General features: G+C 36.4%; 8 protein-coding genes and 1 non-coding gene across 24 annotated transcripts; 3 read left to right on the forward strand and 6 right to left on the reverse strand.

Moving 5' to 3' along the window:
- Nucleotides 1-8,148: 8,148 nt before the first annotated feature.
- On the forward strand, nt 8,149-16,544 carry LOC103710585 (RPM1-interacting protein 4). Of its 4 annotated transcripts, XM_039128378.1 has the most exons (6): nt 8,149-8,405; nt 13,982-14,026; nt 14,146-14,697; nt 14,798-14,989; nt 15,315-15,376; nt 16,161-16,544. In XM_039128378.1, coding segments are annotated over exons 1-6 (858 nt in total). In that variant the 5' UTR covers nt 8,149-8,399; the 3' UTR covers nt 16,162-16,544. The 4 variants fall into 4 exon arrangements, with proteins under 4 accessions (XP_038984306.1, XP_038984307.1, XP_038984309.1 ...); XM_039128379.1 differs by lacking the exon at nt 15,315-15,376 and having other exon boundaries at nt 8,154-8,405; XM_039128381.1 differs by lacking the exon at nt 13,982-14,026 and having other exon boundaries at nt 8,155-8,405.
- A 5,736-nt stretch (nt 16,545-22,280) lies between these two features.
- Nucleotides 22,281-31,399, forward strand: LOC103710584. Its single transcript, XM_008796367.4, has 5 exons — nt 22,281-22,566; nt 23,038-23,387; nt 23,784-23,862; nt 26,514-26,644; nt 30,991-31,399. The coding sequence occupies exons 2-5, from the start codon at nt 23,076-23,078 to the stop codon at nt 31,225-31,227; spliced, it is 759 nt and encodes a 252-aa protein (XP_008794589.2). The 5' UTR covers nt 22,281-22,566; nt 23,038-23,075; the 3' UTR covers nt 31,228-31,399.
- A 3,932-nt stretch (nt 31,400-35,331) lies between these two features.
- LOC103710583 (oleoyl-acyl carrier protein thioesterase, chloroplastic-like) lies at nt 35,332-40,903 on the reverse strand. Of its 2 annotated transcripts, none has more exons than XR_003386356.2 (7): nt 40,505-40,903; nt 39,353-39,675; nt 38,387-38,482; nt 37,821-37,908; nt 37,638-37,706; nt 36,080-37,475; nt 35,332-35,776 (listed from the first exon to the last, which is right to left on the reverse strand). XR_003386356.2 is itself a non-coding variant. In XM_008796366.4 (7 exons), the coding sequence occupies exons 1-7, from the start codon at nt 40,844-40,846 to the stop codon at nt 37,221-37,223; spliced, it is 1,098 nt and encodes a 365-aa protein (XP_008794588.1). In that variant the 5' UTR covers nt 40,847-40,901; the 3' UTR covers nt 36,964-37,220. The 2 variants fall into 2 exon arrangements, 1 of the variants encoding a protein (XP_008794588.1); XM_008796366.4 differs by lacking the exon at nt 35,332-35,776 and having other exon boundaries at nt 36,964-37,475; nt 39,353-39,466; nt 39,542-39,675; nt 40,505-40,901.
- A 5,527-nt stretch (nt 40,904-46,430) lies between these two features.
- LOC113462953 lies at nt 46,431-46,591 on the reverse strand. Its single transcript, XR_003386367.1, has one exon. It is a non-coding gene; the product is annotated as a U1 spliceosomal RNA (small nuclear RNA).
- A 4,179-nt stretch (nt 46,592-50,770) lies between these two features.
- LOC103710580 lies at nt 50,771-70,460 on the forward strand. Of its 12 annotated transcripts, none has more exons than XM_026806014.2 (16): nt 50,771-50,804; nt 51,086-51,127; nt 51,683-51,805; nt 53,963-54,061; nt 54,176-54,277; nt 57,267-57,350; nt 57,458-57,576; nt 57,675-57,776; nt 58,314-58,430; nt 58,580-58,645; nt 63,847-63,913; nt 64,020-64,073; nt 64,145-64,234; nt 69,428-69,487; nt 69,563-69,604; nt 70,000-70,460. In XM_026806014.2, exons 2-16 carry the CDS (start codon nt 51,107-51,109, stop codon nt 70,093-70,095), a joined length of 1,242 nt encoding a protein of 413 aa, XP_026661815.2. In that variant the 5' UTR covers nt 50,771-50,804; nt 51,086-51,106; the 3' UTR covers nt 70,096-70,460. The 12 variants fall into 12 exon arrangements, 7 of the variants coding, with proteins under 7 accessions (XP_026661815.2, XP_026661816.2, XP_026661814.2 ...); XR_003386350.2 differs by adding an exon at nt 69,742-69,854 and having other exon boundaries at nt 50,773-51,127; XR_003386352.2 differs by adding an exon at nt 69,742-69,854 and having other exon boundaries at nt 50,773-51,127; nt 69,566-69,604.
- Nucleotides 70,461-73,074: 2,614 nt separating this feature from the next.
- On the reverse strand, nt 73,075-76,736 carry LOC103710579 (auxin efflux carrier component 5). Its single transcript, XM_008796358.4, has 5 exons — nt 75,999-76,736; nt 75,561-75,646; nt 75,300-75,457; nt 73,460-73,536; nt 73,075-73,352 (listed from the first exon to the last, which is right to left on the reverse strand). Exons 1-5 carry the CDS (start codon nt 76,664-76,666, stop codon nt 73,280-73,282), a joined length of 1,062 nt encoding a protein of 353 aa, XP_008794580.2. The 5' UTR covers nt 76,667-76,736; the 3' UTR covers nt 73,075-73,279.
- Nucleotides 76,737-80,146: 3,410 nt separating this feature from the next.
- LOC103710625 (stearoyl-[acyl-carrier-protein] 9-desaturase, chloroplastic) lies at nt 80,147-91,799 on the reverse strand. The gene is made up of 3 exons (XM_008796441.4): nt 91,515-91,799; nt 81,569-82,070; nt 80,147-81,073 (listed from the first exon to the last, which is right to left on the reverse strand). The coding sequence occupies exons 1-3, from the start codon at nt 91,631-91,633 to the stop codon at nt 80,513-80,515; spliced, it is 1,182 nt and encodes a 393-aa protein (XP_008794663.2). The 5' UTR covers nt 91,634-91,799; the 3' UTR covers nt 80,147-80,512.
- Nucleotides 91,800-102,090: 10,291 nt separating this feature from the next.
- LOC103710578 (CBS domain-containing protein CBSX6-like) lies at nt 102,091-108,427 on the reverse strand. The gene is made up of 2 exons (XM_008796357.4): nt 107,825-108,427; nt 102,091-103,143 (listed from the first exon to the last, which is right to left on the reverse strand). The coding sequence occupies exons 1-2, from the start codon at nt 108,169-108,171 to the stop codon at nt 102,258-102,260; spliced, it is 1,233 nt and encodes a 410-aa protein (XP_008794579.1). The 5' UTR covers nt 108,172-108,427; the 3' UTR covers nt 102,091-102,257.
- Nucleotides 108,428-109,712: 1,285 nt separating this feature from the next.
- On the reverse strand, nt 109,713-120,457 carry LOC103710577 (ribulose-phosphate 3-epimerase, cytoplasmic isoform). Its single transcript, XM_008796356.4, has 8 exons — nt 120,236-120,457; nt 117,473-117,477; nt 113,617-113,679; nt 113,398-113,504; nt 113,214-113,311; nt 111,556-111,648; nt 111,433-111,474; nt 109,713-110,142 (listed from the first exon to the last, which is right to left on the reverse strand). The coding sequence occupies exons 1-8, from the start codon at nt 120,350-120,352 to the stop codon at nt 109,987-109,989; spliced, it is 681 nt and encodes a 226-aa protein (XP_008794578.2). The 5' UTR covers nt 120,353-120,457; the 3' UTR covers nt 109,713-109,986.
- Between the last annotated feature and the right edge of the window lie 10,783 nt (nt 120,458-131,240).

Below are 131,240 nucleotides of genomic sequence, written 5' to 3' on the forward strand. Positions count from 1 at the left end.
ATTTTGGGTGCACGATAATTTAAAAAGTAATCCAAAATATAGCAAAATAACTTATTAAATACCTGATTTTTCCATCTAAAATCCTACCAGTATTCAATTTTTTTTCCAGATATAATATTAGTTATAGGTAAGAGTTTTAGTTGGATTTAGGTTTGAGAATTTGCACAAAACTATGGCTAAAGGTTTCTTAAACCTGACCCACTGACACCCTTACACCCTTACTAGAAGATACAATTGTTCTTCTAAGGCTTGCTCAGCCAGTCCTACTGATACAGATCCTTGTGTATCTCTGGTGCATGCTTGTTCCAAAGATAATCATTTTCCAGAATCACTAGTGCCAATTTTTTTGAAAGCATTCCCTATATAATAATCCTTTACTTACCTCCTAACTTATCATTTTAACCTTAGATTTGTGAAGTTTTAAAAGGTACAGAAATCTTATCAATCTCGGAGGATGCCAGATTAACTTGCAGCCTCACAACAAAGTTGTACGATGCCCAAGAGCCAGCCTTTGTTCTCTTTCCCATGAATTGCCACTATGAGAGGACCCGTGGCTTCTTGGTACGAGCATATTCTTGCGTCCTCGTGTTTCCAACGTCCATCGTACACCCAAGTATATTTGAAAACTTCCAGGTTAGACCCCAGTTGTCCTCTGTTTTGTAGCTCACGACCGCCGGGATTCAAGGCGCGGCTCCCACTAAAGATGGATGGCCATGGGGGAAGCCCACCATGCAACTTCCTCTGAAACCTCCGCAAACGGCAGTCTTTTGCACTTTTCTCCTCGGAGACAATTTCTCATACACTTGAACTATATACCTCAGGGACCTCTAGTCCCTTGACCTTTTCAGCACAAATTTGTTAGATACCTAAGTCATGGAGGGAAATAATAAGAAGGGGGATAAAAGAAAAAGGATCTAGGGTACATTTGGTTCGCGTCTGAAATTGGGGTCGGATTAGAATGAAAATTAGAATGGTTATATTTTCTGACACATTTGATTCGTGATTGAAATCGGTATCGAAATGGAATTTGAATATCAAAAAGAGTCGGAATTGCGTTTTGGAGAATTGAAGCATTCTTATATCCTTTAAAATCAGAATGGGAATGGAATTTCTTCTCATTTCTATTTTCATTTCAGAGCCTAACTTTTTCCAACCAAACATATCCTTAGTTTCTTTGTGATGTGATTCTATTCACTTGTTACATAAGTTTTGCTATTAGTTGCCAATTTATGTAGTGATATCTTTGAGAAAAATAAACGTAGTGATTTACCCACATACAAAAGAGTGGGTGATAGCTTAATTTTTTCTCTTTTTTTTTTGAATGTGATAAACAGAATAGAGAATTTGTTTCAAGAAGAGATTCCAGACTTGATTATGTTTTGCTTGATACATTGTATGTGTCTTAGGAGCTACATGCTTGCCCTATTAATCTTTGACAACTCTAGAATCATACCCTGGTTGATCTGTGGCTCAAAAAATGAGATTGTGATGCTGGTAGGGGTTGGGTCTGGTCCGGACATTGTGTAACCTAGACCTGACCTGTTGAGAGAATTGGTCTACATTTGAAGACTTATCCTACCCATTCAAGAATTTGGTCAAGTTCGATTGTGATCAAGAAGTGGAGACTAGTTCAATTGCCCATTTCAGGTTGGATTTAGTATGGATCAGGACCAGGTCTGGGTTCTCAAGTGGATACTGTTATTTGTAAAGCTTAACTCCCTCCATGCCCTCAAATTTATTTACTAATGGTGCAAACTCAAAGCATAAATATTAAGTTTTATAAGAATGTGAGGGATATAAGTATAAATTTATATGATATATTTGGTTAACTATCAGGTATGGGTTGGGTTAGGGTCCGGATCAGGTAAGATCCATGGAATCAAATTTAAAACCTAATTTTTATATGATCAGGTCAAGTTAGGTAGAAGTCAATTAAATTTTAATAGATCTGACTCTAGACTTGGAAAATTATTATGTGTCTATCTTTGAACCCATAACTGAACTGTTGGCTTATGGGTTCAAATCTAGTCAAGGTACGCATCAAAAAAAAAAAAAAAAATCTAGTCAAGGTAGAGCTTAGGTTAGGCATGGTTTTATGGGTGTTTCTGACAACACTAAATGTAGGTTGGTTTTAGAAAACTATGCTACAAAATGACACTAGACCACTATCAACATCGGTCGATGGCTCCAAATAAATGGGCAAGTTTTCTCCTTCTTACCAACATCGGCAATTCTTATACTTTCCTTAATGAAGAGTTGCGAGAGAAGATCTATATAGAACAGCCATAGGGATTTGTAGTTTCTACCAAGAGGGCACCGTTTGTAAACTTATCAAGTCCTTGTATGAATTAAAACAAGCCCTATACAATGGCACGAAAAATTTGATCAAATTGTATTGTCTATTGGTTTTATAGTACATGAAGCAGATAAGTATGTTTATATAAAATTTAATGAAAATATGGGGCGATCCTATATTTGTAAGTAGATGGCATTTTAATTTTTTCGAAAAGTCTACATCTAATAAATAAAACTAAAAGTTTTCTTTTGTGCAACTTTGATATGGAGGATTTAGGTACAACTGATGTTATACTTAATATTAAATTAATTAAAAATGATGACAACATAGTTTTGAATCAATCTTATTATGTTGAGAAATTGTTGAAAAAGGTTTAACTATTTTGATTGTAAACTTGTGCCTACTCCTTTTTGATCGCTGCAGTTCAGTACAAATAAAGGAGAAGGAATTAACCAATATAAATATGCTTAAATAAATGGATCTTTGAACTACCTAGCAAACTACAAGAGTCTCCATTATAAGGGACCTCAAAAGAACTATTAATTAAAGTCTCCATTATACAGGTTTCCCTACTGTTCTTGAGGGATTCAATGATGCCAATTAGATCTCAGACTCAGATGAAACCAAGGCTATGAGTGGATATATGTTCCCTTTGTGAAGAGCTGCTATCTCTTGGAAATCCACTTAGCTGAAACTCATGATTTGCTCCACCATTACTGAGTTAGGGGTTCTTGAGACTGCTAGCAGAGAGGTGGAATGGCTAAGAACCTTTTAACTGATGTACTTTATTAGCAAAACCAATTCTGGCAGTGTCTGTTAATTGGGACAGCCAAGCTAGTATAGCTAAGGTATAGAACAAGAAGGAGAATTCCAAAACTAACAGATTCATTAGACCTAGATTTAAGCTTGTTAAGGATCTCAAGAAGGCTGGTGCAATCATTATAAACTATATTAAGTCTGTCAAAAACCTAGGTGAACCATTTGCTAAGGGACTTGCAGGGAGGCTAGTCCACAATTCATCAAGGGGGATAGGTTTAATGCCCATTATTTAGTCATTTTTAGTGGCAACCCAACCTACCTAAGTGGAGATCTCATGAAATAGTCCTAGTGAGGAATAACAAGCTGCAAAGGTGACTAGTAGGAGAATTGAAACTGGAGAATCCTTATGTCCATCCTTATGATGTTAGTGCTCAACTGCAACAATCAGAGGAAGAGCTTATGCTCTTAATGAGTTCAAGGCCCAAAGGGTAAGGTGTGTTGTACAAAAGGCTCTAGAGAGCTCATCTATGGCTGTGAGGTCGCAACCTAAAAGAATTAATGCTATTCTCTAGAGCACTCATGAAATCTAAGATTTTGATGCATGATTGCAATGTGCCACCCAAAAGAACCTAGATTTGCAACTTGTGCAGTTGGTTTGATAAAACCTGTAAACAAGGGTTCACAAGACCTAGGTCGCTTAATTAGAACCATAATTAGAACCCTGTGTGAGTTAAAATTTGCCAATACTTGATGAAGGTTCAATTTTGGAAGCCACCTTTCATCCAAAATATATTATAGTGTGTGTGCATGTGCATGCATGCGTGTGTGCGCGCGCGCGCGCGTGTGTGAGACGCATGAAGTGGTGCAGCCTGGTGAGAATGGCATGCCATTGCACATATAGGCGTATGCTCTCTCGATGTCACGGTCATCATATGATTTATTTAGCTCATCCTACTTTTTATGATTTTAAATATACTTACCTAATGATATTTAACCTGATTTTATCATAAAGTTTTTACTTCTATGATATTACCATATTTGCTTGATGACTTGACTAGCTCAATCTACTAGCTCTTTATTTTATTAAGAGCCGGTTCTTCCTTATTTGAGGGGGTCTAAATCAAAGAATACTTGTTGAGGCTTTGCTCTATAAATATAGGTGTCTCCATAGGATTTTTGTTGAAGCTCGTAGCCTTCCCTTCCATAAGCTCTCAATATTGTTTGATTCTAAGAGTCACCTATCATGGGCACAGTTCATGAAAAGATCCTTGTATTTTGGAAGAAAGTCATCAAACAACTTATACACCTTGTGGAACCCACCATATTGATGAGTTGTTAGGTGCTTGCATCATTTTGTTTTTATTTTTTTTTTTTGATTGAATAGATGGCTTGCATCCGAATATATCTAATCATATCAGAAAATAAAATATCACGAAACTGCGATGGTGACAATAATGTGGTCCTAATTAACTTTAACCAAAGTCTTATGCATGCATAACGGTGGAAGAAACCAACTTCTTAGATTCCAAATTACAGGTCCTTGTCAGAAGGCCCACCACCAAAGCCTTCAACAGATTAGCCCATAGGTCTCATTCATGCACTGTATTAAATTCTTTAGATGATGCACAAATCTTAGCTTCTACATCATCTACTACTAGGAAATGGTTTGCCTTATAGTATATATGATGCGAATGGGTGCCATACGGTATGAATGGACTCCCACAATGCCAATTGGCAAGATAAATTGGTTCCTTATCACTGCTCGCTCTTCAATCTAGAGTCGTTTTCATTATTTCTAGAGCTATAACCTATGGTTGATTATTGTGGCCTTCATTATACTTTTGAATATCCTATTATTTTATAGGATGAATAATTAATTTTAATTCTTGGATGTTTTCATTCTTAAAAACCTAGTCCTAATTAAAATAATTAGAGTATAGGGTAGATTTCTCTCCTTTCCTCTCAACTTTTTTTTATTATGTCCTTTCCAAATAATTGGGTTTACACTTGTCTGTGATTTAGTATTGAAATCTAACCTCCAGCCACTTGCCTTTTATCCAGAGTGGTCCAACTGAAATGTTGGTCAACTTTTACTCTATGATCACCATCTGATTCTAAATCGACAAGCTATACACACCAAGAGCTAGGGAGTTGTTCGGTGTTCCTTTCTCTTTTTTCCACCAATCCAAATTCCATTCATGCACACCTCTAAGAGCTTACAATCTGTGAAGACCCACATTCTATCAAATATATAATGCACACCAGAGTGTCCACCAACGCAGACCACACAAACTCACTCATATTATTTTTTATTATTTTTTATTTTTTTTTGATGTATCGGCGTCTCACTATATACGGCCATGAGTACGTCCAGAATAGTCACAGTACAAAATACTCTTTAGTGCTAATGGCACATGCTCCAATGCCCCCCATATGACGGCTCTAGAGTGATGTGTTGCAAAGGAAGCGACCCAGTCCGCCGCACTGTTCGCCTCCCAAAAAGTTACTCATATTATTAACTTGTGGGACTCCTACCCTAATCTCTCCCCCACCCATATGCACACATGCATGTCCTATGGAAGCCCATGAAACACTCTATAATTAGTTGGTGGCTCTCAGCCGCCACCACCACACCATCTACCACCATCCATCCTCAAAGGCAACTCATTCAAATGTGTATATTTACAGCATAAGTGGGTAAGGTATACTATGATAAAGGTTTAGTTCAATTGGCTAAATTCTCTTGTTTTTTTATTATGACTCCTAGAAAACTTTAGATTTAGAATTTACCCCCTTTCCAACTAGTTCCCTTGATTATTCTTTCATAATGTGTTGAAGTAATCGAATTTCTATCACTCTTTTAAAAGCCAAATGTCGATCCAAATAATAGTCTATTCACAATAGCATTATTTGCACACAATTTCTTAATAAGAGTTTTTGTAGGGCTTGAAAGCAGCAAAATAGCGTGGTTGCTGCTTAGGTTAAGATTTTGCTCAAATTCTTAGATGCAAAACACAAACTAACTAATCCTTTTCATAAATCTATAGTAGTTGCTAACCAACTCATGTCATGTACAAATGATTATAGATGCAAGTTGGTTCTGCTAACTGAGGATAAAAGTTTATGTTAGCTATAAATGCCATTAGGCTTTGAATCAGAATATATGCTAATTATTTACACCACATCTTAACAACCTACGAGGTCATCCTAGGTGGATGCCACATAGATAAATCTAATAAATAGAATAACTTAGGTGGGTTTTTACGTGATATCCGACAAATCGAATGGAGTTCAACCATGATAGGCTGAATAATTATAGGAAAAATAAAGGGTATAGGCCAAGCAGGGCTAAGATATCAAGTCTAAAGCCAACCTATTTCAATAATGTATGGCTAGGCGATAGCCATATGTTAGTGGTTGCTGGAACGAGAAAAGGTGGGAGTCATGGGACAGAACTAGAGGAACAATTAAAGGCATATGGAAAACAAGTATAAACACTTTGTGGCACTAGAAGTGGGCGGTTAATAGATGTATTATACAAATATGAGAATGTAATTATGAAGAAGAATCTTTTGGCCAATCAAACACCTATTTTTTATCTTTATTTTAATCTTTATTTTTACTTTCTCATTGCATTTATCTTTAATTCCTTGCTTTATTTATCTAGCTTTATCCTAGTTTATCCTTAGCTATTAGTATAGAACCGTAGCCCCCCGTATACTTGCACAATCCACTCAAGGATACGAACACAATTCTGCCTTGTGGAGAATCCTTCACCAGCACTAACCAATCTCAAAATACATTGTAACTTTTAAATACAATGATCATGCATCTCAATATCCTCAAGGGACCCTGAAGCCAATTATTTGCATTCAAATTGCTGCATGCCTAGAGATTGGCAGTTGGAGATTTTCCATAGTGCTTTATCACATATAATAAAAAAATGTTACGTAAAGTTCTCTAAACAAATTAGGTTGTTTTAATAAATATCTGAGTTTGAAAAGGAAAAAGAGAGCTTGTGGAAAATAAATTACTTCACTTTCATATTTGAGACAGAGACCATTGTGGCTGAACTTTTTTTTCCGCTCAAATGACAAGCAAAGGAGGTCCCACTTACCAAGAAGGTAGTTAAAATATAGCTAGAGGGATGAAAAGACCCAGAGACAGATGGACCTCTTTTATTACCAGATATTTGGAGTATGATTGGGAGCTGTATTTTTTTTCGGACCACTCATATTTATCAGAAAGCAGACAGTATTGTAGACTAGATCATCTCGTATATGGCAAAGCACTCGGATTAAGCTCTTTGGATAAACCATGACACTATTTTTTTTCTCTTCATGATATCTTATTTTTTAATTTTATTATATGTGTTTATACTAGAATTATACGACTCTTCCAAATTATATATTAAAAAAACTTGGAGTTGCAGAAAAATTGACTGCCGGTTGAGCATCTCCCTCACTTGGGTTAAAAAAAAGGTTTACAACATGACTCTAGCATTCAAATAAGCTTCCAGTGTTTACACAACGAAAACCAGTGTATCCCAAATCGATTTCCTTAAGCTTGTTGTATTCCTCCATTGCATCTTTCTTGAGATAGCAACTATCCACTTCAGATAAGATGTATTGTAGACTATTACTGGTCATCCATGAATCCTTCCAACAACTAATTGATTGCTAATGTTATTGCCATGTACACATACAAAATCATTCTATTTTAGATTTTTTATTAGACCATTATGCCGCCATCCATGAATGAATACATAAATATTTTAACTATACCAGCCATGGAGACATGCATGCACAGTATAAATCCATCCACATATAAAATATTGTTATTAGAGAATATTGATGTAATATTTTAACTACATTTAAAATAAAATGTGTTTATTAAAAAATTATAAATATGAGTATAAAGTAAAAGAGATTCCAAAATTCTAAACAAAAGTAGGTTTTTTTTTCTTAAAAAAGAAAAAACTGCAAGTGAAAATTTTTCAAGGTGCAGAGATAAATACAGACCTACATGCAGAGATAAATACAGAGTACGTATCGATGCATAAAGAAAGGTCAAACATGACCGGCGGCGTCGGTCGGTGCTTCTACTCCTATTCTTCTCCTCATCACCTTTCTCACCCTTTCTCGGTTTATTATTGTTCCTCTGATCCTCCTCGCCCTTCTCTTTATTCTCTCCAAGGGCATCTACGCCGCCGCCGCCTCCGAGACCAAAAGCCCTAATCTTTTCGAGCAATTCCACCCCACGGGATCGGGAAGCGAGGGGCCAGAAGGCGCTTTTGTTACCCTTTTGAGGAATCTTTCCTCTTTTTGGAATCGGAGGCATCCACATGGCGGTGAGTTTATTGGCTTCTAATGGGTACCTCTATATGGGGGATTATTTCATTTCGTTGCTAAAATCTATGCGAAATGAGAAAGGTGCGATCTTTGAGCGTTTTTTTCTGAGAATTAATTGCTTGTTTTGCTATTCTAAGTAAGCTATGGTGCGCTTTTGTTGGTGTTTTCTTGTGGATTTTTTTAAGAACTTAGTTATTTGATGGATTTTGTATCGTATGGTGATAATTTCTCCAAGATTTTGTGGGATTTTAGTTCTTGGCGGCGTGAAGTGAAGGTTTTGATGTGGGTTTATGCTGTCTCGTTATTGGAAGGTGTGGAGGGTGGGAATTTTGAAGGGGCTGCCAGTTTCCTTTTGTTCTTCTCTCTCTATTATTTTATTTGTTTGTTTGTTTATTGTGATTTTCTCTAGAGGAGTTTATGGAGATTTCAGCTTGTGTTTTTATGAACGAAGATTTTCCTAGTTGAATTGGATACCAGTGATCTTTATTTGTCTTTCCTTATTGGCAGGGAAACAGATGAAGGAATAAGGATTAGTGTGTTCTTGGTTGGTTCGGGGTTTAATTTGGCAAAGGTGGTATTTTTGGATGGTGAGATAGTTATTATGACTAGTTGGTTCCTGTTCACCTGGCTATATTAGCCTGTCGGTGCGTGGAACTGGTTTTAGCATTCACTTGTTGGGATGAGGATAGGGGGGGAAGTTGAAAATTTGGGGTTTGTGGGTTGATCTCAGGGCCATGTATTGATAAGTGGTCATAATCTCTTGATGCAAACATTTTGAATTTTGTTTTTGGAAGATGGACACGGGTGTGAGCGCATGGTTTTTCTCCTATTGACAATCTCTGCTTATTTTTGATCTTTCACCTTGTCTTGTTTCATTTTTAGCCTGCATTTAGTGATTTCTTGAATACAAAGTTTTGGTTTTCGCATATGAGGCATGGGGAATTTGGAGTTATAACATTTGTGGTACCCTGTTGTCCTTTTATCTGGATTTTTCCACCTTCTTTTTGGTCCGAAATGCTTTCTTGAAGAGAGGAAAGTCGAGATTATTGAGTTTGAGATGGTTCACTACTGAGAACTTTGGGAATTATGGATATTTGGAATGCTGCACTAACAATCTATCTTGTGTGAGATGAGGAACTTATATTCTGTGATGTAAACATACTTTTTGAAAACAAAAAAAACAGGAAAGGTCATCTCAGCTGCAGTATGAAAAAGAATAATAGGAGAAAAGTTGGTTGCCCAAATGATGTTCCATGTGTAGATATGGCTTCCCCCCAGTATGACATTCAGGATAAATGAAGAATTTAGGATGTTTTGAAGATTAAGATGTGCCAGCAAATGAATCAACTGTTTTATTGTCTTATTAATTTATGCAATTTAATGTGCCAAGATCATACTCTACACTACAACCTTCTGGATATTGAGTTCTTATAGAGGGGTGTAGGAAATTGTAGCGTGCCAACTCTTGGTAGGAGCCCAACTTAAACCATGATTCACTTCCAAACCATTATTGTTGCATATCACTTTTTAATAATTTTGATATGTACCCTTAGTATACATCTTTGTTTCTTAATGCCAAGCAAATCATTAGGGTTCTCCAAGTTAATTAACACCATGCATAGATCCTCTCTCTTTGCTAGAACTCCTTTTATAAATTACCTGAGCAAGAAAATAACCTTCATTTTGGATTTGTCTATTTGCGTATTCAGATATGTTCTCTGTTACTGCTGTTATTTTTTTTTTAAAGATCTCTATCATTTTTTTTGAAAGATCTCTTTGCTACATAAGGTTCATATCATGTTAGTTAATGCAAGTTTGTACATCTCTTTACGAAAGTATTGGCTTTAGTGAGATTTTCTTCAGTTTTTGTGGCATCATCTTAGAGCTTGAATGTCAACAATTTTAGAAGTTAAATGGTTAGGAGTTTAATAATTCTGTCTGTGTCATATCAGATCAATCAATCAAAGCCACTTTGCTATGGTTACCCCTATATGAGAGTCACCTTTTTATTCAGGTTAGGCTGGCTAAACTTCTGCATTAAGGGGTTTCATTGGGTTTAAGCTTTTTCCTTTCTGAACAGCGTTTTAAAATATTGTGCATGATGCCACATATGCAGCAGCATATGTGGATGCTGTCCCTTGACTGCACCGCATGGTTACTGTATACAGTCATACTGCTTAAGGGCCGAAAAGTTGGTCTAATTAGGAATATGGAACTAATTATATGGCCTGCTCTTACAGAGGCATGCGCAGATGGAGCATTTTCAAACAGATAGTTAGGTCAGATTGGTTTCAATTATGTCGTAAATAATTATTACTAGCATTAGGTACTAAGTTATAAACACTAATTATTAGCTATTATTATTTTACTAATATTAGTATTATTTTTTAAAAAATATTACTATCATCATTTTTTTATTGTGTTTTATGTATTTTATTTATTTTTTTATATAGTTAAAAAAAAATACAAAACGCATCTGCTCTTGTGTATGCAGCCTGCATACTGGATATTCACTATGCGGTCCTTTAAACTCTTACATATTGCAACTGTTTTCCAAAAACAGTATTTTTGAGTGAAGTTTGTCATTCACGAATCATTCATGCGGTAATCTTTGTAACATCACCTCTAATAAGAAAAGGCCACTATCACTCTTAGACTAGATCAAAATTGAGTCATTGCCTTCTAAAGCTGGATGGAGATAGACCCACATTAATTGTGTCAGGATGCACTAGGATATGAACATAGTTGGCTTAGTGAGCCATCCATGGCAACAATCTTTCCTAGCTCTTTTGACCAAGTATTTATTGGTCTCAGACAAAAGGGAAGCTTACTACTCCAAGTGAACCCTTGGCTACAAATTTCTATTTATGTCCACTTGCTAAACATAATTCTCTCTATTATAAAAAACATTGTAAATCATATAAACCAAGCATCTAAAAAGATTTTTAAAAGAAACTGAAGCTGAAAAACAAATGTAAAAATTTGCTGATGAGATATTGTGGGCAATAAAGTAGTGGTTCCCTTTTTTCTTTTTTCTTTTTTCTTTTCTTCTGTTGTTGTTGATGGAGGGGAGATGAAGCTCACCAAGTTCATTCTTATCGACGTTCCTTGGCCCTTCGAGGAGTCTGATATAAATGTAAACTCTTACATCGCCCAACCCCCACTATACTTACTGTCTGTTTTTGCAGTCCTGTGACCATTAGTTTTTCCTTTGAAGCCATCCTAACCCATGCCTATCTCTCTTAAAACCCAGACTCTCGCATCTTTTAAATTCTTTTTTTTGCTTGCATATCTCCTTTTGTTTTCAATCATCATTTCAAAGGTTTTAAGTGTGGTCTGAAATTGATCCATTTCGGCCAAAACATGTCAGTTTTGACTAAGACCAATCTGGTTTGTCCAAAACAGTTCGGTTTCACCTAAAATCAATCCAAAATTAACTAAAATTTTTGGTCGCAGTCATTTTTGGTTAGTTTCAGCAGGTCTCAACTGTTTTAGCAGATTTGGTTATTTTGGTTGACTACGGCCAGTTTTGGCAGTTTGGAGTGAAACAAACTGTTCTTTTTTCCCCTATACAAATTGATATGCCTATGTTTTATTTGATTGTCTTGTTTTTTGAATTTTTTCTACTTTTTTTTGCTAATTAAAAACATATTTGTTGATATGATTTTTCTCTCATTGCATAGATTTTTCTTTTTCAGAAACATAAAATATTAAAATAAAGTAATGAAATAAAATGGTTTCTTACATAGATGGGTTTTTTCTTGCTTATATTGGTGATTAAAATGACTTATACTTAGATTGACTTTTCTTTCTTAGACAGGTGATTAAGTAAAATAGAACGGAATATGGTTACTGAGTTCTTTCTTGCTTGGATAGGTTACTAAAATATTCACTATTGTGGTACTAAATAGGTATGTCTAATTATGTTTGTAGACTTGTCTTGTTAATTTATGCTTGACTGAGCGATCTTTGGTCTTTGTACTTAATAGATTAGTACATTATTCTGAGATACTTAATGACTTACGCTTAATATAGTTAAATTTGAACCTAAAACTACCCAGGCCTTTACGATTCTAGATAACAGAAAACACAATAACATGATGTGAAATAACTTGCCTTGCTTTCCTTGTTTCCTTTTTTTTCTGTTTTTGAAATTTTTTTCTGACTTTTTTGACCAAAATCTCAAAACTAGGAGTGAAATTATGGAAGCAGCGAAATTGCTGAAAGCAGAACTAGACCTGGGGAATCGAAACTGAAGCCAGAATTAAGTTTTAAAACTTTGATCTCATCCAAATCTTTGACTTGCCAAATGTACTATTTTTTTCTCTTGTTGGAATTTGGCAAGATACAAAGGGCAGCACTTCGTTTGGACATTTTATATTCCAATGATGACTCTTAAGTCATGCGAACTCACTTCTACAAGCCATAGGATAATAATATTATGTTAATTTTTAGATTTAGATGACAATATTGTATTAAGTTTTATTTAAATCTAATCATATTAGAAGACCTTGACCACCATTAGTAAATGAGATCCCTCCTTCTCTCATGCATACGTATGCTTGCCCAAACTGAGATTGCATGATTGAAAAATCAGTTGTCATTTGATTGAATATGGTTGTCTATCTTACTATTATAATGGGAATTGTCCCATTTCAACTCCATCCTGGTTCTGAATCCATGTATGATACATGGTTCCATCATCTGTGTTTGTTTTCCTTCACCATTTCGGACTCTTTTCAAGTCACGTGCATTTCAAATGCACAATACTAGTTTAAAATAGAATGAACTTGTTTACAACAGACCAAGGTCTTTCTGGGAGGCTGGGAGTACCTTCATTAAGAAGGTAGTGTGGAGTGTTAAGAATTTTAAAGAAGCATTGTGCAAGGTGTCTGCCAGGATGTACGAAATGACCCAAATACTACCACTGAATATCTAGAAGTCCTTCAGCTAATAGTCAAGATAAATGATTGCCAGTATATGATATCAATATCGAAAATTTCCGATTAATTTAGTCCTTGCCCATTAGTTTTGGAAACTTTCATCCATATTACTTGAGGCCCTTACTTCTCCAACAGTACAACATTCTCGAGCCCATCTTCTCAAAGGCCTAGTGTATGACTCAGTTTGCCATCACTTTTTGATGTCTGGGGAAAGAGTGGATGGCGAAAACTAGCTGCCTATAGAGGAAACTTGACATATGAGAAATGAGAATGTGTATTGTCATTAAAGTAAAATGAGGTCAAAGATAAAGGAATTTTTAGAGATGTTTTCTTGGTTGAAGAAACCTAAGTTTGAATTCCACCATTCTTTTGTATTTGGTCTACTTTAAAGGTTAATTGATAAAAATTCACTTAGAGAAATAAGAAGCTATTTTATGTCATTAAGGATTCTCTTTTTGTGGATGATATAGATGGATGATGTATACTTAACTAACTAGGCACTTGCTAATCTCAAAGTAATCGCATCATTTTATGCATCAGTAAATTGTCAATCTGAATATATTTGAAGTTCTCAACTCTGCTTCTCTGTTCTGCCTTAGATTGTCTATTCTCTTTGTTATCTTTTGTTTCAGTGCGAGTGGTACAAAATTGCAATATGGAAGTACCCAATGGCCATGGCAGGATGAAAACTTTAACCCATGTCTTGATGCCAAAGTTTTTTCTTCACAAGAACAAGGTGTCCATTATATTTCATTTCTCAGTGGGTGTAACAAGCTGCTGTTTGATTTGAATGCAGCAACATGCCCATGTTCCAAAATTTGGCAATTGGGAAGGTGATGGAGATGTCCCTTACACTAAATATTTCGACAATGCACGCAAGGGTAAAGCTGGAGGGAAATTAATCAATCCGAATGATCCTCAAGAAAACCCAGAAGCATTTTCTGAAGAGATTCCTCCAGTTCAGGCCCCACCATTTAGGACTGGATCTAATTCTGAGGCTCCTAAGCCCAAGGATGAGCAACGCACAAGCAGAGAAGATGATCGTCATCGACTCACTGACTCTCCTTTACGCCATGATGTCGTACCTCAGAAACCTGCCACAGGTTCGCCGTATCACCGTTATGGTGAACCACAGAGGAGGGCAGGCAGAACAAGTGGTGGATCAGATCACAGCCACAGTGTCGAACACTCTCCCCTTCACCCCCATTATCAGGTGAAAGCTGCAAACAGAGGTGGAGTGTCTTCTCCTTCCTGGGAAAAAAAGGGTTCATCAGAAGGTGGCCATGGGCATTCTTCCAACTCTGCAGGAAGATCAAGATTAAAGGCTGGTGGTCGAGGCGATGAAACAGTAAACTTATTTCTCCTTTCCAATTGTTAGTTTTGAAATAGCATAATTGTTCTCATGTGCTCACATAAAAGAAATATGATATTGTTTTCTTAATTGACAGCCTGAAAAAGGGTCAGCCGTTCCCAAGTTTGGTGACTGGGATGAAAATAATCCTTCCTCTGCTGATGGTTACACGCACATATTCAACAAAGTAAGGGAGGAAAAGCAGACTGGATCAGCAAAAGTTCCCATCATTTCCAATGATACAATATATCCCAATGATCACAAGCAAGACAGGAGATACGAGTCATCAGTGAGTGCTTTCTTCTATCCCTTGTGCACATAATAGCAAAAGCAGCAGTAAAATCTTACTAAGAAGAGTCTTTTGTGTTTCTTTGTGATGATTTTTCAAACTTTAATGCTTCTTCTTGGTTGGTTTTGCTATTATGCAAGGTTGTACTTGTGTCAATCCAAGGTTTGAGTAAAACAGATATGGTACAAATAGGGTTACCCAGCATTAAATTAGATTCGCAAGCAATGCACTAAAAATTCCTAATATGTGTAGAGCCCTGTTATGCTTACAAACAATCTTTTATGCGCGTGGCCTTAATGTGGACATGGCCACATGCGATTGGCAGGAAGCACAAAGGCATTGGCATGAAAAGGGTCTTTTGTTGCCAAGCACTGGCAGGTTGCCTTGGTAAGTGTGGCCACGTCTGCACGTAAACAGTGCATTTAAATGCCCCTTTGGTGGGCATAGACTTTTCCATATTTGTATTTAAGCATCATCCATGTTTGATATGAATATAACTTCCAACCATGTCAAACATAGAAATTGTCCAGTTGTTTTCGAATATTGGTACTTCTGAAGTTATTCGGTGGAAAGCCATTTGCCATGTGCAATTGACTTTTTTTTTTTTGGTTTTTGGGATCTCTATGTTCCAAAAGTTCTTGACTATCCATTAAATTTCTTTCCAATTATATTTCTGCCGATGCATGTTTGCTGATTGGTAATACATTGGTGCGAACCTAATCTTGAAACAGAAAAATTACTTGTTTATTATAAGCTATCTTATTTAGTTTATTATGAACCTTCTAATGGAAACATTACTTGTTTTGCTTCCACCATACCAAACAAAAGAGAGTCTACTTCAGCTGCTTCTTGTGGATATTTCACTTGTCTAAGTAGCATCAGAAGGCTTTAATAGAAAAACACATTGCATGTGGTAGATGCAGCGAGAAAGTATTTTCAATGCTTCTTTTCCATCTTCAAATCCCATTTCTAGCAACTAATGAAACTTTTAGCCATGTAATTTGCTGTTGAGCATTTTTGTGTCTCTTTGTTGGTAATTGACTCCTTTTCATGTGACCTCCTTGTAAGAAGAAATCCTTTAGGGCTTGATAGTCCTTTCCAGAATGATCTACTCCTTCTTTAATTACATATTTTTTTATTTACTTATTTACTTATTTATTTATTGTTACAGAGCTGTTCATGCTTTGGCTGGTGCAAAAAGTAATCAGCGTTGGTGGAAAATTTTGTGGATCTCTGGATCTGTAAATATCTCGAAGAAGGCTATTTTGTATGATGGATCTCTCTGAAAATGCATTCTTCTCTCTGCTTGTGTGCCTTAATGATAATAATTATGAGTATGTTTATAAGAAAGCACACTTTAATTTTTCATTTCTTGTATTTCCTACCTTCTATTTGTGATGTAAAGGACCATGCTGCATATTCTTTTAGGGTGCTCTTATATGCAGTAACCTAAGGATTCCAAGTTACTTTAATACAGGATCATTCTGGTTGTATATAATGGTTAACTTGTTCATTGTTATGAAACTGAATGTTATTGGGTCAAGGATGCAAATTATTTTCGTGTAAGCTGCATTATACCAAGGTTCTTACATAGAGCAAGTTTCATTGTTTTAAAGTGAGTCATAACTTGAACTCATTTGTTTGATTCTTTAGATTTAAAGGAATTTAAAGGCTATAATTTGATGTCTTTTCTATTGTCCTTTTTAGACTGGTTATAGGAAGGGCATTGTTAAGCATGTAAAATTTAATTGTGCAACTTTTTTTCTCTTACCAAATCAGGGTTCAGTAGTTATGCATTGATTTACTGAGTAAATAAGTAGGATGTACGATCGTGTAAAATATTTTATGTTATTTTCTCTTGGAATTGAATTTTCTGATTTCTCATAGAACTCCGCTTTCTTTCTCGGGCAAAAAAAGTTTTATGTGACCAGAGTTTTATTTCACAGTGCAGGTAAAATGCTCCTGTTTTCGAAGGATGCTCTCTTTATGTTAACTACAAAATGATTCTTTCTCCACTAATGTTATTGTCAAATGGTACACTGCCTATGGTTAAAAGAAAAAAAACAAATAGTCTTTTGCATCTTTGATTTGCAACCTAATCCTTTCAACCAAGTGGTTGGTTGTCCTCAAGGACTTGAAATAGGATGTCTTCAACAATGACCAACTTGTGGTTTTATATAATGCAACTTCATTGTACAAATTGTTTTTGTATGCTTGAATATAGTAAAAACATCAGGTGAGGTTGAAACTTGCTGGAAGAATCAAGTCATGCACTATAAAGTAGCTACCAATTTGATATTTATATGAGTATGGTTGCCAAATCAAGAAAACACTTACAAGGCTTTACAAAATCACATCATCCTTTTTGAATGAGAGGAACAATTGACCCTTAAATCTATTCTTCTCCCCTATCAGTTTAGCTGCTGTCTCATCCTGTGTTTGCTAGTTCTTGCAAGAAATTTTATAATTTTATAAAGATATAAAAAATATTATTATTATTTTTGACTGAATTGAGTCGAGTTGGATTCATGCTTGGGTTTCTGGTTGTGGGTCTGGTTTCAACCTAATTATCTCTTTTCGTATTCGCCAGCTTTCTTTTGCTGCAATTGTTGGCTGTCTTTATTGAGTCATTAGTAATCCAGTAGTTTTGATTTTATTTCGTTAGTCATTATTGAATCTTAATATGCATATTAGCTCCTCTGCTGGTGTTCTAGGATGTTAGGTTGGTGATGGAGAAAATTGTTGTTAATTTGTAACTATATAATGAACCTTTAGTCATTGTACATCCATATGTATATATGTAGTTATAACCAATTATAACTATATATACATGCAGATTTGTAGTAAATTATGTTACACCAGTTAATTGCCATAATTACCCATAAAAAAGAAGGAACTGTTTGATTTTTTTTTAGTTATAATTTAGCTACTTGCTCCTATTTGTCCAATGTGCAACCAATCTGCAAAAGGATAAGAGCTCCTTTATCTTGAATGTGATTTTTTTCACACAGTATGGTTTTCTTTCCAACTTATAGTGATATTCAAGTACTGTCTCAATCTTTCAATGGATTACTTCATATTTATTCCCTACTTGTTTGGTAAAAGTGAAAGGACCATTCTCTTTTCATTTTGGCATCTACAATCCCTTGGTATATATGGAAAGCTAGAAATTCCAAGCTATTTATTTCTATTAGCTTGTCTTCATTTTAAGGGATGAATAGAGCTATCATTCGTATTGATAGCCGATAATGAATTCTTATAGAGATAGTTTGCCAATCTTCAATCACCATGCTTAATAAGAATATATTGTTGAAACTCAATCTATAATCACTTCTCGGAGGCCCCTCATAGGGTTTCAATAAAATATAATGTTGATCAACAACCAACCTCAATGGATATAGTGCGAGAATAGCAGTGAAACTCTAATGGTGATCAAATCATAGACCTCTTTATTTTCTTTTCTCCATGCTCTGCTGAAGAAGCTGAAGCACAAGCATTCACTGATGAAAGACTCTGGAATAGGACTAGCTTCCCTACCGACATTTGTTTAATCCCGAGTACTGAAAGGGATATGGTCTGACTATAATTACTGGCCTCTGTTATGATTGTGTGGAAAGTGAAAACTACTATAAGGGTTAAGACCTTTTGGTGGAAATTGTTGTGGTATAGAATTCCATGCAGAGCTGAATTGCATAGGAGAGGACTCTATAATTGAAAAGGAGAAGAACCCCAGGTTTGTTGAAAGTGGAACTTAACCAAGTAATCTAGGAATTTCCAAGGTTCTTCAGAGAAAACCATATAGTATAAAGCAAAATAAATACTCACTTATTTGGCAATTACAGTCAGCATACATAGATATAGATAAAAGGAACCAACTTTCTTGTGATACCAATAAGCTATAAAGATTTTTTTTTGTCAATTGTTAATTTTTTTTCTTTTCCAATCTTCTTCCGTTCTTTCATCTAACTCTCCCTCACCATAGCTCATGTCCTAATATCACCCAATCCCTAACCTTTCCTAGCTATCATTTGCCAGTGGCACCCATTATCACCTCTACAACGCACCTTCTACCACCTGCTCTTATACCTTTGAGGATCTCCTTACTCCATCCTTATGCCTTTCCATTGCTTGTTCCATGCCCTACTGCTTTCCATTAGCATGAAAACCTCCCTTGCCTCTATTAATTGCTCCACACTTCTTCCCTCCATGGTCATGCCTCACCATTGCGCCACAACCATAAAGCTCTCTTGGCCACTATATTTGCTAGTTCACCTAACTGCCTAAACTCCACCATTGGCATTGCCATCATCTACATATTTTCATCAATCCATCTCTCCTTCTACTTTTGCATAACCTTCTAGCTTTCATTGCTCTCAGCTGAATCACTATTAGCAAAGGGTGACATGGGTTGGGGTTGCTTTGGTTTAGGGACTAACCTAGAACGAATTCAATCTTAATCGATTCTCAATTTGGAATCAGAACTGAACCAATTAATGTTGAAACCAACCTGGCTTGACCAGATTAAATTGTATTGGATTGGGTTATTTTTAGGATTACCCAAATAATCAAAATATAATTAAGCAAATAAAGAATCTATTTCGTTGAGGAAAACATATTAGAAATAGAAACATAAAATCAAGAATAATGCACTAAAGGGCATCTAACAATTCATTTAGAAAAGAAAATTATGAATTTGGAAGACAATATATTTTGTACAAGGTGCAAAAATAATGAACTACTTTACACGGAAAAAAGTTCATTCAAAATCATGAGTGAATACTCAACGAGCATAAGTCTATAATACATACGTAAAATAAATATAATGGGATAATAACTTATTATTTAGCAATAATATGATAGCTCATCAAATATGAAAAAAAAGAAGAAGTCATGCATCGTATTTAGCGGCAACAACAATATATAAAACTCAAAACAATAACCAAATAACTTATATTATTTATTGTAAATTATTATAAAATACATTATGTATGTATATATGTGAATCAATTTGGTTCAGATCTAATTTTTACCTAGACTCTTAATGTAATTTCAAGTTGATCCAATCATGTTTCTGAAAATCGGAACCAAAATTGATCTAATCCTATTTTGAACCCAACCAAATAAGAAGGTTTATTCTGTTCGATTCTTTGACTGACCTAAAGTCTATATCTGTTCTCACTACCGCTCTGACTGCTCTTTTGCTTCCACCACCAATATGCTATGCTAAAATTAGATAAAACTGATTGAAGTTAAGATTATAGTTTTGCTTCTTTCTAATGAAGAGTTGGAATTAAAGAGATCTTATTATAAAATATTATCAAATGCATTCTAACGATGTCATATCAACAATTGTAACTGAATAAATATTGAATTATTGTTGATGTGGGTTATCAATTCATTTGCCATTGGCTTGCAAAGTTTACTAACTCTTAATTTTTAGATAATGATAATAAGGTGAGCTTTAGAGTTATGGCTATACATAGGAATGCGCTACATTTTCTCTAGTTTGCTATTCTCTATGATGAGACTTTATTTTTGTGATGATTAAACATGTGAATAGGCTCCACCATGTTCTACAACATATATCTAGTGAAAAGGAACTCATTCACAATTCTATACTAGTATAGTAAATCTTAAGTCCTTATTCTGTTATCAATCAACTAACGCAAATCTATTAACAATAAATTTTCAATTATATATATCCATAAATATATAGTTATTGGTTATCAATTGTTTTAGATAATTGACAATAGTTTAGCTTTTCTAGATGTGAACTTCAACTAAATAATCAATTATAACTAAGTAATTATGGAATCTCTATGTTGCTTCATCGGCTAGCAGCAGTCTATAAGTTTAATTTTCTTTAGATCTCTAGATCCAAAAATCAGACAAGTATGATGCGTGGCTACGTACAGTAATGCCCTGTGTTACCTTCAATCCACCATCCACTTTCAGGTTGGTATTTTCACCTAGATGATTTATAGCATACAAAAAACTAAACGAAGGTATCGAATAGGTTCCATAGCTATCCCGCTTCTTGATACATGCACACTGCGAACTTCCTATTCTAAACCGAGCTGTAAGTGAGATTTTTGCCTATAGATCGCTAGCCTCCGATGGAGATTCACCTGATTTTGAAGGAAAGTACTGGCGGAGAGGGAGGGCTAAAGGTGGGGAAGGAAAGCTCATTTTAGCATGTAATTTAGCAACAATCTTATTTACGATTTTATACCATTATAGTCCCTTCAAAAAGAAAATAAATACTAATATGGCAATCTTAAGTGTTTTAAACTCATATGTGTAGAGTTATTAATAAACTCTATATGTCCATACTTATAAAATTCTCCGACGATAACCAATTATCGTAAAACAACTATCAAAACCGCTAATAGGAAAGTGGTTATTTGATTTTTAAGAATGTAGTTAATCTTCCCCGACAGAGTGGTCTATAAAGTTATTTTTTTTCTTTTTTTTATGTAAACTACAATAGGTTGTGCTTCCAAACGAATCTTTGGTACATGGCGACAAAGCAAAAATATTCTACACTGTCGTCAACCGATCAGACGCTTCAACATCTGTAACGATAATTCAGTATATCGACAAGCTTCTCCATCATTAGATCAATGATATTGTCCATTGAAGACCAATTATTATGAAACAGTTACCATAATCACCATGACGACAAGCTTCTCCATCATTAGACCAGTGGCACTATATATCTCGATATGCATATACTTACACATAGATTTTTTTGTCGATGACCAATTAGTCTGTCTGAATCACCAACACAAAAGTGTTTGTTTGATTTTTTTTTTTTTTACATAAATTGTAACAAGATAAGTTTCGAAATAAATCTTCCATATGTATATCGACAAGCTGCTCCATCATTAGATCAATGATATTGTCCATTGAAGACCAATAATTATGAAACAGTTACCATAATCACCATGACGACAAGCTTCTCCATCATTAGACCAGTGGCACTATATATCTCGATATGCATATACATACACATAGGTTTTCTTGTCGATGACCAATTAATCTGTCTGAATCACCAACACAAAAGTGTTTGTTTGATTTTTTTTTTTTTTTACATAAATTGTAACAGGATAAGTTTCGGAATAAATCTTCCATATGTAACATCAAAACAAAAAGAAAAAAAAAAGGAGAGAAAAATATTGTGCCAATCAACATTAAGATTCACATCATCTTAGGGTCTATTGGCTTGGTGGTCCACAAAGTCTAACAATGGAGTGGAGCTGTTTGTATCATCTGCCAAATGTCCAACTCTGTATTGGATATGCCTGTTCACACATGCAACGCGCCCCAGACACGGCGCTCCGGTGCGCCACCAGTTTTGATTTAACGAAGCGGTCGGCGGGGAAAGGAAAGATGAGAACTCGCTCGTTCTCTCCCCCTCTCTCTCAATCTTCTCCCTAAGGACTCCTTCTCGATCCCAACCTTGCCTAAATTAAAACCACGGCCTCGGGGCCGAGAAAGGAAAGGGGGAGCCCTTCTTATACCGGGGGAGCCCCCACCGAGTCCCTCCCCAACCAATCCCTAATCCGGGTCGCGAGGTATGCGTTCGCCGGCGATCTTCTCCTTCCTCTTTTCCATCGGCGACTTCTGTTTTTTTTTTTTTTTGAATTTTTATGATGTTTTCTTGGATTGATTAGGGTTTCGCTGATTGTGTTCTTTCGCCTCATCTCCTTTTATTATCTTGCAAAGATTGTGACGATTCGTAATAGTGATGTGATCGTTTTGTGAGCGTCTTTTGGGCTTAATCGTTCTTTTTCTTGAGAAGTTTCTGTTCTCGATGTACTCAGCTTGAAACCTGTATTTATAGGAATAAAAATATATTTTTTTTTTCTGGTTGTCGGAATCGAGATGCAGTAGTGGTTCTAGAGTCATCTTCTTTTTTTGCAGCATAAAATTTCGTTATTTGAAGCTATTTTTCTTTTTATTTGGGTTTTTTCTCCTACTTTTATAGGGCAAGAAAGTGGAATTTAAGGGTTTTTTTTTGTGATGATTTTTTTTTGCAATTTTAGGATTTCGCTGCAAAGTGAATACTGATTTGATACGTAGCATGAGCGCGTGGGTGCCGTGGAGGCGATCTTGGAGGCAGACAAGGGACGATACCGGTGCAAAGATGGTTCTGAATCTTGACCTCAATGTGCCACCAGCTGAGAGCTGGTTGCCTGAGGGGTCTTCCCGTTCTGCACATCCTTGTGTCTCGCAGGAAGCTACGGTTCCTGTCCATCCTCAGCGCTCTCCTCCCACCAGAGAGCAGCAACGGGTGGTGCCCATACCCGATCACGGGTTAATTAGTTCGCCCATTGATGTGGATGCACTTGAAGATGACGTTGAGATGCTTTATTCCTCAAGAGTATTTCCTCAAGTTTGTTAATCATTCCCAGCCTTTTTCCCCCTAAAAGTGGTTTATGGTCTCTTAGGCTTTGGTATCATTCGTCGTCAACTGTGCTTGAGTCCCTAGGCAGGCTGAAAGGCTTGCTTGTGTGAGGATGAGTTGTGAACTCAAGCCTTGTCTTTGGATTCAATGTGCGAAGGATTGTATGGTCACAAATCCTTAGATATGAGATGCATGCATATGCAGTATGATTAATATGTGTTATGCAATATGATAATCTGTATAATCAATAGCTTTTCTGATTCGTATGTCTGTTCTAATTTCACTGTTATCAGCATTATCTCCTTGGGATTGAGTATCTGTTCTCACTCTCTCGAGCTTGATGCTTTATTTACATGATCGTGGTATGTCTTTTTACTTGTTTAGACATGGAACTGGGCCAGGAGGAACCAATCTGTGATGGTAGTTCTTGATGAAGATCTGGAATCAGGTCCATTACAATCAGGTGATCTTAAGATCTAAGATGAAATGAATCTCATGCTTCCGTTATATGAAGAACGTGTTTTTTAGATTCAGTTTTTATTGTGGATTTGGAGTATCCTGTTAGCAGACCAAATTCTTCAATAAGTTTAATACCTGCTATATTTAACTGTTGATAATGGTCAAGTGTCTTTCTTGTTGAGCCCCTATCTTGTTGGTTGGAAATCTTGTTTGTAGAATTGGATGCTTATGATATGGCTGATGCTCAGGTATCGTTTGGCATCAACTTTTTTTTTTTATTTCCAGAGATAGGAAAATAGAACTTGTGTTTCTATTTTATTTCTATATTTTTAAAATATAAAACTTATTTCATGTAGTCCGTTATTTTTAAGAACATAAATATGATGATGGTGGTCGAGGCGGTGGAAGTGGTGATGGAGATAAAGGAGGCGGTAGTGTTGGTGGTGGTGCCAGTGGCGATGGGGGAGCTAGTGATGTAGTAATATGGGGGTGGTGGCAGAGGCGAGAGTGACAATGTGGTGGTAGCACCGGTGATGGTGGTAGTGGTGTGGTAGAGGCTGTGATTGTGGTAGCAGTTTAGTGAAGATGGTGGGGAGTGGCTGCAGTAATAGTTGTGGTAGCGAGCGGTGATAGCTATGATGGTGATTGTGGAAACAATGGCGATGCAGGTAATGGCATTGCTGGTTTAAACATTGATGGTGGTAGTGGCATCTTTGTGGATGGCAGCGGCAGCAGTGTCGATAGTGGTGGTGATAAAAAGATATGATTTTATTATTTTTGAAAAGTGTGACAAACAGGCCCTTAATCTATTCCTTTTTGTCAAACTTGTACAGCATCAAATAAACCACTGCTCCCTATGAGACCCAAGGATATGAGTTATGGGAGGACTGCGCTGACAAGAATGAAAATGATTTGTGAAAAAAAGAAAATAAAAATAATAGCACCAAACTTGTTTTTTTTGCTTTGATTTCTGTAATTCTGTTTTAAAAATAAAAATATAAAATAAAAATGATGCCAAACAGGCCCTTAGTCTATTCCTTTTTGTCAAACTTTTTGTTTCCTGTTTTACGTGTTTATTTCTTGCATGCAAAGTTATCCTTATCAAAAAGAGATTTATCTTTTTCCATTTTTAGTTCTATTTTTGGATTTTTTTTTAATTAAAAACTATAATGATCACCCATGCTAATATATACATGCATATAGATAGTGTGATGCACTTGTCAAAAGACTAGAATCATCATTTTGTGTTATACTGTTACTATGTCATGCACTATGCTGTATTTATCATCTGGAATTTCCATTATCTATGGACCCATGGAACACAGGGAACATGCATGATGGAGTCTGTGGTCAATATCTAGCCATACTGGCTACCGAATTCACCCAAACTCCATTGTCTTCTTGATTTTACATCAAGTTTTCCATCAGGAGCTCCATTGTCTCCTTAACCCTAGTTCCAATCACATACTGCCATTTGCTGGCTCATCATTGGGCCATCCTAGGCTCCACCATTTCCTTGTTCATAGGGGTGGAATTCACATGTAGGGCCCTTGGTGGAGCTGTGCTATCATTGACGAAGATGTAATTAGGCATGTTATCTTCTCTTTATAGGACAGGTTGGGGACTGTGATACAAGTGTAGTTTGCTCAGGGGAAGAGTCGAACTCAGGAGGTGGAAATGCATTGCCGGAGTTTGCATGACATATAAATGTGTCGCATGATATTGAATGGGTCCTTTCATGCACTTGGACCTGGTAGTTTATCTTACTGTTGGTTTTTAATTATGGCTTCTATTTCCATATTGCATTTGACAAATAAGTTATTGCTCTGAAGGTGAATTAATAGGGTTATATTAGAATATTAATGTCAAACTTTAGTTGGATTGAGGAATCATATGATATGTTATGAACAAATTCAGATATGTTAGCGCCGAGCATGCTTTTGGTGGCCATGGTGGCCTTTAAACATCAAGGACTTACCAAAATCAAGGACTTACCAAAAATGTCTTACACGTTAGCACATTCTTAGGTCTTTCAAGTTGGTTTAGCTCTATGTATGGCAACTTTTTGGACCCGTTTTTGGATTTTAAGAAATGACTTTTAAATAAGTTGGGCCCTTATTTATTATGCAGTAAATAAGTTGGAGGTGGCGACAGTAATCTAACGCTCTATCCTTCCAATTCAATCTAGAACAAATTGGCGTAACAAAGTAAAAGCATAGGTTAATTTACTAAGATGATACTGATGTTTTAGTAATAGAAGCAAGAGTTTGATAGTGAACAAGTACCTTTTTGATGGCTTCTGTCCTTTTGTTGCTTACAAGCATGGGCTTAATTTTATTTAATTATATTTTATTTCTGAATTTTTTAAATTTTTCCTCAAAATCGTGGTTTAAAATAATCTGGCTGATTGATGTTATTTCTGGTCATACTCTGGGTTTTTCTGAATTTGTACAATTTTTGATATTTTATTTTAATTTCTCATTTCAAGTTCTCTGTTCTTCTTGTTATCTTTTGTATCTATAAAGGGATCACAATAACTATGAAAAAATTAAACGAATTAGTCATTTATATATATTATTTAAATACCTTATATGCTGTTTATTGTATTTTCTGTTCTGTTTATGTGTCAACTCAATGCTCAATCTATTTTTGTAGGGGTCACTGTTATGGAACCAGTAACCACATTACCCCTCAACATTCACAACAAGCGTGAAAGGCTGCCGACAAATGGGACTATCATTAATTGTGATCTTTATCCTGACTTGGAACAGGAAAATGATGCCAAGGTAATTACTATTTGTTATCTTATTTCACATTGTTTTGTCCGTTCTTCATGTCTATCATATTTGTAATTTCAATATGTTTTGTAATTATTGTTTTCCATTTTTTCTATAATTTTATCCTCAAAACATTATAATATTGTTTTTTCTTTAAAAAACAAAAAGCTCTCTTTTTTCCCGTTGTGTGAAGCTTTTACTTGACAAGAACATTAGTAAAAGGTATGACTGTCTTCTAGTGTTATATGAAGGTTAGTTGAACAAAAATCTTTTTTGTCGCTTTTGGGTTGGTTGTACAGCTTGTTTTATTTAGCTTTAGCAATATTTTTACTATTTTCAGCATTGAGTTTGGTCTAGATAATGTGCCAAATTCTAAGGTACATATTTGTTAAGTTATAGAACTCTAGTTAATTGAGGAATCTAAGATTGCAGATTATGATATGAAATCATCATATAAGGACATTAACTGGCAAGAGGCAAGTATCTGTTGGCTTAAAAATATGGAAAATTGGAAGAAATAGTAATATAAGATTGGAAATTTTGATTTTTATGGTGGTAGCATGTTGTAAATTATTGAAACAAGAAAAAATATAGGCATATGCTTTCTGAGAATGAATCACCTGACTTTATAGGATCAGCATGTAAACGTTCTAGGCAAATGAATGCTGTATTGTTAAATCCATTTTTTTCACTCTTAGCTTTTGGACGTCTTAAAGCCCAGAAGAGAACCTTTTTAATTATCTCGTCCTAGTGAGGACATCCTTATTTGTCATCCTCTTTAACTAAACTCCAACTTTGCAATTGTGGTGTTGTTCCATAACGACCTTTGATGGTATTCCATTTCCATCTGTGTTGTTAGGAAGTTTATAACCCTGTGGCTTTAAATAAGACTTCCCTTGCTTTTCCTCTGTGGTGGCAATCCCTGAAGACATGATGCACTGATGCCTCAGGATGCAATACCTGCAACTCGGAGGAAGATTCCTAGGGTTTGACAATGGTGAATTTTGCATCAAACCCAGAGCATTTTATTTTTTTTCCCAATCTTTTGATGATTTTATCACTCTGCATTTTTGTTTTTGTACGTCTTCTAATGCTTTTCTTTAACCACCTCAATACCTTTAAAAGTCCTAAGTTTTCAAACCTAGCTGCTACAGCACCTTGCCTTGGGGCCCTTCCCCCCTTTTTGGTCTTCTTTTCAATCTGGTAGTTCAACTCTTAATCTCAGATCTCCTGTAAATTTCAAGGGAACTGATGAAGTTTCTTCTGATAAAACTTATATTATAACATTCTAAGACCTAGAAACTCGGCACATCTGGTCCTACTAGCTTGTCGCTATTCATCTTGGAAACTAACTTTGTTAGTTATATCATTTAGGTTAAATATTAATCTTAACTTCTAGTGAACTGCATTTTCAGTCTTTGTCATCTTATAGACTTTATTTATTGTTGTTCCTGGTTCAATTTCTTCTCTCTAGCACTAATTTTCTGAAGCCAAAGGAATTTTAGTTGCAAACAAGAAATCAAAGGATGAGGCTTCAATGTTAGTAAAATGAATGGTTTGAGGGTAGGCTTACATGTCTATCTAGAACTCAATTCCGTCAAATTATATCACTTCAGCTTTCCAAGGAATTCTCTCTTAACTAAATGTTAACTTAGAACTAAGTTCAAAGTATCAACATTTCCCGTCAATTTTGAAGGTCATTCGGTATGCAGATTTTGGTGGATAAGAAAATAAATTGAGGGATACAAAAGGGTTGTTTTGCTCAGTACTTTATAGGTGCTTTCTTGGAGTTAGGTGCAAAGGTCTAGGATATTATGGAATGAGGGTGGAGATAAGTGACTAATGGGAGAAATGATTAAAGGTTCGAAACATTGATAGAAAAAATAATATATTAGAGAGATTACCAGGATACCACGGTGGCCCAAGCATGAAAATTTACACTTTGGAGGATTAATGAGATTTTATCCAGTGTTGTTGCAATGTGGTAATGGATCGCCTTAGCTTGATGGTAATGGAGAGGAATGCCCCCTCGTACAATCCTCATATCTTTTGCATGCATGCCAAGTTGGCATGCATAAGTGGAAAGTTGTCCGCTCGCCAAGCTCCTTGCTATAAGGCTAATTGTATCCATTTATCACGATCATGCTCGTCAAACCTTATGTCATCACCTATGAAATGATTCTTTGCATCCATATTTAAGAAGCAATAGAATATTTCATTTCATTGATCAAGATCAAAAGAAACATTTTCTTTCGGTTATTAAATTACCGCAATCCAAGGAAGCTTACTATTTAAATTTTGATAAGCAAAATGTTATAAGCTCCAATTTTTCGAAGTATATTAGAGTCAGATGGGCAAACAGGGGGTTGCTTGGTGCCTAGGCATCGAGTTGGTGCCTAGAAGTTAAGAGAACCTAAAATTTTTAAAAAAATAGATATAACAATAAATTCAAAAATAGTTATACTTTAAATAGTAAAACATAATATATCAACTATGATGTAGTAAGTTGATGGAGAGTGCCAACTTGGAAACAACAAATATTAATTCATAAATCATTCATGGCATCCATATTGAGACACATTGTCTTAAAGGACTGCAAGAAGCAGTACTGGAGCTGGCATTTAAAGGTCAAGGTGGTCTAAAGATTATAACTTATTAAAAAAATAAAAAGGAGAAACCTGAAAAGAGTTATAATCTAACAAATGAAACATAACATATTGAATAAGATGTTTCCAGTCAGTGGTGGGTATCAACTTGCCAATGTTCAATAATACGTTATAAACCTTATACTAAAAAGTGATTCAAAACTTTAAACTTAGGACCTAGAAGGGATTATCTGGGTGGCTTGGGCTGTTGTCTTTTGAATCAATGCTGAAATGTTGTGGGAAACATGAGGGCACTTTTGCTCCCTCTAGGAGGCCCCATCTTAGCAGGCATCTAAGTGGTGGTCGTCAATTTAAGACATTGATAAACTCTCTCCAAAATTCATCCTAAGCAGGCACCTAAGTAGTCTCTTATGAATCTTTTAGCCTGTGAACATCAATATCAAAATTCATCAAGTTACCTGATATTCCCTACAATGATAAAATGTCCAATGAAGTGGAGACTTGGCTATATGAGTAGAATTTGAGTCTTGTAATGCAGTCTTTTTTTCCTGAAATCTGTTTTACAATTAAGGAAATGTGAGATGTTGCTCGGTGAGGTGCAAGAGTCAAAAGATTGGTTATGGTAGGCAAGCAGCAGTGGTCCTACTTTATGGAAACCTGTGCTTTTCATATTTAATTATTATTAAAAAAATAAATAAAATTCATTAGAAAAAACTATTATTTAAAATTCATTAGAATAAGGATGAGATGAGGCAGAAACAGAGGAAGAGGAAGAGGGAACAGAGAAAAGGGGCCAAGGGAAGGATCTGCTAAGGGAGGCAGAGTTGGTGGGTGGGAGAAGAGAAATTTTTTCCCCTTATTTTTTTCTTTCTTTTTTTTCCATGCTTTTGTGTGGTTGTGGGCGTAATTGGGAGGGGGGGTTGATGTTTTGGTACTGTTAACCGCTGCCTGAGTTTAAATCTTCTGTTTCCTGCGCCAACCTTTGTTCTCTTTCTTGGAAGCATGCTCCTCAATCCACTCAGATTAAACTGAATTAGGCCCTGTCTTAACTGCATTCGCTGCCCAACCCACATATCTCTACATTAATAGCATTGCGCTTGGCTCGCTTCTGTGTGCCCTTTAGGCCTATCTGGATGCCTCAGTGACTACCATGCTGCCTGGCCTAATATTGGGGTCACTGGGCCTATGCGGCAGCCAGGGTGCCTCGCACACCTACGGCTGCATAAACAACTTTTTGTTTGCCATTTCAGTAACTTGTTATTTGAATTTTGGACATGGAGGAGACAGCTATTGTTTCTATAATTTCTCATCACATTTACTGTTTTTATGCTTCATATCTGACAAGAGTGGGTGGGAGAGAATAATTTTTGCACTTAGTCTAGTTAAGCACAGGGATTTAATTAAATTATAATGTTATAGTCGGTCATTTTTGTGCTTTGCATATGCAATTACAGAAATCTATGGATCTCCTGATGTTCTTCATGCTAGGTTTTTCTTGCAAGACCAAGTCTCTTTTTGTGCTTTTATCTAGTTGAGTACTGAAATTTTACATAGCTGTTTCTGCTGTACGTGCTAAGTTTCTCTTGCAGTTCTTTGTCCTTTTAAAATCATGCATTTCCTTGGGAGATATAATTTTAGTGCTTAACAAGCAGTTGTTTTTGCCTTCACACTACCCATATCAAGAGTGAATTTCTTTATAAACTCTTTTTGCCTTCTAGCTCTAATTCTAAATCTTTAAACACATCACAGAGGAGGGCTATCATGAAACCTGATCCGGAGCCAGAAAAGGTGGTACAGAAGGAACCCACCTTCACCTGCCCTATCTGCCTGAGCCCATTGGTTGAAGCATCAACAACTATTTGCGGTCATATTTTCTGTCAAAGCTGCATCAAGGCCTCCATTAAGGCCCAGAAGAAGTGCCCTACCTGTAGGAGGAAGCTTACTATGAATAACTTTCATAGGGTTTACCTTCCATCCACTGACTGAGATGACTGTGAGTGGGGTACCATTCATTTCCGTTAGGGGGCTCCCCTATTACTCTTTTAACTAGCCCTAGGGCAATTCTAAAGTCATTCTTCTGGATTTAGGCGACTTTTGACTGATAAATCTCAACAGTTAAAGTTAATATGCAATGTGATTACATATGGATTCAAATTTATCTTGCATCTAATTGTCTGTTTGTGCTGTCATGAATTGAGCAACCTAAATTCATGGCCTTCTTCTGCGGCATCTTGTAGAATGTGTTATAGTTACCTCCCTGGAGTTAAATTTTAATTGGACTAGCTTGCAGAACTACCATTACTTCCAGTACTTGATATCCTGAATTTTGCTTGTCCAGTACTCAATAGAATTTTCTGAACCCAAAGGCCAAAAAACCTATAGCTGGACATAGGACTATAGTTAATCTTTCAAATTATTTGTCTTCTAATCTCACAGCAGATCCCTTGCTGTTGATCTTGATTAGAATTATTTCTTCATATGAGGATGTTGTGACAACTTAACTGGTCCTGCATCTCAGGTAGGGATTTACCTTTCGTTCCTTGTTAAGTTTTTGGTGAGCTGGAGAGGCTATTGACCCTGACCCATATCTTATTACCTTTGACCGAATCTTTGTCCATGAAGTATGCTGTCCCCGTGCCGGAACATCTCATTCTTCCAATTACTTCAACTCCCCCATGTCTACCCCAGTAACTTCCATGGCGATCACCATCCTCGATTCCAAGCTTGACTCTTTGTATACCAAATATGTTTGCTAGATCCCCAACAACTGCTCCATCCTCGAGGGTTGCTGCCCTCATCATCTTTCTAGGTCTCCTCGACGCGCCCGCCGCCCCCTCTAACCTTGCCGCCTTCCTGGAGAAGGCCATTTGCAGGGCCTTTGCCTCCCTCGTCATCTCCTCGGGCAGATCTTCTAGTCCACCATGGATAAGAGAAGGTATCATGCATAATGTTGATAGATAAGATATCCTACTTTGGTTTCCAAGATCCTTGTTGATGTCTTCCCAACCATGTTATGTATGGTTGTGCTCTGTTCTTCCATTAGCTTGGCGACATGACTATTGACTAGTGCGGGTGAGACCACCATATTGTCTGGCAGCATCGTAGTGGTTCTTACAAACTCCTTCAGAGAACCCTACTGCTTGCTTCCATTGAAACTTTTTCCATTACGTGATTAATCTGACTCCTTCAGAGTACTAAATTCGGCACGGCCTCAAAACATGTCTTGTGTTCCGTAGAATTGCTCCAACTGCACCAGGTGAAGTCCTTTGGTGCCTTCTATTATGGCCACAGATGGCTCCCAAAAATTCTATTTCAATTGCTGCAGAGTCGTCTTCTTCTTGTCTTCTCTCTCTTCTTCTTTCTTTCTTATAACAGTATTTGCCCAGATTAGCTTGACAGACAAAAGCCCACTGTCTTTGCAAACCAATGACACTAATCCCTTCGATCTTGGAACTCTTATTGAAATTAAGCTGAAATCGCCCATGTTCAAATCCCCTGCTTTGCACCGTGATACAAAAGTAGAAATTCCTTCACAATGGAGGAGTTACCAGCTGCTGAGGCAATCTGCACCGATCATCGTCGGCGCCTAATCTGCCCCATGATCTATTTCCACCGAACATCATCGTCGCTTTTAATGGGAAAGGATGTCTTTCAGGCTCTGTGAGTAATATACCAAGCACTCGTTTAGAAACTTGCATGCATGCGTATAGAGTGGAACTTGTCCTTCCTTTGACATGTCTTTGGGCGATATAATGTGAACTCCTAAAATATGTAGGATTTCTTGGTCTGATATAATTTTCTTTCTCATGCGCGTTAGCGATGCTCGTGCAAAATGGTGATTGACATGAAAAAAAGATAAGATTTTCATGCAAATAAAAGAAAGAGAAAAGGAAGACATGAGAAAGGTTTGACAGTGCAGTGCCCAGCGTCTATGTTAAAAGCACATCATATTTTAATTAAATTTGGAGTGTTGCAAACTGTCGCATGTCATATTTTCTTTAAGTTGTCACCCTTTTCTAGACTCATATTTATACGCCAAGTCAATGAAGTGTCAATTTGTACATCAATTTATTCATAAAAACAGTGTGGAATTAGTCATATTTTTCTGTGGTATTAATCATATTTTTCCGTTGCCACCTGTACCCAAGCCTTCTCATCATCATTGCAACACGAATTTTTGTTGTGGTCCCTTCAGAGTAGACTGGCTTCCGAGGGATAATATTCAGTAATTGTCCTTTCATTAGTTATAGTTAGTCAATTTTTAAATTCAAATATCAAATTCTAATTATAAATAATATCCAATTTTATGAAAGTGAAGTAAATGAAATGGTTGTGTTAATTTATCACAGATAATGATTGCCTTTATCATCCCATTAGAAGTTCATTAGGCAAATAAACAATATTATCTTTGCTAAGTAATATCTTTATAATGGTCATTATTATTTTTAGCTTTTTTGTGTTTAATGGTGTTATCAAAACCATGCCATAACATGGAGGCAAGAGGGTGTAGTTTTCTACTGAATGGTTATTAATAGTTTTCTATTACAAGAATTTTGCACTAAAATTTATTTTGAGTATAATATTATATCAAAGTGTAATAATATATATTACATATTATATATTACAATATTATAATATTTTAGTATAATTTTTTTACTTTTTGATATTTTTTATTTATATTTCATTCTTTAAATATTATTATACCACAATACTATAATATTAATATTCTTAAATACCATGCTAATCTTAATTAATAACATTTTAATATTATAGAAAAAAATATGTTGTTTTATTATATTAATATGGTTTACATATGAAATCATATTATAGTAATATTGATATTATTATAGTGCTACTAATATCATTATTTCATATTATAATATATTGCAAATAATATTATAATCTGAGATAATATTCTAAAATATTATGTTATTAATATGATAATAATATAATGAAATGCTAATTATCTACTATGATAATATTACTAATTACTATAATATGTCATGATATATTAAGATATCATGTATCATGATATAATATAAAAATATTATATTATAAAAATACTATAGAATATTTAATTATTATAGTACTAAAAGAATAATATTTTATGCTACTAGTACTACAACTACTACTATAATTGTAATATTAATTGCCATATAATGATATTTATATAATATAATTGATAATACAAGATTAATATTAATGGTACAATTTAAAAGGATGAAATTGGCATAGTCATAAAGCTATTCCAAGATGGACATGAAACAGCATGCATCCAAGAAATGAGTATAAAATGATTTGTCCAAACAGAGCCTATTCTAAAACTGTACTCATTTTGCAGGTGGTGTTTGGTTGGTACAATGTCTTATTGCAAGTCCCATTGTCCTAAAAGACACCACCTTATTAGATATCACAACCTTGGCATCTTATAGCGCCAATCATCTGAATAGATTTTTTATTTGTGTAAAAGACACATCATAAATAGGGCTGGCACACTAATGTACAGCACCAGGTTTAAAGTTTTCCCCCTTGTTTTCAGCAGTACTTGGTTTCCCAGTTTGTGAACTTTCCTGCCTTTTACTGTGACAGATCCTCTGATAACTGACTCTATCTGACTCCTATTTCCCTGTCATGGCCTGCTTCATTCCAATGTTCAAAGTGACTTTATGGCTAACTAACTTCCTTGTCAGGGTATTCCCTGAACATTCCAAACCTCACAAAAGTTTTGATGTGGAGCACAAGACAAGAATCCCACAGTCAAAGAGATGCTGTCAGTATATCATATATATAAATATCACATGAAGCATTGATGGGTGAAAAGTGAATCTAGATAAATAAATTTCACTTACAACTATCAAAGAATTTTGTTTTCTTGGGAGAATGAATTTTTAGATATTTAAAATACACTGCATATAGAAACCCATTGTCAAAATTACACTAAGATATAAGGCCTTGCAATCTGGTTGAGCAAAACCAACACTAAGATGAACTTAGAATATTGGTTCATTTCAGTTGAAATGGAAAGGTAAAGAGTTTTCTCAGATGATATATCAAAATATCAATTAAGATGGTAAAAGCAAGTTTGATATATCGATCTCAGAACTAAAAATTATAACAAGTTGATAGAAACCTGAACAAATATAATGTTGTTTAGACTAATATCCAAAAGTATAATGATTTATTCGAACTAAGATTCCTAAGACCACTGCAAATTGATATCTAGGCCAGAGTTAGCAACCATGCGCAATAAGCAACTTGGCTTTAGTTCCACAAGTCCTGCAGCCCAGCACCATGCATCACATTCATAACTCAAAAAACCTAGCACATATGAACACGACTTCTACTGCATGATAGGAGATACTACTTGATTGGGCACGGCACTGGGTTTCTAGCCTTCTACTCCATATCATCACCTCACTTAGGGGGAAGTGGTATGCCTCGCTTGTTCCTGCAAAACCATGGAATCTGCGAGCCCTTGGATACAGCCATGAATGATATCCAATGGCCCCCATACATCGCAGCATTGCCTCTACATCTGCATGCAAGTCGAGACAGACATGATGTATTAGAGCCATTGGATAAGGCTGCAAACAATCCACACTGCTCATAGACAGCTTACGATTGGCTCGACAAAGGCTTGCCTGGACTCGGCTCAGTTGGATAACTAAGTCAAGTTCAAACAACTTTCAGAGCTCAGCTTATAAGCAAGTCTTGCTTGAACAGAGACCAGCAGTAGTTACAAAAGGAAGCTCAGCTTGACTCAGCTGGTTAAAGCTCAGCTTAGAGGTTATACGAGCAGAGCTTGAACGACATTTATCAAGTTCAGGCTGAGCTTGACCTGAGCAGCTGCATTCCATGTCGAGCCCAGCTAGAGCAGCCTGTATTCAGTTTTGCAACACTACCATTGGATTCCCATCCAATGGATGCATAGGTTCCTGCAGGGAAAACAGCAAGGGAACCTACACATCACTCATCCATCATGAAATGTGCAAGACGCAAAAGGGTTGAGGAGAAATTAAATTCTAGATTGCAAAACTACGAAGGTAAAGGCCCCAAAAAAATTTCCAATCCACAAGATCATCATACAAAATTCATTACTGCTACTAAAATTATAGTAGTTGGTGCATGCCAGCAAGCATATATGTAGGAAAACAAAATGAAGATTTCTTTCGAGAAAAGACCAAAAATGAAAATTGTAAATTGACAATTGCTGTTCGTAGAAAAGACTAGTTATGTATGTAACATCCAAGGAAAAGGTAACTAAAATACAAAATCCGAGAGAGAGAGAGCGAGCATAAATGTAGCTCATTAGATTGTTATTACATTCTCATCATATTTTTGGTTGTTTTAAGTGGAATTAACAAGTTATTCAATGATTAGAAAAGTTCACTTTCAGCATTTTCAACAAAGTTAAAATATGATATAGAATTCCTATGAAAGCAAATAGTGAAATATCATAGAGCAAATGGAAGACAATCTATAAGAAACCATCACTTTCAAGCATTGCAGAAGCTCATCTCAATTTCAAGCACCTTAAGAGAACACCAAATCTGCTTTTTTAAGAGAGAGAGAGGGAGAGAGAGCGAGAAATATTGTTCTGCACAATTATAGTATATTGAAGCATATTTAGGTACTCATTCTGAGAATTGAATGTTCTCCTACCTCTCAAGAACCTCATATTTAACACTTTTTAATAATCTGACATGAATGGCAGTATCAAACTTAGCAAAAATGAAACTGATATATTAGTCTCCCAGTTAAAAATAACCTCATCACCCAATTTACCATACAAATTGATGCAAAATCTACGCAATTACATTAAATGATTGATGAAAGGAAGAAAAGTACAACAGTGAAATGACTGTGTAATGCTTGCACTCGAAAGAACAGAGACAACAGAAGTAATAAGCAAAATAAAGAACTGAAATGGTGAAAAAAGCTAAATTGACAGATAAACTAAAAATGCTCTAACAAAAACATCATCGAATCAACTTCCTCCACTCAGTGCGGCCCCGATTTATTTCAAGTCCAGTGCCTGACAATCTCAAGAGATGCAAAAACTGAGGTAGCTCTTGCTCATGTTGCTTTCCATTGGCAGACCCATTTGTTCTATCATCATCTGCCAATTCGAGACTCGTGAGAGAATCAACCACGTCATTATGCTGGCACTCTCGCCTGTAATCCAGGGTGATTGTCTGCAGTTCATGGGTGTCGATAATTTCTTGAGGCATGCTCTGTTGTATATAAAATAAATTCATTAGCAAAAGAATTGCAGATGAACTGAAAGTAAGTGGACAAAAGCATTAAGACAAAGGACAGATATGAATTGTCTGCATCCTAAACTTAGTGATAGCTTAAATTAGCAACCAGAATAGATATTTTGTTATTCTACTTACTTCTAGGACCCATCCGATGTAAGTAACATTGTTTACATGTTGGTTCATGTCTAAATCAGCTCTTCTGGGCTGTAAATTTCCAAGAGGGCAAGTATTCAGGAAACAAAATCATATTTTATGTAAAATCCATTAAGCTATCTCAGAATAGAGGAAGTTACAGCTGAAATTCGGCAAATAACTTACAACAAGTCCCAATTGTGAATATTCTGCAGGATCTTCAAGTTTCGGAATTTTTTTCAAGCTGCCATTATCCTCCTCTGGAAATGCTAATCTGCATGGTCACTCTAGATAGTCATATGCTCTATTATTGTGCATCACTTTATCGTGTTATCTTCTGAGAGGAAAATAAGCAAAGATTAACACTAGAGGAAGCTATCCAGTACTCTTTGTACTCAAAATGGAAAGGGTAAGATCTTAGGAGAAACAATACTACTACCATAAATTTATTTTTGCCACAACGAGTATCACAAAGTTCACAATAACACTATAGCTAATGAAAGAAAATAATTTAATTATCATTCATATATAGTTCTAGAGCACCTCAAATGAAGATATTGAGTATAATAAGGGCTAAATGTAGCCATAAGCAAGGCCTCTCCTACCATTCACATCTTCTTTCATAAGTCTTCTTTAATTTAAGGGTAATATAAGGAGCAATTAAAATGGATTATACATTTAGTTGCATACCAAAAGAAGCGTCATGTTAATTAAATACAAAGAAGAAAGCAAAAGCTCCAATAGCAGCTTACCTAGGAGTTCTTGGGCAGAAAACAAGATATTCTTCCCTCACTTCATCACTTACTCGCTGAAGCCTCCTAGTGTCTTGGTTCATCATTACCCACTTGCTGTCACACAATAACATTGAGCCAAAACTAAGAACGGATATCTCTCACAGTTAAAACAATTTATTCTAATAACAACAAAATTCGGGAAAAAAAAAAGCACTGACAACATTTCAGGGATATTAGATATGTAGGGATATCAATAGCTACAGCAGCTCAAATACAGCTCTCTTTTTTTCCTGATTATGTCCAGAAATGGCCATATCTCCAACCTTCTTGCCAATCTTACTGTCACTGCGCATTCCTTTTCAAGTTTCCAAAAAATTTGTCATGTTCTATAGAACTGATTCTTCACAATTTATAGGCCCTCTCTTGGCTTTTTCCTTTTTCCACTTTTCTTTCATTCAATTTCAAGAAATTGAAACAACCTCCTGGAAAAGCCCTTGTTTCCAGCAAAAACAGATTTTTAAAACACCTTGGTATCGATGTTATAAAAAAAGTTTTTGAAAATTAAATAGACAACCACACTTTAACCCTGCCTTTGTCCTTGACAGAGCTAATCAACTGTTGTGAGATCTTCACTTATGAAATGAATAATAATTCTTAAAGATTTGATCAGTAGAATAGACCTGTCCCTGATACATTTGTGAGTAATATGAATGGGATTCCCTGTTGTTAATAGGAGAAAACACATCATACCACGTAAACTATCTTAACTTATGAGATGCATAATAATTCTTAAATATTTAATCCGTAGAATAGACTTGTCCCTGATACATTTTGTGAGTAATATGAATGGAACTCCCAGTTGCTAATAGGAGAAAACACATCATGCCATGTAAACTATCTTAACTAAGTCTTCGGCATCCAATATTTTAATTTTTGTTGGTGAATAAATGAAGAGTAAATGATAAATAAAGCTAAGAAATATACCTGGTAGCTCTACCAATAACATCACCAGTAGCCAAATCCTTGAGAATCCAATCACGCCTGGTGCCTATTTTTCCTTCCCCTTGGCACCATGTTTCAATCTCGACAACATCACCCCTAAGCCAGAGCACACAGTAAGCTGCAGCTAAAAGCTTGGAAATTAGAAGTACTGATACAAATCTGTGCACCCACCAGGCAGGATACTTGTATATCTCTATGTGCATGCGAGAAGTCACCCATATGAGGCGAAGTTTCCTCATGGTGGGCGTCGTGGCGAACCCATCCGTAGAAAACCCAACACTCTGTGCATGGCTGCCCCCAACTTCCTGCATCATGGCACCAGTAGAAAACAAGTGTTAATGGAAATTATAAGGAGCATCACCAGTTGCCTTCATGTTATATTTTTTCTTTTTTTTCAGAAACAAGCAATGGAGAAGTTTGATCAAAACATGGAGAATGTTGTTTACAGGGTAAAAGTCAATTAGCAGACACCAACAAAGAAATGAATATAAAGATATAAATGTTAGAAACAAAAATAGTAGCCAAATTAAGAAAGCCATGTCGATGCTCGTAATCTAAAATAAAGAAATGCTTAGAAACCTCAGAGTTACCAAATAAACAAACTCGAGCTATCAAAATAATCAAATTAAGATTTAAGACAGAGGGTCATTAAATTAACAGATGAACTGATCGAGAAAAAAGGAAAAAGAAAAGAAAAAAAGCAAGCAAATCATTCATGATGCACAACCCATTTCAGACCACCACCACCACCACAAATAGAAGTGGCAAATTAAAAGAAAATCCAACACTGGTCCACCTCAAATCTCTAGAAGATTTTTTTCAAAAACAATTAATTAAAGAGGGAAAAAATTGAAATCTTGACACTAAATATAACCCATTGCCAGTCAGCCGCTTCCATGGTTTTTTAAAAAAAACAAGGGGATAAAATTCTTAGGATAAGAAATTCCACATCAGAACTTTAGTTTCAAAAATTCAAGAATGAAGAGAGAAAAAAAAAAGGAAAACAAAATTAAAATCAAATCTAATTAGTGACCTCTGGGCTTTCTTTCAAAAACACCAGAAAGGAAGAATGAATGGAACCAAAGATCCAAAAAGAACGATGAATCAAAGTAAAGGTGGGATTTTTATGAGAACCTGGAGGAGGTTGGCGATTGTCTCGACAGTGGCGGTCTTGTTGATCCCCACCTCGTAGCACCTCACGATGAAGCTCTCCTTGTACGACAGCCCGTCCTCCACCAGCCTCCCCAGCCGGAGCCTTTCCGCCAGCCCCTTCCCTCCACGGCCCTCCGCCGCCTCCGCCGTCAGCCCCGCCGCCTCCGCCGCAGCCGTCTCGGGCCGGGAGCACCGCACCCACGCCGCCGCGCACCGCCTCCGGCCACCTCCGGCGGCTCCGCGACCCCCGCATTGGGCCGCCGCCGCCGCCGCCTTGCGGGCCCGGATCGGCCCCCCCGCCACGTAACCCTTCAGCATCTCCATAACCCCCACCTAGAGATTCGTGCCACCCCTGATGCCGCCGCCCCTCCTTCGTCGGTCGGCCCTATCGCCTGCGGAGTTTATAACAAGGTCCTCGGTCGATACAACCGATGGCACTTTAATTACTCAAATACCGCTAATGTTTTCGAAAATATCGAATATGCCCCTACTTTTTGCTTAGGCCTCTATCTGGACCGTTCGATTATAAAGAAGCGGCTGATATCGTATCCAGGTGGCGACTTGAATCCGATCACCGCCTAACATCACCTCTCCGTCCTGTCATGTGAGGTTAGAACCACATTGATTTGATTCTATGGCCAGCAACTACCTTTGAGGCTTAGTTATCAGCTTTAAGTGATATGTGAGTGACTCAGCATTACTGCTGATCTCAAACCAAGAGATTCTTACCTCTAACTAGATTACATCTTTTTAAGACTGCTTGATTGGTGGCTAACCAAATACCTACACATCTAAAACAAAAAAGGAATTATCCACATCCTAAGAATTTCGCACCGCGGGTTGCAAATATAGGGTTTTAATTGGATTTAGTTGCTTTTGAGAAGTTTGATTTCCACTTGCTAAGAAGATTGTTTGGCTCATTCAACAATTAAACGAAAAATATTCGAGTTCTGCTCTAATCACTTCGATTCTCGTACATGAGTACCTTCTCGTTTTATTGAGGGTTATTTTCCTAGCTTAAATGAGGGTTATTTCTCTAGATAAAATCATCTTTTTTTTAGTCTCGGGTCGTTATGAATCACAGCTTGAATAACATCGAGCACAAATGTGAGATTTGCAAATAGTTAAGCTTCAAATGAAGTACCATTGGCATAATCTATCAGGAAGTTTAATAGAGCAAAACTTCATATGTATTTAGTAAATTGAATCATAACAAAAGTTTTAACAAGTTTTATGAGTTTGTTGTGAACTTGTACTCAATAATCTCATGTTATAGTTCATTGCTAGTGTGTGAAATACAAATTGATGCGACAAAAGTGAATTAACAAGCTCGATTAGGCTTGCGACTAAGCATGCATTTGACTGAACATGTACAAAATTAAACTTGTGCATTGGACTCGTGTCAGGTTGAAGGAAAATATAAGGTCAACCAAACCAAGCATGAAAGTCCAACACTCAATAAGGCCTCTCATATGCACCTCCTAAATGTTTATTCATCATTCAAGCTCAAAATAAGCTAATTCAAAATTATTTTATTGGTTGACAAGCTAAGCTTGAACATTCTCCTATGATTTGGTGATTTGTCTCATAGACAATGAATCAAGCCCAAACAATCTCTAGCTCGTAAGAATAAGTGAAAATTCATATTCGGTTTGGTAACTTAATTAGTGGCTTTTGCAAATTTGTTAGGCTGGAAAATTAGTAGAACTTCAAGATTCATAAATAAGCTCAACTTGAACTTGGCTCAATTTTGAAGAACTTTAATACAACGAGCCCAAGCCTGAAAAAATGCAAAGCTATGCAACATTAGGCATAACAATAAAATTCTGCTGGAATAAATGAGTGTGACCACTAAGACAAGTTTGAGTTTATAATTTTTCAATATCTATGTTATATATAAAAATGGCAGTTTTTGAAATGAGGAAATATGCTTTTTTTCTGATTCCATTTGTCATTTTTTTTCTTCCAAGAATACCTTCCTGATGTAACCAACTGCCTCTATCTTTCTTCTCAAAGTAGTAATTACAAGCATTAACCTCAACCACTTGGACTCTCTCTAATCCAACTTGATCCCCCCAAACCATTAACCTTCCTGAAAAAATAATTATGTTTTTCCGAGAAAATATATATCCCTCTTTTGTTTTCAAGATGGATCAAAGTTGGTTTTAAAACTATTGTTGCCGCTGAAAATTGGTTTGATCATAGTGCCAAATGGTAAAGATTGCTGAAGGGCTCGGTGCTCAGCGGCTCAGGCCATGTTGAGCGGTGGTGCACCTAAAACAATAAAGATGAAAAAGTTTTCTTGCTAGAGACATTCAACAGAAGACATTTCGATGCCTAAGTCAGAACAACACTCAGAAAATAGTGGAGGTTTAGAGAGCGACAGCACGATGGTCTACCAAAGCTCCAGAGCATTTATCTCGAAGATTCTCTTAGAATGGAATTGTATAGGCGAAGACTGACGTTTGTTACCGGAGAATTTGGGCATATGGATCTACCATTTTTGGTAGGCCACTGCATGTTCCAAGGATCACGCGTGGCTGTTTCGCACGTACATCATGCCCCACACATTTTGCGGGCACGATTTTAGGAAATCACCTGTGATCGTGTCCACACGGTGCTGCCAGTTGTGGGGCAGATTTTGAGATTCAAAGGCCGCGGCGCACTTCTTAGGCTTGTCATATGGCATAGCTTGATTGGCGGATTGGAAGCTTCATGAAGGGTTTTGATTAGCCAATCCTGCATGCCGACTATGATCCGTTCCAAACGTATCAACTACAAAAAACTATTTTTTTATAAAAAAAAACTATTCAAAAACTCTTTCTCCCTCTCATGCATCTCCCATGGAAAAAAGGATGGAAAAACAGAGATTAGTTATTACAGTCATTTAAATTTTAGGGAGGAGGAAAGTGCTGGAAAAAGAGAGAACAATCAAAACTTTAATGAAGTTACACGCAGAGGAATCAATTAAGGACAAATGTGGTAGAGAAACTTAATTACCTTGTGGCAGTAGATATTAATAAACCCCCTTGCCGACATATTTCAAAGGAAAAGACTTGTGTGTCCATTTTTCTGTCTTCATATACTCCAAATAATGGCGTGAGGCTGTGAGGAATGCCCATGAATCTCTGAAGTTAAGCTTTCCATCTTCTTCCATGCTGCTACCGTGAACGATACTCATGACGGCGACGCCTGCCACTGTCCACTGATACCACCAACAGGTAGAATGCTCCTTTTTTTTCTTTGGAAAACTGCAGAGTAAAACAAGTCACAAATCAAATACTCTCTAGTTGTCAATTGTAGTTTCTCTTAACTGCAACTCCACTTATCTTACGCCAGAAAACATTATAAGTGAATTAATTCAATGTTAAAAACTAAAACATATCAATGACAAACAGCTAATTTTTGAGCATTGCTGGCTATCCCTAGAATAAGACTACAAGTTTCTTTACACCATAGTTCCATAACCACATTTAAATAATAACACTGAATCTATGATGGATATCCGAGTGACAACACAAAAAGCAGCAGCAAGTGTTTATATTATAGCATAAGCAGGAAGTTATGAATCATTTTCAACGAATTTAACAAAATAGAAGCTTATTTAAATGTGATTGCAATACCACTCCTCTCTTCAAGCCACCCCCCAGGAACAGACTTCATGCTGAATGTTACTCTATTTGGATAGACTAGTTCTTGATTTTTTTTTTAATTATTTGATATAACGGTACCTCACACTAAACGTGCATGAGTGCAGCTAACAAAATTAGAAAAAAGAAGTTGGCAAAGAGAGGAAACTGCAAATATTTGGTTATTCTAAAAAAACTTTCCAGAATGATGAGTTGCAAAGGAAGTGACCCAGTCAACAGCACTGTTCGCCTTCCGATAGACATGGGTGGTCCGAAAGGAGCCACACCCTCTCGATGGCATGTATATATTGCGGAGCAGCAACTTCCCGCCAACATCGTCGTACTAGCCTCAAATCCACTTGATCACCGTAGTCGAGTTTCATTCAAGGTGAATGCAGTCTGCACCCAAAACAAGCCTTGCATAGGGCCGGCCTCCGGCCACCACAAATCTGGCATTATGATCTTTGATAAAAAAAGCCCACGCCCAAGCCCACGCTACCGCCTCCCTCAGCAGCACTATCATCGAAGTTCACCATAAGCTAAGTGGGAGTCCCATATATCCCTAGCCGTCCCAAGAAAAACCACCGTCGTGGTACTGATGATCTCCACAACATGAAGTAGTGCTCTATCTACCACTATCCTCAAGTGCACCTTTATGTCCTCGAAAATCCGGACATTTCTATGTAGCCATATGTGATAGGTCAGGTAGGCACATCTGATCCCTCACTCCACAATGTTGGGCCTTTGCAATGATTCCTTCAAAAAGCCAAGGAAAGCCTTAATCGATGACAAAACCTGCCACAAGCCGAGAGAGGCCATAGCGCACCTTTAGATCTAGGCCGCTCGCGGACATCCTAAAAAAACATAATAGATAGACTAATCCACATTAGGGCATACCTCGTAGACTAAAGAGACCCTCACTCCTCTTCTGGCCAGTATGCCCTTGGTTGGCAGACACCCCCATGCCACCTTACAGATGAACAGGACGACACAGGAGTGGATACCTCTAAATCCAACCCCTATCAATCCGTCGGGTCAAAACTGCTCTAAGTAGGCCATGTAAGTCTTGAGTGTTCACCTTCAACCTCCCAGTCCCACTCCATACCCTCTTGTCCGTTGTTTTTCCTGCGGGGATCGGAAGTGCTAGGACTCTCTCAGCTAGCTGCTCCTCAAAGACTCGCCGAAAAGCAAAGGAATCACTAAGGTAACCTCTTTGTCATCCTCCATTTCAAGATAAGCAGCAAGAAACAAAGAACAAACTAAGAGCTTATTTGGATGATTACGCTGAAAATCCTACAAGATTCGTAGGTTGGATTAGTACAACCAGCAAAATTATAAGATTACAGATTCAGCTAGACTTATATTCATAAATATCTAAGAGTAGCTTTGGAGTGGATTGGCCTAAATCCAATAGGAGAAAACAAAGACCTCAACAGAAATTCAGGCCTATGGGATTCTTACTTGTTTTTTCTATGCATTCTGGTTGGCCCACTCCAAAGCTACCCCTAGGTATTTATAAATATAGATCTAGCTCTGTTTATAATCCTATGATTTTACTAATTATACTGGTCCAAGCCAAGAATTCTATCGGATTTTCAATTCAATCACCTAAACAAACTCTAAATGCGAAGGCTTGTGGTCCTTCCAAGCCATTAAATCACCGGTGAAGGTTGGTATCATACACAAGCTGCATAGATCATGTCAGCATGGTCTTACGTGATGGCGCATCTTCATAAAATAAGCATGTTGATGCCCAAGTTGCAGTTGCCAATGAGGAATAAGCAGCGTAATGGAAAGAATTTCTTCAAATTCCAGCACAAAACAACATGAGAAAAACAGTGGTGACAAAAGATACACCAACAATATAACATAGAAGTTACCAAGAATATTCGAACCATTAATCACCCTACCAGCCATCTAGAGTATTTTTTTCACAACTATTTTAGAAACCTTTAAGGCACCAATCAGATTAACATCCTTGGATATTATTGCATGAAACTTTAAGAGTCTCAACAAAGGAATAGAAATGAAAGAAACAATCATGGATCTTTATTTTTTACACGGAAATCATGAGTCAGTGCTGCATATTAATTGAACCGTGAATTTCCTTAATTCTTCTCTTACCATTGCACATTAATACATCAATTTTCACAAAATAAAAATGCTAGAAGAATCGAAGGATTGGATTGAAACTTTGAAGTGAGAAAGTTTCCGATTACTCCAAATTTCATCTAAAATATTGAATGACAACGAAAAAACATTTGAGAATTAGGAGTTGGGCGGGGGCCGCGCGAACGCGTACCCCCTCTACCACAAATTATGACGTCCACTCTCCCTCTTGGGGAGATGGTAAGCCAGGGCTCCCACCAAGTGCAATGTGGGCCCCTGACCTAGGCCATGGGCCTTCTTGTTCACCCATTGACCCCGTCCAGGTAAGTATGGTTCAACGTCCCACGGCCGTCTCCTTTAATCCAGCTCCCGGCCCTCACCTGCTTTACCTGTACCCGATGTGGGACTAAAGTGAGCGCTCATACTTCCTTGAACCATCATTGGCCACGAGGCAAGCAATAGCAACCATCGACTGTGGGAGTATGCATGACACGTGATAAAAGAGGGATTTAATAATCCGACGGTCAGCAATCCATCACCAGTACCCAAGCTCTCATCTTCCGATCAAGTAAATCTCCTCCGATGATTTAATCAGTCTGTTCAAATACTGTGTGACCTGTGCCAAACAACGGCATTACTGCATCTACAGAAGTTTCGTCACTCACTCCCATTAACTGATGCCATTCGCATTGCATGATTATTTTTTTTTTTTGTTCTTATGGCCGCCAAAATCCGAGCTTCAAGCTTAAAGAGAACAAATGAGCTCAAGCCAAAAAATTAGCTGGTGAGAGTGGCCGACTGTAACCATGCTTAGGTGAAGAAGGTGGCCTGCCTAGGAGCTTCCACCTTCGAGCTTTTTTAAGATCAGTTTTGACGGGTCGGTTGTGGATGGAGAGAATAGAGGGGGCGCGGGCTTTGTCATTAAGGACTCGCGCTCGAGGATGGTGGTCGTTGGTGGCTGTTAGCTCTCATACATCACTATTCCCAGATTGAGTTGCAAGCGGCTTGGGCAAGCATTCGCTATGCTCGCTGCATGTTGTGGGTCGACTCTATCATCTTGGAGGATGACTCGGTCATAGTGATAGGTTGGATTCAGAGGGATTCGAGTCGTGTAGGTTGGGACCACCCCTTGCTTTGGGATATTAGGTCGATGGCCGGGGACAGGGTGGCATTCCAGGCCAAGCACGTTTTTAGGAAGGCCAATGGCACTGCAAACTGGGTGGCCGCTTATGTGGCCAATCTCTCTGGCGGCATATTGTAGATCCGGCAAGAAAAGCTGTCTAAGATATTTCGTAATGTGTTGTTTTCTGATTTTATTAGATGTCTCTCTACTTGTATAGTCTAACTCGCCCGTCTTAGCAAAAAAAACAAAAGTGGCGGCGGCCTGGCATTGATTGCTCGACCTAAAAATAAGAAAGAGAAATTTATTTGCAAGCGTTTCTTTTTTTTTCTCTTTTTTTTTTTTGCTTTCCCTTTTTTTTCATGCTTTGCATTCTTCATCCCTTCTTTTTGATTTCTTATTTGCTCGCTTCCCTTTTTTTTTTCTTCTCTCGTTTTGCTTCCTTTCTTCCTTGCTTTCTTCCTCTCTTTTTTTTCCTTCTTCTTTCATTCTTCTTTTAGTGTTTTTTTTTTTTCATTCCCTCCTCTCCTTCTCTCATCTGTAGAAATTTAAAAATGAAACTTCAAAGACTCTCCTATCCTAGAATTCCTCCACTCAAATCATTGATATACATTGCTAGTGTACCCAAAAATGTGACAAAATGATACTACAGCTTTCGTGACTTGTCCTTTTTCTTAGATAAAATAATCAACATTTCTTCCATGGAAACAAATAAAAAAAGAAACCTCGGATGGATACTAGGAAATGCCAGTTTTCCTCTTTGCTTGTTCCATGGATTGGTCCCCTTTTTGGGTCCTCTAGCAGAGGGAAGGCAATATTTTTGCATGCATAACAGGTATATATTCTATTATTCTCTTCTCCTTCTGTTTCCAATCATATAATTCTTTTTGTAAGAAATATACTTTGCATGGCCAATAGCAGGTGTATATTCTATATAACTGCTTCCTTTCTTTGAGCATGCATTGGAGATATGCTTCAACTGAGAATGGGACATTTCCATCAGGGATGGGGTTTAATTTGCAATACCTTAACGCAGCTGGCATTTTTTCTTTTAATTAGGAAACTAGAGATAACTTAGGACCATTCTCAGGACACTATTTAAGCCTCTATCTGCCAATCCCATTATTGCCTTCCATTATATTTGTTTTGAAAAATCAAATTTATTAAACCAATCTAAAATAAATACATTCGTCCAAATCCGTAAATAAAATATTGAAAAAAAAAGTGTAAGAACATCTAACAAAGTCGTCCATAGAGTAGATTTAGTGTGATCAGCCATATATGACGCTATCCAATCTACAATGATGTTCATCTTCCATTTTTTTAGCTATGCCCAAATATCTCTAAAGTAGGGTACATGTAATTTTTTTTTTTTTGCTAAAACGGGCATTTCATACATTACTATCACAGATGCCCCCAATAAAATCAGAAAATAATAAATCATCGAGTACCCTAGGCAATTCTCTCTTCTTCGTCCACAAGGTACCTCCGGAGTGGCAGGCCACATAAGCAGCCACCCAATCCGCGACCCCGTTAGCCTTTCTAAATATATGCTGGGCTTGAAAGGCCACTCTATCTCTTATCATTGCCTAAATATCTCCAAGCAAAGAATGTCTTGAAGCAAGTAGAGCACATGTATGTTTGCAGGCACCTAGAACACTAATATGAATTAGAACCATGTGAAATTTAATTTTTCACAAAAAGTTATTGAAACTCAGGCCGGATTCGTAGGCCTGGTTATTTCTCCTTACATTCTGCTAATATTTGAATAATTATTTTACTCTTGTTATGGAAAAATCCAACCATGAATGTGCTTATTAATACAAAATTATAGTCTCAAAGATGAAAACGAGAAAGGTGAGAGTATTTGAATAAATGTCTCGATATTTTTATCCTAAACATGTATTTTAGGTGTGCTTAGTAATGGAAAATGTAGAGACTCAACTATGATGCCATTTTTATTTTTATCTTTATCTTTGATTTTCAAAGTAAAAGATGGAAGGTCGCACTCTAAAAAATCTTAAAATAAAAATTGATTAGAGCATTGTTATAGTATTTTTCTCTACAATTAACAATGCTATTGGTTTTATTTAGATGCTGTCAAGGTAGTGCACAAGGAAAACATTAAAAACAAATCTCTGTAAATCTCATTCTCTTTTTTTTTTTAAGGTACACTGGCGGCTCACACTCGGCGAGTGTGAATGCGGCCAACTAAATTAGAAAACAAAATACAATATAAGGGCTCGGGCACATTCGACAGGGTCTACCTAAATGAAGCCTCTAGAGTGGTGGGCCGCAAAGATAACTACTCAATTTGCCGCACCGTTCGCCTCTCGGTATACATGCATAGCTTGATGGGAGTCACACTCCCCCAGTAGTCTGCAAATGTCGTGGGGCAGTGGATGATCTTCGCCCAAACCGCTCCGATCTCGGATTTACTCAATCACTGTGGCCGAGTCTCCCTCAAGAAGAAGATGGTTAGCACCCCATATCTGCCTCACATAAATCTCATTCTTTAGAGTTATCATAAAATATACATCTAAAAGTAAGAATTATGATAACAATGAATCTTGAAACATGTCAAAAATGTTGTGAATCATTATAATTTGCCAAATCAAGATTGTTTTTTAGTTAAAAGATTGCCCAATTGTCCCTTTTGCTAGAGAATGCCACATAAGTTACCTTTAAGAGAGAGGGCAAATGATTAAAAGCAATGTACAGTTTGATATCATGCTCCAAACAGGTGTTATTATGTTACTATATTGGTATGTCCGGTATGAAAACCGATTCAGCATATCGAATATCAATATATCCCTAAATTGTGTATTGATACTGAATTGGTATGATATGACTGCACCATACCATTTAGTTTGGTTGGCATATCTCGATGGAAGGCAATTAAGGAGTATTATTTTGGGTATGATATTTGAGGAGATATATTACTATTTTAGGAATGATATTGAGACAATATATTACTATTTTAGGAATTCTATTTTAGGAGATATAAGACTTATTTAAGAGATATTACTATTTTATGCTTGTTATTGCGACAATGTAGCAAAGGATTACCGCTTCAATTTTTCGAATCTATTGGTACCACAAAAAAAAATTCCGAATCTATCCCACGGAACATGGTATCTCTCATGCACATCGACGGGTGGCAGCGTGGGACCCACATAAATCTGGGTCCCAAAGTTTCGCATACATCCTCCACGACCCGATCACTCTCTCTCTCTCTCTAAGCGACGGGAAGAAAGGAGCCGTCTCTCTCTCCCCTCTCTTTTTTGACTAAAGAATAAATTAATCGAGTTAATAAAACGGCAGTCAAAAGCCACAACCCTTCGCTTTCCCTCCTCCCTTATCCCTTTATCTTCCTCTCACTTCTTGTTGCTAATCTTATGGAATCAGAGACCCATTAAAAGTGGTGCCTTTCTTCCTCTCGGTTCTCTTCTCTTCCTCAAATACTATTCTTTTCCTCTTCATAAAATTTCTCAAATACTAACCGCTTGAGAGTCCCCTGCATCCTTCCAACCTCTTCTGAAACATATAGAGTCCGTTTGGTCTACCAGGATTTTCTTTCTCTTCTTTCCTGATTGAGGGCTCCCAGGGGTCACGCTCACTTGCTTGATAAGCTTTTCTTTTGTTTAAATTTCGTTTTTTGTTCGAATTTTGACTTTCATCTTCTGGGTTATGTTTGTTTTGCAGAATTCGATTGCAAGTACAATTATGATGAAGCTATCGAACTGTGTAAGCTGTTTGTCTGCTGATTTATAAAGATTTATTTGCGTTTGTATTGTATCTTCTAGTTCTGTCAATTATAATATTCATCTATTGATGTTATAGAAATCTATTTTTCTCTTATCAATTCAATTTGCCGAGGATAATGCACTCCTCTATGAAACTTCAGTTATAACAGTCATATGTTTTCCTTTTTTTTAACTTGACGATGAAAATAGTGTGTTAAAATGAAAAAGATTGGATTTTTGAAATGATTCATTTCACCATTTCACTTTATTCAAATGGGTTGATAATCTTTTCGGATGAAAAATGGCGCTAATCTCTGAATACTGTCTCTAGCCCGTAACTGGGTTTATTTAATCTCGGTGCAAGTCTCTTTAGTTATTCAAGTCATGAATTGTGATTCTATTGCAATCATATTTACTTTGGGAAGTAATCTTATAATCATTTTCCTGTTTATAATGTGATGTGCTATTAAGCATTCCAGGTCCATTTTCTCATTGAGAGATAGTTTTGCTATTTGTTTTATGCGCTCAGATCATTTATTTCTGATTTTTCCTGCAGGGTTCTCTGCCCAAAGATCCTGCATATAAAAGGCAATGTTTCTGCAACCTTATATCTGCAGCTGCTCTCCTTTGTATAGTTTTCTTCATGGGGAGTGCGTTTGTTGCAATTGATATTAAGGAGGTTTGCATGATTCCTTTGCTTTACTTAACTATTGTAACCTTATTTTGGAATGTGTTGGAATATAAAGTTCATTAGTAAAGTGTGAGTGTAGCTCTTTTCATTATTCCAGCACCCTATAGATTTTTCTTTTTGATCTGAAGAAAAATTTGCATGTTTTAAAATGTGGATTTAACCAGTAGAACACAACTTTGCATGGTTTTACTGGAATGTTGCTGATTGTTGTTCACTAATATGATCAAACTCTTCATCTTTTTGATATTCAAAACAGGTAATTGGAGAATACTGTTTTACATATAGTTGCATTAAATCATAATATTCTTTGATAATTATCTTTCTGGAATGACATGTTGCTTGAAAATATGTGGGATATTTTTATCTTTAGTTGAAAGATCCTTTTAGATGCAATCACTAAAATCTTAATGTTGTTCATTGATATGCTTAAAAGTTTGTTCATTTTTTTTTGCATGGTAATTGTAGAAACCACACTTACCATCTTCATGTTCAGCAAGTTTGATGATCATAGCTGGACCATAGTAGATATGATTCCAATGCCTCCTTCTGGATGATCGTTCTTTGGTCTTCATTCCACACAACCAGATCCTATGAGGTAGAATGACAAAAGGTTGCTGCAGTGAGGGGAAAACAGAGGAGGATAACAGATATATGGGGAAAAGAATTATCTTGCTGTGTTGCCAGCAAAATAACCTCAAAGAGGAGGCTCGTGTTGTTGTATTCATGAGAGTGTTTAGAAATTATTTTTTCTTAATACTGAATCTCAGTGATTTCATTAACAGGCACCCAATATTTTTTAGTGGGCTTCACGCACCATGAGAGGCTGTAGACTATACAAAAGGATAATACTGAGAAACAAATGCACAGTTTCCATCTTGGAGAACTTGGCCTTGAATGTGAACCAGTGGCTTAGTAGAGTCCATGAAGCCACCTCCATGGGTTAAGCCTTTTGTTAGTGTTTGTGCAAGGAATTGGAAGCTATCTCCATGTTCAAGGCTTGATGATCTTGAGAGGTTTCAGATTAAGGGGAGAAATACAAGAGAATCTTTGTTGCCTGAACTTAGGTACTTTTGTCAGGTGCAGGTGTGTCTAAGTGCCAGCTCCTTCCAATATCTAAGATGTTCTTCTTCGAGACCTGTAACCAAGCATTAAGCTATTACATTAGGGTTGTTAAGGATGGTGGTAACCTTTTTCTTTTTTAAGAAAAAAAATATCTGGGTTCTCCACTGAAAAACAAAGATAAATCTTGAGTTTAGTGGAAAAAGCCCTGTATCAGAAATATATAGATGGTCTCGCGCACACACAGTCAAATTGAACTGTCCAGGGTTTATGTAGGAGAGGCTATTCATCCGACTTGATGAAATGGATACCTACATACCCCTGTTTAATGTTGATAGGCTGACATTGTTGGGGCTGGATGTGGTGGTTTGTGAGGTCCTATAACATTATGTTATGGAAGGGTGGTTGATTACAAGTGGATTAAATTGTTAAAGGGGAATTGCTAGCATTAAGGTAATATATATGCGTTCTTTTTTGGATTAAAATGTTCTTCAGTATGGTATGTGCAGCTTCTAAGCCTCTATCTAGCAGATATATTGAGGTTGTGAAGCACCTTACAAGCATATGTATGCAGCTTTTTTTTTTAGACAGGCTATTCATTGCTTGACTATCTAGAACTTGTCTTCTTGTATTAGTTTTATGTGCTGCTAACTGTTTTCTCCATTATCTGGACCATCAGAATGTGCATTTGGGAGTGTTATTTCTCCTGAGTGATTGGATTGGAGCTTCATAAAAAATCTGTGCTTCTTCCATAGTTTTTATTATCTTTTTTATTAGTGTCATTTTTTTCTCAAGGAATGGTGGGGAACTTCCTGTTGGAATTTTAAAATGTTTCATTTCTGCATTTGTTTTCTGTTTATTTTAATCTCTTATTTATGTAGCAGCAATGCACCTCTATAATATGTTTATTTTTTTCTCCATCAATGCTTTTCAATTGATGGCATATTTTTTTCTTACAGTTGATGTTTTTCGCAATCACATTAGAAGGGTACATTGTGCTATCAATAAAATGACAATCATATAATGACTTCATCAAAATTGTATATTAGCATTTATAGAGGAAGTATTTTTGTCGCACCTTTGCAGAAAGTATCAACTTGGGGAGCAGCTAATTCTGTGCAGAACAGTCAAACAAATTTGGAGACTAAACGCAATTTAGAGACCACTAAATCCAGTTTATGCGAGGTTCTTTCTTGTAATTCAGCATGCTTTAGATCTACCATATCATGTTATGTCTGCTTATGTTGTCATTGTATCATTTATTTCTGTGGAAATGAATTCAGTATATCTGTGGTTTAGAGTCAATGGAAGCCTGCAGGAAGTGAACCATTGCCAAAAGGCATTATTAGCCAAACTTCGAACTTTGAAATGCAACCTCTGTGGGGCTCTCCAGAAAGAAAGGTGTGTTAATCATCTCTCTCATGGGTAAGAAAATGGCCTATTTCTGTTCGATGGATGTTGGCTGTTAAGAGTCTGAACACGTTACTCTTTAACAATATCCATAAGATCATTCTCTGTGCAGCATTTATGCATAGATGCAGGTCATACTATCAATCGCTCCTACAATATGTTCTCTTCTTCTTCTGTTTTTTCTTTTGAATTATAGTTGTTTCCACTCAGCTAGGTTTCAAAGTTGATATGTATGGATGTATGTACGTATGCATGTACATAAATACGATGTATGTATGTATGCATGAAATTTGTGATATCCACTCTCACATCTTTTGCTAATATATGCGAGTCTAATGGCTGAAAGTATGAATGCTTATGAAATTATTTTGTTCGATAAGTAACTTGAAAACCATGCTCATGTTTAACATCGGAACAATGGTTAATTGTCTTTCTACTCTCTATGTTCATTTACTCACAAGGATGTTGTTGTAACATTCAGATTTTAAGACTACATTGATCATCAAACCAGGATTCAACTCATTTTATTTAATTACAAACTTAGATAAAAAATAGAAATAAAAAAATTATTGTGAAAGTTGTTGTAATTTTCCAGAATATCACTACAAGTCCAAGCATCACATGAACTGCTTAGATGACCGTCAAATGATTGTTAAATTGATCTGATTGGAGAGAGAGAATTTCTTCCTTCAATCTGCTTAACTCAAATCTCACACACAAAAACAAAAGAAGCAGAGAAAAGAAATTTTTTGAGCAGGTGGAAAGCAAGGTATTTACTTTTTTCCAATCAATGGACAAAATTGAGGTACAAAGCCTATTATTTATACTAGTAAAGTCCGCCTCTCGAAAACATAGTCGGATTCATTTGAATTTCCCAAGAAATGAGAAAAATACAAAGATTGTTTAAATAAGCCAGAAACTAGATTTCAACTTTATCAATTGTCTTTTGTTACATTGCCCAATTATTCATGGATTATGAGTTACGCTCTGCTCAATGTTTACAATAAATAGTAAGTCAAGTTAGACATGGTGTTTCATAGCCCTAAATGATCATTGAAAATGGGCAGCTATGTGAAACAGAGACCTACCCAAAGTGCCCTAGCTGATCCATAACGGCTTTGGTGACCTCTTGGATCATAAATATTCTAAAATCTCTGATGTTTAATTAGATTGGGTTAGAAGGAATTAAATAAGGGTTTATTGAGTTAGTCTGGATGTGCAGACAAACTTTGCAATGGATAACCTCGAGTTGCTTGGAGGCCATGAGGAATTTTCATGACCATTTCATAACTTGTTCCAAGCCACGAGAAATTTGGTAAACATATACCCAAAGGAATTATTTTTATGGTTACTACTTTTATGGTCATTATAGATCAGCTTACCATGTGCACTAATTTAAAGAACGAAATTTCATTCAGTTATTAGTTGACACTATGCATGTTTTTATTGCTTCAGGTACTACCTTGCTACCATCTATAGGAAACAAAGTTAATGTCCTCTATGAAACCTCTATATGATCATTTCATGTCGGGCTTGTTGGAGAAAAAAATGAGTAAAATAAAAAAAAAAACGCACTCTACTTTTTTACGAGTAAAGCTTGCATATGGTAGAAGATGCCTCAAAGGCTTGCTTGAGCAAGACTAAAAGAGCAAAATATAGAAATCCAATGAGATAGAAAACAATGATCATAATCAAGGTCTGCCGAACCCCATACCGTGCTGACTAGGTAGGGGACCGGGTCGGTTCATCTATTTTTTTTGAAACCGGCTCCAAATCGGCCGGAACTAGCTCCAAACCCATAGGAACTAGCCGGAACCAGTAGCGAACCGCCCGAACTCTGTCTGAATCGGTCGGTTTTGTGCGGAATCAGTTCAATTTGCATAGAGCTGGACTAGTTTCAAATCGGTACCCTCCTCCCTCTCTCCGTTTGTTTTAAAGACTAGTTGGGAAGGCCTGAGAAGTTTCTCACAAAATCACAAGGTGGTCTTTGATTCATCGGTGAGTCCTAGTTTACGTATGCTATACAGGATAGGGACCACGATGCTCGATGTAGTAGAGCCCGCAATGATACATTGGATATAGGAGACGGGCTCCTCGAGGTTATTCAGGAGGGTATGATGCAACTGCAGATGACCTCGCACGTGGAGTAGGATCCATAAATATATCAGCTTCTTTGTCATATACTAGATCCTATGGTGCGTCCGAGGCATCATCTTCTGGTGGCTACTATCCTACGCAGCCCAGAGCATCTTACGGATCGAATTTTGTTGTCAGTATATTCGGATGGCCCCTCCACAGCCGTATTATCAGCCAGAGATTACCTCTCAAATCTAGAGCTTCAGCAAAAAATTCGAAAGTATTTATAACCCAGAGCGCATTTCTTATGGGATGAACATATAAGACCACAACACCGCTTGGTTTGAGGAGTGGGCTGATGTGCCTCCTAACTATACTAATGATCCGGATATCTACGAGAGGCATCACCACTTGATGAGATTTTAGATATCCGTATGTATGTTGTACTTTAAATATATATAATTGATTGTATTATTTTATATTTTTCACCTCACTAGTTGATTTTAGGATGTTTCATATTGTTTCTTGTAGCATGCAACATCTCACTAATCATTTTATGTTTTGTATTACTTTAGAACAACAAGATGGATCATTTAGGTTATAGTGGGATCATAGAAACATCAAAAAAAATCAAATAACATCAAATTATACGTAAATCATTGAAAAAGTTGAAAATATTGATTACCAATTAATCAAACTTGAAAAACTTAGAAAATAAATTTGGGTGTGCCGGTTTGGAACCCCGGTACCGGTTCGACAGACCTCGATCAAACTTAGTTGATTGATCTCTCCTTTTTAGGTGCAATATGACCACTGATATGTTTAGAAGACATCATATAGCACATATAAAATGTTATTGAAGCTGAATATCTAAGTGATGCCCATGGCAATTTGTTGAGAATAGGTTAAAACCAAACATTCAAAGAGCTTATTGGCAATACCTGTCGGAATAAAGCAAAAGGGAGCTGTTAGTCAAATTGTAGAGAAGGTAAAGATGGCATTACTACCTAATATCTTTTTCCTGTTAATATTCTTGACATGATCTCTTATGCAGATTATTTAGTTAACTGATTCTTTTGATTATTTTTACTTCAGTTCCCTTCCAATAATTTCACTGTAATGCTTTTCCACTATGATGGTGTTGTGGATGAATGGAGTGACGTACGGTGGAGTGATAGTGCCTTGCATATCTCTGCAATCAATCAAACAAAATGGTACTTTGCTCATGCATAAAATCCTTTTCAAGCCCAAATTGAACATTGATCTTTTAGACATCTATACCATATTGAGAACTATATTTATAATTTTGCAGGTGGTTTGCTAAGCGTTTCTTACATCCAGATGTAGTTGCTGAGTATAATTACATCTTCCTTTGGGATGAAGATCTTGAAGTGGAAAATTTTCATCCCCTAAGGTATGTGTTTTGTTCTTTTTTGATATATCTATATTTTGCATAAGTTGGATTTAGTCCTAGGACCTTAAAGATCCAAATTTTCTCGCGAACATAGTTTTGAGCTTAAACCACTTGGAATAAATGTTTATATACTGGGTTATATTATTCAGTAATTTAAGCTTCAAAATGCCTTCTATTGGCATCTTTTTAATGGTTTTGCAATTTGGCCATAAGAATTTATCACTGTTGGCGATTGTTGTGCAATCTAAGTTCTCATTGAAATATTAAATCATTGTATTTGTTATTATCATTAATTGTTAATTTGTGTTTCGTCATTGACTCAATTCCTTAATTTCCCTAACTGAGACATTCAAATACATTTTGAAATTTATGTCATTGCCATGGTCATATCAAATCAGAATAATATTTTAATTGTCTTTCTATATGTGGAGTGGATCAGATGCTTTGATAAAATAATATTGCTTCTTTTTTAGATCTCTTTGATTAGGTTTTCTACTTGAGTGTTATATGTCTAAGAGACACACTTGACTCTTACAGATATTTATCAATCATCAAAAGGGAAGGACTAGAGATATCACAACCTGCCTTGGACACTGCAAAATCTGCGGTTCATCATGGAATCACTGCACGTTGGAGAAAAGGAGATGTACACAGGTTTTTCCTTATCTTTTCATGGGAACCGACCATTTCCATTTGTTATTAAGTTCATTTGGATTGAAATATAATGCATGAAGCTAGGATACTGGTGTTTACCACTTTTTATACCGCTACATCTTGTGAAAAGTTTTTTGTTGCCTCAACAGAAGAATTTACAAGCTTGGAGGTGGTGGGAGATGCTACGAGAATAGTACTACTCCTCCATGCACAGGGTAAGTTCATTTTTCTTATATGCTACTATATTTGTTGTACTCATCAATTCTCATTGTCAGACTGATGCATTGCCATGCTTCATCTTTGATTTGGACAAGAACAAAAGTCATGTAATTGCCCTGTGCTGGCATTTTTGTTAGACATTGGTTTTAGTTTGGGATTACACCAAATATTCATTTAGTCTAGTAATTTTAAAAGGATTTAGCAAAGCTTTATAAAGGGGGGAAGTTTAACGTTAAAGGTGGTTAGCATCCTAACAAGTGATGTAGTGTAGCGGCTGAAATGAAAGGATTTGGGTAATGTAATTTACAGACTTGAGAGAGAGGTTGCAAGGGCTATATTCAATGGGTGTAAATGATGACATGTCAAACTTTTAGTTATTGGGATATTGTATCCTCTATGCTTGAGATATGGGTTGCAAGGGCTACATTCGCTGGATGTAAATGTTAATGTCAAACTTTCAAGCATGTCTTCGATCAAGTAGATGATTTAAATGTTTATATATTTTTTTCTCTCTAATAGTAGTTGGTAAGAGTGACAAAGTGAAGTACTTTAGGGGTTTGCGATGTGGTTGTGCCATTCAAGATGTTTCTTATCACATTCTTTTTTTTTTAATTGATTTTAGGATATGTTATAGTTAGGATTGCCTTTTGGTGAGACTTGATGGATCTCCATCCAAAAGGAGAAAACTGATGGCCTAAAGTTCAAGTAGATTCGGATTGCACTCCATTTCAACTTCTGTGGTAAAGGGAAAGGAACTTGTTTTCTTGAGTCTAGAAATTGAAAGGACAATTGTATAAAGTGTTTTTTTCTCTCTTAAAATGAAATTTTCAATTGGAGTATTCTAGAAGTTAGTACAAATTCTGAGATGTGTTTACCATGCCTCATGAAAAAAAAAATATTACTTGTGCTAACCTTTTGAAAGGAGCTTAGAAGCAGATAGACACCACAAGCTTTGTGGTAGCAATAATTGGAATATTTGGTTCTTTCATTTGGTCCACCATGCAGAGATTGAGATTACTTACCCACTCCACTCTTTACATTGTGTTAACTAGGAATCTACAAAGCCAACTGGTGGATGTTCTAGATTGGGCTTGTTTTTGTCATCAAAGGATTTCCAGTGATATGAAAAACACAAAGATCTATGTGTTTCACCATAAGACATTGACGAAAATTGTAAGGCTACATGGTTCACCAACATGGTGATGTCTGAGCATGAGCAGGATTCTCCTTGCACTATATGTCATAAACATGTTGGTGTTGTTGAAACCTAGAACTAGGTAGATGATTGTACTTTCTAATCAAAGATGATGTAATGTACAGAGGAGAGATGATTATTACATCTTAAGGCTTCCTGGGATAGAGTAGTGTAAACTTCCAAAAATGTTACAAGGGTTATCTCTCCATGATATCTTCTTTTCTTGCTCTTTTGCATAGACAAGGGAGCACAAGGGGGTTATGCCTTGAGGCACCCACCTCTTTGAGTTAGTATATCCTAGGGGGTTAGCCATGAGGACTTTAGGGAGTTAGGAGCTGGGAGCCCTAAGTTAATACAAGAATATTAATGTTAGTAAGAGAGACCCTTGTGTCCGCAAGTAATTCCAATTGAATTGACATGGTTGCTATAAACCTAGGAGTAGCTTAACAAAATAATAGAAAAAAACAATGCACATCATACCAACATTTAACATGGTTCACCCAAAAATCGGGCTACTAACCCTAGCGGAGTGAGAGATTCACTATAATATTTAGAGTACAAGGCAAATTACAAGCGTCCATCAAGGTACGAGATAAAATGACCTAGAGAAAAAACTTACAAGAGAGTTTAATAAAGGAGAATACTATGCCAAGAGTTTTATCTCAGAAGAAGCATAATGAGAAGCCACTAAGATGTCGAGGATCAAGGCAAGAGCTGAAAATATTATAGTTTTTCTTCTTTTCTCTCTCCTCTTCCTCTCTTCTTCTCTTCCTGTCCTTCTCTTTCTCTCTCTTTCTCTTCATGTCATTAGCCACAAGCCTTTGCGAAGCACCTTTTTCATACCCACTATTCATATCCATGCATGTCCCTCATATAATATAGAGAGTTGGAGAGCTATGCTATAGCTCTCTCTTCCATTGTCACCAGTTTGGTGTTTGGGAACAATTTGGCAAGCTTGGGGTGTTTGGAATTTGGCAAACATTAGGTAAATTTGGGAAGAGTGTAGCTAAAATTTGGAATATTTAAAATAAAACAAATTAGATATTTGTGAATATAAAAAGTATATTCTAAGTTTACAATAGGATTTGTGTTTATCTTTGAGAAAAGCTTCTTTTGAGGAAGCCTCCAACCCACAAGATGCTATTTGGGAGGCCGAGAAAATGACAAATGTGGAGAGGAAAATAAGAACGGGAGAGAGAAAAAGACCTTCATGGTAGCCTGATAACATCTTGAAACTTATGCACGGAAGAGGAGCCACAGCTTGCAGGCACTAAACATTATCAACGAGTAATTCTAGAAACTGTAAATCGTTCATGATTTTTGTGAACTTAACAAATTTTTGTGATCCGTTTCCAAACTAACAAATTATTTTCCATATGATTCAGCCAAACAGCCAGTTTTAAATTATTCGCCATTTTTTAAAAATATTGCTGAATTTTGTGACTATGTATTTTCTAATCTAGATATTTAATAGCACAAGAGACAATTTTTTTTTTTTTGTGTAACAAAAAGGCAAAGGTTCTTTGTCTTATCAAAGAGGAGACCAAGAAAACCACGGCCCTTTTAGATGGATAAAGATGCATCTAGATTGGGTCTGGACTCTCAACTTGGTAAAGAAGCAAGCTTCAAACCCAACATGTGATCCGGTCGAGAAAAGATAATTTTAACCATCAACTATAACTAGGTGCCTAGAAGTAATTAGGAATTTCCATATAGTTTATTCTTCCATCAAACATAATAATTGACTTGTCTTGGGGATTACTAGGTACTAACATGTAATTATAACAGATTATAACCCATAGAACCTAGGATTAGTCAGACAATTGATGATGCAATCATTAAAGAAATCATGGACAAACCTTTCGTAAATAATACATGTCTTTTAACTTATGTAAAACTTATAACATATCTGGATTGAATATTTTGTCGGCGACCATATTTAACTTTAACTCCGTCTTTTGCTTTGTGACTTAAGGATAATGAACTACTCTATATTAGAACTTGCCCTTGTCCTACATTACTCTTTTCGAGTCTTGTGGAACTTCAAGGGCTTGCTCTCTGATTTTATGAACATAATTTTTGTAATCAAGACAAACTAGGTAGCAAAGTACGGTTACAGTTAGGTACTAGAGTACTTGTATAGTACATATCGGCACATAGTACACTGCGCATTTGCTGGAACTGGTGCAATAAAAAATATTTTTTATGTTTATTTTGTTGTTACATATGTTTCAATTAGAAACTAATTGCAAATTCATAAAAATTTTGAAAATTAAAATTTATTTTGGAATGCTGTAGCCCCACATATTAGGTTCTAGCCTGAAGAAGTTTTTTTTGGTACGGAGTGATTTTAAACATACACTAATTTTGTGCGTAGGTTCAGGTGGTATTGAACACGCAAGTAGTGCAATTGCTGCCCCAAAAATGCAGCACTCGCACACTAAAGCACTAACTTGCTACTCTCTTTTTCAAAAATACTATCATTTTTATTTTTTATTATTTTAATCAAAAATTGATATATTTAAGAAAATGAAAATGCTTCAAAAAAATGTGCCAATGTGTAATACATGCTATATCTACAACATATCGTAAAATCTTACCAAAAGAAAGAAAATTTGCCATGATTTGTCGCTATTTGTTTTATTTTCAGTCTTTTTTAGGCATAAAAAGAAGAGCAGAAGGAATGGAAGACTACCTTAATAGATGAGTTTTGGGGCTTTGGACATGCCGATTCACAACTAGATCTGTAGGAAATGCAGATCCTCCTACTTGGTTGCCCCCAAACGCTTCCTCTCCCTGTTTGAATAAGAAAAGGCAAAAAAAAAAGAAAGAAAGGGGTTATAGACCCCTTTCATTTGGTTTCACCATGCAGAAATAATAGATGCTAGTACCGGAAGATATGAGTTGTTTGAACTGGATTTGCCTGTATCAACTAGGAATCGGGTATTGAGCCTCGTTTTCATACCAGTTCCTCACTAGGTTAGTATATTATGCCCTGTATGGCCTCATACTGATTAGTTCTTAAATTAATCATTGCTTAGAAGGTTTCATGGAAATCGACACCATTCAAAGGACTGATAAATTGATAGCCATTTGTGGAACTTTCTTGAACTTTGATGAATTGTACATCTATATTAGAGCCAATCTTTTTATTGATGGGGCAAACTTATTGGTTAAAGTTAAGGTAGCCAGTGATCAGAAAAAAAGTTTTTTTTTTTTTTTGGGGGGGGGGGGGGGGAGGGGGGTTGGTATATCTATGATTTAATTTTTACAACATCTTTGTCTTGCTATATTGATAGAAGTGAATGATAAATTCCTTATTGGACAACCTGCTCTTAATTAATGTCCTAAAGGGTTCCATTTTATTTTACTGCATGTACAGTGTCTGACCCTAGAGCAACTAGATTAGAGTAAAAATCAAATTTGTGTCTTTAGGTTAGAACAACCGTCAATTCAAGTTGCGGTGAAATTGTCCTTGATGATAAGAAAACAACCACTTTAATATGCCTAGACATCATGTAATATGGAATGCTGGCAGCTCTGTGTAATATGTTAAATGAATAGAAGTTTGGGGGAATAGAACAAATCTTGCTGCAACTCAAAATCAAAGCTAGTCACTTCTTCACTTCCAATATCACAACCAAAGGAAGTTTTAGAAGTCCAAAGACATTATGTAACAACATACTTGTCGCTGTATGCATTGTGGAATGAACCATATAATGTTCTGTAGTTTCATTGATGAAGATGGCTTTTAGGGTATGTGATTCAGACATGCCATTGGAAACGAGGGCCTGACATTTGTTTTTTCAGTTTCCTTTTGCATATGTTGTTCTGGGATCTGCTCCCATACCACCTTGTTCTTGTTGTTTTATCTATTATTCTTACATTTTTATGTAGCTCTTTCCCTCATTAGGTATACTGTTCTAAGATTATTTTATCATTGTATTCTATTTTAATGGTGCAGAAACCACTTCTTAAAAATTTAAGTTAAATTACTTGCAGGTGGGTAGAAATGATGGCTCCTGTGTTTTCAAGAGATGCCTGGCGTTGCACATGGCATATGATTCAAGTATGTAAACTATTCCTCATACTATATGTCCATTGTTGTTGTACTATATTTTGTTAATCCTACAATATCTAAAAATCATGTCTTTCATGGTCCTTATTCTTTGTAGAATGACTTGGTTCATGCTTGGGGTCTAGACACGAAGCTTGGTTATTGTGCGCAGGTAGCATATGCATATCCAAATGAGTCCTTTTTGTACATCTGTGATGGAAAGGAATCTAACCCTCTGAACAGGGTGATAGGAGCAAAAATGTTGGAGTAGTGGACAGTGAATACATAGTTCATAGGGGAATCCCTACACTCGGTGGGCTTGATGAGAAGAAGGTACGCCATTTTGACACCTCCTCCAGCTTTTAAATTTTAAAGGACACAGATTAAAAATCTTTGCTTCTCATATAGGACTTAATTTTTTGTTTTTTTCTAAATTATTTATTGGTTTTTTGTGTGAAAAAATTATTTGGTTTCACTATTGGTGCTCAAACTTAGAAGTTTTTTTTTTGACCCCCAATGTTCTTAGTTGCTACTTGCTAGCCCATCATTTATTACGATGCTAATCCCTGTTGCCAAATTTTCTAGTCATGGGTCCTTAAAATTAAATTCTGATTTAACATATTTCCTAACTGATTTAACATATTTTTCTGTTTTTTCCTTTGCTCATTTGCCCCTTTATGAGATTATAAATTGTTATTTGAGATCTTAAATGGTTCAAGCCGGATCAATCCTTATCTTGACTGCAAATTCTTGCTTTTGTTGCACATGATTTGAGGATCACAATCAAATCTACAGTGTAAGCTAATTTTCTTTTTTTAACATAAATTTCTTCATCTAGCCACACTGCTAGAAACTTGCAACTTACTCCCATGTTATATCTTCCCTTTATCCATTCCACTACGATATCTGTTTGAAATATCCTCACCAGTCTGCACCATCTTTGTGTTAAAATCAGTAAGTGGAATGCAGTTGCTTCAATGTAACTATTAGCAATTAGCTGGATTGACGATGAAATATGCACTGTGAGGACTATCCTGGTTCAGCTAAATCATAGACATTCTTCTTCCAACTGTAGTTTGAAGTTTAGGAGCCGGTTCAGGCAAGGTTTGCCATCTTGGTAATGATAAATGCTCAGGCAAGGTTTGCCATCTTGGTATTGGGCCCCATATCGGTGCCATCTTGCTACTGTGTTGGTACGCCCAGTATAGGAGCCGGTTCAGTGTACCAACACTCAATATGCTTCTTGTACCGTATACAGGTTCGGTACTGCTACTGTACGATAGGGTCGGTATGCATCATTACCAATAGGTACGAAAAACCTTGTGCTCAGGTCTACACCTAAGAAACTATACTGCAGACACCCATTTGATGTCATAAAAGGCATCTACAGGGATATTTCTATGGTGTATGGTGTTGCATAGCTGATTAAATGTACCAAGTTACACATGGTATCTCACTTAAGTCCCTGTCCTGTTCTTGTTTTACAAAACCAAAAAACAAACACAAAAAGAACTATATTGATAAAATGAAGACTTGCTGGGAGAAGAAAAGAAAGGAGATTTCCATGATCTCGTCACTTTCCACCACTAACAAGTCCAACTTCCGTATAAGATGCTGCATCCTTGTTGACAAAAAGGAACGGTATTTTAGGAAGGCATGGAAGAGGACAGGCTTGGTCTTGGGTGAGGTTGGAGGATTGGTAAGGGTGAGAAATCGATAAAGTTTACAATATGTGGGGCAAAATCAAGCATTAAGGTCAAAGTTAGATGTGGGGCAAGGGAATTTGATTAGTTATAGGATGAATAGTTTTTGCTTATAAATTGTAGCTATAATGATTATAGTAATCTCTATTTCTTTGAGGAATATTTCTTTTGCCTTTGTGATCAAACACCATTATATGATAAGGTTGCACCATGTTCTACTTATTGGTGGATTGTCACTAGTTGAGCTTCCATGCTAGATCCTATTGCAACATAGAAATCCATAATCACTGTCCAACTATCTGGATATTGAGATGCCTTCTTACTTGCTCTAAGACATGTAACATTGATGAAACTAGAGGAGGGGAGGTCAACTAAATAGAGCATGTGTATTGAGAAGATATGTGTGATGAAGCTCGACAGTGATAAAACCAAGGTAGAGCCTCATGGACGTCAAGTAGGCACACGGAGGCCTAACTATGAAGTCATAGTGAAGGAAGAGGAATGCATAGAGGTGGGGATGGATAAGCAAGTGGTCCTCGTGAGAATGACTTGGTGGATGGAATGGTCAACGGCGACATAGGTGAGGGGGTCGGCTGGTTGGAGTAGGTTTAGGGAAGCAATAGAAGGGAGCCTAATGGTAGAGGCTGGCAACAAAGATGAGGCTATGCAAGGGGTTGGCATGGAGATGTGGGGTAGGTGAAAGAGTGGTTCCTTCATGCATGTGGTGACAACTCATTAAGATCTCAACCAAGGACTTAAATCACGGCGAGACGTCCCACAAGGCACTGGGATTGGGTACCATCTTGAGCATTCAGATAGGACTGTTCCATAATTGTCCCAGCATCCCAATCGGCACGTCTTGAGACATCCCCTATCCCAAATGTTGGGATGATGTAGGATGGTGGCATGTCCTGTTCCATACGCAAACTTGGACAATCCTATTCTATAGGATTTAAAATCTTGATCTCTATTGGAAGGCTAGGTGTTTGGAACCTTGCTGGACTATTTTGAATTTGTCGGGCCATGAATAGTTATATTAGAATTAGGTTGGTTTGGGAATGGGCGAGGACAATCCTACATTCTGATTGGATTTCGTGTGCTGATTGTTTGTTGGACAGGGCTTGAGTGAGTGAGACTATTTTGATTAGGGCATGTAGAAATGTTTAAAAGATGATTTATTGACTCTAATTGATGCCAACAGAATGAAATTAGAATTAATGATGTTTTTTGAGTTCATTTTGATAAAAAAAGAGTTGTCGTTGTATATAAATATTTGAATTACCTTGTAGAGGGGCAAAAAATGAGGTATATACAAACCAAGAACCTTGTGGGAACCAAGAACATAAAATAAACAAAATGCATGCATAAATATCATGAACGAATAGGATAAAAAAATACTATATTTTTTAGTAAAATGATATACAAATAATTGGTAATTACATTTTAATGGATTTTTCTATAAATAAATATCAAAGAGAAATCAAAAGGGGATGGAAAGGAAAAAGGAAAGAATTGAAGCCTTTTAGACATGATCAATAGTGTTAAGAAGCTTGCATGTTAGAGGGAGACATGGTGATGGCTGATGATAAGTAGGGAGGTGAAGTTTGGCCCTGGTGGTGGTAAATATGGCTAAGAGGGTAGGGGGTGTTGGGTGCAATTGCACATTAGATCAATAATGCTACCATGACCCCTGGACATGTCCCACCAATATGACCTAGGATTTATCTAATTAGTGCTAGCTACACCCATAAGCTTGCTAGTTGGGCTTGGGATCTAATGCCTAATACGACCACATAAGAATGATCAAAATAGCATTTGTATGGTTGGATAGTGACATTAGTTGACCCAAGGAAGTGTGGAACTCGTACTAGAGTAGATTGATCACAATCAGATTCTCTTCACTAGTTTGCTTCTGATGCATTTTTAAAAGGGTGCAGTACCAGCTAATATAATGGAGACATTTAACTCCTGATGCATTTGATACATGGCAAGATAGAGTCAGATAACCCAGTCCTTGCCTACTTCCTATTAGTGATGAAACTTAGTTTTATTTTGTGTTGTTAAGATGTAATAGGAGTCCTACTTGATTTGTAAGGGCATTCACAGTAATTTAAGGGATTGCAGTAGCCTGATGTCTATCTCTTGTGTAACTACTAACAGGTGACAAGATAGTTGGATAGAGTTTGCTTGTGAAGAGGATATCCACCTAATAGCGGCAACTCAAATCTTGCAACATTTGAGTTTGCTTGGGTATATTTCTTAAAAGCAAGTTCACAAAGAGGTTGTCACCAAGAGGTTGAACACAGCAATTTCATCACTTGGGAAGCAATCAGGTGTCTTGATGACCAGCTAAAGCATTGGTAATCATGAGATCTTCTTGCAATGGGATCCTGCACGAGATTGGATATCATACAGAGCGGCAACTCAAATGTTGCGAAGTGCCTAGTAGAAGAGAATTAAAAAGATTTAGACTAATTGGTGCAATAAACTTAAGCTAAGTTATAAAATAAAGAAAAAAAAACAGGATTTTGGGGAAGGGAACAAATTTGAATATGAATATTCAAGATGATCTAACTAAGATGCAAATAGTTTGAAATATTAAAACAATCTGAAAATAGTTTGAAATATGAAAATATCCTCATTCTGTGTAAGTTCAGGATTATATGAAGAAGTTAGTAAGATGGCAATAACTCTCTACCCTGAACTTGGAATAGAGTTCCACAAAATAAGTTGGACTCTTGACTCGATGCCCTTCTCAACAAGTACAAATTTAACTGCATTTGGACTTCTATAAAATTTTGAAAATTTTGAAAGTGTGATGTAAGTATCAAGTGGATTGGTTTGGTCAAGACATGTGACATGGGTGTTCAAAAGGGAGCCTACTAGAAACCAATCTATTTCTTGAGAAGACCAATGGAATAAATGATGATTTTGAATGCATTTTGATAGAAAATTGTGGCATTATAATAGGTAGATAATTGAATTACTTTGTAGAGTGGCCAAAAGTGTGGTCTCTACAAGCATATAAGATTAAAATGTTTCCCTAACCTATCCAACATGGGACAATTCCTCAGCACCTACTCTCACATGTAGCGCCCGAGGGTTGTAGCCCAAAGAGGGGCAACAAATGTATTAGTAAGTGGAAGCATGGAGGCATCAGTAGGCAAGAGGGATAGCTGGCTCTGATGCCATGTCAAAGTCCAATCCAAAAATTTAAGCTGTTACATGGATGAGCCCATGAGTATGCAACACCAACTAGAGTCTGTAAACTATCCAATATGGGACTATTCTTCAACATATAAAAATTAAATTTCCTTCTCATTGAAGAAAAAATCCCTTCTTCTCATTCATAAACCTTGTGAACTTCTAAATGTTTTCTTCTTGTAAAATAAATATATCTGTTTAATTATCAGTCTATTTACTTGCAAGTAATGCTACAGGGCATTTGTTTCGTGCACATAACAAGTTCCTCCTGCCATGTTGCATGAGAGGTCTGTTGCGACTTGCAGAAATAGATGCAATAATGAGGGGCCTTGAATACTGAATTGTCATGCCTGCATAGGTGGATCAGACAAATTTGTCATCTGAACTTGCAGACAATCCAAAGTATTTTCCTACATTTGTGTGCCCAAATGCCTGAACCAGATAGGGTGAACATTTGCTGCTGTGTGCATGTGTTTTCTTCTCATCCTTCCACATTGCACATGATTCTACTTACTTCACATAGATCTATAATATGTTATATTCTGTAACTTTTAGTGCATTTATCCCTAGATTTCAAAATTCAAATTGCTATTCATCGATAGCATGCTCTTTTATGCAGCGAAATGCTGATAGTGCTAGTGGTGCATCTCAGACAAAGCCTTCTAACTTGGAAAAGGTGGTAGGTTTGCTTGCTAGTGCTTCAGTTCACATTCTCAATTAGTTTACTGAACTGTCTTGCATATTTTTGAATTGGAAGGTGCATCATGGATCTTCTACTTCAAAAGACAGATCTGCAGTAAGTATTTCATAGCTTGTCTTTGACCTATTCATTCTTTCACTCACCTTGTTTGATGTTCGTGCCCATGTTTTAGTTCAAATAATTGACAAAATTAACTGCCCACTACAAGTCGATCTTCTATTCTGAATTTGCAGATTACTTTCGGCTTATGATTGTTATATTAATATCCGAAAACTAAGGCAGTGCCTCCAAGTAAAGGGATTATATTGAATGGATTAAACGAAAGATGGTGATTCTTTCTGAAAATGTCAGTCAAATGCAGAGACTGATGTTGAGCTTGTAGACTTTAACGCAACCCACACACACCAACAGCTTCTAGAGTTTAAAGAGCTATTTTTCAGCATTTGCTTTGCTCTCTGTAGCAATGTTTAATGCGTTGACCTTTTATGCAGGTGAGGAAGCGTTCTTATTTTGAATTGAATCTTTTCAGAAAGAGATGGCAAAAGGCTGTCATAGAGGACAAGTGCTGGGTCGACCCATACTCTTGATCCCTCAGAGATCTCAAGTCAATAGTCCAGATTTCATGTTTTTCTTTCAGAACCTTCTCAAGATTCTATATGAAGTTAATCTCAATTCATACACTGGTGTTCCATCCAATCAGGGAACCACAGGAGACTCATTGTGTACATAGGTACTATCTACAGGCTGGCATACAGGGTTTGCTAGTGTCCGAAATTTTGCAGTAATGCAGACATTTACAAGTACAAAGCTCTTGAGATCTACACCAAGAAAACATAAGCAAAGAATGTAATTATATTTTTCATTCTTTTTTAATAATAACAAATATATCTTTGAAAGTTGTGGAATGTTGCTTTGTACATTACATTGTAGTTTTAAAATAGCCTTTAACATAGCTTTGTTTATAATATCTCAAAGTACCTTCAATTTTGAGCTTATGAGTGCAGCCAAGGAATATCTGTCATCAGCAAAAAAAAAAAAAAGGAATATCTGTCATATAAAAGGCCTTTTCTGTGATTATCAAAATTTGAATAGGAATTTTATTTCTTATTTGTTAGCCAAGTGTGGGATCAGGTAAAGAGCATTAGCTTCTGTTGTTACTCCATATTTGTAACTGAGCTATATCTAGGACCAAATTTGTGAAATAGCTTCATGATATTTTGCACTAGACGCTTGATTCATTGCCATTCATTTTGATCTATGATTGGTGGATGATCGAAGATGTAAGAGTAGAATACTGTCATGTCACAGAACTTTTATATATTAAGTGTTCTATTGTTCCTCTGTTGAAGATCTTTTTTGTCTATCAGCTTCAAGCAAAGGGGAAGATGTGAGCAATTTCAAACTTTATAAATTCCTCTTTCCAGCCTGCCTTTTCCTATGGGCAGAGGCAATCTTTGCAGATGCCCTAGTCTTGCTTCCCATGTTATTGCTACTGTTACACAGGAACCATGCAAACTTTGACATCCTCCAATTTTCTTCTTTCATCAAGTTGGCAGTCCATGGCAGTGGCAACACCTCTCTCTTGGTCTTGGAGCGGGTAGGCCACCGACAAATCAAGAAGCAGCTTAGTGACAATTCTTATCAAATAATTATTGTATTGTGACTTAATTTATTAGCTGAGGCTTGTATTAATGTGATCTTATTGTCAGGTGGCATATGCAATGAGCAACCATATGTTCTTCCACTTTTTCTTTGGAAAATTCTTTTTCAAAAATACTAGAGATTTCTTGATCATCTGTTATATCAGTCTTTTATTTTCCTTTGTTGTCTTTGCATGGCAAGTCAGGCATTGATCCAAGCCTCTTTAGAACAGGAGAAAAAGCTTTGTAATTTTTGCAATTTATCTTGGTTTTAGGGATGTTATTCTTCACCCATCTCTGCAAAAACCACCTCATCTTTGCGTTCTGATACCTAAGATCACGAAAGAAGAATCTTACCAACCGTGCTGATACATTTTAATACCTAAGACAAGAGCATACTTGAGGCACCCAAGTAATCATAATAACAGGAAGAACCAAGCTCTGACAAGACAAGCATAAGAAGAAATATAAGTCTCTGATCAGTCAACCATTTGTTGTCTCAGGCCTAAATACCATTGTCATTCTGTAACATCAGTTCTAAAGAATATCTCTCTTTTAGTAATATTTATCTCTTAATTTTCTTTTAGAAACAAGGAAGATTTATGTGGTAATTCAGAAAAACGATAGTTTATTAGCCAAATATTGATAAAATAAAATGCTACATGTATATTCAGAAAATAAAGAATATTTAGAAGTATAGCATATGCCTTTTTTACTTAAAAATCTGATTTTTATTGAAAGCTACATGAATTTCATCTTTTAGGATGAAAAGATCTTTTATTGCACTCAGCTTGCTTATTTGCACATAGATTGGCTCTACCCAATTTACATGCACCTACCATGCATATCTATGCATTACATAGCCCTCCATAAGGAGGGGACATTCTAACATTAGTATACTTACCTAGGCTCTAATACTTGAGGAAACCCCACCCAAGATTTAAACCCCAGATCTTTTCTAACATTAGTATACTTACCTAGGCTACCCGTGAGGTATTATTTGCGTTCCTTGATTCTGTATAAATACACAAAATCTACCCAGTGAATAACCAATATTGGACTAAACACATACCTGCACGGGTCTTCACATACTTCTCTCGTTTAAGCCCTGACGTCTTCGTCAGGCTAAGGGTTCAAATCTATTTTAATCTAATCACAAGCACCATGCTGACCCATAACGTTTAGCTACACAAACAAAATCTGGAATCTTAATTATTAGGAATTTCTTATGCTAAAAAAATTCAATCAGCCGTTGCATAAAATGACAGAATAAATTTGCAAAAAGAAACCTCTATTTATTTGACCGAGAAAGCAAGGTTTATGGCTGAATCTTCATCCATGGGTTTCAGGTTCGATGTGAGAAAAAGTTAATGGAACAGAGCCATAGTTTTATGATTTGTTTCTTTACTTACAGTAGTTTAGTGGAGCCATCACTATGGAAAGTAGTGATCCTTTTTCATCTGTTGAATTTTTTGTCGGATTAGTGACATAGAAGGAATGTCTAAGGATCCCTCCAAGAGGACAAAACGAGCCGGAAAAGCACCATTCAAGCATTCTATTCAATTGGACTTCTTCCAGAGCAAACATACTTCATGGGGATGGAAGATGGTCCCACTTTATTGGTGGAAGCACTGCACTGCACTGTTTTAATATGTTCATCATAGATTTTTCAACTCCATTGGTTTTGCAGAAAAGAAATTATTTTTGATATTGTAAAGTATTTTCAGTTCTCTTTGAATGAACTTTGATACTTGCTTGCGTCCATGTTATTTGAAAGTATTAGCCCAATTGTTGACAATATAAAAGAATATGTAGACCTCCTCACCAAAACATAGGTTGGGAGAGATCACCTGCAAGTGTATTTCGTTGATTTACTTTTCATCTGTCACAAGAACGTTCTATCTTTCTCTTATGAGTGTGTCTGAACTCGAGAGAGAGATCACAGTATTAATTACTCCTTGTACATGGTTCCACTATATTAACCAAAGTTCATTGCACTTGTGCAACAAGTGAAGGAATGTGGGCACAATAGTTCTGGAAAGAGTCCAACATAGTAATTTGGACAAAATCCAAAGAAGAAAGAAAAATATATTCCTAAAGGAGAGGAAACGAAGGAGGTTAAAGTATGCAATTAATTAAAGAAGCCTAAAGCAATATAATAAGCAACCAACAGTGGCAATGAAACCAGCATCCCAAATATGACCCTGCAAAAATGATGAAGACCAACAAATTGCGTTAGAAAGAATACATCAATTGATGCATGCTACGTGATGCATGCATGGTTTTTTTTTATGTCATTGGGATCACTTACGCTGTGCTAAGTACATCAGCATGCAGTCCATACTCCCTAGCAAAAATAAAAGAAGTGATAGATTGAGGTACTGCAGCCTGCACAACAACATAAAAGAAGCGTTGGACACCCTATTCGGAACACAAAATTCATCATCATCTATTCTTGCTGCATGTGGATATATAATACTGCAATTTTCGTGGACTTTTTGGCAAGCTTTCACCTCTCTCACATTGAGGTGTGAACGTAAAACAAAAGAAGCAAATTGAAGAGTGAATTGAAAGCGATTCAGGTTCTTTTCATGTTAATTGTTGGATGAAAGAGTTGTCATACGCATGAGTTGGCCTCATAGGAGCTCAACAAAAATGAGCAACCCAGTACTAATTAAGCACCAACTTAGTGGTCTGGTAACACTTTTTGCTCCAATTGTTGTCACAACCCAAGATCTTATCCAAGAAAACTAGTCAAAAGGTATTATTTGAGTTTCTTGGTTCTTTATAAGTATCCAAGATGTGCCCAGTGAATAACTGATGTGGGACTAAACATATACCCACACGGATCCTTACATACTCCCTCCGTTTAAACTCTGATATACTCGCCAGACTAAGGGTGCAAATTCATTCAAATATAACCACAAGCATCATGATCAGCTCGTAATCAGTCTTCATAAATTTTATTGGCACCGATCGTTTAAATGGAAGAAGCACTAAGTGTAGATGGATTACTATATGGATGCCCCACTGGGGATGCACTGACCCAATCCAATTCAATTTTTGCACCAACCTTAATTAACTCGACCCGACCTAGACTTGACCAACCCCACCAATTTGACTCAACCTTGTAATTTCTAACTCAAATACGACTCACTTGACTTGGTTTTAAGCCATCTAGCCATGTTGAAATACGCGCCAAACTCAAACTAGATTGGATTAATCAGGAGGAAAGGAGATCGGAATCAGGGAGGATTCAAAGTAGGTCAGGTCGTCATAAACCATCGAACCAAACCCAGATCAACTTTGCACTGAGTTAATATTTGCCAACCTAAGCCCAATCTGACTGAGCAACATGTGGAAGATGACCCCAACTAGGAGATGGGTGTGAGTTCCATTCTGGTTAACCATTTCAAGTTACACTGACCATGATTCTTAGGTGTAGATCCTACTTGAACCAAGTAGCAGGCCTTTCAATCTGTCTCATTTGACCTCTTTCAGTGGTTCCCACATCTAAAACAATGATATTTATCGTTGGATACTTGTTGGGAATTGATCACTTGAACGTCTAATGATTTGGCATCCGATCCTTTGGCAAGTGAGGATGGAGGAATCGAGTTCCACGGATGAAAAGGACGTGCATGCAAATCCATTAAAAGGACAAAATAATCTATAGTCATCAACTCAGGTAAACAGTTACTGACAATCCTCGAAAACAGACTACTAGTGATGTCACCTTCCGATATCTAGAGCTAGCCATTAATAACTTCACTTGTTTTTGGACTATCTTAAACAGATTCATCATGAAAATTTAATAAAATTCCAAACAGTCTCTACCAGTACTTACAACAAAAATAAGGTGCAACCACGAAGCTGAAAAATAGATAATATTTTTATCAAGAAAGTTATATGTCATCCATTATGTTTGATATATCAAAAGATGATGGATTATAGCAAGGACGGTAAGATATGTTAGAATATAATAAAAATAAATAAAAAAATTATGAATGTCATATATTAACACAACTGCCATGGCGTAAGCCTTGTCTTGAAATATATCGTTACACCAACCATTAATGACAACCAACATGCAAAGCCATAAAGGCCTCAAACAGTCGTAAGAAACTTTTTTGAGTGTACACAAGGGTTACCTGTATGATTGCCACACGCAGAAGATCACCACGAAGTCCAACGGCGATGGAGCCGATCGCCATGGCTGCAGGCCCTGCAACGAACCGTAATGCCATTCCGAATGCTGTCAAGCTTGGCCCGCATGCAACTATCTTCTCTTGCATTGCCATGAACAATCCTGCTCACAACAAAATCTGGTCGTTGGTTGGTTTATTAATTCCAAGAAGGAATGAAGCTTTAGTAATTACTAATGCGAACTTGGAGATTCCATCCATCCTCACCCATGCTAAACATTGCCAATCCAGTCCCTGCTTTTGACATGATCAGAACTGAGCCCTCCATGATGCTCGGCATCCCAAAGTGAAACCTATATATATATATATATATATATCCCAAAAGAAGATCATCAGCGCGGAGGAAAGTGAGTGCACAATATTATATTATAGGTAGTATTTAGTTATGGGTTTATAGTTTAAGGGTTTTTGTTCTTTGAGAACCTTTGTGATAGGTCATCTATATATCTAATGGTAGGTTTTACTAAAGAAAACATGTCATGGACCTTCAGCGCAGTGACATATACTACATAGTATATGCTCTTGGTGCATGAAATAGATGTTGGAATATTTCTATAGAAAAAACTAAAGTTTGATTGTTCCTAGCTATATGGTGCAGTGTATCTTGTTTAGTGCAAGTGTATCAGGTTAAGGCTCCATGTCTACCGGTTCGCGAGAAAAGCCCAGGTGATGCCGACGATGCTTGCATATGAATTTGGATTCAGTGCAAGCTTGAGCCACACAGTCTTCATCAGTGACCAGAAGGCCGGCCGGCTCGCCACCTCGGTCATGTTCCCCTCAACATCCTTCACTGGCTGTTGTTCAACAGACACAACACCGCCGCCACCACCATTAGAGGTCCCTGCCTTCCTGAGCTCGAGCACGAACAAGAGCAGTGTCAGCCACACGATGGCTTGCACCACCGATAGTTGCACCACAAGGTCCTGCGCCCACCGGCCATACATCTCGTTGAGCAGCGGAGCGCCGACGACCAAAGAATTGGTGAGAGTGCAGAGTGAGAAGCTGGTGATGGACCAGCAGTAGCTCCCCTTGCTACTACACTTGGCCCATGCTGCTAAAACTAGGACGATGATGAGCTTAGAGATGGCGTCGGCTGCTATTGCGCGATAATTCATGGCAAAGGGGTCGATGTGGAGTGTGAACTCGAAGGTGAAGAAGGGGAGGGAGAAGTAGGCTACCATACGGTTGATCGCCTCGCACTGCTCCGGCGTGAAGATCCGCCACCACCGCACTGAGCCATAGCCAAGCCCCAGCGCCACGTAGAGTGGCACCATGGCCACCACCACCTTATATATATCAGCCCAACCTATCATCCTTGATCCTTCTCTTCTGGTACAATGGCTTGCTGAGAAGCTCTTGCCTTCTTAGTGGAAAGGATACTATATGGTTATGTGTTAAATGAGAGTATTGGTATATATAGGAGGAGGGAAGGGAGGGAAGAAATGGTGGTGTGAGACATGGAGGATGAGGAGGAAAAGGATGTGATGTGGTTGGTGAATTAGATTCTAAAGCTGTGGATGCTCAATTGGGAACCAGTGGGCAGAGATGGTTGGGGTTTAAGATGACAGTGAATGCATTATAGGTGGTTTTCGAGAGGCAAGGAGAGGAGAATTGGGATGAAGCCATGGAATATGGAATGGAATTAAGTGGTGATTCCACCCATGTTGGCAATGGAGTGTTTTAACTAAATTGTTTTGGTTATTCCTTAATATGCTAATCCAACTTTGGGGCAAAGCACTTTGCGAGAATATGGAATACATGCTTTCCCATGGTGGGGAAGCTTGTTGCACTGCATGTTACGTGATTGTTTGTATATGTCTAGTTTTGCCAATTACAAAGATTCAATTATTGGGAAATAAATGTTATATGAAAGTCTCTTATTTATATGTATTTAGTTTAAGTTTTCTTTCTGCAGCCATTCTTTTGTTGGGCTTGGTATGATGGACAATTTTTGTGTCACTTAGGTAATCTACAAGTGGCCCCATGAGGCATTCTTTCTGCTCCACAAATATAAACAGCATCTTAATCTCTCTCCATGATTTTGTATAGAGCCAAGAGGTAGTTAAATAGTTTTTTTGAATGATTAACTTCTCTTGCATCAAATTAGCCTTTTCTCTAAAACCATGTTTGTTTTGGTATGTGATACTTAATTTGATAGACTATGAAATCCTTTTCCTTCCATAAACAAAAAAAAGTTATAACATAGAAAGCATTTGCTTCATGCACACACAATGAATTAAACTCGCAGCAAATAATGTGGCAATATCTGTTGTAATTGTCCTTATTAATTGATATTGTTCTTTACTCCATCTATTTGATGATTAGTGGTCTTCTTCTTTTCATGAAATCAGCATGACATTGGTCGATATACATTCACTTTGATACCATCATTTTCTTTGTCCTCTTTGGGTGTTCATTGACAGTTTTTAGCAATATTTAACAAAAAAAATCCATACATTCCTCAATGATTTCAAAGATGGAATATCCATCACCAGTTCATTAGGCAAATGAAAGGAACCAAGTTAATATTGTTGCACTTTCAGGTTCCATTTTTCCTTGCAGATAATTTGTCTTCGAAAAAGGGATGGATTTTGAATTGGTCCATTTCACAAGTGATAGCCTTCTCTAATATTATTCTGCTTGAATATTTGCTTAGAGATAATACCTATATGCTTGTGTGATCTTTTAACAAATAATTGTCCACTATTCATATTCCCCATGGGCTCCTAGAGGTTCAAGGAATGAAGTTCCATTTGGTGGCTTCTGTTCTGACGCAAACCCTTAACTGAGACTCTGTCTCTTCTACTCCCTAGGCTTGAAAAAGGTACTTCTTTTCAAGATTTTGTCTCCTGCTGCTCCATTTGCCCTTCCTTTCCAACACCAAGCCTTTAGGTCAGGTGGATTGTGACCAATCACCCTCATCCATCTTAGTGCTAAAACTTTAGGCATCTACTTTCATGCCCTTCTTTAATCTAAACAGAAGCTAATTCTTTTCTCTTCTTCCAGGGTATATGCCCAATGGAACAGTAGAACATTCTGGGGAAGACAACCAATATCCAATGCAATCTAAAGGCTAACTAATGTATGGATGCGTCACACATGATTGATGTGGTGCCATTCCAGGTCATCAGACACCATCATGCAGTTTGTTCCATGTCATAGCCATGAATAACAGCAAAAAAAACAGCAGCATCTTACCATCAACCGAAAGGGAAGGCTGACAAGGACAAGAGATTCTATGAATTGATTCTGTTAGGGGTTTGGAGTGGCCTGCTCATTAGAGCATTGAAGCACTTGCACATTGGTGGGAAAATTATAATGTGCAACTTGAGGGAACCATTAACAGATATGGTGCACTAATAATGGTCCCTATATTGCCATGTGTATTTATTATATAATCTATGTCGAAGGACAAGTTGTAGCATATATCAATAAACTAAATTCACAATGATAGAATAGGAAAATGGAATCAGAAAGATTAAATATCAAATCTTGGTAGTAATTGGAGTACTGAGCTGATAAAAGAGCTTGAAAGCAGCGGCAGGCAGAACAAAGATTTCGCATTACCAACAACCCGATGCCAATAGAAGGTTGCATCAAGATTTAGAGCCAGCAGCACATCCATTCTCAAAACCAGAACTATGAAGTTTCTAGTTTTGATAAAGCTACAGAGGAGCACTCAAAACTTAAACTATGAAGTAGTATCCTGACCTTCCCCTGGGAAAACTGGAGACATCATTAAAACCCTCAATAAGATGCACTTAAGTTCACTATTAATAAACCAACTACTGCAAACAACAAAAAAAAGAATTCTTAAATTGTTACATAAAGAAATGCTTTATGTATAGAACAGATATAATAATCATGAGATAAGATCAATGCTTACATTTTTATTTATTTTTAAGCCGCTGTACATTATTCAGTTTACAATCAAGAAAAAGCAGAACACAACATTTTTTTCCAGAAGGGACTCAGACTGCACTTCCTGTATCATTGAGAAAGCTGCCAGAGGGAAGCTGCAGAGAAGGCATGATATGATGCATCATCTACTAAATAAAATAGTTTTCTTCTTCCGGGAAGCATAGAAGGAACAATCTATAGCCTCAAAGCAGATTAAACAACAGCTGGGAATCGCTGGTAGCAATATATATGAATGACGATCATGCCGGCCGATTCGAAGTTCACAACAACTCTATCCAATTTATCAGGAATTTCTTGACGGCCCCATACCACATCAGCACTGTTTTGTAATTTCTAACTCAAAGTTATCCAGTTTTAAGATCTGTCTTCTCGACATACAGAAACCAAACACATTCTTGAATTTCTCAATAACCAAACACATTCTAAACAGGTTTTGACTTTTCTCGGAGGAATTTTTGAATTAAAATTCTTCAAAACATTGTAGATAAATAGTTCAAAGATTGTCTCTACAATTTTATGCAGCACAACAAGAGGGCAGCCCTTCCCGTGCCCCAAAAGAGGGCAAAGGAAAAAACAGACAAAAGAGGGTTTAATCCTAGGCATCTAGTATAAACATAAGGGGATTTTACTCACATACTAGTTAGCACCTTGATATGAAATAGCATTAAGGTTAATATGTTGACTATTTTAGAATGGATGAAGGTTTTTAAGCTATCTATTACATGATACCAAAAAGATATATTTGATTATTGGGTTTCCACCATGTTGCCAATCAGTAGATTAAAAGGAAAAAGGAGGGAAGAAAATAGCTGAAGAGAATTCTTACTACAATTCCTATCTGTAAGATACAGAGCAAGCTTCAGGAACTGAAATTTGATCATTCCAAAGCAAGCATAAAAACACTTGGATAAGATAGCAAGAACTAAGTTCCAGATACATATATCAGACCATTTTGCTACATAGGAGTACATAAAAGTAAAAGAAAACATTAAAACAGGAAGGTTTGTAATTCCAGACACCACTTCAACAGCAGCCATCACCTGCTCATAAGATGACATCAACGATAGCTTATAGAGCATCTACAGCCTCCCCCATCCTGACTCACCCATTAAAAAAACAAATATGGATTTTAAGCTTTTTTTTTCGAAACCCTATAAGTAGCAGAGAGACATGCAGAAGTAAAACTTTTGCCAACCCAAAAGAACCACTATTTAAATCAAAACTATCGTTCCTTATGCTCAGAGTTGCACTTCCCGGCCATAGATCCAACTGAAAGGTCTGCGTGGTGCTTGCTTGGCCCTTCCCTGAGCTCTTTCTTCAAGCCTCCTGATCCTGGGAGCAAGAGTGCAGACGAAGTCCTGGGCCCTCTTACCTTCCCCAGAGAGACCAGTTATCTCCCCCACTTTCCACCTATTAACGAGGAACTCAAGTATGTCAGCATAGTCCTTGGCTGTGTAGACACCCAAACGCTGGGCCACTGCCGAGAAGTGCTCGAAGAGGTTATCATCCTGACCATCGTACATCAGATGGGCAGGCATCGAGATCTTCTTCTTCATCATGTCAGCAAAGGCAAGAACAGTACCATCTGGGTCAATCTCAAACAGTTTCTCCACTATCTTCGTATATGCTGTCTCATGGCGTTTCTCATCTGAGGCAATTATACCGCATATCTGAGCCAATTTCAAGTCCCCGTGTTCCTTGGCATGCCTGGCGGTATTCCCATGGGAAATGAAGGTTGCCCGCTCTTGAAATGAGGTGTATATAAAACCAAGGTATGGGCTGTTCTCTGTCCTAGGATCCTAAAGACAGGAAACAACTGAATCAATAACTTATGCGATGTAGTTGATTAAATATAAAATATCATGACTTCAAGCAATCTCAAGCATTGTCATCGCCTACCGGCTGACCAAATTGATAATGAAGTAATGACTGCTTGGAACTGTTTATGAACATATGCCAAATAATCTAATTTATATGTTCAATTCAGATAAATGGAACACTTAACCAAGAATGGGCTAAAGAGACCTAAACGAACACATGAAAGAACCCAGGCATAACTTAGTATCAAGTAAACTGTTTCTTGAAGCAAGTCAGAATTGCTCAACTAAGAGAGATGCTTGTATCTTAACAGTTATATCTTGGTGAAGTTTCTCCATGATTGGTGACATATGAAGCCTTTTCAGGAAAGCAAAATGCACCCTCACTATATACGAATTGATAATGTTATAATCATAAGCAAGGAAACATTAAGTAAAGAAATTGAGCAAATACCAGCATGTGGGCAAAAAACTTACCATTCCAGAACCTATCAGATATTGGATTGTTTTCTCGATTTGCCTCATGTCCACTCTACCAGAAAGGTATAGGTACTTGTTGAGAAGGTCTCCATGTCTGTTCTCTTCAGCAGTCCAAGCCCTCGTCCAGATAGCCCAAGAAGTAAGGCTTGCCCCTGTCTCATCTCGAACTCCATCAAGTGTGTTGAGCATTGTTTGATATGTAGGAAGAGCTTCTTCAGTGATCATATCTCCAACCAAGCAAACATAATAATCATCAGGGATCTCCTTAGAGCGTTCCCTTAGTTCCTTAATCTCTTCATGAAATCCTTCTGATGATGGATCAGGCAGAAAATCCTGGGGCTGCCAACACTTCTCAACAGGCTTCAGATGCACCAATATATTATTTTCTGCCCAGTCCTCTAATGACTTAAAAATCTCAATCTTCTGAGGTGGCATCGAATGTGTAACTTGAACATGTACCTCACGTGGAGGCATGAAGGGTTTTTTTGGAAGGTCAACCCTGATATGATAAAAATATAGCACACTTTTTAGTTTCTACAAGAATACTTTTTGAAAACATAATATTCACATACCAGAAACTTCATCTTGTGAGGTCATAAAAATTTAATACATGAAATTTTGATTGTTATTCATGACACATGCATAACTGCAGCATGTCAGGTAGCAAAAAATTAGTAATTGAGTTAATAAATTAACATGACAAGCATTCTCACAGACAACTCAAAATAATATGGTGCAACCATGAAAGTCTAGAAAATAAGAAATAACCAGTAATCTAGTAATCTAGAGGGTACCCTGAGAGCAAAAGAATATTGGAGCTGATTACCTTGCACAAGAAAGTGAACCAGGAATGTACACACATAACACAAATCCTTTCTAGGTTTTCTAGTACGAGTTAAGTTATTTCTCTACAATGACATCACAGCGCAAGTGTAAGGGAATTCATCTCTCAGTCAGAAACTAAAAAAGGAACATACTCTAGCAAAATATTAAATGTACATCTAGCCCTGAGCCAAAGGCTGAGGTAAATATAAAACTTAATACTTCAGTAGTTCCGCAAAATAACAAGATCAAACCACATTGTTACAATATCAAACACATTTGTGAGAGAGATAGGTAGGTAGGTGGCTTGCTTCTGATTTGCAGTTTACTGTGTTGAATAAGCTGGAATCCAACAACTCAGAATCATAAAATATAGGACTTGTTGCCACTGAGAAAGTTTTCTCATGGTGACATACATAAAAATTAGCATATACTATCATAGACACTCCTTGAAAACCAAGCCTTCAGACAGAAGTAAAAATGCATTAACCACACCAATTCTATACACTACAATCATAAATTCATGGCAGCCTGCTATCAAACAAATCAAATCAGATCAACGAAATTGATACAAATGCCAATATAGTGATTTTCTAGAAATAAAATTCTCAAAATTAAACAGAATGGTGGTGATGAGATCGCATGGAAGTATCTTCACGACCACAAGGGCGAAGAACTAGAAGTTCTCCAACCATGATATGGTGAGAATTTTTTGATCAAATCACATGATATCATCAAGTCATGAGTGAAATTCAAGCTACTTTATTCCCAATGATGACCGTTTCTATATAATGCACCCCAATTGTGCTCACATGTTGCTATAATCTTTCTAGCAACCTAAGGTTTGCCAGTATTTTTAAGGAAAATCAATCGACTATGAACCACATACCGTGCACAATCAGTGGCCAACAAATTAGTTTGCATGATCTTGCTAACTGTAATGATTGGAGAGAAATCAGTACCAACCACATATAAGTCCATTATTTCCTCAAATGTCAAAGGAGTTACAACATTCAGCCATTGCACATTCATTGAGAACATAGTAAAGAAATTGACCTGACCTAAGTTTTCATTTCATTATCAACTGAGTCTAATCCTTAGGACATATCTATTAAGAGTATCAATAAATAATCACCAGATACATATGTACATACATATATACATACATACATAAAATAAAAGAAAAAAGATAATATTACAAAAAAAAACTTGACAGTTGGTCATGATCAGTGACCTTCATGACCATATGGCCTTTTAATGATGAAAGGAATACTTCTCTTATGCATATGAAATGTGGTATTATGAGAAATAATAAGAGCAATGTCCTTGAAAATACACATCACTGCAAACTCCATAAACTGGCAATAAATGGTTGAGCCCACATCTAACGCACACAAGCAACCCTGTCTTCGCTTACCTTCTTGTTAGAATGGAAAATACTCCAACAGGTCGTTGCGTTCTTGTTCAAAGTTTAAACATCAGAAAGAAAACACATATTATCCTCATTTCTTTCTGAAACACGTGCTCATCATTAAATTAAAATGATTTTTTCTCCAACCACAAGAATATCATAAGTATTTGTACTCAAGAATGAACTTCCTATCCATTAGACATGTATCTAGCTAGAATATTTGCCGTTGTTAGTGGAATCCAATCACTTAAAACTTTTGTGAAATATAATTAAAAATTAATGCCACACGGAACAGTGACATTTCCTCAGAGCTATTGTAAATCCTATTGCTATGAACTACTACATCAACCAACAAAAAAAAGAGAAGAAGAGCACAAATGTAATCAAATCAAATACATCAACTACAATTCTATTGCTGTGCTTATCATGCTGATTGTGCTTCCCTTTCACATTCTCCCTTCCTCATGTATGAAAACTTATATGGACCAGATTACCCTTAACACGATACTCAATTTGTAAAATAAGAATCCTTCATGGTTGAGACAACTTGTACGACTTTTAAAATATGAATTTTCATAGGCGAAACAATATAATTAAACTAAAATAAGTTCATTGCTTTTTCCCAAATATGCTTGGTGTATAGGAAGAAGATTCTTCTTTCTTTATCGATTTTCAGCTTAGGAGAAAGATCAGGAAGCTGATCTGAGCTGTAATGATCTATCAGACAGAGATGTGGATTGGTTGACATCAAGGTCCACAGTTTCATTACCGGTGTCGAGCCAGTACCTGACCATTATGATATGATACCAAACCTTACTTACCAATACTCGATATGAAATTTGTAGCGATTCAAAACCAGGACGACATTTTTTGACTTCTTATTTTTTTCATTTTCTTGTTTTCGAAGATTATTTTAAGACATATGGATGTTAAAAAGTATTGTAGTGTACTTTTAAAGTATCGAATTAAGACTTGGTTAATGTAAAGTTCATAGATGTTCAAAGTACTTTTACATGATAACATTGTGTGTTCAGTCTTTGCTCAACCTATGCTATACAAATATTTATCTAGTCAGGAACATTTTTCATGGATATTTGCCTAGAGTCATATTGAGCGGTTCAAAATATATTGTTTGTTATTCCAGGAATTATTCCAGTGATAGTTGCAATCTTTTAAATTTGAAGTATTTAAGCAAATTTTGCAGCACAAAGACATGCGATTTGGTTTCATTGTGAAGATTTCAATTTCTATGGACTCATCAACATATAATAGCAAAGTCTCTATAATTTCTCATTGTTTTTGTAAATCAGATGACCAATTTGAAGTAAATCCATTGATGAGTTTCTGTTTCATTATGAGGCAAAACTAAACTGCCATCTTAGATCTATCATCAACATATTTAAACAACTTTCTAATTTTGTCCTTGCTCTCTTCTTTGCATGAAACAGTTTGATGTTGGTATATACGTGTGGGTGAAGCATTTTTTTAAAGGATTCGAGGTTCCTGCATTCCATTTTTCTTTATTGAAGCTGAACTGTTTTATCTTGCTTTATGAAATACGTCACATAAAATTGTTATTAAGATTTATTTTTCTGATCTATTCTCTCCCAAGGCCATTCAATAATGGACCCCTCCCCTGAGAGTGGAGTGGTCCATAATCAGCAATATGCTTCATATAAGAAAGTAAATTACATGTTTTTATTTGCATCTAATGTTATTAAGACCTTGTAGGTGTTGACAGAGAGATAAGCAGGAACAGATACTATTGGATACAAGAGAGTAAAGGGAGGACAATGGATTGGAAATTTGGAATTAGGAGTTGGATGAAGATGTCATGCTGGAAGCTGTTTCTGCAATTGCAAATACTTTTGAAAGAGTAACATGAAGTGATTCCATATACAATTAGTGTTTGATATGCAGCCTTTTTGAATAATAATATAGCATTTTACTCCGTGCATAAAGAACCAATCCAAGCGAGGAAAGAAGAAAAAGGAAAAAGAGAAAGGAAGGAAAGAAGAAGAAAAGGAAAGAAAAGAAAGGAAAGAAAAGAAGGGAAGAAGAAAAGGAAAGACAACGATGAAGGAAAGAAGAAGAAAAGAAAGGAAGAAAGGAAAGGAAGGGAAGAAGAAGAAAAAGGAAAAAAGAAGAAAAAAAAAGAAAGAAAGGAAAAAGGAAATAAAGAAAGTAGGGACAAGAAAAGGAAAGAAAAAAGAAGGAAAGAAAAAAGAAATAGGAAAGAACGGAAGGGATAAGAAAACTAAAGAAAAGAAGGAAGAAAGGATAGAAAGAACAAGAAAAAGGAAAGAAATGAAGGGGGGAAGAAAAACATATCGCCAAGGCCCCGACCACCCAGTCCGCCCCCTTTCTTTGCCCGCCGGCCGCCTAGCTCGTTATTCTTTGAGATCTCGATAGAGTCTCGCTCCTGGGCGGGGCAAGTCAGATTACTTTGGATAATGGACCATCCCTCAAAAGTGACAAACTTTCCCGTTTTGCAAAAAAATATTGGACAAATTTGAGATATTCCACGATATATAATGCACGCGTGAAGAAGAAGGAAAAATGGAAAGAAAAAAGAGTAAGGGTTTGAACTGTCCATAATCGAGCGGACCCAAGCAATTCAGCCTGGTTTGAGCCTATTCGGACCCTTTACCAACCCAAACCACCGAACTGACCTAATACCATGCTGGTTCGGGTCGCAATGCCCTGAACTAAGTGGCTCAGGTCAATTCAGTGCACTTTGTTTAACATCACTGACCATACCATTGGACTAATACTGTTAGAAAAAATTTGGATATAAAGCTCTCATTTAGGGCAATCCCTTGGTTTCCTCATAGCAGGAATTTAAATATACTCTTAGGCATTTAGAGCATGGCACGTGCAATGCATATGGCTATGAAGCACAAAAACTAGCCACTAGGGCTTGACAAATGCTCCACTCTATAGTTTTATGATAGAATAGATAATCAAATGTCAATATCTTTTCAACCACCAAACTTCATTACCATGACTAGTCAATTGGAGACCTCCAAAGACCATGGTTAACAGCCAAATAGTTTCAAGTTCAACCTTGATAATGTCCATAAGCCTAAAGGCTAAAGATATTATCATATTCATATCACAATATTATCATAAGTTAGGACTTCAATCACATAATCCAACATACTGAACATAATAAATTATGGCTTGGAAACCAACTTAAAGGACTGTATTACTGCTCTGGATTTTCTAAACTCAAATTATGAAAATTCAACAGATGTAGAGGGGAAAATAGCATTCGAAGCTGAACTCATTGCTAACAACAGAGTCAGCAATCACCAAGAACATGAACAAATGAATAATGAGAATTTATTAAATGTATGAAAATATAAAGAATCACAATTTAGACACAACAGAGTCAGCAATCACCAATGTGAAAGTCTAACAGAACAAAATGTTAGAACCAATACATTAGATAATTTGACATATCTGATAGAGAAATGCAACAAGATCAATAATAATGAAACTAAAGTAATGTTAATATCATAAATAGATAGGATGAAGGATCAGCTGATAGCTGAATTTTGCTGGAAGATCAACACAAAGAGCAAATGTAAAACTGTCAATATCCCTATCCACTGAGAAAATATAACAGAAAATACAAAAAAATGCAATATAAATAGCAGGAACAGTAAAAGAATCAAATGCATAATCAGGAGAAAATATAAGTAGCAGCATGCAGGTTAAGTCACATTGGACAATTGTGATTGTGGCAGTTAGTATATGTACATGCAATACAAATTGATGAATTCAAAACTTCCAAAATATCATAATAAAGAATTAAATTAGATCCTTATTTACTAGATGCTAATACCACTATAATTAGTGTACAAATATTTAACCTTGTGTTTTGTTCTCTCAACCAGAAACAGGCGGAAGAACTAATTTCTTCAAGAGCTACTTTCCACTAGATAAGTGAAATGCATCAACCAATGAACAAAATTTCCCTATGCTAATATTGGCAATGATTGCTTAAAGAATGTTAGCTACATTGAAGCAACTAAGCAGAAGGTAACTAGCTGAGCCTATAAAATATGGCATGAGAGTACATAATACAAAGCATATATCTACCTGTCTTACCCGGATTGGCATCCGGCTCCAAAAATCCGTGTCAAATATGTAATCAAGTTGGAGACATATCAAACACTTGGATACTTATGAAGTTCTATGGTTGCCACTTTCAAAGATTAGTGGAGAGTTGAACTCTTCCAACAAATAAGTCTGACTCTCCATTTTCATGCTAGAAGTGAGTATTCATTCCTAGCTAAAGATGTAGGCATTAAAATAACTTTGCAAAATATTATTTTTCATATATCCTTAAACTAATTGCAAAGTTTGAATGAGAAACATGCATATTGAAAGACCTTAACAAACAATATCTTCTCAATATTTCTTTCTAATATTTAAACAAGCAAAATTCAAGGAAACATATATATAATTTAGTTAAAATTATAATTAATCATGTATCCCCATATCTCCTTTTCTCTCATGCTAAGCCAAACACTTGGATATGCATCCAAATCTGATTCTCATATCCATGTCCATGCAACAGTGCATTTAGGGCAGCAGCCGATGGAACCTAGTTTAACACTACAAATCCACATGTATGAGTACTTTAAGAGCCCCTATTATACAAATTAATATCTATTCCTAATAATTAATGATATTTCATATATTTACATCTGTTTGATTAAACTTTGGTAAGTTGATAACATCATAATGGGGGAAATATATTAACCAGCATTACGACTCTCCTATGAAAAACATAAAATAAGTGAAATATCTTGGATTATTTTTCGCTAAAGGCCTAGATGTGAAGTCCATCCTATTCATACAAAGGATGTTCTAGGATCAACTTCCAAAGAATTCTCTAACTTCCATGTTTGATCTTTGATCCATTCCCTGATTTAAACTGCACCGAGACCATTTTTGATTTTACAAAGAGGGAAGAATCCTGTAATATTAATGTGAAATGCAGAAGTACTAAGATATGGACAATATTGCCACTGTATCAGTCCTAGACTTACTTTTGACAAATTCAAATGAAAACAAGGATTTTGAATTTATTGCTAGGAATGACCGAGTTTTCAAAGTACCACTTGAGAGCAGTAAAGTCAGGTAAAAATACATGACTACAGAATTCTAAGCTCCAACACATGGTAACAGCTGAAACTCATTTTTTTCTAGAAAAGAAAAAAAGTCAAAGATGTTTAGTTGCTTCTTTGTCAATTAGACGTCAAAGATGCTTAGTTGCTCCTTCGTCAATTAGAAGTCAAAGATGCTTGATTGCTCCTTTGTCAATTAGAGGTTAAAGCAATTGACTGGTAGGCTGTTAAAGATGCTTCCACCACACAAAAATTGCAATAAAGAACCCAAAGCATAATATTGTGCAGAAACAAGAACTGATGCATCGTAGTGATTTGGTTTAATCACTTCTTCCAGAACAATCCATTTGGCCTCTTGACAAATCTAAACTTTAAGAAGAGATATATTATGCAACACATGGTTAAAGCATAATATTGCTTTCTTCGTACCTTCATTTTCCGTATATGAAGTTTTCTTATGCATTAAAGAATGGATACCAACTTTTTTAACAGCTGTCAAATAAAACAATTTCAATAGGCACTACCATGCATGTAAGATGGTACTTAATATATGGCCAAAATGGTAAAAAGTATGAGTAAAGACTATAGAAGTTTCTGGATGTCTCAATCCTGAAGAAACTGGACTTTTAGATGCTCCAAATAAGTGCTGAGATGCATCCAGATCCCTTTTTTTGTGTTTATAGAGGGTTTTAAGTTCTTAATTTTAGCATTCTGTATTTTCATTTCAGCTCATATGATTGACTATTTGCACCGAAGTCAGCCAGAAAGCCTCTTAGTTTCATGCTTCCCATCTTCTCCATAAGTTTGAGTTTCCCCCAGGCCTTTGTTATCAATGTTTTTTTGCACAACCAAGGGGGAATAACAAGAGGCATGTGATGATGAAGCTGAAATGTTGACTGCCAAATTACAAATTAATCTATCAAGGACGTTACAATGACCGTCCAGTACTTCATGGAGAACATCCCATCCTGTATCCACAATATGCTCTCTTACTTGGATCCTGGTTCCTCAAATACGTGGGATAGATTGTGAACCTCTGGGTCTTGCAGCCACAATCACTCCCTCCCCTAAGATGGCTGGTGCCCAAAAATGCATGAGGCAGGGTGCATTTCTATAGCCTTTTTATTCTGAGCCATAAATTCACCAGAAGATCTGTTCTCAACATATTAATACATGACACGCATGCATTCAGATGCAACAACAGATGTATTGAATTTACTTTATCCAGTAGTTAAGTATTTCCACATATGTTAACAAACATGGTTTATAGAATGAGACATTCCCCTTTCCTTTCCTTGCAGTTTTCCCAAAGCCTGGTCTCTAGAATTGTAGTTGGTCCATGTGTTCTCAGATACACAATGAGAGAACACAAAAGAATAATATTGCCAGGTACAGATATAAGAATGAGACAAGCACAATGAGGATGCATTCCTGTGAACCAGAATCTTTTATGGACCTCTTATATGCCATTTCCCTTCTTTATTTGGTTAAAAGACTTCATATAATAGAATATCCAACAATATATATTGACCAGAGATGTTAGAGATAGAGTACCATTAAACCCCTAACCAACAACTTCACTAAGCAAATCAACAAAGGACACATCATAGATTATAGCAAGGAGATCATATAGTCTAAACCAATTCACAATATATTCAAACCCAAAGAAAGAAACCTGCAACCAACTTACAACAACCATTCTAAATCGAGAAGACATGCAAGCATTACCACACGATAAGAAAACATAAAACCAACTTGACCCATGTGTCAGATAACCTCAAGACCAGGATATGATATAAAAAAAAAAACCAATTCTACTTCTTTTTACACAACCAGGGTAAGCCAATGAAAATATTTTAAAACTCATCAAACAATACAGAAAATGAAACTTTGAAAGCAAATTGTTGCTTGATAATAAATCAATCCCATTAAATTATTTCCATACTGGACTAATTCCAATGGTAGCAAAAAACAAAACCATACACCCACAAACACAAAACGACATGAATCCCTCAAACACCGTCTCTGAATTTAATTAAAACAAAAGAAGAAAGAAAAATAAGAAGAAAGCATATACTCCACATACAACAAAAAGAGGTCACTTCCTCCACCAAAACAAACATTTTTTTCTGAGAATTCAGACGGGTAGAAGGCCGGAAAAAAATCAGCCGGAAGGCGGGATCAAACTCGGGTCTCTTTCCGCAACACAAGAGACTTTACCAACTCGGCCAGTTGGTATCCTCATAAAAGAGCAATTTTGACGACAGAAATTAGAGAAGAAGGCCGAGTTCACACCAATCCCAACCCAAAATCATCCAGATTACAAGGGGAAAGGAAAAAAAAAAAAAAAATATATATATATATATATATATATATATATATATATATATACAGATTCCCACAAACATATAGCTCAAGACATCAAGATCACCCAAAACAGCACAAATTCTCCGCAATAGAAACAACGGCATCGATCAGGAAAGGGCACTCAGGTATTGATTCACGGGCAGAAGAGAAATAAAACTGAAATCCTATGCGGGAAGAGAGTATGAGAGATAAAAGAGCTCACTTGGTGGAGGAGCCGACGGTGGAGGCCATGGAAACCCTCGGAGATCCGGCACTCCTCTTGGTCCCGGCAGGAGAGAAGCAGAGGAGCGCCTCCGGTCGGAATGCCACCCTCGACGCCATCGCCCTTCCTTTCTCTTCCCCTTTTTTCTTCTTTTCTCTCTTCTGGGGGACACGGGGGCGGAGAGACAGAGAGAAAGACCCTTTTTTCTTCTTTTCTCTCTTCTTGGGGACACGAGCGGAGAGACAGAGAGAGAGAGAGAGAGAGCGAAGGGAAAGAAACGAGAGGAGGGCGGAATTTAATCGGAGGCACATCCGAGATACTAAATCTTTCGTATGCGATATTACACTTTTACCCTTACATTTTTTTAAACTCCTGATACTCTGTATTACAGTATTAGCGTATAAAATTATAAACATTTAAATATATTTATTATTCTAAGGGTTTCTGTCGGATTGTAGATTATATAAACCCTATTAAAACCCACCTGGATATACCTTTACAGTCTTCTAGATTTCCATGGCTTGTAGTTGCCAAAGTGCATAAGGTTGAATGGCCAATATGTGAATTAGATGCATAGCTAAGACATCTTTTTTTGCATGTTAATGATACTGCTCCATAAATAATGCGTACAATTGCTAGATGCTAAAATTTAAATTACTTTCATGATAACTAACTATGCATTCGACTCAGCTAGTCTGAATCTATATAAAAAATTAAAACCGAGTTCAAGTTTTACCTAATATAACTCTTATGGTGATATCTTTTTTAACTTGGATGATGAATTTCACGTCAATAAACCGAGCCGTTGGATACGATCTACTACCTCTAAATTGCTTATACACCAAAGTTTATATAATTTGGTAGGTAACCGGTTTAGAAGTAGTAGATAACATCTAATAATATCGATGTATGACATCCATCGTTCTATTCAAAAAATTGTGTAACTCTATAGAAGTTACATTATATGTAATTTGAACCTAATCCATAAAATTAATATACAGGTTTCAGCCCTGTTCTTAGTACCATGTACTGGAGTTTATCTAGACCATCCATCTATGTGGGATGTTTTAGTCATGGATCACTTTTTTTTGTTGTTGTAACTTTATACGCAAGTGAAAATGATTATTGAGGACAATAATAAATTTGATGTTTGCATTAGCTATATCAAAATACATATATTATAATTTATTTACAGTATTTTACTTATTCCTTTTTCTCTCCGACATCTCTCAAATACTGTGTCTCATCAATTTGCACCAAGCAAGACCAAAGTCATATTGGCCACCATTGAGTCTATTGGCTATTTTGAAGGCCTCTTTTTTTTTCTTTTTTTTTTTGGCGGTAAAAACGGTATTTCATATAGCTCTTATATGGGTACAGTCTGCCAAGTCAAAAAAAAAAAAAAATGATACAAGAAAAGAGAAAACTCATCAGCATAAGTCATGGTGATGTACGATAGCATATAGCAATGTCCTAACCAATGACATCCATCTGTCCGTGGCTGGTGGCTGTAGCAGCCAATAGAAGGGCGACGAGAAGGATATGAAAGTGACTTGTAGCCCACCTTACATACATCTACTTGGTTTTGGACCAAAAGAATATCTTTAGATGAGAAATTAGAGATCCTTGTGCTTTCAGCTATTAGCCGCAGATCAGTGAAAGCATTCCAACCATTCTTAATTAATGCTTTTATACCATCAACAGATGAGTCTATCTGTGTGCCAAGATTAGAAGTCATATATATGTAAATTTACTTACAGTTTTCTTGTTCTAATACTGCAAGAAAGACAACACTTAGAGCGAGAATATGAGCATATTTTCCTACGTTCACAAACGATATTCTTGTCCACGTTAACCGTTTGGGAAGTGTTCTTGTTTTTTCCTTTATTTTTGCCTTCCAGGTGTCTTGAAGTCTCCCTTCTAAGAGTTTTTGCATACAAAATTCCTATTTTGTAGTTCTACGAGAAGGTGGTGGCAAATGGTCGAGGCAAGGGTGTTAAAAGGAATCAATCGACAAGGAAGCTACGGTGGCCACTCAACCGTAGCTCAACTTGGACGGTGCAATAAAAGCTGCGTACAAGAGAAGAGCTTCTCTTCCTGGCTCTCCTCCGACAACCGTCCATTTACTTCCCATTTGGCTTTTGGCTTTCCCAGTTAATTATACTCTTCAGATTGGCCCGACACTTGCACCCACCCCTTCCCCACCTTCCCTACCACCCAACTTGTTATCTGGAACTTTAATGTCTTCATGGTTGTGGGACCCTTGGCCATGCTTAGTACGTCGAGTTGTCAATGGAGATCCATGTGCACTCCTCGACCGTGTCAATGGTTATGTTTTGGAGGGGAATATCCCAGTGTTGATCTATGAAAAGATGCATGGTTTTGGTTCTTCAATAAGGAGTTTGAATACATTGACAGCTTTTGTTCCATGGAAGAAGATAGGCAAGCCACGATCGACTGTACCATTGGAAACCTCTGTCGTCTATATACATATGGAGAGATTTTGTTGGCCATCTTTTAGTGTAAGCTGGAGCCATCATTTAACAGGCAAGTGATCTCAAGGGAAGAGCATGGAAAGTAGTTCTGACTTCATCTATCATGATCATGTACTTAAAACCTATCATGTAAGAGATTTGGCTTTCCTTCTTATTGCGAGCACTTTGTGGGCAGTAAATTACTATTGCATGCAAGTCAAATTTATTTCCTATAGGTGATGGTTGATGCACCAGGCAAATTCCTCTAGCTTGTACTAGATTTGAAGGGATTGAGATGAGCAGCATTAGATGCATGGTCTCATTTCCACATGTTCTCTTCTGCACCTTCTACAGGGTATCATGGAGAGCACTTCTCCTATAGATGTATATATTAATTGCAGGTATGGTGGTGGAGGAGACTAGTGTACATTAATACCATCTTATTAATATAATAAGTCTATATCACCAAGAAAATACCATCAATCTATAGTATTGATGCATGATAGAGCAAATTCAACTTGCATCCTAACTACTTTTCCTCCTAGATTTTCAAGATAGCTAGCTTTTCAGGATCCCATTCAGGATGTATAAGCTTTATTTGTCTTGTCATGCTTATGACTAGTAAACTCTAACCACCTATTCAGCTATCATATTTAAGGATTGAATACATGCAACTAAAAAATAAGACGGCGTCAACAAGATTAATTGAACGGCAAACATATCTGACTAATGAGATCATTTACAATATAGGAGTGAATGTTGATACTTATGAGTGTGACATAGCATGGGATGACAAAAGTGTCCATGACTGTGATCTACGTAGGAAGGAGAAACAATTTACTTTCTTCTCATTATTCTCCTGCTATGGATAGGCAATTAAGAGCAAAGTTATTAGCATGTTGAGTTAGATGGAACCTCTAAATAAAGTGGCATATGAATGGGGATTTAATTAGATAGATGTGACTTGCATGAGAGGGTGGTTGACAATGTGATGTAAACTAACTGGGAGGGGGTCTAAATGAATATTTGTGATAAAATATAAGAAAGTAAAGATTGGATGGTTGATGGTGAGCTATAGAAGAATTCTTTTTACAAGTTTTCTAAGTACAGTAATTTATATTCTACTTTTATTTCACTCTTCAAGAAGATGCTATTGTATACTATGCAAGCTGGTAAGACATCGTATAATTATGTATCAACCTATATTATATATTCAGATCTATTTTCATATTTGAATCTATCCAAATATAAATACAAATTACAACATCCAACTAATATCCATGTTTAAATTTGTATTTATCAAGAAAAATTGGATAAATATACATACATACATATAGAGAGAGGTAGGCTAGAATGCAATCAAGCGAATTTCCACTCGAACATGTCAAATCATCATCATTGGAAGATGAAGATCCAACATCAATAATCCGAGCCATTAGATATGTGCTAAAAAGATTACATATCAAAATTTATATAATTTGGAGACCTCTAGCCTATGCATCAAGTGGTCAAAAATTGGACAGTTTAAATAATTTGAAACAATGCATATATTTTGAGCCTGATCTATAGGATAAGGGTCTCCAAATCTTATAATTTTTTGTATGTAAGTATTTTAAAAATAGTAGATCATATCTAATGGCTCGGATCATCAATGTTGGACCCTCTAGTTCAATCATGACCTCACTGGATCTAAATGGAGATCCACTTGATGGCATCCTAATCTACCTATGCATGTAAGTATGTATACACACAGACCCTCAATTTTCAATCCCTATCTGAATATTCAATTCCATCTACAGTCTATTTTTTTATATAGCTATCATAAGCTCCAAAAGAAAATAAGTGATAGCATCAATATATCTATATTCAATTTCATTTGCAATTCTATTTAATTTCATGTAGATATCATTAACTCAAAGAGAAATCAATGACATGATAAATATATCTTTGATTTAATCTTCTTTCTAAATAGAGGCTTTTAAGATTTGGTGGATTATATCCAAAATAATTTGTATTTGAATGCAAGCTACATAACTTAACACAATTATTAAAATCCATAAAAAAGTCAAATGATCAAGTGGATGCTGTAGGTTTATTACATTCTATACATTTACTTATTTGCACTTACAAAAAGAACAGGGAGGCTTATATACCTATAATTAGCTAAAAGTGTAAAATATAATAATACTTTATCAATAAAATTTATATATTCGATTTATATCCGCATTAATATAAATATTTATCAATATCCAATTCAAATATGAATCTATTTAAGACAAATATAGATAAAAACTTTAACATCAAATTAGTATTCCTATCAGTATTTATATTTATCAAATAAAAATGGATAGCAATATGGATACATTATCTATCTCATCCATTTTCAAACTATATGTAACTCTAGATCACTCATTTTCACACTTATTCATCCATTAAATTCTAAGATTACTAATCTAACGGTGCTTGAAGCTTATGTCCATTATTTGTTCATACCATAATCTTGTCAGGTGATTAAGATCAGTGATTGATAATTTATCATTGGTTAAAATTGTGTTTTGATCAATTGTACAGACAAATTGATTATGACTATTTTTGGAGGATGTCAAGTGATATATGCATAAATATTATTCATGGAAGTGCTTTCTTGGAGAAAAATATTAATAAAAATTATAGAAAAAATTACTTATGCATCTCCTCAACTTAGGTCAATTTCATTTAGTACTTCTTAAGTTAAGAAGTTTCAAATTGTTCCCTTAACTTAATAAGTAGTTAACTATACTCCTAAGTCATATCCGGCATCCAACCCGTTAATACTTCATCTAATTATATAAATTTTTCCCTCAACATTACTAATTATTTTCTTATTGGGGGATCTTTTACAAAAATACCCTTATTAAAAAAGGGTGTTCTACTCTACTCCCTCGTGGATTCTATCCTCGACCTTTTTTTCTGATCCTTCTGTTCAAGTTGTTACCCTCGCAAGATTGCGAGCATCCTTAAAGTTCCTTCTATCTTCTTCCCATGTGTTTCACCGTCACCCTTGCAACATCTCACAATTGCACAAATATGGTTCCAGAAGGATGTTGCATTGATTTGCCTTTTTGTTTGTAGTGTGAAAATAGGGCATAATTTATTTGATAAGAGCTTGTAACATAACATGATTTATTTGCTTTGTCAATTAGTCCTTGTAAATGGACAAATTGCAGTAAAATATGGATTCTTATCCTTTGTAAATATACAATTCATTTGTATTGATATTTTATTTTAGTCATTATTATGTTTCAGTTTATAATTGTACAGATTGCAGAGAATTACGAGTGATATATGGTAAAACTTATTGGTATTTACTGAGCTTAAGAGGTCCATTATAAACTTAAGGGGATGCATGTGGAACTAGTGTAAATTTGATGGCCTGCAAGTGACACTACCATAAACTTTAACTTAGCCAAACTATATTGCATTGCATAATTACCAATACATAAATTGTATAGAATTTATTCTTCTCTTGAAATATATGATAATTTCATCCCATTACAGAAAACATGACTTCTTAACCCATTACAGAAATACATGACAATCCTATCCATTTTATAGACCTCTAGCTCTGAATTCTTTATTCCTTCATGATAGTCCCATCCCATTAGAAGAGTCTTACCTTCTACTATAGCCATCAACCATGATAGCAAAAAGCTAAAATGTCTCCCAATATCAGCCATGATACCAAGACACACAAAGTGAGATACTTCCAGTTAGCTTTGTAAAATCCGAAGCTCATCCTCGAGCTTCTTGTTTTGGAGATTAGTGAGTGCAAGCTATGATCTCCTTCTTGCATGTACAAGTGGGAGGATCATGCCATTAGAAATACCCATATATGTCTCTTGATCACCTATAATAGCAAGAAATTATGAAATTTAAAGTTGAGTTGAAGTACAAAAGTGGGAGGATCATGCCAAAAAATCAACCTAACTTATACAGTGAACATTCATAGAAGTGTTGATCAAGGTTGCCACCATCTAAAGATATCTCAAGAGGAGCCCTTCTTCCGCAATTGTAGAATCGGACCGAAGAACTCGAAGAGAGAGGAATTGGAGACTTTGCTTAAAGAGGAGCCAGAGATCGAGCTTGAATGACCTGTTTCCATGAAGAAAAGATATGTGTGATTAAGCTTAGCTTCCTTCTAGTTGGCACCATTAGAAAGTGTTGCTGGAACAAGGGTATTTCATTTCTAGAAGTCTTATATAACCATCATATATGAAATCCTATGAGCCTAAGTTGATGGGGATTGAAGAAGGGATTACATGATTGAACTGCTTAACTAACTTTTGGGACTAATTTGAAACTTTATAAACTTAAATACTACTAAGTAAAATTGGTCCTAAGTTAAGAGTGTGCATAAGATAGCCATTGTTGGAAATAATTATCCAAAAAAAGTTTTTGTTAGAAGAAATGACATAAGGAAAATAGTTGCATGTTATTTTCTATCAAAGATATTTTCCTTCAATATCAACTTTGGTAGAGGACATATTGCAACTAGTTGAGAGTTATTTTAAAGGTGGTAGAATAGGCTTGGCTTCCTAGCCTATGGTTGACGGCATACTCCTCAAAACAATATTGAGTACAATTTTTCTTTCTCCATCTAACATCAGAGTCAGTGGGTGCAAGACTAATATGGACTTATGTCTAACCAACTAAAAAGATCAGCAACTCCTCAATCCCCTCTTAAACTTTTCTTGAAGAAATTAAGGGTTCAGTTTTAGATATGGTGATCCTGACCACTAGATTAGTAAGTGTGGAAATACTCTCAAATGCCTTTGATGCTATAGGATAGGGTATCACAGTTTTTTTTGTAAGCACTCCTCTAGAGCATATGGAAGGTAGATGGGATATGGATGTTAGAGAAAAAAAGGAGTTGGTTCAGGTTTTTCTCATCCCTAAGGGACTCGTTGGATGATTGGGATGAAAATTCTATCGAATTCATGGATTGAACCAATACAAGTAGAAGATTATAGGATTACAGGCTGGGCTAAGCCTATATTCATAAATAGCCAAGGAGCGTCACCGGCCTGAATTCCATAGGGAGAAAAGAAAGATCTGTTGTGATCTTGGAGGTTTTTGTTGGAAACTATAGACGTAAAATTCGACCTGTGATTAGAGGTTGGTTGATGGGTTCCTTTCGCCAGTTCAAAAACCACAAGTGGATTCACATGAAGCGTGGGATGAATGGATCAAGGACGCATATCTAGAATTGGGGCTGGTGAAAAAACTGAGCAGCTTAAGCTCCCTTCAAGAAAAGCCCAAATCAAGCTTGATTTGAACCTAAACAAATCAAGCTTGAACTACTAAAACAAACTCTAAATTAGTTTCAAGCCGAGCCAAAACTAACCAAGCTCAATTAGGCTAGGCTTGATAGGGCTCGGGTTGATAAGGTTGAATATATTTATATTATATACACTATATTATTATGAATAATATATCATCAGCTTAAGCTTTAATCAGTAATTCTTAGATCAATTGAATGTTATTCAGGTTTGAACCAAACTTGGAATCAAGTGATAGTCCAAACTTGAACAGGGCTTGGCTCAAGCTTGCATTTATTTCATCTCAATTTAGGATTATCAAGCTGATCTATTGGTTTGTGTTCGATCAGTTTGAAACTAAGCTAGAATTGAGCTCCAAATATTGGGAAACAAATCAAACTTGATATCAAATCACAAGCTCAAAATAAAAACCAAGCTTGATTATGCCCAAGCTTGATCAAGCTCGACTCCATTACACTCCTATCTAGAATTAACAAAGGCAGATTGGCTAATTTTGGATTGCATGCAAGTCAGCTGGTGGTGACTTGATTGCTAGTATTTTCAATTGACAAGCTCAAAAGGTATTGAATATAAAGCTATCGCTCCAACCTTGAAGACAGGTTGTTGAGCTGATACTGACCTAGGCCTGATGCTTACTCATTGTTGAATGGATTAAGTATTGGCCAAAAGGCAAACTCATTGAAAATTTCCGGTCAATCTAGGTTTGAGATTTTTCGACCAAACCGGACCCGATCTCGATACTGTTAACTTTTTTATATATCCTTCAATTTCTAAATTTTTTTGGTGTATAAAACCTTGTTTTGCAACTTAATGGTGTAGAAAGAATAAAAAAAAAATCACATGCTAGAGCACGTTTGGATGTTTTCACTCAGCTTTAAATTCAAATGTATCTTTTCAAGTTTTAGTAAATCATTGTCATAATGGTCAACTATCGAATACTTGTTATTGGTGATTTTTAATTTTTGAAGCCTCCAATTAGATGCCATTAATAAACATCTGAATGCATAAGTGGTCTTAGCTTGATGGATTATTCAAGATTTACTCTTTGGAACCTGAAAAGCCCAAACCAGTTGGCTCAAACCAAATGTGTATTAGGTAGGGTCGTAGGGAATGTGTTTCAACATACCCAAAGCTGCCCAAAGAACCAATGGATCTTGTGATATTTTCATTACTCGAAATCATACCAGGCTTGATCATTCAATTGACCAGATATGAAATGAAATCAAAACCCCAAACCCAATGATTCTGGGTCTGGGTTTACAGAAATCTAAACCCGACTCGACCCGATAGTAAGCCCCCTAATCAGATAGCTTGGTATCGGCTGAATAGGGAATTAGATGAATTAGCTGAGATTGGTCCAGTTTGAAGTCTCTTGCAGGAAGCCATCAATGTGAGAAATGGTGTAATTGCATTGATTGGGAGAAATGGTGAAAGTGGTATGATGGAGACACTATGGGTGTTGGTGGCTTTTCTAATCACCAACAATGGACAAATCTAAGTGAACCTCGTGCTGCATATATGAACACTGAATCAACCAGTGGCTGACCTAAAATTGATGAATGAGCCTAATATCTTTGATCTGACTTTGTCACAAATTCATCTTGGTCAGTCCATATCTGTACGCCCTCCACTTACCACCCCTATCTCAGCTATTCGTCGCAGTCACTGTATCTCTTCTTCGACTTCTAAGGGTACTCCCCTAATGCATAAAGCTAAATATAGGAAGAAGATGATCACCCTTGAGGTGTTGCAAGCTGAGGTGAACAAACTATGATGAGTACTTTTGATGAACTGTCAGAAGGATATATGATTACTACGGCATTATCGTAGGTCCGGATTAGGTTAAAACTGCGATAGCAGAGTTAAGAAGCTTGTACATTAGTGCAATCTGGTTGCTTTGAGGTCTCTTCCTAAGCAAAGTGCCTCTGAATTATCTCTCTCTCTCTTCAGGATTTTGTTGGCTGTTTTTGGTTGGCTTTAAGTAATGATGAAAGTATATGCTTTTGCGAATCAAAGTCATCTAATATTCTTGATCACACTAGCAAGGCAAGTGGTGGCAATGCTTGTGATGAATGGCGCTCCATGGATGCAATAAGATCATTTGACCAAATGGTAATATATTTTTCTTTACTCCAATCTGCTAGTAACAGGTAAATTTCCTCCACTTTATTAGCTTCTGGAGCACACTACAAGCAGATTGGATCAGCTGCTTCCGATCTGGAACCTATCGAAAATAGCTCAGTCCAAATATGTATTACATTTGGATCACAAAGTATCATGAACTAAACTTGAACACCTAAGACTAAGAAACCATATTTCATAGCCTTAGTTGAATCTAATATTTTTTTCACTTTTAATTACAGTCAGTATCAGTTTATGTTGTTGATCATAATTTAGATGTGGTTGTTAATTCTATTTCCTACTTAACATGTTTATAATGTAATTTTTGAGAGAGAGGATTAAATAGAATGGGATGATCACTGGGATAAGTCCCAATTCACAATATATTTATAATATTAAGTAAAATTCTACAAGTTCCATATAGTTTATATGGGAACTATTCTTGACCTAGCTTCATCTAAAATACTTGATGGACAGATAATTAATTCCTATATCTAGTTTGATTCCAATTCCCGAAATTTATTTTTTAACCTGATTCAATATGGATTAGATTTAGAATAAGAAACTCGTACAGCTCATTTTTTTAATCATCCTACGGACAAAAGACTGGGACTTCAAAACCGTTACCATGTGACAAGCTCCATCGCAAAGGCAAAAACCAAGTACAAATTAAAAAAATTCATTGCAAATATACATTTATTTTGTTCAATAGTTTTCAAATGTATATGATCCAATCCAATCGAAACATACCACAGAAGAACTTCCTAAAGACCAATACATGCACCATGAACATAAACAATTATAGAAACAAACATATAGGATGAACAAAATCAAGGGATTGGAGGAACCACATTGTTAGGGTTCTTAGTAACTGCATAGAGAACGTCAGAGTATGAAACCACACCAACCAAGATGTCGTCCTCTGACTCAGCATCAGTAACCCAAACATGGGTAGCCCTGTGGGACAGCATCTGCGCCATAACTGCTGCTAATGAGCTCGTGTGCTTGCATGTTAATGGCACACTCCTCCCCCTGTATATGCTCCTCAGCCTCCCCACTGCCATCTGGTTTGCTTGACTGCTGAAGAATCCAATACTCCTGCTGCTGAACTTTCTTGGCCTCGAAGAGGCCCCATTGTCCTCAACCAGGGAATTGATAGTAAAATCAGGAAGAGAGATCGGTGTCGTTCCATTATCATCTGCACCCATGACAAATTCTCCAGCTGATAAGTTTGCCATAGCCCATGCAGCTGCTAAGTAGTCACATTTCCATAGTTTGCATGCAGAGATGTCGCCAATTATCTTGTGAGTACCATCAGAACTTGTCTCAAGAACTGCAATGGCACAAGGGTCTTGAGGGATCTTACGAACTGCTTCAAGGGCAGAGGAGGAGGCTTCAATATAAGCATAGCGTGGAGTAATGGCCCCAAGGGAGGAGATGGAAGATAATGGGAGAGGGGCGAGAGAACCCAGGCAGCCAATTAGAAAGCGAACCACATCTTCTCGAGAGAGAAGGCAGAACTTGTCATCAGGGAGAGAAGATGAGGATGGTCGGCCACCACTACTAGCGGCACCTGGAGATGAGGTATCAATATTCTTGAGCCATTTGCCATTATAGAGAATGGAGAAGCGCTTGCTGAAACCTTTCCATGCAATACACTTTCGCACGAGGAGGCGCCTCACTCCCTGCTTCATCATCTCTAGAGCATCGATCAACCTTGCAAGTCAAAAACAAAACTTGAGTTCGTACATGAAAAAGGATTTAAAGGAAGTATGAAGAAAATAATGATAAGGGATATGAGAATAGCATGGTAGCTCCAGAATAAAATAAATCCCTCTCCAACATAAACATCTTCTGTGACACTGGGAAAGTACGCTATCATTTGAGGAATGCAAGTTTGGCTGTTAAGTTTTGCATTCTCTTCTTCATCTGGTACAATGAAGTTGCAGAGAATTTTCACATATTCGAGAAAACATGAATCAAAATTGGTGTTAAACAAGAAGCTAGGACTGAAACTACAATTAAAAACAACCAGGCTGGAAGCCAGCATCAGAGTAGATACTGGAGTTGGCAGGCCAGGACAGGAGCCAGATCAAAACTCCAGTTAAAAGCAGCCAACAGTTTCTTTGTTTCCATAGAAACATGTAAGCTAGGGGGAATACAACCAGCAGCAAAGAAATGCTGGGAGATTTGGCTCCTAAAGGTGTATCGCATGTGATGGTAACCAAGAAATAATCCTTAATTAAATATTAACTATCCAACTGGATAAAAGATTATTGTACATTGAAAAACAAAAAGATCACTAGATGTGGCTAGACTCCAAGATCTTATCTTTTCTGAAATAAGTACTTCAAAAGGAAGTATGGTAACTAAAATTTACTGATTACAATCAGCTACTACAAATATTTAAAACAAACGAGCAAAACCAATAGGAAGGGGATTCTGTTTAACTAAAACAAGATACACGCATTTGAGAAACTCAAAGCAACATATTAAAGGCTCTAACGGAAACTGTGAATATTCTTAAGCTAGTTTCAAAGTTGAAGATAGATCTTCAAGCTAAAAGAGCAGTAAGTTAAGATTGAGTGCCGCTAGAGTATTAATCAAATTGACTGAAAGACAAGCACAAGTCCTGTTGCCTAGCCAAAAGCAATCAGGATCGTGCAATACCACAGCACAACTAAAAACTGAGAATATAAGCAGAAAGAATTCACAAAATAGCAAAACCCATGCTGGTTAAAAAAAACGACTAACAGATAATACAAAACATGTTAGAAGGCATGGACTTATTCAGGAACTCCACAGGATATAAGTGTGATATTCTAGCCCACTCCATAGGGTACAAGTGCGGTTTTGTTTCTAGCCTAGCCACAGGATATAAGTGTAGCCATAGTTAAAAGCTGTTGGATTGAATGTGAAAAAAGTTGCAATGAATTAACAAACTCTAGCAAAGTTTAACTATGTTATTTAATCAGTCAATGACAAATACAGGGTGCAAGTGTTAAATAAAATCAAAGCCTAATATAAAATACGAAAACAAGAGAGAAATTTCCATTAGATGGGACCATTCTATGTAAAAGGAGAAGAAACACTTATCCCTTATAAAGTTAGAATTATAATCACAATTATAAACTGCAAAACTATGTAATATTCTCATATAATCATATGCTATAATATTATTAAAAAAAGCAAAAGACAACAGTAACAACACCAAACTTCACATGCATATAATTACTGCATAGAAGAGGAAATAAAGTTCAAGATAATAAAGTCCCCAAGTCCCATAACATAGTAAATCAACAAAAAAAATAACCATAGAGTCAAGATAAAGACCCTGAAAATATAATGGAAAAAGGGTACAAAAGTATATTAACAGGTCTAAGTACAGGAGATTGCACAGTAATCAGGAATATATAATAGATGATATGCATGCATACTTGCTACATGATTATGTAAATGTCTACTTCTATAAATAATGTGGATGCCTCGAGGCTCCAGCATGTGGCCGGTCCTCCAAAGCAGGATCTGCCGAACTAGGCTGAACTACCCCATTCAGATAGTACCAAATCGGGTCAATTCAGTATTTCAATTCGGTTCCAGCCCTACCAACTAGAACCCCTATTGAACCGATCGGAACTTGTTGGTTCGATGCTGACTCGATGCGAACCGGCCGGTTCGCACCGAGTCAACCCAGTTTCGAACCGGATTGCCTGTGGCAATAATGCTACAGTGCCACTATGGTAGCCAGGTGACGTTGGGAAGGCCAACAGAATTTGAAAGCAGCTCCGCCGCTTCTTCTTTTCAAAAAATTCACAAACAACACTGATTTAGGCTTAAAAAAATTCAAAGCTAAATAAGTTGTGCTTCCTCTCCCCTATCTCCTTTCATTCTTGTTTTAGGGAGCTTGAAAAAATAGCTCAAAAATTGCAAAATAAGGAGAGATCATGTCAAAATTTTCGATTTGGGCTTGATTTTTTTTAGATCTATGGACGATGTACATGCTAACATAACAATTTTTTTATTTTCGAATTATATATAATTTTTAACATTAAAAATATATTTTTGGATTAAAAAAAGATGTTTTTCAAAAAATAAATAAAAATAAAAATAAAATAAAAATTATAAAATTAGAAACGTATTTAGGGGCATGCAAGCTACTCTCTATAAAAATTTGGGATCCATTCATTTAAGTTTTGATGCAATTATGCACGCAGTAGCCTCTGTAAATGATTGTATTATTTTATAATTTTTACATCACTACTTGATTTAAGAATATTTTATATTGTTCCTTGTAGCATGCAACATCTTACTAATCATTTTACGATTTTTATCATTTTAAAACAATAAAATGCATCATTTAAGTTAAACCGGAATTATAGAAATATCAAAAAACATCAAAAAATATCAAGAAAACACTAAAAAAAAATTAAATTAGACTTAAAATCATTGAAAACTTCAAAAAGAGTAATTACTAATTAAATATTTTTGAAAAGTTAAAAAAAAGAGTGTGCTAGTACGGAACCGACACATCCTATACGTACAGATTCTAGTTCGATATCAAACCAGTACCAAACCATACCGGCCGCCGACCGGTAGGGGTCCCGGTACCGGTTCGGCGGTCCTTGTTAGCAAGTAGTATCAATGTAACAAATACTAGTCGGTCAGGCCAGGTACCTCGTAATTGTTTACAATGATAAAGTATATTATGATACTGTCTTGGAAAAGTATACAAGTCTGTATATATTGTATTATTAAAGTCTCTTCCTAGATTATCAATTTATAAAAAATGGTTATCATTCTATTTGTCAATTATGCTTTAAGTTGTTCAATCTCACTATTATCAAGGAGTGGGGACATCTTCTAGATAAAACTTCATCATAAAGAGATCAGAAAAGATAGCAACTTCTTTTCTTCATGTCTTAGTAAGCCATGAAGAGAACATTGATGATGTTTTAAGGTAGAAATCTAAAGCCAATGGTTCTTCCTTCATGTTAAATCTTATGTTGCAATTTATAATTTACAGTGATTTTTTCAAAGATGATGTTGTAGCTCAAGTATCAAGCCTTCTCACTTGTTGGTATGTCCTCAGTTTTGATGAGCCATCTCAAGAGGAGCCATCAGAACAACAAAGCGCTTTCAAATCAGATTATTTTGTTACTTCATTATGACTTTATTTGATCCATTTTGAATTACTATCTTGCTAATTTAAACCTTTCCCCCATACCTAAAGTGTGATTGGATGTTGTGGTCCTTGCCTGTCATTTTTCATGGACAAAATAACAAACATACCTTATGAATAATCACAATCAATATAGTGGAAGTTTGAAATGAAAGAAACAGGTGTATGTTCGCCATATCCTGGATTAAGAAATCTTAAAACTACTAGCCAGATAGAGAAGAGAGATTTCAATTTGTTCTCCACAAAAAATAACAATTCATTTGTTCAAATTAGAGGGTAATTGCATGTCTAACTCTCCTTTTTTTCCCCTTTTTGGGGTTTCCTACCTTCATCAACAGAAGTGTGGTGTACATGCTCGTCTATGGGAAGAGAACATGTGCAAGCCATCACCGATGCACTACAAAGCTCAGTAGCTACTAAGCAGGTCCATCAGCAACAGTCAGATGGGGCCATCGCAGGTCTAGGATTGGAGCGATGCAATGGATGTAGATTTCTTTCACCTGCATGATCATGTAGATTTAGCACCATTCTTTTGCTTATCACCTTAATCTGGTGATTGACTAAGAACTCTCTCTCTCTCTCTCTCTCCCTCTTGCTCAATTAATTGATCATTCTTTATATTGAAAAGAAAAAGGCAACAAATCAGTGAAAAACCATGACCCCAGATGAATCATGCCACGAGTGTATATCTCTATGCATAACTATCTTAAATTATTAGAAGACAAACATAACATAGCCTACATGATCAGCACAACCAGCACCTAAACATATATACGAATGGCAACTTATTTCTGTACCGAAAAGCATTACATAATTGGAAATGATCATAAGTACACAACAGCTATATTTAAATCATATACACAGACAAAGTAAGCAAAGATTCACCACCTCTCGTCAACCCAACCATCAGCCTAACCAGAAATTAGGAACCGGTTCTCAAATGTGATATAATCAATCAGATCAATATATCGACAAACTACCATATAAAGAAGAGAGGAAAATATAATAGATCATTCAAAGTAATACCAGATCAACAAAACCTCTATTTTGAAGGAATTAACCCTTATTCAACAACCAAATTGATCAAAAGTTTATCAGCTAAAGAAAAAGCAGGTCACCAAATCTCAAATCCAATCGAAGTAGCAAAGATCCATCAAAAACCAAAGAAGCAATCCATAAGCATAACAAATTTGACCCGATTTCTTACAAAAATCCCACCTTGTACCGGGATCGACCTCCTTCAAGAGGGACGGACTGGGCGTGACCACTTCGGAGACCGGCGTCCTCATCGCCTTCTCGTGGTCCCCGCCCGCCCGCGCGAGGAACGCCACCACATCCAGCGAGTTGAGCATCCCGACGAACCTCGCCGCCCTCGGTTCCGCCGCCGGCATCGGCCGCTGCTGCGACGGCGCCCCCCGCCGCCGCCAGACGGCGATCGCGCCCTCGGCACAGTCGCCGATGGCGCGTACGGCGGCCTCGACAGTCTCCGCCTCGGAGAACTCGGCGAGCTCGGGCTTCCCCACGGTGAGATCGCCGACGACGTGGTGCAGGAACACCAGGGCCATCGTATCGCCGCCGCCGGCTCCGGTCGCCGGAGAAGTTGGGGGTTATAAAAGGGAGTGGAGAAGGGTGAGGTGGAGGAGGAGGGCGCTGCTGACGGGCTTAGACAGGATGGAGGGCGGTAGGCCGGTTGTGGGCTCGGGGAGTAGGAAGAGGAGGGTGTGGACACCGCCGCCAGCGCCTAGGGAGGTGACGGGACTTGCCATGGTTTCCAGGTGAAGCCCATCAACAACGGACGAGAGAGAGAGAGAGAAGGGAACTCTTCGCCGGGGTGATGACATACGGCTGTTTGGGCGACTTCACGGCGTGATGTAACGGCCGTTATGGTTTCCTAACGGTTGTTATAACTGCTTCTTGGGAAGTTTTTTTTTTAAAAAAAAAGAAAGAGATATATCCATATTATAATTACTTGGGCAACCAATAGTTGGGATTTGCAATGAATACTGAACTAAATTGAATCTCAGAGACTCGGACTCTTTCAAATTAACCTTTTGAAGTTGGCTTAGCCACCTCTCATGGCATTGTTAAATGAAATGGAGAGGCTATGTTAGTGAAATATTAGTAGCAGCTTAATTTAGAGCTTATCCTAGTAGCTCCCAAGTCCTGCTGATTTGTGAAAATTTGTGGAATTTTGACTAACTTAATGCACATGTATGGCTAAAACTAGTTTGCAGTGGATCAAACATGGATTTAATGTAAGACAACCTTGTTTCTCAGTTTGTGCCAAGATCATGTTGCTTGAGGACTACACAGTTGCAGACATTCTTCTTCTTATTTCTTGCTGCTGAGGTCCCCTCACCTTGTGGTACTTATTTCAATTTCTTATTGTTTGCTCAACAAATAAAACGTAGCCAATATCCATGAAATCATTGATGGCTAGGGAAACCAGGACAGTTATTGAGTTAGGTACAGTCAGCACCGCAACTTGTGGGGAATATAGCTTTGATTTTAAAACCAAGCATGTCCATTCCTACACAAAGATATATAACCTTCATTTTGCTCCTCTTTTTTTTTTTTTTTTTTGGGCTTGGTTTGCTAATTCAGTCTTGAAATTGCACAATTCAAGTGTAAAAAAATTCAGGTGCGAAACTCTCTGTCAAAAGTGTATTTGCTCTCTTACTCATTTGCTATCCACTTTTCTCCCATATGACAATGACAATGACAAACAGATAAATAATATATTAAAAAAGAATTACAATTATATTTAATAGTTTGAAAAATCTACACTTATTTTTTATATTTATTTTTATATAATATGTTAACTCATAACTTAATAAAACGTTAATCAAATCGTCAACCTTAAATAAAACCTAAACATCATGGCAGAAAATTTTCAAAAACAGCCAAAATAATTCCATGTGACATAACAACCATCCAAGAATATTGCTGTAATCAGGCAGCAGTTTGGATAATGTAGCTCTATTGTGTAAAGCAAAAGAACCTTTCCCTTCCTCCATAAGGAGATGAAAGCTTTTGTTGCTAGAATGGCACTCTGATCTTTAAAGACCTGCAAAAGAGTTATTTTGTCTCGACAAACAACTGCATGTTCTATATCCGCAATCTGCTCTTCATAATTTTCTATTCAACTTTTAAAAATCACCCCCATCTCCAATATCTAGAAAGTTTTTTAAAAAAAAAGTTTGCGGATGAAAACTAAATAAGACAAGGCATAATCCTGCAGTAGGCCACCTTTAAAATCCTCCATTCGGAAGCCTACTGACAATGCATTACATATGCTGCTTTTGTCTGTAATGATTTTATTTGGATGGATATTTTCTGTAGATTGGATTTCTATGACACAATTCAACTATTTGAGTATGTTAACTGTTCTGTTGAGCTACTTCCACACTCTTCCTTAAAATAGATATGACTTGGGCTGGCTCTGCAGCTCCAAATACCGAACTTCCTGCTACGATACAGTTTGCTCCTGCTGAAGCTGCCATATCAATGGTTGAAGGACCCAAGCCACCATCCACCTATATGAACATTCAAATGATGCTGTTAGAATAACCCAGAACACAGAACTTCTTGTAGTATACATAACAAAAAAAAAAAAAAAAAACAATTTCTGAAGGAAAAACTAGCCGGTAAGCAAGTCAAACATAGAGTTCTTTTTATCATGCCTTCTTCTTCTTCTTTGATAAGACAGATGGCTCATACACATTGGGTATCAATACATCCAACAAAACTAGAAAATAAAATATCGCGAAGAGCAACCAGAACAGTTGACAAATTGATCCACAATACTCCTTGTTGGGCTCCCAATAGACATGCCTAGCATCCAGGGATACACACTCCCTCGAAATCCTCTGAATATCGTGCGCGCGGGGGTGGGGGTGGGTTGTGTGTCAGCTGTCTCCGCCTAACCCTGAATCCATCCGACCAAAGTAGCTGAATTACCCTTGATGTCTACGAGGTCAGACCTCAAAACCTGACTTGCATAGGTTTATGCCAATGATGACAAACTCGAAGGCTTGTTTCTCAAAACATGTCTTCCTTCCGTACTGGTTTAAATAGGTCTCATTACAATAATCTATAAGCATAACATACAGTCCCAGGATCAACTGACTAAACAGTTCTAGGTTTTGATATGACATGCAATCTAGCTGGAACAGATCGCAGTGGGATGTAGTCCACTTTTTTCCCCTTTTTCTAAGGTTCAATCAGGTGGTAATGTGGTATCTTATGTAGTCAGCTCTAGCAAACTATTTAAACTGTTTTGGTTGTTTTTCTTTTTCAAAGGAAGATTTTCCAGGTCCAATTTTTTAACTCCTAGACTCAATTCAAATCAGTAAAGAGGCCTAACCATCCGGACATGGACTGTTAGATCTGCGAGCTCTAGTCCCTAGTTGAGATCAGATCCAGGTAAGTCCTTTCAAAGTGCATATGGGTGATCCATTTGCAGCACAAACCAACTAATATAAACATCAGATGTAGATAATCATGATAAAGGAAGAACATCTGGCTGTTCGCAGTAGTAATAACATAAAAAATAATTTATTTTGATCAGTAAATATGCAAGACCTCTTATGAGCTGCAGTAACCATATCAAATAACAAGCGAATGATATCTGAATAAGATATTCTCCGTGTTGGGATTCATGATCATTGTGCTAGACAGTCCATTCGGCGCCAAACAAACGATCCATAAATAAGGAAGGGCGCCAATCAAAGGTATGGTTGACCAAATACCAGCGATCAGGGAGGCCAGTTGATGTTAGGGTAAACATACACAAAAAAGGGGTAATCTTGAGGAGAATGCTCTACCTCGATATCAAGGGAAGGGTACTTCTTTCTCAACAAGCGTACCTGCAAAATTGAGAAACTTGTCCAGGATGACCATAATGAACATAGGCAATATCACTAACACAACAAGGAAAGTATATGCACCTTGTCCATCATTTCTGGCATGAACTTTTGACCACCAAAACCAGGTTCCACTGTCATAACAAGGACCATTTCTACAGGATTTTCTCCTTCAACCTGTGAAATATATAAAAATAAAAATCACATATCAAGTTAATTTGACTGCAAATCACCCATAAAAATCAACACTCCTATCAAGATCCCATGGTTTGACATTGTCCGATAGCCATATTCCAGTTCACAAAATACTAGGCTTGTTATCAAATATGAATAACAGTTGCATTCCAGTGTCCTTATATCAGTTGCATTTCAATGTCCATACATTATTAACTATTCTGTCAAATAAGCGAGCAGTTCGTGAGCAGCTCGTTTTCAACTTGAAATTCAGCTCAAAATAGGCTCACTTGATTAATATACCAGCTGAATACAAGCTAGATTTCTGAGCTCGGAACATAAACCAGCTGAAACCTGAGCTAGGTCTGTCTTGCTCGATTTCAGCTTGATATAGCTCGAAATTAATTTATAAATATATATGTAATAATTTGTTCTTTACATATGAAAGCATTCCCTTTATTTTCTTAACATCTATTTAACTAAAATTTTAATATAAATGGTTGAAAAACTCCTATTTAGGGCTGTTGCACTCTTTTATTTCTCTTCCTTTAGAGACACAAATACCAGGTGGGTGGCTTTAATAATTTGAGAGTATATAAAGAAAAAGAAAGGGCTCAATTATCTCAGGTGTGCCTTTATATCTCAGATTCAATGGCAAAAGATGAAGCCTATGGGTAAAGATATCTCAAGGGAGACCACAACCAGATGCCAGCCCTAATCTTATGGAGCAGGTCCTTCCTTACCTGCTTCTTCTACTTCTCTCTTACACAGAGCATGGAGAATCTAGATCCAGTTAGGCCCTCCCCTTCTTTCTCTTCTCCTCCTCATTCCCCATCCATCCTTGCTATCTTCTCTCTCCATCTCTGATGGTGGCAATGGTGGAGTCTTCCAGATATGCTGCCCAATTCTTTGTTTCTTCTCTTGTTCTTCTCAAATGAGGCTCCTAATCCACAGCCTATCTATCTACGCGCCCCACCCACCTACCACCAGCCTCCACCTACCCCTCTGGGCTTTCTCTTCCAGTCTCTTGCTGCCCCTTGGACTGGCCTTTTGAGCCTAGTAAAGCCAAGTTCAAGCTGGCTCGATAAATAATGATCTGAGCTCAAGCCAGGTTATTCTAGCTTGAATCAAGCTCCAGTTGGGAAGGACTAAATTTCAAGCCTAGCCGAGCTGAGCCCAGCTTGCTTAAGTACAGCTCATTTACACCCCTATTCCTAACCACTATTGGGGAATAAAAGAGGAGATCACTAGGTTGTCCTGAAACATCCTATGGTTTGGATCCAATAAAACCAACCACCTTGGTTTTTTTGTTTTATTTTTCTTTGAAGCACTAATCATGTTGTTCTCAACGAGTCACGCATCAGGTTAAAACAAGCGTGGAAAATTTTGATACTTGAGCAGTAATAACTGTAATATTATTTTGTCAGTGTTTTTATAAAAATTAACAGCAGCGACCAATGCAGCAAACTTAAGTTGCCACATCTTTCTCATGCCAGTAAACCTAGACTACAGCATTTTAAAAAATGAGATGCTACAAGACCAGCATACCAGGTAAAGAAGACATTTACCAATGGATAAACCTCTTCAACAGGAGTCCCTGGCTTCAATGCAACACCAGGTCGCATGCCCCTAGTCTTAATCCTGTCAACAAGCTCTTGCCAATATTCTGCACCATTACAAGACACTCAACATACAAAACACTATGCTGAAAGCAGAGGAAAAGAAAGAAAGAAAGAAAGATCCCTTAACCACCTTTGGCCACTTCAACATGGAATGTGAAGCCTGATGCACCAGCCTTTGCCAATGGTTCCACATAATCTAGAGGATTTGTAACCATAAGATGGCAGTCCAAATATGCCCTGGAAAACAGAAACGACAAGTACCAAATTGGCACATTTATTAACCAGAGGTATAAAACTGGATAATTTTAAGCCATGAGCTTAAAAATACAAGTCAAGAAGAAAACTATACTTGGTGTGCTTCCGCAGGCTCTCAATGACTGTAGCTCCAATTGTTAGATTGGGGACGAAGTGCCTGTGAAGATAAAACAAAAATGGTCTCAAGAAACTAGACTGCTGTACTGATGTAACAACAGTCATTTTAAGGGGATGTGTGTATATGTGTCAGTGCGAGTGTGAGTGTGTGTGTGTGTGTGTTTATAACCAAACTAACCTATATATTGTCAACTAGTAGTTAATCAATGAATCCCGATGCTACGAAAATAAATAGAAAACATACCATTTAAAATCTAAAATCCGCTCTATAGAGGATGCTAGGATAAAGAATAGAGGTCATATAGCAACTAATATTACATTCAAAATTCAAACTAACAATGCTTTCAAGCACATTAAAATTAAGTATGTGAAAAAAATTTAGAAGAAACAAGTGGCAAATATTGGGTAACTTCAGGCAATGATGTGATTGCTATTCCTGAAAGTGGTGAAAGTCAATAGAGCATTCGGAGATACTTCTTGATAGGCTTTCCTTTTCTATAAGGTTTGCCATGTCAATACTAGAGCCCATGCCGGTCGGCCGGCAGCACGCTTTGGTACACCCTCGTGCAATTCCGTGCCGGGCCCATACCGACACAATAGAGAGGGCGAGGATGAGGGAGAACAGGAGAGAGAAAAAGAGAGAGAGAGGAAGGAGGGAGAGAGAACGAGCTCAGGAGGGCACCGGAGGGCCGCAAAGGGATAGAGCAGGGGCTCCACCCTCCGGATCCCTGTTTCGAACGCTCCTTTTTTTATTTCAAAAATTTTAAGTGAAGTATAAAATCCCTTGCCAGCATCATTTAAATTTTTTAAAATAAAAAAAGGGTCCCAATGGAATCTTGTTTCGAACGAAACAAAGATCATGAGGGTGGAGCCCCTGCTCCGGTCCTCTGCGGCCCTCCAACACCCTCCGACGGCCTTCAGCGGCCCTTCCTCCCTCTCTCTCTTCCTTCCTCCCCCCCCCCCTCCCTCTCTCTCTTTTCCTCTCTTTCCTTCTCCCTCTCCCCCTCCTGCTGGTTTCTCGTTTTGAATGCCGGAACCATCCCTGTCCACCTTTGGCATGGCTCAGCACGCCCCGAACTAAGCGGTTCAAGATGGTTCTGCATTCCTTGCTTTTCTACTTTGAAGCCAAATGAATTCTAAAATTAAAAATTAAACAAGCAAAAGAATATGTTCCAGGAATACCAAGTAAAATCTGAAGTGAATTGACAATTATGCGCACAATAGTCTAGATATCATATATATAAGGAGGGTCGTGCATATATCTATAGGAGATAGTGACATGCTTGGTACCAAATTTCTTATTATGTAGCAACTAAAGAAACTCAAATGAATCATGCAAATTTTAGGGTGTGCAGATTCATATCTAGGAAAGCAAACCAGTTTGGAAACATCTAGGTCCACATGCAATACAACATCGAACAGGTTGTATAATGACCCATAATCTAAGAAGTTTACCAAACTTAGGTCTGGTTGGATAATCATTAGGTTCGGACTAATTGCCAAGTTTGTCAGGTCAGAGGCTTGTACATATTTTCTGTCATTTGAATCATAGTGGTTGAGCCTAAAATGCCACATTGGGCCCTCATGTGATAATCCTACATTGTGTCAAAGTTGAGTAATGTCTAGGTTTATTAGAACATGCATGACAAAATGATATCTCATAGATGACTTTTAATCAATGTTCATAAATTACGCATCACATAGAATACTCTCTAGTGAACAAAGAGAGTCAAAATCGAACCATCACTAGAAGGTATATTAATAAAGCCATGAACCATCAAGATTAAACTTTTCATAAGTAGGTCCCAGTAGAACTTCAAACTTATATAAACTAATTGTGGTGATATATTATTTAGAACAGTGAGGGAGTTCTATAGTACCTGTGAGACTAACTGATGCAAAATTGGAAGCTTACTTAAGCAGCTGTGCAAATTAAGCTCATGTGACAAGAAAACCTCCAAGAAACCCTAGATTCAGGAGAAAAAATAACAACAGGGAAGAAGTTCTACCCTATGCGAAAGATAAGCCAAGGGCCTATTTCAAAAAACGATTCATAATCTACTATGAAATAGAGTTGCATAAATGAACCTTCCATAACAATATCTAAATTGACAAGCTTTATTTAAAAAAGAAAATCAAAATCATGTAAGAGATGTAACGGAATGACCATGATATCATAAAAGCGATACCAATGGGATTCATCTAGATTTATCTACAATCAGAACACCTGGCACACCATATGTCACCTCTGACAATACAAGTATATGGTAATGCAAGAATGACTTCAGAACACCTCTGTTACCACAATTAATGAAGATTGGGAGTAGGAAAGGTTCATGAATAGATGGTATGATAGAAGTTTGATAGGTAAATGGACAGGCTGGGCGAGATTTCAAACACTAATATGAATTTATATGTGGTGAAATCTCTAACCAGGCTAGAAATAACTAAGTATAGCAGAAGTTTGACAAAAAAAAAAGTGGAAGTAAACTTTTGCCTTTTGAAGGAGCAAGGTTTTATTTAGGTTCCAAAGTAATCACATGGCTGAATTTGCAAGAAATTCCCGAGGGACGCAGAAGGTTAGAATCCGAGGGTTAAGTATGGTTCTGATGGAATTATTTGAGTTGTGGAGGAATATAGCTAAAACTTAAAAGTATTACAAGCAAGGATAAATAATAACCTTGCTATTACCATTAAATACCCCTAGAGATCATTAACTAACCGTTAAATGAACAACATCTTTGAGCATGGAGAATAAGAAAACAACAGGAAAAAAAATAAAATGTTACACCTCTCCGACAAATGTTCCTTAGTATATTCTTCATTTCCTTCAACTATTATGATTCATCCATTTTGCTCTCTGCACACCAAATGGTTACAAAAATCAACATCTTCATAGCAGTCGACAACCCTCAACCTCTCAAGGATCAACTCTACTTATGGCAACCAAACACAATATGCCTCTTATTATATAGTTCTTCCTCTGTTTACTAATGAGGAGCCTTGACTTTTACTTGTGAGAAATGCATATTGGAAATCAACTAGAACTAATGTTTGGGAAAATAATTCCATCTTTCACTAAGTCCCTAGAATTTCACTGCAGAATTCCAAATGCATGACTGAAGGCACAAGGGTAAATCGAGAGCCAAAGGTTAAAGCATTACACATATACCTGGAGAAGCATTACTTACCCATCCTGCAAATACCAAAATAGAAAATAATATCAGCCTATGCTGCAAACGATGAGGCAAGTAATTAAGATTAAACTACAATTTAGGAGATAATGAAGCATAATCAAGATGCAACATAATCCAGTAGACTTGATTAATCTAAAATCCCAGTTGCAGAGACAAAACCTCCAACTAAAAAACTAAAAACTTATTGATCAATTTAAACATGAAGAACAGGTGATTTGAAACTATAGGCATCAATCATTTAGTCTCGTAGCATTAAAAGTCAAAAACATATTAAACTGACAGGCTATTCATTTTCACTGAAAAGCAGATGAATAGTAAAGAATTCATAATGCTGTTAAAAGCTTACTCAATCTTTCTGAGAAAGTAAACTAAAAATGCACCATTGGACCAAATAAAAGCAGATGAAAAAATAAAACAAAAATATATGCATGTAATGAACCATTTTGCATGTCCTCCAACCACAATCAAATGAACCAACATAATCTCTCTCTCTCTCTCTGCGCGCGCGCGCGCTTCTCTCATACCACACAAAATTGGCGTGCTATGAGTATACTGAAGATCTTCGACAGTTTTCCTTTTTAATACCTATACTAGGTAAAATAATTTTAATCAAGGTCCCACAAGCATTTCTATCACCCATCCTAGCAATATATATGGAAATTAAAATGAACTATGAGGAACCGCTAGCCACTCTAATACAAAACTGAGATGAAAATAGTGTCCTTACAACATGTCAGCAACAAAATGCAGTTCCAAATGACCTGCTCATGAAAACGTCCAAAATGTACCTATTCGATCACTATTTCACAGGAACTGAAAGTTCCCAGAAAACTTGCTATTTTGGTTGGTTTTGAATGATTGAATAAGAGGTTTTAGGTTTCTCCTGGAAAATTGGCCCAAGACACTCATGGTCCAGTTCTGGAATATTTTTCCGGAAGTTACTGGCAATAAGTTATTATATTCTGCCAATAGTTTGGTCAAACTTCTTTGTACAGGGAAGTACATTCCAACAAGGATTGACTAACAACTAATTGGACGTCCCACTATAAAGTGTTACAACAAGTCCGAAAAGATGAATTGCATGTCTAACAATACCACTTGTAGCAGGAATTCTAGTTGAAGTGTTGCAATAGCAAAACAAATTTGGGGGAGTAACAGGTCTTTCTCCTCAAATGTAACATTCAGTAGTGAATAAGTCTTTGAGAAAGAAACAACAAATTTTTAAGACCCATATAGGTCAGTGGTACATGATCCATACTCCAAACCCATGAGGTTGCCAGTAAAGTATCAAAAATCCTCCTCTACATCTTGTATATCCTATATTGGCACCCTTTACTAGTCAATATCCTCAAATTCCAAGTGGTAAGACATGTCATTCTTTTATGGAGCCTTCTTACAACTTAGTCATTCCATCAACTTCTGCTAAATTTCTAGCACAACAGCATGTCTTTGCACCAGTCACTATCTGGGAATGCACTGGCCAATCCTTGCCTTCCATGATCAAGACAGAGTGCATTGTTTCTGAGGACCACACTGCCCAAACTTCAGTTATTTCTCAGAACAAGTTATGATTAATCATGTTTTTGATGCTCCACAAGAAAAGCCCCTTTCCTTACAGATGTATCTCCATCATTGGACTCCCTATGCGAAGGACATCGAGAATCCAGAACAACATCAAGGTCCATGACACATTAAAGTAAAAATTCCTACTTTTGGGTTAATAAGTTACTATTAGAACTGCAAAGATTAGTATTTCATCAGCAAATGTTGGAGTTGACTGGAAGGAGGTAGAGTGAAACAACATATTTTCAAAAATGAATGAGACAGAAGGTAGAGTGAGTATCCCATCAAGTTTATGATACAGCAGTTATTGGAAACTAAGCTTTGCAATGGCAAAACTAAAAAGGTGCTATACCATAAGAATGGAATTTCAACCAGAATATTTTGACTGTTTGATTGAGGAACTAATACTTACAGGATTTTAAAGTGATCTAGTGAAGCATGGTCTAAAACTTATCAAGTTTTAACCATCTCAGCCAACACTTATCTGGCCACAATAGGTTGTAGCCTTTCTGTCATAATCAACATTTTAAATCTTAATTTTAACATATATTGTAGTCTTGTGCCTAGACTAAAATGAATTGGTTTTAGACCATAACATATTGGTTTTAGTTCAAAACTATGAAAAGGTTGGCCATTTTTCAAATTTTCAAAAACATAAAAACAGAAAAGATCTTCTAAAGCCATAATTTTTTTTTGGAACAAAAAAGTGAAAGTTAATATTTTTTTTATAAAATGGATCTACTGGAAAATTCCATAAAACAATATTTCTATATACCGAGTGTCAAGAAAAGTTTATTGATGCTTATGCAAATAGTCACTAAAATTTGACTGTTTTCTTGATTCCAGTTGTAATTAAGTCATTTCTCTTCGTGAAGACTTATAAAACTGTGGGCTTTAAGGTGTAAAGCCAATGGTTTTAGAATCCTTCAATCAATTTAACAGAAATGGACATTATATTTTAGAACATGGCACATCCATGACCTATATGTATATAATAACTCATACAGAAAATCTGGATTGTGTAAACAAATTTTCAAAATGTTGTAGTAGAAACTTCGATATTTCAAGCCATACAATTAATATCCTCAAACGGCATGAGTTTCCAATGCATCTATGTAGATTTTGTTGATAAACAATGCCAGAATTTTCTATACGACGAATATTTGTGGATATGTTTTTTCTATCCTCAGAAACCTCCTAATGGCTTGAAGGGATTTCCAATTCATTTACATAGCAATGGAAACAATAGAAAATCCAAAAAATATATTTCTATATATTTTAAGCTTTTTTGGCAGTCATGCAGCTTTGTCCAACTGCATACACTATCACACTGGGAAAGAATGTACGAAGAACCCAATCATTTACCTAAAAACCAATGCTTTAAGAACAAGACACCAAAATGATACTCAAAATACAAAAAAGCTAAAGTTTTGACAGACAGAAAGAGTAGAAACAGATCATATCTTTCATCCAATCACAAAACAGTCAAGCAGCACCTACAAAGACAACCACACCCAGATAATTCTCTAACCGATATATATAATCCCCGTCCAATTCGAACATAATTGAACAAAAGAAGAAAAAAAAGAAGTTAAACATCCATAACCAAAATCAAACTCTCAAACAAAATCAAACAATTTAAAGAATGCTCCTAGATCATGGCAGCAGCAGCATCCTTACAGCTGAGCGATCCAAATTAACAGTTCAGAGTTCATATTCTGACTACCTCTGGTCAAAGGACATTAAAAAAAACAATTTTTGGTCTAGGATTTCGGATCCGTTACAAATAGAGAGATCGATATTTTAGAAGAAGAGGCGGAGATATCGATTACTAACCATGATGTCCATGTGGAGCCAATCGGCTCCGAATCGGACCATCTTGTCCGCCTCCGACGCCAGATTCGCGAAATCCGACGACAGCATCGACGGCGCGATCTTCGCCTTCACCGCCATCGCCTAATCTCTCTCTCTCTCTCTCTCTCTCTCTCTCTCTCTCTCTCTGCCCCTGAAAAGCGAGGCGGGTTCGGTGAACGGAAGGAGAGAGGAAGCACGAGGTTGGTGAATGGAGATTTGGAAGCCATCTCCGGAAATTGGGTGGTCGGATTCGTAGAATCTTGTCCGCTGTTCCGGTCCGACCGCACCGGACAGGTTAGTTTGGTCTGCGTGAAAGCTTCGGGGTCCGATTGGGTCAGATCGGTTCTAGCTAGCATTGGATTTCAAATAGCATGGATTCCTAGATTATTATATTATTACCAATCAAACTCTCTCCAAAATTCAGAAAAAAAATATAAAAATTATAAAACTTTCAAGCATGTCATATATTTCTAATTAACCAAACACTTCTCCCTCGCAGAAAAATATATATTTCTTTATATAGATACCAGAGAAAAAGCTTCACCCCCTCCAAAATTTAGAAAAAATCTATAAAATATAAAAAAAATCCAGCATCATAGATGCCGAGCTAATTGGATGCTTCTACGCTAAAAACTATCATCAAAAATATATATCTTCTCTAAAATTCTACTGAAATAATAATTTTTTAATTTACCTTCTTTAGTTAAAAGTTTCACTTATTCATAACCCTTTTAGTTATAACTAAGCTTCTATAATCAAATCTATTCATGGATTATGAATATAAATTAATATATGTTATTTTTAAATAAAAATATTTTCTATATTAAAATTTCTTATCCTTGGAAATGCTAGTAACAACTATATATAATATATTTAAACTTGTAAATAATAAATATATCTCACCACATATTATACTATATATATAATAGAAATTTCTGTAATTGGACACATGATGCTGGTTTGGACCTTTTTTCCTCAATAAAATAGGGCCTACACTAGTATTTATTTAAAATAGGAAATTTAATAGCTGGTATGTTATTCGACTGCACTTTATTAGCCCATACACATTATTTTATAAGCAAAGGACCAACGCAATGCATGGGAGTAATTATAAGATATGAGAAAAGATAAAGTTTGGTAAAACACATTAAGTTTGCAAGTAAGATGGACTTGACTTAATATAAAATTCAGGTCTGTAGCATGGACCAACCTAAATTCAAATATTTTTCTGAATGAGAAGCAATCATGGAGTAATTGAAACCAAAGAAGTAGAAAAATAAATAAACAATTAACCCAACAGAATCAGTTGAGACATGATGTTTAACCCTTTAAATTTAAACAAAAGTACATGCCAACTTGAAACAAAAAATAAAAAGGAAGTGAAAATTCTGCATCATGCAGGGATAATTAAAAAAAAATTACTTGAAAGTTTAAGTCACATAATTTTATTTTTAAGATTGAGTTGATTGATTCACACATTTTTATTCAACTATATAAAGTAGATTTTTTGATACATATACGATTATCCACCAAAACAATAACTATTTGTTTATCTTCACCACTACTTTTGCACACTCTACCTCACTTATCATCCATGCTCATCTTCAATCCCATCCCACCATCCTCAATTCAACTCCATCCTTCTTCTGGGCCTCACCTCCTATAGCTAGATAGTTCATTTTATATGATAATAAATCAATTTTTAGTTTTAAAATTATTTTGAAATTTTCATATTATGTATTTTCAAAACCTATTGAATTTATTTTATTTGAGATTTTTTTTACTTAACTACAACTTTGATCCTTCCTTTCTTGAATCCGTCACCAAATCTAATGAAAACCTAAACCCATCTTGATGGGGTAAACTAAGCTTAAGCTATGTAGGAAAATCTATCTATATAACTAAGCAAGAAGAGAGAGAAGGCAGGAGGGGAGGAGAGAAACTCTCTCCTTTTTTTCTCAAAAAAATAGAGAAAATTCCACATCCCCCCAATAATCATCTCTCTTATATCTAGTCTCTTTTCCAAAATATATATATCTTCCTATAGTTCTCCTCTCAATCGCTATTCGCACCATGCAAATTTCAAAAATTTTAAAAAACTTGTTAATCCATTTTGTGGCGCCACCTCAACTCCATATCTCAACTTTTGGGGATGATGTATTTCTGGTTGTAAAAAATCTTTGTAACTAGTCAGCTACAATTATTAGGTATATACAAAAATAATATCTACCTATTTCTATAACTATATATTTATATACCTAAACCTATATTTTATGTGGGTGTGTGTGTGTATATATTATCTGAATAGATAGAAGATATAGATATAGACCATATTTCGTGTGATAGCTATCTTAGGTAAACACTAGTAATTGAAACAAATTCAGTAACTATAGATACATATTGGGTGTTATATATTAAGCTTGGTTGGATGGTAAGCTGCCAAATTCGTTTTGGTCTATCTAGCATTTGGGTGGAGTTTGTTTTTGGGTCAGCAAATTTATAGCTCTGAGATATACATGGGTTTTGCAGATGACTCAAGAGGGTTAAGTTGCTTATGGATGCTCCAGGGCATTGCAGTAGTTTGGTTTAACAGTGGTGCTTGTGGCTTTTAATTTCAAAATATCATCTCTCAAAAATCTTGAAGGATATGGCTAATTGAAGACCTGTGCTTTTATTGAGATATTGTGGGTTCTTTTCAACATTTGTCATGTATTCAACTGGCACTTGCTATCAACTATATTTCTCAATTTATGGGCAAGCTAAAAAAAATTTATCCACAAGTTATTGCTCTCTTTAGGGTATTTCGATCATACCACTACAAAAGATCGCGCCAATGTAATAAAGTTGATGTTTGAGAAGGATGTCTTGATATTAAAAATTAACTTCGGAGTATGTATTATTTTTCTCAGCAAGAATCCGATATCATGGTCTGCTAAATTGCAGCCAATTTATCTATAGATAAAACATCGAGTCAGAATGCAAGTACCTTTATGCAAATATCAAAATGATTTGGATATGCAAATTTCTTAAAGATTTTGAGGCCTTTTATCACCACCTATAACAATATTATTATATAATTATGTAAATTAATCCATCTCATTGCAATTCCAATCTTTCATGCCTATATTAGATATTTTGTGATGACAGTTTTTTTAAAAAAGAAATGCAGAGACAATATAACACCATAGGTTTTGAATCTTGGCCTCCACTGAAGGTTGAGATTGATCAATTTTCATATTATGGAGGAGAAAGCAGGAAAGTGTGATTGTGACACTTGTTACATTCCAATATAATAGCTAGTCACAGACATTTTCATCAAAAATATGTACTTTACCTGCAGGTGAATGTTAATATATGTATGTATGTATTATAATATTCAAAGATGCATGCGTGTGTGTGTATATATTATTCAAAGATATATTTATATAATTTCGTATACTCTCTCTTAATATAACATTACAAGAAAAATAGATATTTCTGATGCTTTTTAAATCACCTGCCAGTGCTTTCATATATATATATATATATATATATATATATATATATATATATATATATATATATATATATATATATATATATATATATATCACCTCAACTTCGCGATGCTCATCAGGAAAACGTCCTAAAAATCTGGTTTAAACTTTCCGACCCTTATAAACATCATTAGTTTGTGGAGTGTTGCTTAAGTTACCAATGCTTTCTCCTAGTGTCAGCAGCTCAATTTCAATTGGAAAAACTACATTTTTTTGTAGTATAAATAAGCATGCCAACTCTAGTTTGATACTGATTTTTCCTGCTCTCGCCAACATTGTAGTTCATGATCCTACCACCATGACCACAAGGAACGAATGTCCAACCCAGGTTCGCATCCATGGACACCTTGAAGTAATGGTTAATCCACGTTAATTAGCAATTTAGCATGCTGAGATATATTGTTCAGAGACTAGTGTAAGCAAAAAAAAAAAAGCCCACGCTAATGGGGGCACTTGTTTAACATGCTACGGTGATCAAAATGCATGGCAGCCACCAGCTTTTCATTTGATGCAATTCCATGGACGAACGTTAATTCGTAACCAACGACCAGGTTGGTAACACGTTGCCACCTTCTTAGTGTTAGCCTAGATACACAAATATAATTGATAAATTAAATATTTCTAATATTCAAAAATAGTAAATAAGAAGAATAAACTAGCAAATAATTAACTTGATAATATAATAATAAAATGAAGAAAGAGTGAGAAGATGGCCTGTGGATCGAAGCACGCTAATGCATTGTCCCAGAAAAGTTTATGCCCCCCACGTACGGGTCTGCTGGCACAGATCTCCTAAAGATACGACGGCCCAATACAGAATAACGTCTTTCCCGTCAGTGCGCCTCCAGGGAAGAAAAAAGAGCACGTTCACGCTTGCAGATAACTCAAAAGAAACTTAGAAAAATTATGAGGAGAATAAACATTTTTTTTATTTCTTTTCTTCCCAATGATCCCTAGAATCCTTTTTATCTAGATTCTTGGAATAGGGAGAAGAGAAATTTTTGATTGTATTTGAAATGATCCCTAGAGCCCTTTATATAGGCTCAGGCACATCAAAAGAAGAAGATTTTCCTCTCGCGGATTGATGACGTGTCTTCTTGTGCTCCTTTGATCCTTCGGTTTATTGCATCTTGGCCGTCCACGTTTCCTTCCTTCTTCGAGGGGCCTTTCCATGCTTGCTCTTGCGCTGGATGCATGACACTTGTCATGGTTTACTTTCTTTAGAAATTTTTCCATGTTTGCTCCCTTGCTTATGCGTGGATGCTTGCCAATTGGCCGTTGACTAATTTAGTTTTCAAAATTTTAAAATATTTAATTTAATTCAACAATCCCCCACATAAATTAAAAAAAATTAAAATTAAAAAAAATCAAAATAAAATGCTGAGTATCTTATATTATGTAATAGGTGTAGGTACCTTTCGGTTTGAACTTTCACTTAGTGACAATTGATTACCTCTGTGGAGCCAAGATGGATTATGCCTTGAACCTTGGTCCATGGCTCAGATTTCATCAACAGCACACATAATATAGCGTGAACATGCTCGAAGCGGGTTTATGCTTTACGGTCATGCGTAGGTATCTCTTCATGTGTGTTATGAGGAAACAGCCAACTTTCCACAGTCGCGGTCTCACGACTACACGCATATTGGTGAATCCTAAAAAGGGTACGAACAAGTAGGTACCCTGCCTTATGGGTCTCGAATTCATTAAGAGTAAAAACTCAACCTAACCCTTGCTTTTTATGAGCACTGTTGCCCTAGGGATAGGAAAAACAAATAATGCTCCTCATTAGTCACCTATCTAGCTTGTTTCTACCCATTGAACCTTTTCAGGTTGGGTTACCACCGTGGTGACTTTACTTATAAGCTTAGCCCCATCCCCCTCGACAACTCTAGAACCACTGTTCTAGACAATCTTTTGGTAAACTGATCAGCTAGATTCCTTTCGGATCTTACAAAATTTAGTGCAATTAAGTTATTCTTTAATTTGTATCTCAATGATTTATGGCGCACTTTCAAGTGCCTATTCATTTTCACATTTGCATTTACCTATAGCAGATCTGCAGTCACAATGAATAGATATAGAAGGTAATGGTGAAGTCTCAAGAGGCAAATCTATCAGTAGATCTCTAAGCCACTCGGCTTCAATGCTAGTGGTATATAGGGCAATCATTTCAGATTCCATGGTGCTCCTAGCCACTACAGTTTGTTTGATAGACTTCCATGATACAGCTGCACCTTCTAAAAGGAAGACAAAATCAGTGGTGGATTTGGTGTCAACTGTATCACTGATCCAGTTGGCATTGATCTATAGCCTTCCAGAACAGCAGGATAACTACAATAGTGAAATCCCAGAGATATGGTACCCTTAAGGTACATGAGAATTCTTTCTAGAGCAGTCCAATGATCATTATTAGGATTATGAGTATATCTACTCAGTCGGTTCATAGAGTATGCAATATCAGGTCTGGTATAATTTGGAAGAAATTATAAAGAACCAATAATCTGGGCATCCAAGCTTTGATTGACTGGATCACCAAAGTTCTTCTTTAGATGAAAAGATGGATTATAGGGAGTAGATACATAATGACAATCAGAGTAGTGAAGCTTTTTAAGAATCTTCTCCACATAGTGGCTTTGGAACAAAGTTATTCTATCTTCATTCCTCATGATTTTAGTATTAAGGATTAGGTCCGCTTCTCCTAAATCTTTTATGTCAAATTTTAGAGAAAAATTGTTTTACTTTATTAATAATTTCTAAGTCTGTTCCACAAATTAGGATATCATCTACATATAGACATAAGATTATAATTTTGTTATTCTTCTTTTTATAATATACACATTCATCTGTATTATTAATTTTAAATCCATTAGTTAGGATTATTTCATCAAATTTAAGGTGCCATTGTTCGGGGGCTTGTTTTAGACCATAAAGAGATCTAATCAACCTACATACCTTTTTCTCTTGATCTGGGACAATGAAACCTTCGGGTTGATTCATGTAGATCTCTTCATCTAGGTACCCATTTAAGAAAGCGGTTTTAACATCCATTTGATGTATAACCAACTTATGAACGGAAGCCAAGGCAACAAGAATCTTAATGGTAGTAATTCTAGCTACTGGGGCATAAACATCAAAGAAGTCAATCCCAGACTTTTGAGTAAAACCTTTGGCTACTAACCTAGCCTTATATTTGTCTACAGTTCCATCTGGCCTAAGTTTCTTCTTAAAGATCCATTTACACCCTATGGGTTTACTTCCTGGGGTAGGTCTGCCAATTTCCAAGTGTGGTTTTGGATTATAAATTGCATTTCATTATCTATTGGTTCTTTCTAGAAGGGGGCATCTAGAGATTTCAAGGCATCCTCTAAAGAAGTAGGAGAGTCTTCTATTAGGAATGTGTAGTAGTCTTCTCCAAAGTTCTTTTCAACTCTAATTCTTTTACTTTTTCTAGCTTCAGTTTTTTCTTTTTCTTCTTCTCTAAATCTGGTTCTGCTAGAACTAGTCCCTAAATTATTATTGGTATTTATTTGTTCATTTATCCTTATTTTAAAGGGAAATATGCTTTCAAAGTAAATTGCATCTCTTGCTTTCATTATAGTGTTGTTATTAATTTCATTTATTTGAGAATTAAATATTAAAAATCTATTAGCATTACTCTCAATTGCATATCCTATAAATATTACATCTATTATTTTGGGTCCAATTTTCTTTATTTTATTTTCTGGAATTTTTACTTTAGCTAAGCACCCCTACACTTTTAAGTATTTTAAGTTAGGTTTTCTATTTTTTCAGATTTCATATAGAGTTTTATCACTATGTTTGAATGGAATTCTATTCAAGATATAAGATGCAGTTACTAGTGCTTCCCCTCAAAGATTTTCTAATGCTCCTGAACTAATTAACATAGAGTTAACTATATCCATTAAGATTTTATTCTTTCTCTCAGCTACTCCATTAGATTGGGGTGAATAAGAAACTGTCACTTCATGAATTATCCCATGTTCTTCACAGAACTGGGTCAGTTCAAATGAGGTATATTCACCTCCTCTATCAGACCTTAAGATTTTAATCTTTTTATCTAGTTGGTTTTCAGCCTCTGCTTTATAGACTTTGAATTTATTTAAGACCTCATTTTTAGCTTTCATAAGATAGAGGTGACAGTATCTAGAAAGGTCATCTATGAAAGTTACAACATATTTGTTTCCACCCCTTGAGGTTCTCCCTGAGTCACATACATCACTATGTATGAGTTCAAGGAGATCAGAATCTCTACTTACGGAGTGGAAGGATCTTTTAAGTAATTTGGCCTCCATATATATCTCGCATTTGTCATTATTCTTAAGTTCTGATTTTGGGATTATATTCAAATGCATTAAAAAGCAAATACAATGATTAAAGATAATTTCTCACAAAAGGCTTATGACTCTCTTATATAGACCTAAGACTCATGTGCCATACATGGCTTGTTGGCAAGATAATTAAAACTACTTCCTAATCAGCCGCATGGGGAAAAGTTTAAATTCAAAATCAAACTTCTCAGGTTTAGTACTAAGGTTTTCAGATGTGTGGGAAGCTATTAATTTGTAGCTTAATACAGTTTTGACATTTGTAAAAACGAGAAGGTTTATGTCAAATTATTGCACTGATATTTAATTTGAAATTTAAATTTCTAGTTGAAAAATCTAAAGAATAACAGCCAGATCAGCTCCACATCGGTGGTGAAGCACTTGGCTCACTTAAGTACCAGCATTTTTTAGGCACGTATGCCTTTTTGACAAGCTTTTCTTAGACACCGTTATTCAATAGATAATTTCACTAAAAATCGTTCAATTTCATCCTAAGTGCAATATTAAGCTAGCTCCTATGAATTAACTAATGTTTGAATTTCCGTTTGAATGGAATCTGGAAATTACTCCATGAGGAGTCCAAATGGAAGTATTAATAAACCTCTTGGAGGTTAGGCAATCTAATATTTTGCTTGAAAAATTAAGTACTATAATAAAGCTAGCATAAATGTGTAACAGTTAAAATATAACAATTTACAATTATGCAGCAAATATGTAATAAATGTTGCAATTTAAAATCTAGTGCTAACAGTAAATAAAGTTTTCTGGATTGTTAGCCTAGATACACAAATATAATTGATAAATTAAATATTTCTAATATTCAAAAATAGTAAATAAGAAGAATAAATTAGCAAATAATTAACTTGACAATATAATAATAAAATGAAGAAAGAGTGAGAAAATAGCTTGTGGATCGAAGCACGCTGATGCGTTGTCTTAGAAAAGTTTATGCCCCCCACGCACGGGTCTGCTGGCACAGATCTCCTAGAGATATGACGACCCAATATAGAACCACGTCTTCCCCGTCAATGCGTCTCTAGGGAAGAAAGAAGAGCACATTTACGCTTGCAAATAACTCAAAAGAAACTTAGAAAAATTATGAGGAAAAGAAAAATTTTCTTTATTTCTTTTCTCCCCAATGATCCCTAGAGACTCTTTTATTTAGACTCTTGGAATATGGAGAAGAGAAATTTTTGATTGTGTTTGAAATGATACCTAGAGCCCTTTATATAGGCTTAGGCATGTCAAAAGAAGAAGATTCCCCTCCCGCGAATTGATGACGTGTCTTCTTGTGCTCCTTTGATCCTTCGGCTTATTGCATCTTGGCCGTCCACGTTTCCTTCCTTCTTCGAGGGGCCTTTCCATGCTTGCTCTTGCGCTGGATGCATGACACTTGTCATGGTTTGCTTTCTTTGAGAATTTTTCCATGTTTGCTCCCTTGCTTATGTGTGGATACTTGCCACTTGGCCGTTGACTAATTTAGTTTTCAAAATTTTAAAATATTTAATTTAATTCAACACTTGGGAGTTGGGACCAGCACTCGGCAGCCACAAGGCTTGGAGGGTACTTTCTGTTGCCCCCTGCATATTATGCCACATTAATTCATTTCCATAATGACCCTAGCTACCATCATAGACTATTTGTAAGATTAATTTGCTTCTACGTAAACATTTCCAATGAGTGTCACCTAACAACCCACGTACGTAGTACTCGTGGCTTCTTGGGTACTATATATTAGTTGTGCATCAAGATCTTCCCTACGTGTGGCTTCTAAACAATCAAAATGACCTTTCTTTTCTGCTTTAGAGGAAGAGACATAGTTTTGCTATCTTCTAATAAGATCTCCATCAGTGGATGATAAGGCTCTGAGCTCATTAAAAGAGACAATGGCCAGCATGTACTTTTCATTGTCTAGGCAATAATGGAGCTCGTAGATTGTAATGTAAAGTTGGAGAGGGATGTAGGAACTTGTAAATGGCAAACAAGAATGGTGGCAACTTCTTGAAAGCTTATCATCTTTACTTGGGCTGGTTATTCCAGAAACATATGGACAAGCATTTTTGCTCATTATCAGAAAATTATAACACATCATATCCTATTTCATATCAAAAGGGATAATATATAGGTGGCAGGGACATTGACCTTGACACATAATATTGTAATTGTGTTTATTCTTGTTGCATGAGAGAGATCCAACTAAGTATAATTATCCAGATTCAGATTCAAATATTTGGGAAGGCACCACCCAAGAAACTATAAAGATGAAGTTCTAATATTGTCTTTTATTGTAATGACAAATTGGTAGTGATTATTGTGTGCATGCAGCTTTACTATTAAACTCTTAGATGAGATAAATCATATCATATGCACTCAGGTTGATTCCTTCAGCAAATCCCAGTTTATTATGTTTGACTTAGTCCTATAAGGTTAAACGTGGCCTTGGAACTTCAAGGTGTGCATAATATTTTGGAAAAGGTTTTGAAAAGCATATTTTTAAGTAAAAAAAAAAAAAGAGCTTTCGTGTTATTGGGCAGGGGGCATAGGAAATGGATTTTCTAGATTTAGGTTGTATTGAGCATCGCCATCACCTTAATTCCTTTTCTAAAAAAAATTATATATATATATATATATATATATATATATATATATATATATATATATATCCTTTTTTTTAACATTTTTTGCAATGGAAATAGTAGCCAATCTTTAAAAAAAAATGAAAGTATTTATATTTGGTAAGTTAAAATTTTTAAAAAAATCAGTTGCAATTTCTTTACTATTTTCTAAGATATGTTTATCTACTATGACACCTACAATCTGAATCTATCAATATAAAATTTAAACAAGATGGTTAATAGGGATCTAAATTCAAAAATTAGTGATTGCTAAGAACACTGTGAAAATATAACAGTGTTGTAATGACAAAAGTCCATACAAATGTGAAAAAATCAGTCCACATGACATCAACAAATAGCTTCTAGTTTGCTCCATTCTCTCTTCACCATATACTATGTACTATATTATCTCGAACATAATTCATTTATTGTGTTGATCGAGGGAAGAAAAACGAGGGAGGAAGAAAAAGATAAAATCTCTGAATTG

Source organism: Phoenix dactylifera, chromosome 7, assembly GCF_009389715.1.
Source record: "Phoenix dactylifera cultivar Barhee BC4 chromosome 7, palm_55x_up_171113_PBpolish2nd_filt_p, whole genome shotgun sequence".
Lineage (NCBI taxonomy): Eukaryota > Viridiplantae > Streptophyta > Magnoliopsida > Arecales > Arecaceae > Phoenix > Phoenix dactylifera.

Bases quoted from the DNA above. Each gene is read 5' to 3' on its own strand.
- LOC103710578 (XM_008796357.4), bottom strand. From the start codon at position 108,171: ATGGCCCTGGTGTTCCTGCACCACGTCGTCGGCGATCTCACCGTGGGG. The intron at 103,144-107,824 runs GTGGGATTTTTG...TTGACTTGCAAG, and splicing joins GAGGTCGATCCCGGTACAAG to GTTGATCGATGCTCTAGAGA.
- LOC103710625 (XM_008796441.4), bottom strand. From the start codon at position 91,633: ATGGCGTCGAGGGTGGCATTCCGACCGGAGGCGCTCCTCTGCTTCTCT. The intron at 82,071-91,514 runs GTGAGCTCTTTT...TTATCATATCAG, and splicing joins ACCGTCGGCTCCTCCACCAA to GGTTGACCTTCCAAAAAAAC. The intron at 81,074-81,568 runs GTAAGTTTTTTG...TCCTGTCTTTAG, and splicing joins ATCTGATAGGTTCTGGAATG to GATCCTAGGACAGAGAACAG.
- LOC103710577 (XM_008796356.4), bottom strand. From the start codon at position 120,352: ATGGCGGTGAAGGCGAAGATCGCGCCGTCGATGCTGTCGTCGGATTTC. The intron at 113,312-113,397 runs GTGGTTAAGGGA...GTAATGGTGCAG, and splicing joins CCATGTTGAAGTGGCCAAAG to AATATTGGCAAGAGCTTGTT. The intron at 111,649-113,213 runs GTAAATGTCTTC...TATATTTCACAG, and splicing joins TTGAAGAGGTTTATCCATTG to GTTGAAGGAGAAAATCCTGT.
- LOC103710583 (XM_008796366.4), bottom strand. From the start codon at position 40,846: ATGGAGATGCTGAAGGGTTACGTGGCGGGGGGGCCGATCCGGGCCCGC. The intron at 37,909-38,386 runs GTAAGCTGCTAT...GTGACCATGCAG, and splicing joins TTCTGCCCAAGAACTCCTAG to ATTAGCATTTCCAGAGGAGG. The intron at 37,476-37,637 runs GTAAGTAGAATA...TATATACAACAG, and splicing joins ACATCGGATGGGTCCTAGAA to AGCATGCCTCAAGAAATTAT.
- LOC103710580 (XM_026806011.2), top strand. From the start codon at position 51,071: ATGTTTGTTTTGCAGAATTCGATTGCAAGTACAATTATGATGAAGCTA. The intron at 58,646-63,846 runs GTAAGTTCATTT...AATTACTTGCAG, and splicing joins ACTACTCCTCCATGCACAGG to GTGGGTAGAAATGATGGCTC. The intron at 69,488-69,562 runs GTAGGTTTGCTT...TTTTTGAATTGG, and splicing joins CTTCTAACTTGGAAAAGGTG to AAGGTGCATCATGGATCTTC.
- LOC103710579 (XM_008796358.4), bottom strand. From the start codon at position 76,666: ATGATAGGTTGGGCTGATATATATAAGGTGGTGGTGGCCATGGTGCCA. The intron at 75,647-75,998 runs GTAGACATGGAG...ATATATATATAG, and splicing joins TGGGCTTTTCTCGCGAACCG to GTTTCACTTTGGGATGCCGA. The intron at 73,353-73,459 runs GTAAGTGATCCC...TCATTTTTGCAG, and splicing joins GCTGATGTACTTAGCACAGC to GGTCATATTTGGGATGCTGG.
- LOC103710584 (XM_008796367.4), top strand. From the start codon at position 23,076: ATGAGCGCGTGGGTGCCGTGGAGGCGATCTTGGAGGCAGACAAGGGAC. The intron at 23,863-26,513 runs GTGATCTTAAGA...CTATTTTTGTAG, and splicing joins ATCAGGTCCATTACAATCAG to GGGTCACTGTTATGGAACCA. The intron at 26,645-30,990 runs GTAATTACTATT...AACACATCACAG, and splicing joins AACAGGAAAATGATGCCAAG to AGGAGGGCTATCATGAAACC.
- LOC103710585 (XM_039128378.1), top strand. The intron at 14,027-14,145 runs GCAGGATGAAAA...ATTTGAATGCAG, and splicing joins GGAAGTACCCAATGGCCATG to CAACATGCCCATGTTCCAAA. The intron at 14,698-14,797 runs GTAAACTTATTT...CTTAATTGACAG, and splicing joins GTGGTCGAGGCGATGAAACA to CCTGAAAAAGGGTCAGCCGT.